At 35.4% G+C, this 144,179-nt stretch overlaps 8 protein-coding genes across 11 annotated transcripts in view; 2 read left to right on the top strand and 6 right to left on the bottom strand.

Annotated features, from left to right (window-relative positions):
* The window catches only part of LOC121325833 (vinculin-like), a 41,577-nt gene extending 38,563 nt beyond the window's left edge, over nucleotides 1–3,014 (bottom strand). The window contains exon 1 of one of the 2 annotated variants that reach the window (XM_041268919.1): nucleotides 2,543–3,014. In XM_041268919.1, the coding sequence (XP_041124853.1) occupies nucleotides 2,543–2,710 (168 nt within the window). In that variant the 5' untranslated portion in view covers nucleotides 2,711–3,014. The remainder of the gene's footprint in view (nucleotides 1–2,542) is intronic. The other variant, XM_041268920.1, reaches the window with a different exon arrangement.
* Nucleotides 3,015–13,102: 10,088 nt separating this feature from the next.
* Nucleotides 13,103–21,815, bottom strand: LOC121326039 (tissue-type plasminogen activator-like). The gene is made up of 10 exons (XM_041269183.1): nucleotides 21,742–21,815; nucleotides 19,010–19,107; nucleotides 18,590–18,635; nucleotides 17,869–18,034; nucleotides 17,129–17,226; nucleotides 15,740–15,926; nucleotides 15,232–15,383; nucleotides 14,901–15,032; nucleotides 14,524–14,672; nucleotides 13,103–14,170 (listed from the first exon to the last, which is right to left on the bottom strand). Exons 2-10 carry the CDS (start codon nucleotides 19,064–19,066, stop codon nucleotides 13,970–13,972), a joined length of 1,188 nt encoding a protein of 395 aa, XP_041125117.1. The 5' UTR covers nucleotides 19,067–19,107; nucleotides 21,742–21,815; the 3' UTR covers nucleotides 13,103–13,969.
* Nucleotides 21,816–30,349: 8,534 nt separating this feature from the next.
* erlin1 (ER lipid raft associated 1) lies at nucleotides 30,350–40,458 on the top strand. Its single transcript, XM_041267389.1, has 12 exons — nucleotides 30,350–30,459; nucleotides 32,054–32,179; nucleotides 33,341–33,422; nucleotides 33,609–33,655; nucleotides 34,010–34,071; nucleotides 35,033–35,158; nucleotides 35,350–35,423; nucleotides 35,858–35,916; nucleotides 36,262–36,353; nucleotides 37,688–37,777; nucleotides 38,701–38,780; nucleotides 38,900–40,458. The coding sequence occupies exons 2-12, from the start codon at nucleotides 32,073–32,075 to the stop codon at nucleotides 39,113–39,115; spliced, it is 1,035 nt and encodes a 344-aa protein (XP_041123323.1). The 5' UTR covers nucleotides 30,350–30,459; nucleotides 32,054–32,072; the 3' UTR covers nucleotides 39,116–40,458.
* A 12,406-nt stretch (nucleotides 40,459–52,864) lies between these two features.
* On the bottom strand, nucleotides 52,865–59,022 carry spef1 (sperm flagellar 1). Of its 2 annotated transcripts, none has more exons than XM_041267596.1 (7): nucleotides 58,829–59,022; nucleotides 58,068–58,179; nucleotides 57,270–57,435; nucleotides 56,961–57,003; nucleotides 54,162–54,252; nucleotides 53,924–54,026; nucleotides 52,865–52,979 (listed from the first exon to the last, which is right to left on the bottom strand). In XM_041267596.1, exons 1-7 carry the CDS (start codon nucleotides 58,935–58,937, stop codon nucleotides 52,866–52,868), a joined length of 738 nt encoding a protein of 245 aa, XP_041123530.1. In that variant the 5' UTR covers nucleotides 58,938–59,022; the 3' UTR covers nucleotide 52,865. The 2 variants fall into 2 exon arrangements, with proteins under 2 accessions (XP_041123530.1, XP_041123531.1); XM_041267597.1 differs by having other exon boundaries at nucleotides 58,068–58,134.
* Nucleotides 59,023–61,208: 2,186 nt separating this feature from the next.
* adam8a (ADAM metallopeptidase domain 8a) lies at nucleotides 61,209–77,799 on the bottom strand. The gene is made up of 25 exons (XM_041269506.1): nucleotides 77,682–77,799; nucleotides 76,175–76,284; nucleotides 75,072–75,148; nucleotides 74,763–74,841; nucleotides 74,577–74,653; nucleotides 72,542–72,725; nucleotides 71,936–72,001; nucleotides 71,563–71,634; nucleotides 70,904–71,073; nucleotides 70,452–70,533; nucleotides 69,997–70,139; nucleotides 68,960–69,137; nucleotides 68,743–68,832; nucleotides 67,628–67,823; nucleotides 67,224–67,326; nucleotides 66,318–66,495; nucleotides 65,929–66,006; nucleotides 65,713–65,797; nucleotides 65,468–65,588; nucleotides 64,782–64,953; nucleotides 64,613–64,660; nucleotides 64,397–64,453; nucleotides 64,000–64,050; nucleotides 63,409–63,486; nucleotides 61,209–61,516 (listed from the first exon to the last, which is right to left on the bottom strand). Exons 1-25 carry the CDS (start codon nucleotides 77,728–77,730, stop codon nucleotides 61,466–61,468), a joined length of 2,595 nt encoding a protein of 864 aa, XP_041125440.1. The 5' UTR covers nucleotides 77,731–77,799; the 3' UTR covers nucleotides 61,209–61,465.
* A 1,627-nt stretch (nucleotides 77,800–79,426) lies between these two features.
* Nucleotides 79,427–87,978, bottom strand: LOC121326219 (gamma-tubulin complex component 2-like). 2 transcript variants are annotated; one of them, XM_041269445.1, is made up of 18 exons: nucleotides 87,927–87,978; nucleotides 87,352–87,592; nucleotides 86,925–87,053; nucleotides 86,483–86,659; nucleotides 86,088–86,247; nucleotides 85,601–85,808; nucleotides 85,312–85,511; nucleotides 84,888–85,077; nucleotides 84,588–84,733; nucleotides 84,124–84,304; nucleotides 83,536–83,716; nucleotides 83,133–83,305; nucleotides 82,736–82,864; nucleotides 82,412–82,532; nucleotides 81,886–82,029; nucleotides 81,523–81,651; nucleotides 81,244–81,407; nucleotides 79,427–81,140 (listed from the first exon to the last, which is right to left on the bottom strand). In XM_041269445.1, exons 2-18 carry the CDS (start codon nucleotides 87,499–87,501, stop codon nucleotides 81,032–81,034), a joined length of 2,691 nt encoding a protein of 896 aa, XP_041125379.1. In that variant the 5' UTR covers nucleotides 87,502–87,592; nucleotides 87,927–87,978; the 3' UTR covers nucleotides 79,427–81,031. The 2 variants fall into 2 exon arrangements, with proteins under 2 accessions (XP_041125379.1, XP_041125380.1); XM_041269446.1 differs by having other exon boundaries at nucleotides 87,352–87,510; nucleotides 87,927–87,973.
* A 331-nt stretch (nucleotides 87,979–88,309) lies between these two features.
* Nucleotides 88,310–94,588, top strand: znf511 (zinc finger protein 511). The gene is made up of 6 exons (XM_041268961.1): nucleotides 88,310–88,372; nucleotides 88,874–88,947; nucleotides 89,473–89,674; nucleotides 90,337–90,461; nucleotides 93,707–93,866; nucleotides 94,505–94,588. The coding sequence occupies exons 1-6, from the start codon at nucleotides 88,310–88,312 to the stop codon at nucleotides 94,586–94,588; spliced, it is 708 nt and encodes a 235-aa protein (XP_041124895.1).
* Nucleotides 94,589–98,491: 3,903 nt separating this feature from the next.
* On the bottom strand, nucleotides 98,492–100,937 carry msx3 (muscle segment homeobox 3). Its single transcript, XM_041268000.1, has 2 exons — nucleotides 100,466–100,937; nucleotides 98,492–99,174 (listed from the first exon to the last, which is right to left on the bottom strand). Exons 1-2 carry the CDS (start codon nucleotides 100,863–100,865, stop codon nucleotides 98,759–98,761), a joined length of 816 nt encoding a protein of 271 aa, XP_041123934.1. The 5' UTR covers nucleotides 100,866–100,937; the 3' UTR covers nucleotides 98,492–98,758.
* Nucleotides 100,938–144,179: the final 43,242 nt, after the last annotated feature.

The following is a 144,179-nucleotide window of genomic DNA, read 5'->3' as shown; positions in this document are numbered from 1 at the left end:
CAAGTTATTTGATTTTAAGGTATACCGTGTGTACTGGGCAGTGTTCAAGGATGCACGGCTGTCACAGAATCTGTCGATGAGGTGAGGTGAAAAGGTCTATAATCATGAATGCAGATGAATATGAAATTGGCTGCATACAGACATTTTACTGTATTCAGTCTTTTTACATCCTAATATAACATTTTGAGGTAGGCTGTGCTAAAACTGCCGCTTTGTTTATCAAACAGACAATCCTCATCTGTTGCCAAATTGTTTAGAAAAGGTCAGTCAAACGTTTCAAAATGAACCCCAATCTCCGTCCATGACTGAAAAACTGTTTCTTACGGTATCACAGAAACAGGACAGGATTACTACTTAGCCTTTCTTAAAATAAATACATACAATAAATGCAAGCTTCATCTCCATTTTGTAGTGCACTTAATAAACTACTCAATTTATGTTTGGTCCTGATATAAATTAAGTTTAAAATCTGACAAATCCCACTAACCCTATATTCAGTTGTAGTTTTCAGAACTTCATCAGGTCGGCTATTGAAATAAACTGCACCTTGAGCAGCATGAGCAAGCCCATTTCAGGTGAGATATGCTGGGACAAGTGCATGCAGTTCAGAGCAAATCTGATTCCTGGCACCTATTTGTTTTTCAATAGTAAGCTTTCAGGAGAGTTCTGAACCCTAGTACTGGGTGAAGGACTAGCGGGAGTTTGTAATCTGTATTTAAGTTTGAATTCAGAGTAAACTAGAACGCCATTTAGAAGCTTGCTCAGAAGCAGATATCCAGATTACAAAAGACAACTGTTCAGTTATCATGTTTCCAGTAAAGCATCTGAATGCACTGCTGAAATTCCCAAATCCTTTAAAAAACACCCACCAGTAACCATGATCACATGTTTACTGTCCCTGAACATGTTCAATGACAGATTACAGTGCCTACTGTAGTCTATTTTTCCAAATTATGCAGTCTGAAGCATCATTAGACACTCACCCACACAATATATTTTATTGTAAAGCACTAAAAAAAAAAAAAAAAATTGGGAGGACTTCACCACATATGGCCAAAAGCCCAGTCAAACCTCTCTTAGACTGCAGTATTATCTCAAAAACTCTCTTACTAATTATGCATATTTTATGATCTTCACCTTCTGATCCTACAAAGAATGACTCTTTTATAAGCTCTGATATAACTGTTTCACGGTTTACATTATTATTATTATTATTATTATTATTATTATTATTATTATTATTATTATTGTTTCACTTGAACTGCTTTTTAGGCCAAACAAAATATGTACTGGAGTGTTTATTGGAGATGAAACATTGTACTGAGAAAATTCTACTCCTAAACATAAAACATGCATGTAAGCAAGCTTTTAAATGAAATCTATATGAACCATTTAACTATTGTTTTTATGTGTATAACCAATAACTATGTTTTAACCTAACTGTTATAAACTACTTAAAACATGGTATTTGTGCTACAGTACACATCCCTGGTAGATAATAATAAATCACATTATAATATACAAAGAAATGACGATAGGGTATTCCTTTTTTCTAGGAAAAATACCAAAGTAGTTTTTAATTGACTAACTGCACACCAGAAAAGGAGTTTCCAAGTGTTAGTACTTCCTCTTTGCGTTTAATGTAAAAACCCCTCCGTGTTGAGGCGGCATTCTTAATCAGTGTTCTACTCCATCAAAAAACGATCAGGAGGAGTACGATCTCAAATCCGTGGCCCATCACGTTTATTCTTGTTTTATATGTGTATATATTCTTGCTTGTCAATTATTTGTTACTCGTTGTGTCAAAAGGCATTGATGGTATGGGGTACCGCTTAAAGAAATGTTACAAGAGCCATTGCCACCTCCCAAAAAATCCATGTCTGTTTTGATAAACAGTGGCCATTCTCCAAAGTTTTTTTTTTTTTTTTCCAGCTTTTCTTACAGATAATTCTTACAAAATACAGTATTATGAAACAGTAGTAGCCTACTGATCTTTTGTCTAGTTATATTTACAAAATGTTGCTATCTGTAACAGTTACTTCTTTCCCAGCTGACACATTGTAACTGTCACGTTGTATTTGTTAGCACAGAAACACAACTTAAAAATAAATAAATAAATAAATAAAAAAGATTGCTGAATTTAATTTATTTAAAAAAAAAAAAAAATTCAGTGTAAAGCTGTAGAAAAAAAATTAAGTAAATTGCCGAATAGGTACGGTGCTGTTCTAGTACGAGTCAAACGTCAATTAAGTATCATCTGAATAATCATCATGACTACAAAACAGGAGCAAATGTTCTTTTTTGTCTGGCTGACATTACGAATCGCTTGACCCTGTGCAGTAGCCTAAATTCTAAAAGTTTAATTGGCCAACCAAAATACATGCATGAATTATGTTCACTGTATATTGATGCAGCGACTATGTAAAAAGAGTTGACAGGGCTTAGAAATCCGAGGCGTTTAGCATTTGAACTAACCCACGCACTTCGCTTGGATTTCACTCACGCTCTTGCCCGTTAGACTTTGCTCGGGACGGGTACTCACCCTGACGAGGTTGCTGACAGCCGCCTGCACTGCAGCTACGGGTGCAGTTAGGTCTGGGATTGCTTTACCGTCCACCTCCCCTTCTTCGTGCATTATCACCAAGTGGGATATCTGCTGAGCCACTGGCTCCAGGATACTCTCTATCGTCTTTGTATGGAAAACCGGCATCTTGAAAACTTTAAATCCGCTTCCCCGAAAAAAAAAAGAAAACTTTTATGCTGCTTTTACCCGATGTTTGGTTATGTTTAAAGCGGAAAAAAAAAACAAACGCCTTTCCCGGACAGTTTCACTTTAAGAGAAAAACTATAAGCCTCAATCTCCCTCGAACTAGCAACTGGGAGAGTCTCCGCAACAGCTCCAAACGTGGAGCAACCTAGCCTTGTTACCGCACCTCAGGCCAATAGGTGGAATAGCGTCTGTAGGTATCCCTTACTTTTATTGGTGCAATGCAATGCCATTCATAACAAAGAGACAAATCTACACGGCACCACATTAATCGTGTTTGCTAGAGGGGCGCGGTCTTCCCAAATGACGTCATGCATTCTGTTGCCCTTACAAGGAGAATGTTGGACCTGGAGTTTAGAACTCGGAATTCCACAGCGCTGGAAGGAATGAATTACAGCAAGCCCTGTCAGACGGCAGCAAAGTACTGCATGCCAAGAGGCGATCCCAGCAGGCTAACCTATAATTAGCCAGGGGATCTAATCAATTTGTAACATGGGCCTACCAACAGTTTTGGTTTTCAGAATTTTAAAAGCACTACCTTTCTTGGAATGCTTCTTATTAGAATGTACATGTGAGCTTTATGTATTATTTATGTATGTCAAAAGAGCAGTAGGAGATATACTTTATTCTAATTACTATATGATAATAAAGAATTGTATTGGCAACATATTTTGTTATAGGTACAGGTGATTGTGTACTATATATTTAATTAAAGGCTATACTGGTACATTATTTCATCATTGTGATTCATATTTTTTCAGTGCAATACAATAATATTGAATTATTTTTTCATATGGAATCATTCACATCGAGAATGGTTACTAACATATAGGCATTGTTGTGGAAAGTAAATGAAGGAGAGGAACAATGAGAAACAAATACTATTTTTTGTAATGATCTGTACTTTGCATTTCTCTGTATTTGCAATGTATTAATAAGCAGCAGTTTGACCCCCATGCATTAGAACAGAAGTCACAAGGTGTGTTTTCTCCCATTTTGACAGCAGGATCTATAACAGGCTTGTAGATGCTCTGAGTAACTCAGGAGCACAGTTCTCACATGCTGGAGAATCAGTGTCACTGTTATTGTCAGTCCACTGGTCATAATGCACTACGTTTATTTCAGCTAGTTTCTTAATGTCCCTTTTGATTTTCTATAGAGCTTTCTGGCTAGCTTCAGGGCTTTTTTTTTTTTTTAAGGGTCAAATAAGGTTTCATCTCCCTTTCAAAATTGAACTCTGAAGCACTATCATGGTACATCTCTATCTACCACTGAGCTGAAGTCACTGTTTGTTTCCCTCTGCAGTGCGCCCCATGAATCTTTCAAAATCACTCTGATAAAGGGATTTACCAGCATCAAAGCAGGTGGTAGATCGGAAGAGATGGCTGGCAATTAATACTATATTACATTGAACACAATATGGTGTACATGTGTGTGTGTGTGTGTGTGTGTGTGTGTGTGTGTGTGTGTGTGTGTGTGTGTGTGTGTGTAACAATGGTCAATACGAAGCGGTAGGTTACAGAGTTACTATATGTGTTAAAATTAGCGTTAATAATAGAATATATAAGAGTATGTGACTGGGTTGTCTTAAAATCAAATTCTTCATGATGGAAATAAAAAAAAATAAGTGTTATTGCTCAGAAAATATTCGAGTTGAATTTTCTCAATGACATGTACTTATACTGTTAAAGCTATTTAACTTTTGTGGTTGTACAGCCTACGATGACCAGGAATTTTTAGAGTTTCACTGTGCCTGTGCTCCAGACTGAATTTTAAGAGTACTAAGCTGTGCCCAGAGCTGGACTTAAAAAAAAAAATGTGTTGATTGCTCAGAAAAAGAACAGCATCCATGAAGTATGAACACACCAGACTGTAACACAAACAATGCAATTCAACCAGTACCCTTAAGAGATTTCAAAACTGCAGCCCACTACCAAATAAGGAAAAGTGCATGTAGAAAGACTCAAGGAAGACATCCCAGAACAAACATAATATAATTTCCAGAGGGTTCACGAACACAAGGCTAGCAGAGCTAGTACGGATTACAGTTCAAAATTGTATTATACGTTCAGAACTGCTGTTTCAAAAAAAAAAAAAAGAAGATTAGAAAAAAAGCTGTATGCAGCTTTTTCTGTACCTTTTATGCATTTTGTTATAATTATGGAAAGAAAGCCTCCTATTTAAAAGAAAATACTGTACTATCCTTTCAAAGGCAAAAAATGGAATCAATAAATAATGGAGTTTATCATTAATTCACTAATATCTGACAAAATAGGCATTGAAATGCAAGTAGAGTGGATACAACAAACATGCCTGTTTTGCAGATGAACTGAGAATATAGTACTAGCTACCAGTGTGCCACTGATTACAATAGCATGCATTAAAATAAATGTATTTTGAATCAATACAGTTCTGTTCTATGCTGTATTGTACATGTACACAACATTGTAATAACTAACAAAAGATAGCTGTAACTGTACACATTGCAGTGATATTTTATATATTTTTGATGTCAGAACAGTTCTATACAGCAACCTACAGACAAGCCTTGATGACTGATAGGAAATGGTGTGGACGTTTTTGATTTAACTAGTCTACTTCTATTTTAGAATTGTGCAATCTGATTGAATATAATGTAACTCATTATTGGTGCTTTTCCAACAGCTGAAACAAAAAAAATACTGTGATATATTTTATCGTGCACCCCTAGTCAGACTACTCAATGTATATATCTGTGTCTCTCAAGTTAGCAGTCTGACATTGGGGAGCTGATAAAATATACCCATTGAGTATTTCAATCTTTCCACAATCATTAGACCACAATAGGTTAGATTTAGAGGTGCTATTAACTAAACAAAAGGCTGATTTCCTTTTTCTCACAATACAGATGCACATGGCAACAGGTTTAACCCTTCATAACTGTAAAGATGACAAGGTATAAAAGACCAGGAAAAGTAGCATATAATATTTTCATTCCGCTTACTAAGGGGAAATACACAATAACCTTAAATCAGTGTTACTCCAAACTTTTGACAAAATCCAAACCTTAAGTCCATATCAGATTGCAGCATTGCTGTTCAGTCAGCAAGGGAGACAAGTGAAATATAATTTCTGTATACAATAGATCTTCCTCAAAGTGTTTGCGCGTTATTTCTATAATACAAGACTACATCAAATCCATGTTAAGAACATTTAGTTTTATGTTGTCGTCAGACTAAGAAACCAAATTTATGGATGTGTTTTAAATTTTAAAACATATATACGATACAAGTAGTATTCTATAGCAGTAGCCAAGACATTATATTTTACTATAGTATACTATATGGAATTGCACAATTGTAATTGGTCAACATGCGTTTAGAACTTTGTGATTGGTAAAAACTTCTTTCAGTTTATGATTATTGTTGGAGCCATGTCATTTTAAAGGTTATAGGCGTTAAAAGTCCCACTGACAAGTAAGTGCAGGAAACCAGACACACTAGAGCTGACAGAACGAGTCCCTGGAGGAGTAGCTGCTCAACATTTGATATCAAATAATTTTCTTTTTCCCTTTAAAAATATGAAAGAGAACTCGTTTCATTTAGAGATGTAATTGAGTTTGAAAAATGAAATCAGTCAATGTCACTTACAGTGCTTTTTGGTCTCCTCAATTGAATTTTTACAGATACATATTTCACAGTGGGCTGATATGGTTGCACACTAACACAACATTAACAATACTGCAACCTGTTACCATTGAATTAATATTAGCACTTTGGTATGATTCATCTAATGTCGTATACCATTGTAGCCACCCTTGTGTTGTCATTGCCCCTGGCTTCAGAGCCATTTCAATTCCATTGTACAATGGAATATCATTTTACTAAAGTTAGGGCTTGTGAACAGAAGCAAAACTCCTTTAATCGTGGCCAGTGTGAGCCTAAAAAGTCAATATCTTCCTTAGAACCAGCTTGCCCCTCTTTTGCCTGTTTGTTTTAATCATTAAAATGTTGCTGGTATTTCCCTCTTGTATTTCTAATTGCTGTGCAAGACATTTTTTGTGAATGGTTGATGTAGCTATTATTATTTGTTATTAAAATAGATTTGTTTTTCTGTATATATTATGTAACTGATCATGATATGCATCATGCATTAATTTACATCTGAATCTGAATCTGAATATTTCCCATCAAAAATAGGTTTGTTAATTATTCCATCCATTTTCTCATTAGATTTAGGAGCAGTTTGGAAATACAGATGTAATGATTTGGTCCCAAAGCTACATGTGTGACATAACAAACATTATTGGCATACTAATACAACACTGTGCACTCTTGTTTTCCTGAACATTTACATTGATCTTGAAGATTATCTCCAGCTAAGCAACTTATTTTGGCTCCTGTGGAGACTGTTGTTAAACATTGTCTATGCAGATGGCCAACCTTCTTTCTTCAGAGATTTGAGCCTTCTCTAAACCAAATTAATCACATGTCTTTAGATTGGGTAGCTCTGCTTGTGGCACAATTTCTTGAAAAGCAATATTTCACCGTTTAGGAGATATGTTTGAAGTAATCCACAGCAATATTAAATATGTGAAACGAGATAAAGGCAAGTTCTTTCACACCTTGTTATTTACTATCTTGTTACAATCTCTGAAGAATTGTTGCTGCACTATGTTAGCTGGGTCACTTGTAATTCATTTAACACTGATTTCAGTTGTCACAGGTTATTAAAGCTGTCTGACTGTCTCTTGGTATAATTTTGTTTCATTAATATAGGAAGGAATGTTAGAACCCTGCTGGCATCAGTCTACAGCTGAACAAAGACTGGGGTGGAAGTATTTAACTGGCATCAATGTTTAATGAAGCATTTTGTTGCTCAAACCAAAACTGAAACGACAGAAAACACTGGTTCACACAAACCTTTGACAATAAGAGATTCTTCAAATCTCACCACAGACCTCTTCTGATGAAGTGTTGTTGCTCACCCGTTTGTCATCTACACATTTCACACACACACACACACACACACACACACACACACACACACACACACACACACACATATATATATATACACATTGATATGACACAGCTTCCCCTTTAAAAAAAACCCTCCTTCAGACATTTAATAGCCTACAAATGTTACCCCACTATAGCATATAACAGCTCAACAAAGCAGTCTTCAGAGTTTAAAGCAATTGTTTTAAGGAGGGGACTTGTGGCAGGACTTGCTTTACAATATAGACTACCTATATTTTTTTTTAAATGTTTTGTACTAAAAACAACAAACAAAACTAAAAGAAACCTTTTTGACAAGACAACAGAGAACAGGAGGTCAATGACACTAAAAATAGCAAATACAAAGATTGATTTTTGGTGTGTGTGTGTGTGTGTGTGTGTGTGTGTGTGAGTCTGTGTGTGAGAGTGTGTGTGTGTGTGTGTGTGTGTGTGTGTGTGTCTGAGAGAGAGAGAGAGAGAGTCTGTGTGTGCTTGTGCTTGTGCGTGTGTGTGTGAGTCTGTGTGTGTGAGAGAGAGTCTGTGTGTGTGTGTGCTTGTGTGTGTGTGTGTGTGTGTGTGTGAGAGTCTGTGTGTGTGTGTGTGCTTGTGTGTGTGTGAGTCAGTGTGTGAGAGTTTGTGTGTGTGTGAGTCAGTGTGTGTGTGTGTGTGTGTGTGTGTGTGTGTGTGTGTGTGTGTGTGTGTGTGTGTGTGTGTGTGTGTGTGTGTGTGTGAGAGTCTGTGTGTGTGTGTGTGTGCGTGCCTGTGCCTGTGCCTGTTCGTGTGCTCTGTGTCTTGTAGGCTAGTATTTCTTAAATCCTGGTAATACAAATCTGCACACTGCCTCCACCAGTATAAAGAACTATGAAGACCCAAGTTTGTCACAACGCTTTTGAGATTTGAACCCCCAAGCCTGGGTCAGTGGTATTTATAGAGCAGAACTGGACGGTCTCAATCTGCACTGCACCTGGTCTGTACATTGAGTGACACTGTCTTCAGCCCTGGCAATCCCTTCACAAATACATTATGAAAAAGCAGACAGATGTCTCAGCATTGAAACCAGTGTTACAAAGTGTCTGCAAGGGAAATTACAAGTACATAGTTGTACACATAATAACACTAGATTTTTTGGAACCCCGCTTCTTACTTATCAACATGTATTGATTTGTTTTTCATTTCATGTTGAGTGTAATCTCAATAAGCTAAAAGCAATGCCATTTTGGGTCATAATGTCAAGATTTACAAAGTGGTAAAAACAAGTGATAGGACTCTATTTTAATGAACTAGTTATCAAAACCAAAGAGGATTTGATCATTAAAATAGGGCACATATTAATGTTAATACCAGAAAACATGTAGTTGTAAAATGTTAAGGATAATGCTAATAAAATAATGCATTATTTGTCACATGGCCACCCATCTATTTTGTAATGTTTAATGTACACATTTTCTGCTGGGGGGGGGTTGATATTTAACAAACACAAAGTAGACATTGACTACTTGACATTGTGGTAAGTAATGTAAAAACACATTAGGCTTGGAAACGTCGTTGTGATGTATTATTTATCATACACATATTTATACTGGAAACCAAAAGTAACAGAAAATTGAACTAGTCGGCTGTGTACGTAAACGCGCCCTCTTGTGATGGTAATACTGTAATGCACAGCCAAAAGAATGCAGTGTACAAAAAAGAAAACATTATCAACCTAAATGCAGTATGCCACTAAAGATGAATTCATATATTTTAGCACATACTAGAAATGTCTTCATATATTGTACTATATTTAATTTTAACATTGGTGCTTTCTGGTTCCATGCTGCTAACATGTCTCATAAAACTGATATACAGTAGTAAACAAAGTACATCTTACGTTCATGTATGTGCAGATTAAACCGCCAGATGGCGCTCAAAGATTATTTATGGTAGATTCGTGCATACACTATGTCATGATGGTGAACTGTAATAACTTTTTAAAAATAAACAGTAGTGATGAAGACTCAACCTAATAGATTGGTATATGTCCAATGCGTACTTTCTTTAGAATTAGTAGTAAAAAAAAAAAAAACAACATCTCTTAAATATGTAAAAAAAAAAAAAAAAAATAGAACAAATATTTACTGACTCGCGTCATATAAGTAGGTTATATATATCTATGTATATATATGTATATTATATATATATATAGACGTATTTTATATATATATATATATATATATATATATATATATATATATATATATATATATATATATAACAACATCATTTCCTTAAAAAGACACAGAAAAATGAAGATATTTACACCGACTTACCGAAATCTAAATAGGGAAATAAGGATTTTAGAAATGTTATTATTTAATGAGACTCGGGTTTTATTTATACAATAACTCTGACAGACACTTCACAGGGAGTGCCCTACAACTGTTAGGTGCCAATCCTGGCTTCATCCTTTGCTAAGCATGATTAAACAACCAACAGGATTCCCTTCGTACCAGATTTCCCCTAAAAGCAAGAACAAGCCCATGGGCTTAGAAACTCTGTTTAATCTACGACGTAACAACTAACATCATCATCTCATCTGCTCCTCACATGACATACCGCTATTGCAAATTAACCAACTGTGCCATGAGACACTTACTAAGTATCGCTTATCAATAATTTTATTTTTTTCGTTTTCTTCGGCTATCAAGTGACATTCTTGAATGCCTTGTAATGTGTAGTAACAAGCAGTTTTACCTATCCAGTCACACACCGGTTCAAACCCTGGCTCGCTCACTGATTCACTGTGTGATCCCGAGCAAGTGACTTAAGCTCCTTGGTGAGACGTTGTAAGTGACTCTGCAGCTGATGGATAGTTCACATGCGTCTGCTAAATAAACAAATAATAATAATATTGGGGGCTCAAATTTTTGGACAGTGCTCAAACAGCTGCTCATGCTGTCCACCCAACTAGAATGCCTTCCATTTTCTTTGACACCCACCACTTACAATCACTTTTGACCACACAGATCCTGCACATGCCACTCAATCACCACCAATCCCCTGTGATAGCTAAAGGCGGATGCGGGGTTCAATTCCCACACTTTCCCAGTGGTGCCATGATGTAACACATTAAAACCCAGCAGCTGTTTCTCAGGGATTCCACAAGTGTCTTTTGGAAATCATACAGTCATAAAAAAGTTTACAAAAATACCTTGGGTGTCAACTTATGATTAGTACTACATCTGGATCAGAATCCCAGCGGGTCTCATAGCACAGAAAAATCTCTTGTACAGGCTGCTTTACCTGTCAGGAATTCTACTCAATGTCAGTAGCAGTGAAAGACTTCAGTCTATGAGACTTAAAAATGTGCATAGGGTTCAGGGTAGGGTTATATTTTTGGTCCTTGTCCTCAAATACCCTGACAGAAAAAAATATGTTGTTAATGTATGTGCAGTATTTCCTTTCCAGTATTAACTTGGTTATCTTCACAACTGCTTGCTGCATCTTGTAAATGGAAATTGCATTATACACAGTAGATTAAATGTATGTATCTGTATTGTAAGTGTGTTCATATTTAAAATATAGGTAAATAAAAAGGTTAATCTGACTATGCTTTTTTTTTTTTTTTTTTTTTTACAAATTGAAGTAATAACTCTCTTTTTTTTTCTTTTTTTTTTTTTTTTTTTTACAAATGTTATTTGCAAATATAACTATATAATATAAATATTTGCAAAGATGTTTTGAATTTCTTGTAGAAATGTATCCTAGTTTTTTAGAACTATAGTAGCAATGCATAAAAGAAAAATTCTCTCCAGGTGTTCCAAGGATTTCAAGGACATGGTGTTTCAGACAGGTTGGGTATAATTTCTCATGCATCAGTATGGCTAAGTTTGTTTGCTTTCCTGTTTGAGAAAAAAACAATTATAGGTTCCCATTTCATTTCTATATTTACTGTCTTTGTTTACAATTAAATTTAATGCAAACAGTCCACATTTACCCCCAACTCATCCAATAAATAGAGCAGGTTTGACCTTGACTTTGACTTATATAAGTTATTGACATTGAACCTGGTCTTGACTGGCCTAGATCAAAATGCTCCTTTGGCTTCAATTGAAACTTGGGGACTCTCTGCTTCTCGGCTTTGGGCCTTGGTCTTGTAGGTCCCGGCTTTGAATCCAACAATGCTATAAGGTTTTTGCTGTTTTTTTTTTTTTTTTTTACATTGAATTACAATTCTATGCTGTCAAAGCTGTAATACAGTACTCCCGCATGACGATATTACACCTGCATGAAATTATTCCTGCAGCCTCCTTGGCAAAGCAAATGGCAAATAAAATGTAATGTTAACAAATGTAAATTATTTACACTCCAGGCACAACAATATAGGATTCAAATACCAAATGAGTGGTACAGAACTAGAACAGGCCCAGCTGGAGAAAGACCTTGGCATTGTAACAGAATAGACTCCTTACAGTCAGTATAGGGAAGCGAAAGTCAAACAGAATGCTTGGTTAGAAAAGCATATACACCAAAGCAGGTTTGATGAGGCTGTATAAAAAAACAAAAAACGGGGGGGACATCATAGTCAATTGAAAAGCTCCCTGGCCAATAAGTGCAGCACATAAACCAGAGGACACGCTTGGAAATGAAGTTGAGACAGACTTAGGACAGCGGGTAGGAGACAATTCTTTACATATAGTAAGGGTATTAAATAGATTACCTAACCATGTTGTTGATGCTGAATCATTGGGACTAAGATTAACCAGCTAGTAGAAACAAGGCAAGCGATGACGGAACAAATGGCCCCTCATTTGAAAATGTATACGAACATAGCGTAATACTGAGTTTATAAAACAGCACCCACAGCAGTACAAGGATATGGTATGGTGGTGCTGCTTATCAAAATTTAAGAGCCATGTAAATGCCTACTGGTTAATTCTTAGCTGCAAGATATCATTAAAAAGCCATTTTACTTTAATATATACATGTACAAATACCCACCCAGGCTTAATTCTATATTATAGATTTATTTTAAAAAAACAAAAATTGATGTTATGAAAACCAAAATACAACATGATAACTAAATTCCAATTGTACTCAGGAACAATAGAGGTTCAGAGTTAATACACAAAGTAAATTACTGAACAGTCTTTGTTGTGGGTTTAAAAAATAATAGCAAGGAACAAAAACACAATTTGACAATATAAAACACACAACACAGTGATGCAGAAATAAATAAATACAGAGGTTCCAGCCTCATCAGTTTAAAAAAAATACATAATATTAGAAAAAAAAAACCTGTTTAAATTATTGCCAAGTAGACAATGTGTATGAAAATTACTTTATTTGACATCATATTGTTTATACTCTTGTGTAATTTCTATGCTGTGAATTTGTTGTTTTAAATATTATACAAACCATTCGGGAACTATGAGAAATTTTACAGGAATAAAAAGCTGCTGGTATTCATTTTTATTTTCATCTTTTCTTTAATAAACAACTTATAATTTCCAAATAACAATTCTTTATCAATAACAATCTTGAAATCACTGAAAAAATAAGAGCATTTTCATTGTCATTAATCATAACATGTAAAGCTAGTGAAATGGCAAGACCAATTACAGTATATGTAACTAATATACAGAGCCTGCTTTTTCTAATGTTTTCTGATCCATTTTTAAAAATGGTTTTAATCAATAAAAATGTTCATTATATTTTTCAATAATTTTTTGTCAAATAAATAAAACATACAAATCTAAAATAGCTGGTTTGAATAAATCCTTATATAATCATAAAAATACCCCAAGCTTTTTTCTTTAACCATTAAAAAATATTTTGCTTTTAAAAGAACAAGACATAGTAAATGCTATAACTCTAAAGAAACCACTAGCTATGTTCCTAAATGATTAATACTAACTAAATAGACAATTAAAGAATAACGACAACAAGCCAACATTGATTGTAAGTCAGTCCACAGAACTGTGTATATTGGTCCATATGGCCATCAGTTATCGTGGTTCTGCTTGAGATTATTAAAGCTTTGTTCTCTCAGTAGAAAATATACTTCATGTATATTGACTCCCAAAATTCCGTTATTACTTTTTAAGCTTTCTTCTTGGTAACACATAGAGTGGAATATTGTAGTAAAATCTAATATGTGGAATGCACCTGGCCCGCCCTTACAAAAATGTACCAGTAATGATGCAGTATTGTGGACACAGTAACGTTGCAGAAGTTCTAGGTGTCAGAATAATTTTTCAGGGTACATGAGTCCTTCACTCAAAGCCGCTATCCCAGTGTTGGCAGCAATCCACTGGTTGTAGTTTGTAACCCGCGTGTAGACACCCGGCCTGTAAGCCTCGGCACAGTTTTCTCCCCAGCTGACGATTCCAAAGAGAAACATCTTTCCGTAGACATCACAAACCAAGGGGCCGCCTGAATCACCCTGCATTGAATACAAAAAATAACTTTGATTCCTGGTTCGCATTCTTTTTCAAATCTAGGTCTAGTGCATGATATACAGAAAATACATAACGTGTGTATGTATATTTATAGGGGTTATTTATTAAAGCTTTCCATACCTCATTAATGTTAATGTTATAAAGACTTAATTATACAAATGCATATACTCTTTACTATAAAGAACTAATCTCATTTTAAATAAGCAGAGTTAAGATTCAGATTCGATCTGTTGAAGCACAATTGAAGGCACTGCACTGTTTTGTTGAAAATCATCTGTACCAGCATTGACATGTGTGTGAAAAAATATTGAAACTCACAACACAACCCAGAACTCACCTTGCAAGAATCCACTTTCCATTCAGGGTTGCCAGCACAAAACATGTTGTCTGTTACCAGAGACCCATAGTACTGTGTGCTTTTGCAGGTATTCTGAGGAATCAGTTGAACCGTCGCTTCTCTCAGATATTGGGAAAAGTACCACAAAGCTAAAAGAAAAAATATAATTAATTTCCATCAGTTCAGACCATTGCTCATCTGTTATTTAAAGAAGAAGGTACCATGTAATAAGTGTGGGGTCTGCAATCCATATGGATATTTTGCTGTAGCCACAAAGCATTAGCATGCCAGTAAATGCATAATAACAAGCATCACATTTCAGTTACTGCTTAGCTTAGATATTGATTTGTATTCACAGATAATGAAAAATGATTTACAATGGGCCTCCTTTCCATATCCAGCGATCTCACAATAAGAGCCTTGGGGCAACATCTGGTTTGTTGGGGGAAGGCAGACAGTTTTCACAGAACTGGTCTCCACGGCACACTGTCCGCTTAGTTTCACCAGTGCTGAATACAAAACAGAGGAAAACATTAATGAAATGATTTTCACAAGAAAGGATTTCCATGCTTTCTCTGATGTGTGTGTGTGTGCTCAGTTGTTAAACATGAATTGAGTAAAAGGACTTCCATCTCTGTTAGGAATGATTTTTCTGTATTGATTCACTTGTCTTAGCACAACTTCTTATTCAATAGAATCACACTGTACCTATGTCGTTGTTGAAACTTCCTTGGCTATTATCAAACTCATGGTGAAGAATAATATTTTCCACATCAAATTTCTGTTCTTTAAGAGAGTTAGTGGCATTAAGAGCATCCTTTCCTAAATAGACGGAGTATTGACCAGGTTTTGTATCAGGACTGTAAGAGAAACAAGATAAAAACATATACAGTATTAAACTTAACAACAATAACAGAACATATAACTACTGGTATCAGGTCTTACAGTAACAAAATCCCCAACATACAAACGCTCCTTCACCTCAGAAGCTAGTATATTGATGTGTATAATTTGAAAATGGCCAATATATGTGATGTTGATCATGATATTATAATGTAGTATATGTAGAATAAATCCTTCCAATACTTACTGCACTGTTAGCAAGTAGTGGCCACTTATGTGTCATCCGGTGTTATACAAGATGTTAACACAGATCTAAAGCAAGCGATATATAAAATGTGAAACACTGGTGAGTGTATCAATAAACAATATTTACCCCTCTGGGAAACAGTGTGCTGCCGTCAGAACCCAGCAAGGACTAATCAGACTCCCACCACACCGGAACATCTCTCTACTTCTTGATCTGTAGAAGATGGACGCTATCCAGGGGTGAGAATCGATTGTTGCAATTTCTCCTCCTACAATCTTATAGAGATTGTCATCCTTCAGGCCACAAGTGGGTGCTGTATTAACACAAGAGATCCTGTATGAGGTTTTCAAATAGTCCAAAAAGCCATTTTCTATAATGGGTAAACATCACATGATCTATTCCATTATATTTATACGGAATCTGCTCTCCCATATCATCTAATCATACAAGTTTGCTCTTTGTATTCTGTACCACCCCTTAAAAAAGTGATATCAGTTCACATGATTGACCATGGTTTTGCTCTTTGTTTCCTATTCCTGGCTATGCTTTGCTGTACTTTCACTTTGCTTTGTTGCACTTTCATTGTACCATGGCAGAGCACTGAACACTTTTATATAAGGAGTCAGAGCAATTATTATCACTGTCATTATTATTAGTTACAACCCAACACTCCTGTTTTACACCATTATTACTTTGGCCAAAAAAGAGTAAATAGCTTAACCACCTGTGATAAAGAAAGTAAGGATCAATGTTGTAAATCTCCCTCCAAACCAGAAAGGGTGCTGTGGAAGGATGGTGGTATGCTGCCTCCTAGATGGGCCACCTTGACAGTAGGTGGAAACTGGAAGGTGACCGTATTAGGGGGAGCGCAAAATTGCACGTACCCGGAATGACTCTATTGAAATCAGCTGCGGGACAGACCTCTATTGGAGAAACCATGGCGACGGGTTGATTGCATGGTGGAGGTTGTGGGTACAAAAGGGAAGCAGCTACATCGTACGCTGCCTTGCGCTGAGAAACATAACAACCAGTCGGAGCGGTTTGTTTATTTGTCTTACATGCTGTTTTTGTTTTTGTATTTGTGTTTTGTAGAGGAGGAGGAGTAGCAGGAGGAAGAGAAGTAGGAGGAGGAGGAGTAAGGAGCCAGGGGCTGCAGCCATGGAGCCAGCCCACTTAACCAGAGCACTACTCTCACTTCACGACACTGGCACTCCCCTGTGGATCAAAGAGCACATTTTCGTGCACAGGACCGTGGATTGGGGATTATTGAATATTGTGTATTGTTGTTTTGGTCTGCAAGCCAGCCGTGCCCCCCCCCCCCCCCCCCCCCCCCCCCAATAGTATTGCTGGTAGGGGGGTGGTTCTCTTTGTTTTATTTATTAAACATGAACATATCTGGGAGAAATAACAGTCTGGACAATCCTTCTATTCACCACACCACTTACACCTGTCACACAACCATACAAGTATTTCCATTGATAATTCTGTATTTTATGCCAAGGCTCCTTCACTTACTTAGCTTTTGTGGACAAGCTGGAATACTACAGAATTCCTTAACAAATCTGTGACCTTTTTTCACATAGCACCAGGGCTTCTGGCTGCTGTCAGGATTCCTGCCAACATAAATGAAAGATGTCTGAACACTGTCTGAGGATGTAACATGTTTCCCTGAATTTTATTACATAATTTCTAGTACCCATTGCATTGGTAAATAGTTTTCTTAGAAAATCTGCTATCACAGGTATTACCTAAAGGTGAAGTAAAGGGTATTACTTACTTTGTTGAAAGAATATAAAAAATAAACATATCTGTGAGTCATTATTTCACCATTAAATGATTGTGGGAAAGCTTGAGTATGGCTAATGTGTTTATGTCAGCATTGACAATTTTACCACTGAATCTATTAAAAGGCTCAACTGAACTAGTAAAGAGCGGGGGAGTATACATTCAGGTTCCTGTATCTCATCCACTCAGCAGACTGATGAAACACAAAAACAAATGTGGAGGAATGAGCCATTTGCAAGCAGCTGATAAAAGCAAATAAAGAAGTCAAGTTACTTCAAAACCAATGATGTACAATTGATAGTCAACCACCATATCTCAAAGAAACACTTCAGCAACTTGTTTACTTTGTTTCTTCAAGCTACTGACATGTCACCAAGTCAGTCCAGGTTTATAATATTGGAGTTGAAGTAGCTGTACCACATTACACTTGTTAGAAACAGTAAACGTGGTGAAGTGCTCCAAATATTTACCTGCAATAGTTGTGCTCGCCAAGTCCAAATTGAAACTGCTCAAAACTGTAATAGCCAAAGTCAAGCAGTGGATGGTCCCAGTCAAGACATTCACTTCCTGATTCAGACCCAGATGCTGTGCCCCTGTAGTCCGCTCCATTGCCATTATAGCAAGTGACTCTTGAGTCTAGAAATTAGATTGAAGCATACAGCCACATCCAGATGAAGACAATAAAACAAATCTGGTTTTGATAGTCATGATAGCCAAAGATAAATCTCAATATTAAACAACAGTGATACTCTTTGTAAAAATGGACAAACATGGATAAAATATTTGAGAAATGAAGAAACATTTAACATTTAACATATATATATATCATGGTTTATCACACTTCAATATGGTTTATACAGCTAAAATAGGACTGCCACATTTTAACTATGCTTTAAATATGTATAGTACAAATGTCCAGTTTAATATGTATAGTAAAAATAAATAAACCTGAATGTGCACTACACCTATCATTTGTAATGTAACATGGGCTAGGCATTGAATGATCAAGGTCTGTACTTATGCTAAGGTCCACCTTGGTCTTAAAGATCAGTGTGACAATAACTATAATATTCATTACTAAATTGCAGCTTCTGGTCTGAGTAAGATTCCCTGCACAACATGACTGATGGATTTCAGGTTGTGGAATTATACATTAGGGACACATCTCAGACACCAAAGAAGTTGGCTTACCTTCTTTCACATATTCATACAGTTCTGCGTTTGATGTCGTTGGAGCCTGCAAACAAAACATATTCAAAACATTTAACTCAATTTAAGATGAATAAAAGAAAGTTCCTCCAAAAAAAGCACACTGTAGAAAATGATCACGTGCCTTTGCTGAATAAGTCCTCTTGTAAAAGCATTGTAACAAGTACCTAACATGATTTGTAGCTGTTGAGATGACAGGAACAAAACTGGGTTTTTAGGAATGAGACTTTTATTTGTGGCATGCAAAAACAAATGAAAACCAATCCAGTGGCTTTTTTTTTTTTTTTTTTTTTTTTTTTTTTTTTTTTTTTTTTTAGCAACAGTCTTATTTCATAAGGAACTTCTCAGTTTTGCTATCATTTTATAGGGCTTACATCTGCACAAACTGTGGACTTTACTTACAGCTTCCAGACTGAAGATATGTGGCAACACAGCCATTAATAAAAGCATGAACCTCATTTTTATTCCAAGGTTGTTGTTATCTTCCTTATTTGGAGTGTCTGTAAGGGAAAAGCACATTGTACTAATGGGCAATACAACTGAGGGGGTGTTAATTATGACACACATGGTTTTTATTCTCTTCAAAGGCATGGTTGATTCTGGCATGCGTGACATTGCATACAGTATAACAGTATATTGTTTTACTTCACTGCCTATAAACATTCTGTGAAGGTTGACAATATTCTTGCAACCTTTGGCCTATTTTTTTCTTATAGGAATATTTACATTAAAGGGCTTATCTCAGAAAGGAAACCATGTCTGGATTTGTTTGAATTCCATTAATGATGACAAGACATCTGATTAAACTGATTATTTGACACTGCAGGCTGTGGAACAGCCAATCCTGCCAAAAGTCAAAGCTGAATAATGTTTTCAATATCAAATGGAACACTCAGCTGAAAGAAAAGCTCTTTAATGTGTTAGAGAAGGTAGATGACGTTCCTATCTGCAATGGTTCTGCTGAAAAGTCTGTCTATAACCTTCCTACAATCTCCATGAAGCTTACAAAGCTGTTGAGTTTTGGTCCTGATCGAACACAACCATGCATGTGAGAGCCACAGGCAAGTTTCAGCAGTGAAGCATAGATGTCAAAACATGTTACAGGAGATGAAAATAGCAGTACTGAAAACAGAATAAATAATGTTTTTATTCAGATGGCAAGTATTGTATCTTTATTGTAAAATAAGCAGCGCTTTGCTGGCTCTGGTGTGGCTAGTCTACCAAATCCAATAATGATTTACACAACAGCTACCCAATTAGAGGTTTAGAGCAGTAAAATAAAACTGTTAGTCGTTACCACACACCACAATAATAAGGTTCCCACATCTCCAAAATTTTATTATTACATATTCAGCAGGGGCGAGACTCATCATGCCACATGCTTATGATACAGGCCCAGATGTGTAATCAGAAAAATCAGTTTGCATGCTTTTACCAAATATTGTATCACAGTAGCTAAATGTAATTCAAATAATCCAAATATCATATTTAAAATGTATACTAACTTGAAATTAAATACAATTCAATTCACTTTACCAAACCACATTCTTCTTTCCATAGGCACACATTCAATTGTTACACAGATGTCAATTTCATGTGTGTATTTTGCTCTGTAATTCTGTCTCAAAATTGTATACCATAAAAGCTTTACAGTCAATGCTGTAGACAACGGCTTTGTCGTCCCACAAAGCCATGGTTACATGAAAAGATCGCTATAGTTTCTCAGGACCTGATTTCCTGATTTTGCTCAATTACTGGCCAGTCTGTGTTGAAGTTTCATTTAATTTACATCTTTTAGGTTGACCTATTAGTGAATACATTTTTTCTTGAATGCATACTTTTAAAAGATATATAGAAATCTATGGAACAGTAGAAATTGATTTGCTATTTTTTTAAATATCTGTTTGATTGGTTTAAAGTTAAGGTGTGGTTATTGTTTAAAATATGTATTTATAGATACAATATGACCATACAATGGCAATTTCACTAGTTTTCAGTGAATACAGATTAATCTCAAATCATTCAAATTATTTCAGGTGCTAAATTGATTATTACATTTCACTATATCTGCAACCATATAAACTAAGGTGAAACAGGTCATCTGAATTGAGAACAGGTCTTTAAACATTATATTATACATCTTTGTTTTGACTTGTAGGCTTTGCAATAGGACTTGCGGACAGTCTGTATTACATAAAGAAAAATGATGTGTAAAATTTTGCAGTAGGTTTTAGTTCTGATGCTCAAGAACATCAATTTGCTAATAACAAGTTAAACCATCTCTATCAATAGACCAAGGGCTACTTTTAATCCCAGCTCCTGTCCTCCCTTCACAACAGGGCTGAGCCATGCTGACCAGGGTGTGTGGACAGGCTGCTGGACTAGTTCCCCCACAGTATACAGTATACTAACTCAGAGCATACTGAATATGTTCAAGCATATCTACTTAAACTGTAGCCTGAATTATCAGATAATCCACAACCTGCATTTAACCTTGCTTATGAGTTTATATGTGGCATCTGGGTGAAGACAATTCCATTTTAAGGGTGCTATCACTACATGCAGAGCTAGCAACCACAGAGTAGGTAAGAAATGGGCTCGATGAGATTCATATACTGTCTGCACTTGTAGATCAGAATTAAAACATGAGGCTTTGAACTGCTTTGGCACCCAGCTCCACTGGTTCTTTACTTGTGAATTTTGAGTTTTTAGCAGAGCAATTGACCTAGATGATGGAAGTAAAGGGGGGAAGGTTTGTTGACCTAAACAGCTTTGTAGATAAAATTCTCACACAACGTTCCTATATTCATTAAATCTATATTTGCATGAATGAACAGCTTGAATTTTGATTTATTTCAATATTGTCCGTAGAGCCACTAATAGAAAGGCTGTATGGGTGACATTAACATTCAGAATGTTAAAAAAAACAAACAAACAAAAAAAACATACATTTTTTTAATTAGAACAATGACACCTGCACTTATCCTTTGTTTTGTTTGAAAGGCTGTAAGCTATGTGAGGGATGTCATGCAGTCAGTATAAAACACAAGCAGCTATAATTTGTAATCTTCAGCTCTCATTTCCAACAATAATCAATAAATCAAATAATAATAATAATCAGAAAGTATCCTTACCAATCAGCAGCCCGTAGTTCAGTGTTCAGTGGGCTGTAGGTGCTTCTTGATAATTTGCAGTTCTGCTAATTTTCTCTTTGCTTTGCTGTTCTGCTGTGGAAGCATTCCTTTTTATAAAGCTTTACAGTGATCTGATTGGCTTGTGGGTGGGTTCTGTCTGATGACAGGTATGACACTGTGATTGTATAATGAGATGGATTTAGACAGAAACCTGAAGATGTGAGTCATGGGGATTTTTAAGCTTACAGTACCAAAAATGATAATGGTAACAGCTTCCTCCCTCTGAGGACAGCACACATTGGCAGGGGAAAAGAAGCCTAAGTATACATGCACTTACACAACTTGACACTGTACCTGCATGCTAGTATGTGCAAAGCCTACATGTGCAAAGGGTGTGTATCAAATGCTTCTAGGTACATATTTGCATCTGTCACATGTGCTCACCTATGGGAAATCATAGTAGTGCTAATGGCATTGTAAACTGCACAAAGATGGCAGACGAATGGTACACTATGGTATTGCTGCCAGAAGTCTACTGCTAGAGTCTTAGTTATGTTTATACAATAATATTTTCTCGCTTGGTAGTAACTGTGAGAGTTAGATTCCTGAAAGCTGAAAGATGGCCATAATAGAAACAAGGTCGTTCAACTACAGGAGAGTGCTAGCCCTCTATCTGGCTCAAATGTAGCTGTATAATCTAATTATAAACCATACTCCAGCACCCAATGATAATGGCAATAATGTAAGTACAGCACTGTACTTTAGAAGTGATCAAAATCAATAATCAAAACGTGAAGAAACTTGCATTGGAAATATACAGATTACTACAATATGAAACATTTCTGAGTGTATGGGTTCTTGTTACTGCTTGTCCTAGGACTTTCCATTTTAAGAAACTATTTAATTTGTCTTCCAGACATTTTATTTATTGCCAATCAGTTACAAAAAGGGCCATGCTTGTACAGTGGTTTGCTTTAGTTCATTTAAACGGATGCACTGTAATATTCATGTCGCAATACTGCCTCAACTCAACTTAGTAACTGCTAAATCAAATTAACTGGAATGTGAGCAAATGTGGGTTTGGCAAATTTGACAATTTGATCGCCTATGATTCTATTCCTTCTTTTAAATAACATTCTAATTAACAAAAACGTATTCTCCATAAATGTTTTTTTCTTTGTTTTTTGTTTTTTATTTGTTTTTTTTTAATGCCTGACCGACCCTCCAACTATTGAGACCCCAATAGTTATGTAGTGTATAGATTCCATGCAAATTCAAACTTTGTTATTTAAATGTCTTATACATAGTACATTGCAAAATGTCTGGACAAAATGTTTTCTGTTCTTCAACTCTTTCTCTCACAGCTAAGTCATTGTCATAATGGTAAACTATGTCAAATACCTTGGAACCCCAGATCAAGGTCGCAGAATACCAGACTGATTCTCTTTGGCAGACTCACTATCTACATTTATGTCATTTTTAATATTATAAAGTGTCAAAGTAAAAATTTGGATGTATTGCCACAGTTCTAGTTACAAGACTAAAACAGACAGTGTAATTGTTGATCATTAATTGTTATCAAAGTATACACATTTAGATTAATAAAAAGCCATGGTCAATAATAATTGTTAAAATTAGGTGGACAATAAACTACTTTAAAGAATAAACCCCATTTAGATGTATCTAAATTTCCAGAACACTTCTATTCTTGCAATATGTGTCAGTCCAATTCACATTAATCAAAACAAAACTCTTCCCATACCTGTGGCTAAAATTATCTTCAAAGAAGCTTCTGCAGCCCTTCTGTTTTTTCTCATTTAATAAAAAGGCAATGGCTATTGCCTTTTTATTAAATGAGATCCACAATTCTAGTGTGAGGATTGTTTTGAGTTCCCACATGTATGAATAACTCATTTAAGTAAAATTCACTGTGGATACAAATCCAACACCCACTACGCCATTGACCCTCCTTTTTTTTATTGCAGCCTACGTCAGCCTTATGAATGTGGTTAGATGTCTAAACATCCGCTGAAAATCATGTCTACAAGGTTCTGTTGTTTTGAAATGTTTACACTGCAAGAACTTAATGCAGTTTTTTTTTTGCCAATAAGCAACAACAACAAATAAATGAACTACTTTTTAAACTTTATTTTGTAATCATAGTAACATAAGGTTTGCATTTAGAGTCAGATGTAGGCACACCGCATTGTAGCTACATAATTACAAAGGAAAAAAGTTATGACCCTTAAAATGAATGGGTCATGTTGAGGATATCAGTAGATATAACACCCCAAATCATTAATCGTTAACAGATATTTTGCATGATTGTGTTTGAAACTGAAACCATGTATGCAATTAATGTTTCAAGGAAATGATTGACTACAACTGCAGTGACGAAGGTGATGTCATAAGTTTGGAGGATATCTGATTCACCTGTGTCAGTAATCTGTAAATCTCCAACTTTTCATTTAACAAAATGACTTGTTTATGGTAAGAAAACACAAACATGACATAATTTCCTCTTGGGATGCGAGCAATACTGCAATGGTAGGCATGCAAGATTTCAAAGATTTATGGTAGCGTGTGTTTCTGTACAAAGTTTCCAGAATTTCCTGGGGACCCACGTGTAACCTATATAGATGCCCAGGGGCCCCTGAACCCCAGTTTGAGAGCTGCTGCTTTAATATGTTATGTAATTTAGTTTTTGCCTATAATGTAAACAGGAGCTGTTCACACACTGTAATAAGGTAATCTATCGGTGAAAGAAGCATCATCTTACTACCATCAAAAGATGCTTAAAAATCTCATTATGCAACAAAGGTGTTGAATCCCAATTTACAAGTATAGTAGCAGGTTCACTTTGTTTCCCAATAGAAAACAAAACAACTTAAAGCAAATCTGAAATCTGAAGTACGTTGGTCAAACTGTTTAAAAATGTTTTCGCTCTGTGTTTTAGAGACATCTTGATTTCACAAAAAAATATAACCCATAACTCTCCAGTGATATGTGATGGCACTGGACATTTTGGACTCTGAGCTAACCTTTGTACTTATAATCCTCAAAGCAAGCTAAATATTTCCTAGCCATCCACAAGCCTAACCAAGATACCACAGAACACAATATTTTACATACCGGTACACAATTTCAGATTTTTGTCTAGCAGTCAGTCAGTTTTGTTTTGATTCTCCCCATGTGATTTTTTACTTTATTTTTATTGTTAAGTAAAACACATACACAAGTGTTTCTGCAGAAGTTTTAATAATTGGCAACTGGACTTCCACACACTACAGTTCTCTCTTAATTGGAATTGTAGTTCCACCCATCCCCAAACTATTGATACAGTCCAATTTGTATTGCTTATAAGCCATGTTCTGATACGACTGAGATTCAGTTACCACAGATGACAACAGTCTAGTACATTGACTAGCTATATTGTTGCCTACAGTGGGGATCCTTAAAGTCCATATTTTAGCCAGGGTGACTGCTGGGCCTGTCTGGCCTGCAGTGTATGTCCTATTTCACTGCAGTATGTTTTTCACATGTTGCTTACTAAATGATTTAATTTGACCAGCTTAACTATCAGTGGACTTTGAAACAGTGAATCATATCCTTTTGTGGGTGATGTGTTAATATAGACGAAATTATTCGGAAGTTTTAAAAAAATAAATAAATATATATTGTGTGTGTGTGTGTGTGTATATGTATATATATATACACACACACACACACACACACAACAAACAGAACTATTGGCGTTGTTGTGAAATTTGCAGAGGCAATAGGAAGCACCCTGTCAGATGTTTCCTTTTACTCACACTAATCTGTCTGGGTTGAGAATATTTTTTTTTTACACATTTATAATGTATTCCATTAAAGTATGCTTGTAACATATTGTGATGGAAACTTAAGTCTGATGGTGAAGTAAAACTGTGCCTCCATAGTGCTTTTATTTGTTTTTAATAGTTTGTTTTCTTTTATTTTTGTTGAATAAAAGTACTTAGTTGCATCACTATTTCAAAAGCTGCCTGATTTCCTGCCTTTTTTGCTTGAGCACTTGGGCCTAACCCTGACAGAACAACATTATCTGCATTTCTTGATTCATCTTATTGGGTACTCTACAGAAGCGCATTGCTGCCATACAAAAATTGTGATATAATTGTTTTTGTATGCACGGCAGCAATGCCCATAGATACCAGTTAACTGTGACAGTAAATGGTCAAACTGTCCTTGTTTTTATCAAAAGGTCATGCTGCATTACAGTGTGGTACAATGTAGTTTGAGTGTTTTCAAGCAAACCAACGTGTTTTTATTGTCTTTTTTTGGATTGCTAAGACTTTCATCCACCAAAACTCCAAAAAACAAAAAACAAAAAAAAAACAAAAAAAAAAAGTAAACAAAAAAACAAACAAACAAACAAAAAAAACCACATCTATGGAAAAATATGTAGCAATACTATAAGAAAAGGCTATGGGAAGTACATTATAATATAACAGCTAAAATAAACAAATATTAGGTAAAAGCAAACAAAAGGATTATATAAGAAATCAAACTATAGCAGAGATAATCCGTTATTTTATTTCAGGCTACGATTCCTAAAACCATCCCTGAAACTTCGTTTTAAGAGACCTCCACCTTTCTTGCAGAATGAAACAGGGTGGGTTAATACAATGCCTCAGGATTAACAACAACCCTACATTAAATTCTGCTCAGCAGTTTTAGCCGCCTTATTGAATTTTCGACAACGTAAATATATCACTGAAAAACCTTGGATGAAAACCCTGTTCTTACTTCATTTAATAACAGTTCTATAGTGACACCTAGTGGATGTAACAGCATACTACACACCTGTCCATATTTTACAATTTTTTATTTTATGAAAACCCAGTAGTGTTACTACTCCATTACACCCCATGTCTAACAAGCATCGTCTGCAAAATCAAGAGGTCATTTGAAACTTTGTTAACAGAACGTTAAGATTTTTTTTAAAAAGTTGTATGTCGACTTTTTAAGTTTAAACTTTTTTTTATTAAACTTACATTACATACGGAATTAGTGTTTTATTAGCATTATATTTTCTTACATTTTTTTCCATGGTAACATAAAATGAAGCACAAAATGTCAACTTTGTACTAAAATAAACATTTACAATATTAAATGCTTAGTATTGCAAATAGGCCCAAACGAGTGGATGATTAGCTTAAGTTCAAGAGCTCTTGCCTTGTTTGTGCCACATTGAAAGTATTTTGTGTAGCTTCTTTTATAGGTTCAATTATTATTATTATTATTATTATTATTATTATTATTATTATTATTATTATTAAAGCTCAAAAGACAGGGAAAGGAAGGTGCCACAGAAATAGAAATTAACAAGAACAATTGAACCTGTGTGTAGTTCTTTTTTGACCTTTAACACTTAAAAGGGAGTGACTTTTTGATGTAACAAGTTGCATTTGAGATCCAAAGGAACAAGAACATTAAAAGAAGACATGCTGTGCAACATTTATTTCAGCCCCTGTGCACAGCTAAAAACAACGGATTTCACTTGAAACTAAATATATATTTTTACCTTAACTTTATTTGACTGGATACTTCAAGTTTCACAGACCTATTTTACCGTCCTGACTTGTCTGAAAAAAGCAAACAAAAAAACACAATAGCTAATACCTAATTTTGCTTGGCAGGTGCTTTTTGTTCACTCTCAAGTGTTGGCATCTCTGGATTTGTGAAACCAGTAGATACAGTTTTCTTATTATTTGGTATACATTCTAATTTCAGATGTAATCTGAATCTTAACTTCATTCAATTTGGGTACCTGAGCAAAAAAATCACAGCAGTGGATTGCAGATTCCTACCACTTTAAAGCTCTTTTTACTTCTCCTCACTTTCATCTCTGTCCAGGAGTCTTAGTGTTAATTGTTTTATGAGAATGCATTGATTTTCACTGATGTGTGCAAGCGACTTGGCTTCCTGGAGAAAATGTATAAAGGGGAATGGGGCATTGTAGCATTACAATTGAGAACTAAGATTGTATTTACAAGAAACCATTGATTATCTTTAAAAAGTTCAATCTTTTTATTTTTCAACAATCTAGTTGGTACACAAAATAACTGACCTGGGATATGCAAAAGACCTGGATCAAGGAAGTCTGTGTGCATCTTTTGTTGGAACATTACAGTACTTGGTGAGTATTTCTTGAAAATGTGTGCATAGGGCTGGATAGAGTTTGAATGAATTTGTTGATTTCCTTCAGTGTTGCTGCTAATATCTGATTACCTACATGAATTTTTGTACATCGAAAACCTGCAGGATGTTAAATGTTGTTTTTTCTAGGCAACTGAGCTGTTTGAGAATAAGTCATATACTGTAACAGTAGATTACTGGAGTTTGGGGACAATGGTATTTGAATGCAACTGTGGTTTTTGTCCATTCTGACACAATCTTCAACCTGTGCAATGGTAAGAAATGTATCAAATTTAAACTAAATGATAGTACTTTACATGACTAAATAAATACAATAATAAACACCTGTGGCAGGCTGATGAGTGGATAAAGGCCCAAAGACAGTCTGAAGTTCCAAAAAATAATTTTATTATAAATACACAAAAATAAAAGGGCACAAGGGCAAAATAAAAAATCTTCAAACACAAATAGAAAGACAACAAAACAAAACTTACAAAAAAAAAAAAAGGTTTCCAGGCTGGACAATGCCAAACAACAAACAACAAACAACAAACAACAAACAAAAAACAACAAACAACAAACAACAAACAACAAACAACAAACAACAAACAACAAACAACAAACAACAAACAACAAACCTACTTCCTCAACTCCCTCCTCCCAAATGAGAAGCAGAGGCCTCCTTTTATGTCAAGTGGCTGGGCGCTGATTGATCGTTAATTAACCTAATCAACTAATCAACCCCAGCCACCTGAACATAATAAACCCAGGCATGTAGGGGAAATTAACCCCATCCCTGCCAATTTAAAAAGGGCAGAGCTTTGCTCTGCCACAACGCCATTCCCTAACAAGTTAGTGGCACAGTTAAAAATGTTGTATTTTATTGTATGAAGATTTAATTTGATAACCTTTCTCATTCTGGTTTTAAAGACTGTATTTGGGATTGCTTAGAGCCAGTGCTTCTCCTTCATTCCACATTAATCAATAGATATGTGCCTTATTTGTGCTGTCCTTTGATCTCTGTATGCTGCTAACTGTGTTTGAAGCACATAGGTTTTTATTGTGTTGTTTGTGCATTGTGATTGTTAACGAGGCCTTGGTCTCAGTGGGTAATTCTCTTGATTAAATAAATAAACAATTAAAGACATAATGCAAATATTTTTTGTTGAATTGACCAAGTACTGTATGTCTGAGAAAATATAATTTTGTTGCTTGTTAGTTTGTAATGGATTTGAATTGAGTGTTCACAGTGAGCCCAAGAGAGCATTGTATAAAAGTAATCACTTTGTTTAAAAAAAGAAAAAAAAACTTCAAGTATAGACCACACATCCTTAAAGAATATTCTATGTTTGTCTTGTGATTTGAAGTGTATTGTTAAATACTGTATTGTTACACTGTAGAATTATGTACAATAACTGCAGTTTAAAATAGTGTTGCCAATGTAATTATGTATGACCATGTGCAATAAAATCGAAAGGGATGTCCTGCTAACTGCTGCAAACATTCATACGACTGTTATTCCTGTTTATAACATTTGTGCATTTCTTTGCTAATCAGTATATTGGTAGGAAGCCCCAGTAAGTTTGGTTGTATCATACAACATGTTTGTATATAATTTTATTTTCAAGATATTACTTAAGTACTGTAATTAATGATTCATGTTAATTGTACAGATTTGAGTGCGTGTAAAATTTGACTTCAAAATTCAAGAATAAATGAATTACAGAGCTTGGTTTCTTTTTTTTTAAATGAATATATAATATGTATACATACTTATGTAGATGTTTGTGTTTTATGTACAGTTGCTGAATGTGTTTAGGATGCCCAACTACTACAATAAACTGTATGAAAAGCTTTTGCCCTTTTCCAGGTTATGTGCCTGGAAATATTAGTAATTTTCTTAAATGGATCGCTATTTTATGTCCACAGTAGAAATAGCAGTACATCTATCAATGAGTAGTCTTAATTATCTAGTATTTTGTATTATAGTCATTAAAACTATTACAGTCTGTTGCTGGCTTTTTAAACAATCCTTTACGAAAGTTTCATTTTGATGAAGCTTTGATTTAACTTTGAGAAAATGGCCCGGTCATTTTTAGAAGTTCTCAATTTTAGTTTCAGCATCCATAATTCTCTTCTGCAAGTAATACATCAGATAGGACTTGCTTGCTTTCAATCAAAGGCTGATGCCAAAAACAATGCTCCATGTTTACTGTAGTGTGTTTTTTGTTATGTAAATTGTATAGCTCGGGGTTCTATATTTTAATATCTGCAGCATGCACCTCTAAAGGAAAACGCTGCTAGTTGATGGCGTCCCACTGTGTGACTAACGTCACGTGATAGCAGTTGCAAGGTTATAAAATTTCTGGTGTCAGACAAAAATAGCCCCTCTTTCCCCTTTAATGGGCGTCGTACGTTACATTTCACCCGGAAGGGTAGAGTCCAAAGCAACCAGCGAAGGCTGGTGTTGAGCGGAATGGGTAGCAGGAGTTTCAGTTATTTTATTTCACATACAAGAGGACACAGTTTTTGAAACTGGTGAGTTTATTATGTAACCAAATAAGGTCCTGATTCTTCATGCTTCAGGTTGTCATGGTTTTGTGGACGTGGTTGTCCAAAACTGTGGGTTAACCACTGAAAGCAGTACTAGGTGTTTGTTGCTCCTCCTGTGCATTTTGCATGGTATATACTTTCTAACGAGTACATGTATGTTAACAGTATGGTTTATGTGGGTAGCAGGGGCTGTTACGGTTTTATTACTACTAGTAAGTGATTTCACTATACTGTGTGGAAACTGTATTTTCATCAGACAGCGCTGTACAGTAGTGTGCAGTACAGTTTAACGATATATTTTCTCAGGAATGGAATGACGGTTACTGTTTTAAGGTTTTTTGTTTGTTTGTTTGTTTGTTTGTTTTTTTCATACCTGTACAATACATTTCTACGTTTTTGTAATTGTTACACATAAAACACAATGCTTTACTTTATGTTGCTTCGGGAACGGGAAGTGGGAACTGTTGGAAAATCAAACTGAATATTTGCATGCATACAAATGTTTTATCTTATGAATACTTTAAATAGAGCTTGTTTTTTTACGTGTCAGGCAGAGACCGGCCAATACTGTGAATCATTTACCGTTGCTCTGGGTCAGGCAAATTAGTGATCACTCGTAGATGCCTAGTATTGTACAGCTTGAGTTTGAGATTTATTTATTTATTTATTTATTTTTACAAAATGATGCAAATTGGAGTAAAATAGTAATAAATACTAAAATCTTACTAGAATCCTAAAAACTCTAATTTTGAGATTTACGTTTGAGGTGATTGATTACATATTGCTTTCCTGCATGCAACATATTAAAATAATGTAATCTTCTAAAAAAAACTTTATAGATATATATTAAAAAAAGAAAAAAAAAATTGCAAGACTTGAAACTCACACTAGCTCTGCACCCAGTCCTGGGTTTCAGAACTACCTTCAGTTATGATTTTTGAATAATAACCAGGAACCAGATGTTTAATGTTAAATGCATTGTTCCTCCTTTTTATATTGAAAGAACAACAAGTGTTAGTAACCCTGCAAACCTAGATAAGTCTAATCAGTTCAGAGCAGATTTACCATGGGCCTGGTTGTTCAAACTCGTTTCACAAGATCATTTCAATAATGTGCTTGTGATAAGTGGCATTAGGAGAGATGGCATTTACTGTAAACGGAAGGTCCTGGCTAGGAATCTGTTGCAATTTATTTTAACACTGTCATTTTAAAACAGGTGTGAAAAATTAGTTTGGCAATGGGTTGTGATTTTTGGATGGTGGTATGACATCAGATGCTGTACAAGGGTTGTTTGTGCGAGTTACTGTTTGCACGTTTCAGATGTTGAGCCTCAAAATGTACGCAGCATATTTACATTGCACTTATTGGAGATTGATATGCCTCATGCTGTTTATGTAGAATTATCCTACCCCAAGTTGTTGGTAAAATGTGCAACTGTGACCCCTGCTTTCACAAGTTTAAACCTGCTTTTACCAGCAGATCTGCAGTTAAAGGTGAATGTTGTTCACCTTGAAAAATATGCTGATCTGTGTGTTCCTTGAAAAATGTTTGAATATGTGTGTATGTATGTCTTCAACAGATAACCAGTAAGGCTAACAATGGCCCATGTAGGAGCAGTAGTGGCTACTGTCACTGGGGTGATTGCTTTTCTTCTTCATTCTTCTATACACAAGATTGAAGAGGGACATCTTGCAGTTTATTATAGGTAAAGCTTCTAATTATATGCTTAATTCCAATGTCACTTGCATGCAAAATACAATCCTATAGGTATCATTCTCTTGATTTAAACAAAGGGTTACCCATTAAATGTCTGTTATCAAATCCATAGATGCTAGTCAAAATAAACCAGTTTGACAGTCGTTTCACTATGCATTGCCAGAGGCAAGCTACAGTGTTATGCAACACAGCTACAATTGGTAGCTTGGTGTACACAGTGTCTTATGAGATGTAGGTATGTGGAAGAGTGAAAAGCATTACAGTTTCAAACATAAGACAGTGAAGCTCAGGGTTGTTGTGCACAATTCTGGAATATGTTTGGTGTTCATGAACAATTTTAGAATAGTTTAGGTGCTCCGTTTAAGAGTAACTTACTTTGCGAATATCTGATACACATGCTCGCAGTCTGCATTTGTTTCATAGTGCTGTAATTACCAATTAATCTGAGTAATGTGTTGCATGCAGATTTCAAGTTCCATTGGCATTTTTAAAGGACAGTTGAGTTTTATTTCATGTGTATGGATCATCTGTAAAATAGTAGATTTATAAATGATATAAACTAGTTAAATTAACACTAGACTATAAAGGACTACTAAAGGTGAAGGTCCATTCAGACATTAGTTCAATGCCTCCAATCCTTCCATTATTTGTTGTGGTCTTTCATTTGATGCATCAGATGGTTTTACCTTGATACGCCCACTTTATTTTATAGTTCCTGATAAAATAGCTACACCTTGTTTGACTGATATATATATATATATATATATATATATATATATATATATATATATATATATATATATATATATATATATAGCTTGAATTAAGCCTTACTTCACTGAAAGAACAGATAATTAGCTTTATTTTTAATATACCTCGTCTTTGCAAATATTGGATATGATTTATATTCCAACCTCATTCAATGAATAGATACTAAGCATGTAGAAAAGAGGCTAGGTTTTGATTTGAGGTCCCAGGTTCTGAAATCATATGTTCTGCATTGTAGGCACAGTAACTGCTACAGATCTGTTAAACAATGATGCCGGTTTTAAAAATAACTTCAAAGGTTATAGTAGAGTAGCAGTTGGCTTGCATGTGTAGTTTTAGCTAATAAATGCATTTTAAGTACTGCTTGTATGTTTTGTTACAGGGGTGGTGCTTTGCTGACTACTGCAAATGGTCCAGGGTTTCATATTATGCTTCCATTTATTACAACATACAGATCTGTTCAGGTAAGTGGTACTCAACCTTCCTTTCCATTAACAGTTGTTGAGTATGTATGTTTAAATGTACATTTTGTTTTCCGTTTTTTTTTTAAGGTTAATAAAATGTTTTAAATGCTAGGTGAATGGTAATGCAGTAATAAAACTTGAATTATCATTTAATATGTAACTGCTTGTGTAATTTTTATTTTCTAGACAACACTACAAACTGATGAAATAAAAAATGTGCCTTGTGGGACAAGGTATGTATTCCAGCCTATTCGTTTGTCCTTAATAATGTTCTAAAGGGGAAGGGGGTGTTCAAAGAGGTGTACTGTATGTGGGATGCCTGATCCAGAGTCCCTTCACTTTTGTGGGTAAAGCAGCAGAACCAATGTTAACTCTTAAGCCTGTGTGATTGCATTCATTCCCCCAAAGAACCATAGTTGTTGTTTGTACCAAAAATATTTTACTAATAAGGATGGGTAAGCAATGTTTTTAACAAAGTTAAACACCTTTGTATTCACATTTATTTCCCTTTCTGTCTTCTGTAATGTAAAAAAAAATTAAATAAATAATTACTATTAATATTAATATAATGTGTTTTTTTTCAACAGTGGGGGTGTCATGATCTACTTTGACAGAATAGAGGTGGTCAATATGCTGGTTCCATCTGCAGGTAAACAGTACAGCTGTTTTGACAACCTCTTTTGTAAACTTTGTTAGTGGATTTGTTTTGTGTGGGGGTCACATTCACTTGCATACTTAATTCTCAGTATGTATTCAGTTAGCGTATTAAAGCACACTGAGTGTGTATTTATTGTAAGATTATTTGTTAACTGAAAGCTTATGATCCCAAATTGAATTGCTGTAGTGAAATATTTGGACAAGTTTGACCTTAATTTGTGTGAGAAAAAAAAGAATGCTACCAATAGCTATGGCATACAGAACAGTAAGTGGAGTGCAGTGCAAGTCTAATATGTAGGTATAGAAATTAAAAGATACTTTAGGGGCTATTGAGTGATCAGTGGTTTTCATATTAAGCTGTAAATGCACTAAAACCAGAATAGGTCCACTGCATGACCCGTAGTGGCGTGTGGTGGTGCTCCTGAAATCCTCTTGTCCATCATTTGGTGTCTCCAACTAGTTATATTGCTGAATGTTGTTTTTTCCACATTTGGTTATGCATGGACGCAAGATTATGTTTACCCTGCCTCTCGTACAATGCTGCACAGTGTTTGGTAGACAAACAGAGATGATAATATCAGTCTATTAATTACACAATGACCATATACTGAACAGAGAAGACCACACGGAATAATATTACACACTCGCACATGAGGTCACAAGCAAACTGTTCATACAGTATAGAACCAAAGAATAAATGTATACTCAACTCTGGCCCTCGAGATGCAATCCAGTCCAGGTTTTTACTCCAGCCGTGTTCTAATGTAGTTCATTGAAGCGGTTAAGAGGCAATTAACTAATTTAGGGCCTGCTTGGAATAAAGACCAGGACTGGAATAGATCTCAAGGGTCAGAGTTGAGTACCACTGGTATGCAGTCTTTCTTTGTTTTGAAATAACTAAGTGTAGTGATTGTGCTGTTTCGACCCATGCTCTTTATTTTCTTTATGTTTAGTTGTTGACATTGTGAGGAACTACACAGCAGACTACGACAAGACATTAATCTTCAACAAGATTCACCATGAGCTCAATCAGTTTTGCAGTGTCCATACCCTCCAGGAAGTTTACATTGATTTGTTTGGTAAGTGTTCTTTTTAGATATTACTGGGTGGGATGGGTAAAAAGGATGATATTTTACTTCTTGGTGTAGTATAGAAACAAGTGGAGATGAGTCACAATGATTTCTAAAGACAAAGAAGCAAATGGTAAAACAAAGGCAGGCAACACGATTCTGTAATGGGTACCGTATATTTAATGCTTTTATTGTTACAGATATAATTGATGAAAATCTTAAGCTGGCACTACAAAAGGACCTGAATGCTATGGCACCAGGACTTACAATTCAGGTAGGATCATATCCCTAAAATCCTGTGCTAAAATATTCCCTTAAATGACATTTCTTAAGTTTAAATTGGGGTCCAAAGATTTGTTAAAAACATTAAAGCATTGAACATGTTTTAGTAGAGGATCGTGGAATTGTGCTCTTGCTGATTCTAAGTTTTAGATTGTTGAAATGAAGGGATGGTTATCATATCTGTAAAGCTCTGAATAAACTTAATCTGGTCCAGTGATGATTGAAAACCATACTATTCCAGTGTGGTTTATGCAGGCACTATATGGTAACGTTCTCAGAAGATGAGACATAAAAACTGAGGTCTGCTTCCCAAACATGAAAAGTTTCCATTGCAGAAGAAAAAGAGGAGTGCTTCCCATGAACGTGAAATCTCTGAAATAATGATATGGGTTTTTTTTTTTTTAATTATTTTTTTTTTTTATTTAGGCAGTTCGTGTAACAAAGCCAAAAATCCCAGAGACTATCAGAAGAAATTTTGAACTAATGTGAGTCAGCTGTTAATAATCTTAATTGGAATGTAAACACGCAAAATATGGGAGTGTACAGTACACTGGCCAACAAGAAAAACATTTGCTGAGTATGGGTCAGTCGTTGCCAGTTTTACCTCACTCAGACCATGTGGCTTGCTTAAAATATTGGTGTCTCTGGAAAGCTATTTGTCCTCTCTTCAAAGTAGGGAACATTGTAAAAATCAAGCTGTCCCACAATTGAAGTGGCACCCTAAGTGATATCTATTTACTACCAATGCAGAACAACTGGCTCAGTGAGGGAAAGCAGGCAACACATTCCCTACAGTAAATCTTGTTTTCTTTTTCATGTTTTCTTTTTAGGGAAGCTGAGAAGACAAAGTTGCTTGTTTCTGCACAGACCCAAAAAGTCGTCGAGAAAGAGGCCGAAACTGAAAGGAAGAAAGCTGTTATAGGTAAAGAACAGCTGAACTATCACTCTAATCAGGACTGTCGCTTAATTCAAGTTTTTGATTGGTTAATTTATGGGCGTTAGTTGATTAACCGATAGATAAATCCATCACGTTTTTAATAAAGGTAACAGTCTTACAGCGGCTGTCCTGCACAGTCATACTTAAATCAATATTGTTATTTTTATTTTATTAAATGTAACAAACATTACTTTTCCGTCCTATTCCCTATATAAACAAATTTAGGGATCTGATAACTCAGTCACACAAGCCCAAAGGGCCAGAGCAGCACAGTTATGCACATACTGTTTAACTACTATGGGGTAACCCCTAAACAGCAAAATTTATTAGCAATGCACAAACACGGAAACAAAAAACACTGAGGTTTGGAACTAAATCAACAGTTTATTACAGGACTTCTCAAACTCAATCCTGAGGACCTTAATTTACCCGGAGTTACTTAACCTATACACTTAATTGAACTGATCATTTGCTTAATTAGACCTTTTTACTTGTTTTCAGCTCTTAAACAGTTGCGTATTTCAAGTTAGTTATAACATTTGATAAATAACTTGAACTGCAACTGTTTAAGAGCTAAAAACAAGTAAAAATGTCTAATTAAGCAAATTATTAGTTCAATTAAGGGTATAGTCAAGTAACTGAGAGCTCGGTTGGAATGAAAACCAGCAGACACAGGGTGTCCCCAGGACTGAGTTTGAGAAGCCCCAGGATAAATGTGCCACGCTGGATTTTACCACATCATTCACTACAACTCTGGTTACAATAACTTTGCAGACACACGTTTGACAATCATTTAAATCAACATAGATAAACCATTCCAGTTCCAAATACATATGTACATCCACAGCACACTATCGGCAATCCTTGTACAAATCAAGACAACAATTATGATTTTTACACAACTTTAACCCCTTTTTGTATAAGCTTAAAGCCACAGTCCTACCACTTCTGGGGAGGGAGAGCGCACTTCAAATCAGCACTTCCCTAAATAGCAGCATTTATTTCTCTCTCTACCCAGAATGCACTTTTAATGCACGATTAAATTGTAAAAACAATTAATCTACGATCAACTCTAGTTGATTAATTGGTTGGATTAATCTGTTAATCAGAACAGCCCTGCTATTAATACTTTTCTTGATCCTTTTTTGAATGTTGCTGCAGAGCAGATACAAACTGAATTTCATGTTAAGTTTTGTAGGTTCCCTAATTCTTATGCTTTTGAGACCAACGGATAGAGACCAATGAGTCAAAGGTGTATTTAATGTATTCATAACACTGCTACATTTCTCACTGAAACATTGCCCTGTTTTATAACTCAGAGGCGCAGAAAGTTGCACAAGTTTCTGAAATTCACTTCCAGCAAAAAATGATGGAAAAAGAAACTGAGAAGAAGATTTCTGAAATAGAAGGTAATTTTATATATATATATATATAATTTTTTTTATGCTTAACTTTTATAACCAGTAAGTCATTTTAGTGTGACTTCAAGTTGCTCTAACTGATGTAAAGCTGTTAGTGTCACCCCTGAACATTTATGCCAAGAATAAGCTATGCAAATAAAAAGCACTGGATAATTTAGGATATAAACGGTTAAACTAAGACTTGATTAAATCAATTACAGTGCGACTCATCACACTGTTTCAACAAACCTGTATATTGTGGAAATATTCCCTGGGAATAATAATTTGTGACAAAACATTTTGACTATTTGTCAATCTTACCCACTGGCTATTTTATATAGACTATGATATTACAGTGTAGTATCCAGTATTACTTTATTCAGAACATAAGAAAGTTTGCAAACGAGTGGAGGCCATTCGGCCCATCTTGCTCGTTTGGTTGATAGTAGATTATTGATCCCAGAGTCTCATCAAGCCGCTTCTTGAAGGATCCCAGGTTGTCAGCTTGAACAACATTACTGGGGGGTTGGTTCCAGACCCACACAATTCTTTGTGTAAAAAAACTTCCTCCTATTTTCTGTTCTGAATGCCTCTTTATCTCCATTTGTGCCCCCTGGTCCTTTTAGAATTTTTAATGCTTGAATAAGATCGCCGTATAGTCTTCTTTGTTCAAGACTGAACAGATTCAGTTTAAGCCTGTCTGCATATGTCAGACCTATTAAACCCAGAATAATTCTGGACACTCTTCTTTGCACGCTTTCTAGAGCAGCAATATCCTTTTTGTAGCGAGGTGACCAAAACTGAACACAATATTCAAGATGAGGTCTTACTAATGCATTGTACAGTTTTAACATTACTTCCCTTGATTTAAATTCAACACTTTTTACAATGTACAACATTGTTCTTCACAGTGGTGTTTTTTTGAATTACAGATGCAGCATTCTTGGCGAAAGAAAAGGCCAAAGCAGATGCAGAGTACTACACTGCGGAAAAAACCGCCCAAGCAAACGCGGTAATACTTTTGTACAACTGGAAACTTTTTTTTTTTCAGCTTCACTTTTTGATCACAGGTACAAAGAAAATGACAATGTTTCATTTGACCTTTATACTGTACTTGTCTCTCCCATACAGTTGAAACTAACCCCGGAATACCTTGAGCTCATGAAATACCAGGCGATTGCTGCTAACAGTAAGGTGTATTTTGGCCAAGACATCCCAGACATGTTTGTGGATAACAGTGCCGCTCAGCCCAGGATTCAGGATGAAGAGGACGCTGATCTTCTGGAATCGCTAGGAAAGGCAAAAAAAACAAAGAAAGCACATCGTACTGATTCAAAGGGAGGGTAACGGAAGATCTGGCTGTTTGACATTTGATGGATAGATTGTGTGGCATGCTGATTTTGGTTTTATAATAAAAAAAGGTATGTTTGGTGCGCTTTAGCTCTGACATTTACCAGTGGAGTATATAAGGACTGCAGGTTTTCTAAAGCAGAACATTTGTTTCTAAAAACTGGTTTGTAAATCTAGAGTCTAGTTTTCAGATCAAATACCTACAAACCCTGCCTTGAACACTACTGCAATGTAACAGGGATGCCTACAAATCTGCCAGGGTTTTTTTTTTTTTTTTTTTTGTTTTTAACGAAAAAAAGAACAACAATGCATATGCTTTAACACATTTTTAAATCAAAATAAAGTAGTTGGATAAAATTTAAACTGAATGTTTGCTACAAGAAGATACATGCTTTTTTTACACAGCTTTTATCGGTCTAAGCTTGCATTTCTATACATGTTTTCAAAAGGGATTTGGGGTGAAACTTAAGGTTCTGTACAGAATTTCTTTATAAAGCTAGGAAATACGACCTGTAAACAGAAGGTGTAAATGCATTTTCTTTTCATTTATTCTTAGTCCTTGACTGGAATGGTGTTCTTTCTTTCTTGAGTTTACACCAAGTAAACTTAGTTGATCTGAGATGCCTGTTGTGAAATATGCAAATATTGCAGTATGACAGCAAGAATTGTTAATTCTACAATTTACTGAATGATGTGAATTTGATTTTTGCTCCACAAATAAAACGGAGTATTTTACCGATGCTGAGTTTTTAAAAGGTCTGAATGAATTTGCACTTGCATACTTGTTGTTTTGTAAGCTTAAGAGTATTTGATGCAAACAAATTAGACCAGGTGACTTTATATTAATATTTAAGACCACACAAATAAGTTAAGTTACTGCCATTTAATTTCTGATTCCAGTTAAACATTTTTTTTTATTATTTTTTAAAAGCAATAATTTTATTTTTTTTCCTTTTGAATAGAAGCAATAGTCCAAAGAGGCAGATTTCATCAGAGATTTACAATCTATGTAACCAGGCAACAAAGTGCCAATCTGTCCTTAGTTCTGTGATACTCTTTTAAAAACACAGAATTAAACATCTTGTATTTTATAATGGATCCTATTTGAAAAAGACTAAATGTATTTTAGAGAACATGTAAACGTGTGATATTTCTTGCTAAGTTTAATAATTACTAACTGCCTACTGCAAAAAGTTGTCCATTTTAAGATTTTATGAAATGAATGACTTTCCTTAACATTGTTAGGTTGGATTAATTCATCCTTACTAGGTTTTTTTTAAAAAAAAAATTGTTTAATTGAAGTTGTGCCAGCACAAGACAATTGCCAGATTAAAGTAACAAATGTTTAAGCAATACGGATGCCTATACAATCATGGTGTGTGTATATATATATATATATATATATATATATATATATATATATATATATATATATATATATATATATATCTCTTATAAAATCTTGTGTAGTTTGTGTACCATACTGGGCTATGCCCTTTCAAGCAAGAAAAAGGACGTGTGTGTGTGTATGGCTATACATGTTTTTGTAAGGAAAGTGAACAAACTCACTAAAATTATAGTATAATGACTTAAAAGCTCCCCAATTTCAATATTTCTGTGCAGTCTTTGTTCTGTGTATTAACTGGAAATGGAACACGTATATGGTGAGCTGGTACAGTATTTTAGTCTGAAGAATTCACAACTGTCTAAAAGTTATGCAATGGTAATGTTTTGGAAAGCTGTGGAATGCGTAAGTGTTTGGATTTTAAATCCTCTGATGTGGTGAAAGACAAACAGGAACAATGATAACATTTATTTTGCAAACCTAAAAATGATTTTACAATATATAATTAAAACGGTAATTGGGGATACCTCTGTATAAAATGAACCTGTATAATGACAATGTTGCTATATCAGCTATTTCAGTTATTTCCTTGAATCAGTTTTGGTGTATTCTTTTAAAATAACAAAATACTTGCAAGTTAAATGATGAGAATGGAGACCTACTTGCTTGGGTACAAATTAGATATTAAAATAGAACAACTAGTATTTATCAAAAAGTTTTATACAAAAAAAGTTATTTTGAATTATTGTTTATCAACTACAAAGAGATGGTTAACAGTGAAAGCTGTACAGCTAAACTAAGTGGACCTGACATTGGATACAGGTTGTGGTTCTTAGTACGTTTTTGTTATCTGGTATTTATTTTTCCTCGATCCACACTGTGTAAATAATGCATGTTCAACATGTGTTGAAACTGTGATTTCCATTGACTTTATACACAGTTTTTCAAAACGTGATGGTTGTGCTTTATTTTGGTAATGTAAAGAAGGTTTCTGCCTTTCCACCGGCCAAGTTAATTCAGATATTGGCAAGAATGGTTAGTGAAGGATTCCCTGTGTTGGTTGAGTGAGCACTCAGATCATGGCACATTACAAGGTGTTCTGGGATGGTTATGAGATTTTAAACCTCTTGTCCCTCAACATTCTGTGTTACTTTGAAGTGCAGGTTTCTAATTAAATGCAGGTCAAACAATGAGTTTATGATCTCAAAAAGCGCACATCTGAGCATGGCAATACTGACAACTGGAAAAGAAGATTGTTTCAGTAATTTGTTTGGTGGAAACTGGGGAGTGGACCTTTCTAGTCATGCAGTTTAAGCCTTGCTCATTTGAATTAATAAAACCATCCATATGTTTAAAATGAAATTGGAATGTATTGGTAAAATAAACCATTTCTTCATCATACGCAGGCCAACACCATAAAGATTACAATACTTTGCAAACACTTTCTTCCTTATAACCCATTGTGTTAATTTCCCTATCAGCAATTCATCTTCTAAAATGTGATGCTGTATGTTACAAATCAGTGTAGATTTAAAGAAGTGTGATCTAATGCTACCACCTTACTTTCCATCTCTTTCTGGTAAATAGGAAAAAAAAAAAAAATTCTAAACCGAAGCAAAAAGATAAAACCTTGTGAATGTTACTTTATACAATTCCTGATGCAATCTGTATTTTTAAGAATTTATATGCAAAACATTTACAAGCTTTTTTGGCAGTGGTCACCACAAATAAAACCTTCTTTTGATACCACTAGAACTTCTCTGTGATATTTTGCTTTTAGTCTTTGCTGTGCCTAAATTCACCAGTTGCATTGCCTTTATTCTGTTTGATTCTATCGAATGTAGAGTAATTTATGTCAAGCCTTAGAAAAGAACTGGGTTAAAATGAATTGTATTCAGTCTGTGCTGTATCTTAGTGTATATATATATATATATATATATATATATATATATATATATATATATATATATATATATATATATATATATATATATATATATGCATACTTTTTTAGATAAAATACTAATGAACGATTGGAAAGATAAAAACTACCTGAACGATTAAGAGCAATTGTTCTTTGTAACATCAATTTATTTTCCTGGGCTGTCGTAAGTAATTTAGCCAGAAGAGGGCAGTGCTTGACAACTGTATTTTCTGAAGATGGAAAAAAACTGCAGAATAAAGTGCGTTAAAAAACCATAGTGTTGATAAACAATACCACTCTGGGTTTGTATGGTCTTTAAACTTAAGTAGGGGGTATACTGTATCGATACAGTGTAAATGGTGAAAAACAGATAGTAAATCTAAAGGAATTCTGTTTGTGCCTTTTTGAATGCAATTTTATTATGCTCAGTTAGTTCATGTCTTGTTAACACAAGATATGTTTATTTTTGTTACCTGTGCCAGGGAAATAATTTGAAGCAATCCCATTTTAATGTGGATGTTGTTCTATTCTACCATTTTGAAGTTCTCCAATAAAACATATTTGCTTTATCTTTTCTCAGAAAGTAAAGGGATGGGCTTGCTTTGGGGAAAATGTGATTAACTGATTCATCGTGTGTAATGTGTTTTCCTGTTATTGGTTTGTAGGTATTCAGGTTTCCTTTGTGAATTGGAGTTGAGGTTATAATGTGTATCCTACTAGGAACTGTTTTAAAAAAAAAAAATTAAAGTTGCTTTTATTTGATAGAAATGATTGAAAAATGTAGCCAAGCAGCTAATATGTATTACATTTTATTATCATTTTAGAAACCTATTATATTGACAGTGACAACCTCAAACACACACACACACATATATAGTTTGTACAAAAGCAACATACAATGCTTTTTTGATATGGCAAATAATTGAATTCCACTTCTCCTGTTTTGCAAAGAATATTTTATCGAATGCATTTCATTTTTTAATTTATTTTTTTGAGAAATTATTTTATCACAATAGCTTGTTTTTATTATGCCCGTTCATGATTATTTTATTTGGTCCCTTGACAGAACCCCAAACTCTCTCGTACGTTGAGTTTTTGTTTAGGACTGGTCGGCAGTGCAGTTGTGTTTCCTGCCAGCAGACGGTTTCCACCAGCAGCCTTGATGCCAGTTCAGCTTACTGCAGCAGGATGTCTCCACACCCAATGATGTGTTCAGGACAGGAACCTGGAGAAATGCATTACCGTTTCCAGTATCAGTCACCACAGTAATGCAAACGTGGGAGCATCAAGCACTAGCTGTAACGCAATGGACCACACCTGTTACCTCCGGTATGGAGGAGCTGAGGGGCCTGTCACTCATTGGGGAGGCAGTTTGAATGTTAGACTGGCTAGAGTCCAGTTAAACAGGAACGTGATGTAAATTGACTGTATTCCACAGTCTATGAAGCCTAACATTGTTTGCCTTTTTAATTGCCTTTCCAAACAGGCGATATACCTGTGAAGTAGATTAATACAATTGTGAAATAAACACTAAAGAACCAAGACGCAAGTGACTCGGGTGGTTTTAAAATAAATTTTGCATTCTCAGTCAATCAATCTTTATTATATATAGTGCCTTCCATAGTGGACCACCATCACAAAGCGCTTTACAAGATGCAGTAGAAACAAGAAAATCCATATTACTTTAAATACAGAGAAATGCATAATACATGATATACAGTACAAAAAAAAAAAAAAAAAAACACCCCACTAATAGGAGCGTGGTCAATGAGTAAAAAGATGTCTTTGTTTTAAGTGTTCAATTAGTTGGTTTTGTGGTTGTGTGGCTCAATCTCTCTTTTGCAAATCAATCCCAGTCACACAGGGTGTTACATTTCTCAAAATGTGTGGAAAGAAATATAACAGCTTCTCTCTGTCATCATATCCTGGGAGAGATCCATAAAAAATGAATGCATTGATGTTAAAAATGTCAAGGCACCATACCTATTGAGCCAGATTAAACCAAGAGCCACTTCTGTCTGTTACTTCAATCGTGCCCTACGTAAACAGACATGGCATTGCTGATTGCTTTGTCAGAAGGTCTTTATGGCAGCTCCCTGATAAATAATTTATCTATTTGTTGCACTGGGAACTCATTCAGGATGGGCAAGAACAGATTATCTCACACACCTTATCTCACAGCCACTCTGGGAATGTTTTAAAAGCTTCAAAATCCCTACAACTCTTTCTCAACCCTACCTCAAACCTCTTGCCCATTATGGAATCTCTGGCTCCCGAGAACTGCAACTGAAGCTGAACAAACAAAGACCTCAAAATAAATCAATTAACTACATACAGAACTACAAAGTCATTCGGTGTACCAAAGACAAGTTTCCTTTTGTTCAAAATGAACATTGTTTTAGACGTTTGTTTTCTCTGTTATGTGTTAAATATAGAAAAGACACTGCTGGCTTCATGCAGGTTTATTAATATCAGTGAACGGTAGGGAGTACCAGACTTACAATCACTGGAATGCCAGATATGTTGGGTATGTAGCAAGCACTCAATGTTTACATTGCCTGTGTTGATAAAGATATGGCAGTAGAGGCCTTTTACTTTTGATACATTTGATAACATTACAGTTGACATCTGTTTGTTAAGCTTTTCTGTTCCAAACAGGACTGGACAGTTAGCATTGCAGGGTCTACATCCCCATCCTCACTCACTGAAGTCTTTCAGCTCTGTAATTGCAATTGGACATACAGTACACTCTATAAGTAAAATGTAATTTAAAGATCCAGTATCCTGTATGCAAATAGCTCATTGTATCTGTTGCTACAGAATTGTTTTTAAATGATGCTGCTTCCTTGGAGGACTTCGTGTCTGTTCCAGACTTCAGGGATTTGCCTATGTTTGACTTGTTAACTTATCAAAAAGTTTGTTTTTAGTACAAAAGACAGAAGTCTTGACCTTGTAATGGGAGGAGGCGACATTCACAGACTGCAGACTCAGTTACAGATGCTTTTCTATTCTCTGCAGACTCCATGTGTAATTACATTCTTCTGCAAATACAGTACTTATTTCAAATGATTACTTTTTTTTTTCATAATACGGGCATGATTTGCCAATGTTTGGTTTAAACAAAAAAAAAAAAAGTTTATACAAAACAGCTGTCCTTGTTTTGCTGTTTGTCTCACACTCTTCAATTCATTATATTTTTCTGGGAAAAATCGACATATATATATATATATATATATGGAAAACAATCAAATCAGTTTTTGATGGTGGTGCATATTTTGTCTTGTGTGTGCATGGTTTTGATCTTGCAACTTTGCAATGTTCAGTTTTATTGTGCCACAATTTTTATGAAAACAAAAACGTATTATGACCTGAAACCAAATGTTAAAAGTTCCTTTTAAAGTTTTAATAATAATAATAATAATAAATAATAATAATAATAATAATAATAATAAAAAAATGTTTTTATAGGCATTATTGCTTACTACAAAACCAATCACTGGGCTTCGAGGAACATAACCAACTATAATTCAACCTACATTTAATCACGTGTTTTTATGCCATTTTTTAAGAACAGCCTTAATCTAGAATAAACCAAACCAAGTACAAATTATTGTATAATATTCTGTAAAATATATATTAAATAAGGAGCAGTTAACATATAAATATCAATTTTTGGAAATCAAAGTACAGGAAGTCACACAATACAAATTATTCAGCTATGTGTCATCCAACAAATTGAGAAAATCAGCAATCAGATCCAATCTCAAATTGAGAATGAATTCAAGTTCTCTGGGAAGTCCTTTGCATTAGCAATCAGATCCAATCTCAAATTGAGTAACTTGTGGCAACTTTATGGTTATAAACATTAAAACTCGGGACTTGGAATCAAATGACATGAGTAGCTCAAGGGGAAATTCATAGACTTTTAATTCCATCTTTTTTTTTCTGCAATAAATAAAACAACCATTGGTGCTTATAACACTTTAGAGTAAATGGCTTTCCTTTAATTCTTTTTTAATGCTGTTTCTCACACAATTACCCCCGCATAACTTTTTAAATAGTCCACTGTACATCCGCTTTAATTCCTGCTGGGACTATGTTGACACAAGGGGTGGGTATTCATCTGATCACCAAGGGAATACACTTGTCACAAGCAAATCAGTTTACAAGGCAGTGGAGAGAAAACAGTAGTTGACAGCATTGAGCTATAAACTGTGATGCAATGAGGGAGGCAGTTAAAAAAAGAATTTCCCTGTTTCTTCAGTATGGGGGTGAGAGACCTCCCAGGGAAGGAAATATGACTAAAGTCAGCGAGCTCTCACTGATGCTGACCTAGTGGAAGTCCATGTCTGTGTCAGGAAGTTCACCAATTTTTCAGTCTTCAAGCTGGGAGCTTAAAAGGTCATGGTGTATAAAACATCTTTTAACTTAACATGCAACTTCCCTGGGGCAACAGACCATTTCCTGACCAGTCCCCAAAAGTCCTCAGTGTAGAAACCCTCTTTACTTGGGTGTAGCCAAGGTTTATGGAATGGGGTGGAAAGTTGTACAAGCACAAGGTTTTGTGGGTGTCATTTTGGATCAACTGCAAGCCTAAAAAATGACATTGAATGATACAGAAGAGTTTAATTCAAAATGGTGCCTAATGAAGGAAAAAACAGTAGAACGTTCAGTTTGAAGTTTCCTAACCTCCCTTTCTAATAAACCATGACTGGATTGGCTTACCTATGCAGCTCACATTATAGGTTGTTACCCACTAAATTCTCAGAGAATATATTTTTCAAATATATTTCCCTTGCTTTGAACAACCTAGAATAATATACACAATGTCATACGTCGTGGCTCAAAGCAGGGCATAATGTGCTATGGGTATACATTAGATTCCAGACCACCCAAGTGGCCAACGACAGTCATTGTACAACCCGCAAAATAAAACTTAATCTTGGCTGGTTCCCAGCCTTAGTGCTCAGCTCAAGACTAGAGTCCTCCCCCTCTGTGCAGTTATCACCCACAAGACTGTCATGTTTGTAGAGTTGTATGTACGCTCCATTCATTGGTGGGATCTTAATTCAAGTTGAAAATTATATAATTTTAAATCAACAAATGTTGTTTTCTTTTTCTCTTCTATTGATTTGAAATGTAATTTTAATAATTCATCTTTTTGAGGAAGGGGGATACCCCGAGTCCCCTCACTCAGCACTCCAGTTGATGAAACGTGGGACCTATGGATTCTCACCTGCAAAGGAACCATAAAATCCTTATGGGTCAAGACTTTTGAAACACTCTGTAGTTTGTTGGATAAAATCTCTGTAGTCTGGAGTGTTTTAAGAAGTCAGATAGTATGATTCAGAATGATTCACTGAGAGGTGCAATGCGGGAGTCCAACACTATGTGATACACACATTCCACATAGGCTAGCTCCATAATCTGCGGTATTAAAGCAAAGCTGTAAAGATGCTTGGTGACAGTCTGTTTCTGAATCAGCACGTTGACTTGCTGACTGTACCTCGGCCCTTATCATGTGGTCAGATGGAATGTGGCTCACAGGACTGAAAAACAAAACTGTAAATCACCACAGCTGGCACCAAGATTCTTCTCATTTGATGATGTGGTTTTAACAGAAGAAAGGTAACAAATTAAAAATGCACTGTAAAACACTGACAAAAATCAGTTTACTTCTTCACAGATTCTTTAGAAAGTGAATACAAAAGCCCATTTGATAAGAAGGTACAGGCTACGACAAGTTACACGTCATCTTGTAGGGTCCATGACAGACAAACAGAGTCATTAATTAGAAGCATTTACAACATTCTGCGTTGTCTGAATTTACTGCCAAACTTAAATCCATACTCAAAACAAGGATTATAAATAGATACTTAATACATTCCTTTCAAATGTGCAAATTAATGTGTATGTAAATATTTTTCAATGTGTGTTTTCATATGTGTATTCATATCTTAGATGATTCTTCAAAGGGTTTTGTTAACCAGAATGACATCATCCTTTGACATCTATCAAGCATTGTGCTAGTCTACCTTGGGTGGTCAGAAACCTAATGCAGTGACACTGACCAGCTAAGTAACTTGACCTGAGTCAGTTTCATATCCTCAAAATTTTTATAAATACTGCTGACTAAGTTCCTAGTGCATACAGACTCTTGGATGAGTAAATACAAGCTGTACCATTTTAAGTAGAGGATTCTGGTCCAGGGGTACACAGGAACATTGCATTCTAGTAACACTTAAACATGATTGATCTTTTTCCCTCCAAACAGCTAACTGTTGTACTGCTAGGCATGGAAAGTATGAAGATATTTCAGGAGATATTAAAATCTGCATTTTGCATATATAATATGTATTATGATTAATTAGTCATTTAGCAGATGCTTTTATCCAAAGTGATTTACAGAGTTTAGGGGGTGAACTATCCATCACAACTGCTGCTGCAGAGTCACTTACAATAAGACCTTGGTTGTATGTCTCATCCGAAGGATATACTGTATACAAATTATTTTTAAACGGCAATAACTCTATCTATTTAACGCATAATTGTATATCCACATATGTAGATCCCAGGGCCCAATGGGGATATAAATACATTACTTCCTCATTGTCACCTAAGGGGGACAGGGCATGCAATGAAAATGTTGCACCTCGGCAGAATTCTGGTTAAGTATCTACATAACAATGACTGGCACTATGGCTGACATATGTGGAGAGTTGCAAAGAAAAAATAGATTGCCTGGCTATAGAGACTAAACTTCCCTCTCACCTCTTGAAACAGGGATGAGGGGCTGTAGCAAGCTGTATGAGGAACCGCAATATTGCTCACACCACAGCTGCCTGTGTTTTGCCTGCCAAGGAAAAACAAAAAAAAAATAACAACTAACATTTATGAGTACCAAAACTCAACATGCAAAATTAATTTATAACAAGTTTGTTTGCTTACAGTCCTGCACTGATCACAAGACAGTTGGAACAGCAGTTCATATTAAATTACACAAAAGAGTACACAAGAACAAACCAAATTATATTTTAGTGTATGGTACAAGACATGTACTTATAAGAGGGCTGTGTTGCCAGTGTGGAGGGTACTAGGCATAGTAAAGGTCAGTAAGATACCTCCCTTGCACACAGGAAGGCATGTAATCTCTGGTCTCTTTGATTCCTTCTGGGCATCTGGAACATGTTAAGTATTATCTAAATTTACAGCTAATACAGTCTCCCTGGGAATTGAATGAGGCTAGTAATGTATGCTGTGCATATCTTTCAGTACTGGTAAGTCTGTTCCACATCAGAGCAGCTACTTATAGTGTATGGACAGCATATGATGGAACTATGAGTATGAGTAATCGTAATATAAATGAGGATGCAGGTTAAGGACACAGATTTCAACAGTGATCAGACACAAACAAGGATTCCTTTGTGTTAGACTGGTAAGAGTATCACAATATCCCATTTATAACATTATTGAATGGAAGGCTTTTAGAATGTGAGTCTTATCTTGATAAGATTAGGTTACACTATCTGCATGGAGATGGGATTTACCTATGAAGATGAAATAGTATGTTAAAATAATAGCTTCAATTCAGGTTTTTGAATGTAACTAATTTTGATGGCTAAATAGTCCAGAGATATTACATATATTGGCTCTGAATGGCTTTTTCCACAGCTTAATCATGAGTAATAACTGGTCATGTCTCAGCAGGGTACAGTCCCAGTATTATCCGTCTGTGTAGTCGTTCCCAATGTACTGATGCTTTTCTCTGCCAGAAAAAACAGAAGTTTGTCATTAACATCTGAGTACCAATAGCAAAACATTGGCAAAGGTGTAAGTATACTAGTGGTTAACAACATAAAGGTTTGCCTTAAGATATGCTCTTTTCATTCCAAGGAGATAATGGTGACTGACTTCAGGATATTCTCACTGCAAAATGGGTGGTACTCAGTTGCACAAGTTTTGAACTAAAACCAATCAACATAGCAAAAAGGGAATGCTATGAGGGAACAATATAAGGGACTCAACATGTGGTTGGAAAAAAAAACAAAACTTGGAACTTCCTTATAAATGGCATTAACCCCATTCAACAATTTACTCCACTGTGAGCCTACTTTGTACAGTGAAATGAGTGTATAAAGCACTGTACAAGTAAAAAGACCTTCTTAAACTTCTATAATACTGTCACTAGTCATGTAACAAATCTGCTGTAGCTTTCCAACAAACAAGCAGTGGCAGATTGTTAGTGGCTTAAAGAAAATGTACGCAACCTCCAATAATCATTTGCTGTGTGGTTTCAAATGCCTTGCCTTAAGCTGAAATCTTATAACTGTAAATCTTCTGCAATATTATATGGTAAAGGCTACTTTTATGAGCTGCTTTACTTATTTGTATAAGTTAAAGCTTCTAGTTTGTCTCTGTGTATCCTGGGATGTATATAAATTGGGAGTGTATATTTTGTTTCTCAGCAACACCACATGGAAATAATTTGCCTATAGTTTGCATATGAAAATGTTTACGTTGACAGTTTCAGAGAATAAACTTCTCTGAAGATCCAGAACATAATTTATATTAAAATAATGTTTTTTTTCAGCAATAGGAATACCATATTTAAACCCTTTAATTAAAGTAATACATCACAGTCAATATCAACATATTTACTGAAATGTTTACTTTTCATTTCACATTTACATCTACACGGGAAACAGCATTACCTGATAACACAAAGTGTACAATACATTTTTAAAACCACAAGCACGAACTGAAACACCAGATCGTTAGCTTTGTCTACAAAAATTGACTTCTTTTACAAAAATGTCTCCTTTTATATAAAAAAAATGTATATAGCGTACTCATAAACTATCAAAATATTATTAAGCTGGTGCAATTGGTAAACTAGTGATTGTCAAAGTTATGAAAGTATTACAAATTGCTGCACTTTTCTTTTTCATTCTCTTTGTATTCTCTTACTCGTTCTCAGTTGTGTCCTCTTTTCAGATCCACAGTTTCTATTTTTTTCTCAGATATTTCTAACATTTCACTGTGACTGGCTGACCATAGTTAAAAATGTACTGCAAGAATAATGGAGCGCCTAAGTTTCTACAGATGTACTTCCTGTTGCCTTTCTTCAGCATACTGGGGTTTACCTACTCAACTGACCTAATAGAGGCGGAGCTAAATAAATCAAATTATGACCCTGCACATTTTTACATACAGAAGTACACTTCAGAGACTAAGTGCTGTTAACCTTTCTAAACAAAAAGGTCTATTTTAATTATCAAACCGTTTAGATCAATTGAATACACCCTAGTGTTGTATATAGAAGAGTCTTCCTGATCTGGTAAAACGTCATATTTCTTTATTACCATTTATCTTTAAAACTTGTGAGTCCTCGTATTTCAAGAGCCACTTTGTTATGTGGTAGAGGGAGCAATATCAGTTCCATACGCAGTAGAGATACCAGTATCACTGTGAATCACGTAGTAGAGCGCTAAATATAAGAATGCATTTTTGTAAAACTAATACAATTATAATTCTTCAGTACATATTGTAATTAGATGATAGAAATTATAACAAAATATTAGTGATTTTTATGAGAAGGCACAAGTATTCTAGGCATGGAGAAAACTAACACTCAAAAAGTTGAAAATAAGCCTGGTCACAAATAGGTTTGAAGAATATGTAGGTAACTGTATTCCCAGAGCAGTGGGGAGTTAAATCAGACCTGCTGCTCCGGGACTAATCTAAGTATGAAGATCTAAGGGGGAAACTTTGCTTTTATGTTATTTACTGTTTGATCTATGTATCTTAGAGGATTGGTAATAGGATACACAAAATCAGCCTTTAAGTCACTAATTAGATTTCAACAATGTTGGTACTGTAGATTATAAAAACATTTTCATCTGATGTCAGTTGGAGTCAATGTAAAGCAAGTTCATGTGATGTCAGCCCATTTCCTATGGGTGCTCATATCACAGACCCAAAATTATCTATAGCCCATAGTAATCTATCCATATATATGACATGCATTTACATTTAGAAAACCAGGCAACCCCAACTGCAAGAAAAGTGACTTTCTACAAAACCTCTGGAAAGAGTATTGACCTGTGAGTGCCTGGGCTTAAATAAATACAGAAAATGTAATACTAACCCACAGATAAAAATAAGACAGTTCTATTCTAACTTGTAAATCTTAAGTGTCTTAGTACAAAAAAAAGTTTAAGGAAAGAATTTCCTTACAAGTTGCAAGAAAGGAAAATAAAACCATCTCTAGTTTGGTTTATATCCCCATACAGTGTCTCTTAAGTATTTTTAATACATGTGATTCCTGAGTCTATGCATACCAGATTCAATTCCCTGGCGCTTCTTATTTTAACTTTTTTTTACATTTTTATTTTGTTACTAAGCCTAATTCAGAGCAACATCCATTATATTTGAAAGCACAATATTTGAATTAAGTTTTTGAATATTCTGAACTAACTTCATTTGATATAAGGTCTTGATTTATATTTTTCCAAGTGTTTTGTTAAATCTTCAATGCGCAGGTCTTTCAGCTGTACCAGATGCTCCAGTCGGTGCACTTTCATTTGCAAAATCTGTAAATAAATAGACAGGAATTAGAAAATACAACTGAAAGGTCCACTTGATTGGCTCCAATGAACCTGCATCACTATCAGGATTATGATAAAACTATAGCATAATCTTGAGAAAATTGCCATAGTATACTTTTATTATGAAAACAGTAATGTGCTCCCAGCCTTAACTGGTTTTGTTTAAAAGCACTATAGCCGATGAAATAATTCCATAAAATGTACTTGTCAGGTTTTTGTCATTACAAACATGCATTTAAATGTTTTAAATGACACCTGTTACCATACTAGTTTACATAAAGCTCTCTCTACATGCCTGACTTTAAGGTGTTCTTCCATTTCTCAGGACACTTTGTCTAGAGACTAAGATTGTCCCCAACTCTTTCCTCTCAGTAACCAACCAGCTGCTTCCTCTAAACACTGACATGCTTTGACCCCAAAGACAACACTGAGATGAAATGACCTTAGAGAACATATTACTGTACCTGAAAGTGAAGCGTCCAAATTGAGAACTTTCTTTAAAATACCATGACATCAAATTAGACTGTTAAAAATGAAAATACATGTTTGCTAAAAAAAAATGCTTTTTACAAAACCGTACATGTCAGATCTGCATAGCAAATGGAAATGCACAATTTGTAAGATTAATGGATTTTTGTTCATGCACTATAATCCCTTGGGTGGATTGGTTGTTCAATTGCAATATATCAGCATAATCAACAAAACATCCTGGTTTCTTGAAACATCAGAACAGTTGAAATTGTTTTGTTCTACTGATATCCACATCATTAAGCGGAAACTGCATAACAAATCAAGACTAAGAACATACTCCTTGCAGGGTTTCAAAACATCCTTTTCTCTTTGCTCTTAGCAAAATAATCGTACAGTAACAAAACATTTAAACTAGAGCAATAGGTTAAAATTATATTTAGTGATTCTCAATGACCCACCTCCACAGTCTCCTGTAGCGATAACAAGGCCTGTTCTTTTTCCTCCATTAGTAGACGTACTGAAGGATCCAAGTGGCCATACTGGTTAACCTTGTGTCCTAGTCTGGGAGACAGAAACAACACATGAATTGAATGAACAGGCTCAACTGCCATATCAAAGTACACATTGCTTTGGTTTACTGCTGTGATGTTTACACATCAGAACAAAAAAAAACCCTCTATGTTCCTTTACACATACCTGTCTCTCTGTGTACATTTCCATTCCTCTTGCTTCTGCATTTGAATATTGGACTGCTTATCATTGGACTGCATGGGAATCTGTACATATTCTATAAAAAAAAAGACTTAAAGCTTCATTAGTTCTCACAACATACTCACTGCTGTTTCTGGCTTGCAAAAAAAATAATTTCATAGAACAAAAAACACTCTCACTATGCCCAGGTCCCTCGGTGTGTGATCTTAAGACAAACACTGCATTCAGTTCAGTTCAGTTCAGTTTTATTTTACTGGAGATTAACCCATTCAGCAAACAGGCATAAATAATGATGCTTCTACTAGAACCTTATCTTTGGGCCTGATTTGTGAATCATGAGAACTCCATAATGTGTACAAGTCGTGTGAGTTAATATTGAATTGATGTCATGCTGTGAAGTGCAATATACTGTCTAAAATGTGTAATGTTGTTCATTTAATTTTGTGATTCTTGATCCCCTTGACGGTACGTACATTCATTTAGACTTTTGCCCATAGTGACTCATGGAAAATGCCTGGCCTAGATTAACGATGGACTGAATGAGTCTTAACTAATTAGGCCCCTCTTTTGTAAGTGGTTTACAGAGGTCAAAAGGGCAGAATGTAAGACTGATGCAACAATGATCCATCAAATGCTTTACTTAAATTCAATTGTACAACTAATACAGTAACCTCAGTGTGTATCTAGCATCCATCCACAACCACTGATAATCAGCTAATAATCTATAAGCGATTCTGAGGAGAGTCAAACAGGCAACTTCATAGATCCCCTTTGTAAACTGCAAATACATGCATGGAGGAGTCTGCATGGGTGAGTCTCCCTTGATGCTTCCTCTGTGGGTTTCAGTACACAGTACACTAATATGCTTGCCTACCTCACTTCCACACAACCAGCCTTGAAGAATCTTTACAGAAGCTATTTTTTCTAAAACAGTTAACAAACATGTTAAACATGTTCTAAGCTGAAACAACAACACAGAATCATATAGAAGACATACTATAAAATATTAAAACAGTTATGAAAGATACTAAAGTATCCCTTTAATGGAGTCAAACAGGTCTATTAAACCTCATAAATGGAAAGGATTCAGGTCTCAAACTAAGTAGAAAATGTTTGAAACCATACAGACTGGTCAGGTGTTCTCAGGTGCAAATAAGAAACAGAATAGAATACGGTACTGTTAAGATTTAAACAGCAGTAACATGACAGCAAAAATAAATTAACAAAAACAGGACCAGTCTCTCTCTACTTTACCCTGCTAGACCAGTCCTTTATAGACGGTGTATAAGCAAGTGTCTTTGTATAATTGAATTGCCCTTTAATCATGTAAAGAACTGTGTATTGCATCAATTCATATCAATCTGTTCATACAACAGGACAGATAATGTCTTTCTATTCCTTCTGCTGAAACAAGTTAGTTTTAGTGCAAGTAAGAACTGGAGTAGGTGTGGCAACTTCTCAAAATAATGTATTATTTAGAGTTCTGATTCATTTTCAATGTAAAAACACAGTATCTACAATAAGGAAATGCCAAAAACATAATAATGAAGCACAATTAGCAACATACACTAAACATGCATGGAACCACTACAGTCTAAAGAAAGTTATTACATTGTAGTAAAGAGGCAAAGGGAAGAGCCTAACTTGTTCGATTTTTGCTCTTTGATAGACATATTGATACCCAGCTGCAGCAAACTTCACTTATTATTAGATGTGAGAAAATTGTTCATAATATCTAATACTGGGAGTAAAAAACAATGCAGACAATTACTCAGTAAAGGGTGTGGTACAGAGTCAGCAATTTTATCTACAGCAACAATCGTGTTCATTTTTAATTAACAGTAGCTGGAAAACAAATTAAAAACAGGAAGTTATATTTTAAAATGTTGTAAATGCAAAATGTAAAATAAAATTCTTTGAAAAACTTAAAAAAAAAAAAAAAAAAAAACTGTATATGGCAGTCTAGCACTTAACCCCCTTTTCTCACGAGACCATTAGCAAGCTTTCCAGGTAAAGTGCATTTAAGAAAGCTTAACTAATGCAGTACTGTTTATAATCACTGAACAAAAAGTGACTGCATTTTTCCAAAGCTACAAAGAACCATTACTGGCTGTTTCTTATTTGTGTAAGAAACATGCATCACAGTTTGATTTCACCCCAGACCACAAAGCATAGTACTGCTGATTCAATCAATATCACAGTTCCTGACAGCATTTTATTTTCCTGAAAGCACAGCTGAGCACATCACAAAAGTGGCAAACATGATACATTGTTTTTCACACAGTTCTTCTAATGTGTTGCATTAATCACTGTAAGAGCAGTAGTGGTCTTGGGAGTTTGAATAAGGCATTAAACAGTGAGTCTCTGGAGACATCCATGGGTATACTAGAGACAGATTACTGGGAAGTTCCATATTCATAGGTGTGTACAAAACCATTTACTCATACATCATGGTTCAGATCACACATGACAGGTAAATTAGAATCAGTTTTGATTGGAAATCCTATTATCTATTCCCCATGCTTTTTATGACAAATTATCTTCCTATAATGTATTTTGAAGCTATTCTTTTTTTTTTCAAGAAATTACTAAACCTGCATTATTTTATTACCTATCTAAATACTGGTAATAGAGCACAATTCAAAGGCCAGTTTGTAGCAGTGACATCATAACGGCTTCAGCAAGCTTTGAAATCACAGTAATTGCCCTGTCTTCACTCGTTGAAAATGTTGTGTTACCCACTTAGAAACACTGTGTTTCCACTCGATTTTCGAAGTATCTTACCTTCTGATGGCTTTTGATCAGTGATACTGTAATATCCCAAATCCTGAAAAAAAAAAAAAAAAAACAAGGACTTATTTTACAGGTCAAGCTTAAACCTAATTCTCACATTTAATTTAAAAATATGGATTATGTACTGCATTTTATGACAAATATATTCAGTACAGATTTTTTGGAATTCCATAACTCTACCTACAAAAAAAAAGGATACAAGTCCCATCATGTGCAACTATCTGGAGAGAAATAGTACAGTACAGCAATTTGAATCATAAGCAGACACACAAAACGGGTTGCACTTTGTATTAAACAGACCTGCAGTTGCCCCTGGGGTATATGAGTGAGGGGTTTTCCAGCACGTTTCTCTTCAATCCTATCTCTTAGTGTGCAGAGGACAGTTTCAATAACTCCGTTTGTACTTAAAATAATTTTTTTTACAGTTTCTTCCGGTACATGAAAGTTAAACTTGGAAAACACCTTCCTAAGAATGAATAAAGACATAGTGTTATAGTTTTATCCAGACAGATGCTTTAACTGCATGCTATATACACTTTTTAAAATATATGATTCCATCCCTCATGTAATGGAATAAGTGTACCACTATTGTATCAGGCTCTCAAACAACAGGCAACTAACCTGAATTCTGCTTGAGCAGATTTGATCCCATAAATTAATCTGATAAAATGAATTGAGAATGGGGTCCCATAGTGAGCTTTTGCTGTGCATCCCAAAAGGTTTAATGGAAGATAAATGAGGCAGAAGGCTGTCACAACATCCAATGCCCGTTGTCTGTTTCCCTCGTCTTAAGAAAATTTGAGTTTTCTGCATGCATCTTTGAGTATCTGTCTAACAGTAATTACATGACTTTCACGCTGTTACTTCACCATTGTAACTGCAAACATGTAGGCCTATTTTTTGTTTGGACAAACACAGACCATCAATAAAAGTTATGCTATGCCAAATATTGTCACTTGTGTGAAAGATTCTCTCTTCATTTTCTTTTTCTTCATACATTCCACCATACTGATGAAAATGTAGGCCATCAGCAGTTCCCTTGGTCAATATCTGTGTTATAATGTAATGTTGACAAAAGATATTTGAAACATTACTTGCCTGTTCAATGTCCCCCAGTTACTGAGTTTTTGTTGGGTGGAGTTTGCTGGTATATAGTTATGCAGATCTACAAGTTTTGGAAAAAAGTACTTCACAACCTCTGCTGCCATAACTAATACATTAAAAAGAAAATACTGTATGTAAAAATGAATGGAGCACAAACAAGACCTGACAATACATGCCACATTAAGTACAACAAAAAGCGTATGAATTACAAAATAACCAAAATTAACAACAGTACACTATTTCTTTAAATAGAAGTCAATCAATTAGTGAAGTTCCAAAAATCTTGTTACAGACTTGTTTACGCCATTAATTACTAAGAAACTGTTGTTAAGGTTCTATATAATTATCACACTCATTGAAAACAACAATAATATCACGCATGACAAAAACTTCCTCTTGCCACCTTTTCATATTGTCTGGTTACATGTTGATCTAGACTGAAGTCTAAGATATTTTAATTTTGAAATTAAACCTTGAAAATTTAATGGTGACAAGTATCAGAACAGAACAGCCAGACTCTGGCATTAATAATACACTTTTAAAAAGACTTTAAAGTGAAATACGGCTTTGATCTATTTAGTGCTGCAGCAGCTGTGATTAACACATGTAGTAAAACAAGACTATACAATCATAATTCCCACATTTGTATATGTGTTCAGTTCGCTCGGCCTCCTAATGTAGTAATGAATCGCGTCATATGTGTGTGATTCAGGCTGGATAACTACAGTGTCTGTCAGCAGCATAAATCATTTTACCTCCATCACCAAAATCCCTGGCTATATTCCGTTTAGGTCTGGAGAGAGGAATTTGGTCGATCCATGCGTAAAGCTCCTGTAACGTTTCCTGATTTTCATCACTATTCATTATTGCTAAGAATATAAACTAACAAACAAAAAGAAAACTAAAATCACACCATGAAACGAACACTGCTCTGCAAAAAAAGACGCACTACAAGGTTTGTAGCAGTTGCTAGGAGACCGAAGCCCTGCTGACTGAACGGTATAGCGCGCGGAAAGGGACAAAAAGGTTGTTATTTACTGTTCTGGCTAAAGTAGCATGGGGACACCACTTGGCTAAAGATAATTTTGTGTTATTGTCTAAAATTCAGCAGATACGAGTACATTTTTGTTTTACAAGCTTAGTCTGACTCCTTTCATTTACATATTTGTGTTGCCTAATTGTATTAGGACAATAGCTAGCGTTTTTTTATGACAGACAATAATGGCGTTCAAATAGATGCCTATTATGCTAGTTCAAGGAGTCGTGTCAATAATATTTACAATGGGTTTTAATCTTCCTCGATACTCAAATTGAAGAACATATTTTTTTCTGAATCAATGGCGACATATATACAGTATGTAGGCCTAAAAGCATGACTTCAAAGTATACACAGAATGATGCTCTTTTTACACATAACTTTGTGAGCATTCTCATCTGGTCCAGCAGCCAATGAAATTAACAATAATGAGGTTGTTTTGTCAGTAATGGTGGTGATGTAATACATTATAATTGCTATTTTAGTGTGAGACGGATAATTCTTAAATAGGAGTGATATCATAAAAGCCTGAGATTCTGATTGATCAAGCAGACCCCTGTGGTGACTCAATGAAATGTTTTTACCTGGGGCCTGGAGGCTGGCAAGATAAGGTGTTAAGGCTTAAAACACTCACAGGGGGCCCATATGCTTTGAACTATTAAATTAAGGATAACAATCAGGCAAGTGTTGTTATTACTACATTCACAGGATACTTATCAGTGGCTGGTGACTTTACCACTTCATTAAAAATGATTGTTTGGCAAGGGTGCTAACGTCAATACGTTGATAAGTTCTGAAACTTAAATGTGCAGCCAGTACATCATACCTAATATTTCTAGACAAATAAATTATATAAGGAGTATTGATACATCTGAAATAAACAGGATAGCTCACAAGAACACTGATTTTTAAAATGTATTTATCACATCAAAATTCAAATAATGTACCTGTTTCATAACTTTGACCAGTACCAGCATATTGCTTTTCAGCAAACATTGCAAAATATGTCAAAGGTTTCTTTAGCAGGTAGTGAAAAATCATAATAACAATACAAAACAAGGCAACTGTGTATAATTCATTACACACTCATTTATTAATACAAAGTATGCCTTAGAAAGCAACTGTGTAAAATTCAATACAAAATAATTTATTAATACAAATTATGCCTTCAGCTTTCTATTCTGAAAATGTTAATTCAGTCCTGCTGAATACAAGGCTTTGAATAAATTACGCAAAATCTAAACCAATCCCATCCCTTCTCCATGACTTTATATTAAAACATGCATCATCAAAACACATCCGAATGCAGCTTGCAAACAGGAAAGTGATCCTTTGTAACAGGATGTGACTGCTTGTGACAGTACATTACAAACGAAATCAATAAGTAAAACTGCAATAACACACCAAGAATGAACCCCTGTGCTGTACAGAATGGAAAAAAGGAGCTTTGAGGAATGATATCTATGCTTTCAAGAAATCTGGTTGTAATTAAAATTGCCCAACAGATGTCAAATATCACTGTAGCATACATTTCTCATTCTTTAACCCAAAATCAAGGATTCTTAGTTTGGCTCCATTGCCCTCATTTAACATTTACAGGGACGGCAAATGCCTTACACGATGACAAGCATCACATAATTAATATACATGATCCTCATAAATGAAATATTACAACACCAATTATACTTTCAGGATGTTCAGGCTTCTTGAGCACAGAGGAGAGAAGGGTGTCATTCCTCTTGTTATGTAGGAGACAAACTGGAACAATCATGCTGCCGAGCTGACTCCTTCTTAGAAGCTGTTATAAGAGCACTGGTCAGGTCTCGACCCAGAGCTATTTCAGCAAAGTCTCTTCAGCAGGGTTCATTTTTTAAGGCAAACATAAGTTAACAATATAGAATGAAAACACACAACCTGTATAAACACCCATTTGGTTTAAAATGCTACCCCTCCCACCCCAACCCCAGCACTCTTGGAGAATGTCTCTTTACTTTTCATCGCCTGTTGTCGAAGGCAGTGTCAGCAGCAAATGTGCACTGAGTCACTTGGACATCAAGGCAGGAAAGGCACATAAAGCACAAAAATGAAGAAACACCAAGAAATGTGTTATAATATATTTGATAATGGAAAAACAATTCAATAGGCTGACAATTATCCAAAATCCCTGAATTGTATTTGCATAGTCATACAGACTTTTCTTTCTAAACACAAAATATCCACTGCGCCATCTAAGGCACATACAGATATTTGAAGGGACTACCATCCAAATGAACTCCCCAGCACAGCTTCAAGCAGACATCTCTTGCTTTTGTACAGGCTTTGTCTAAATCATAGTTATGGCTCTTCGACTTCCTTGTCATCTTGGCTGAGCAGGAGGCATCAGTGCAACCTTTGGCCTTGTTCCAGCCTACATAAACAAGTAATACATCAATGTAAACTGGGTTTGTTTTTCAACAACATTGACAAAAGAAACATGGTCCGATTTTGCAACTTTGGTTCAACAACCAAAGCAGTACAAATGTGCTGTAAACAACAGGAAGCAATTTTACACTTTTTTTATGCTTTTTTTTTTTAATGTCAGTTTGCACATTACTAGATTTTGAAGATAACTCATTATCTGATAGTAACTAAGCATCTTTCATGATCATTTAGGTCACCCTGCATGATAGTCTATATATATATATATATATATATATATATATATATATATATATATATATATATATATATATATATATACACACACACACACACACACACACACACACACAGTGGCTCTCAAAAGTATTCACCCCCCCTTGGACTTTTCCACATTTTATTGTGTTACAACATGGAATCAAAATGGATTTAATTAGGAGTTTTTGCCACTGATCAACCCCAAAAAAGTCCATAATGTCAAAGTAAAAAATAAAATCTACAAATTGTTCGAAATTAATTATAAATATAAAATATCAAATAATTGATTGCATAAGTATTCACTCCTTTTGCTATGACACACCTAAATAAGCTCTGGTGCAACCAATTGTCTTTAGAAGTCACATAATTAGTTGAATGGAGTCCATCTGTGTGCAATTAAGGTGTTTCACATGATTTCAGGTTAAATACACCTGTCTCTGGTAGGTCCCACAGTTGGTTAGCACATTTCCTAACAAAAACTGCATCATGAAGACAAAGGAACATTCAAATCCAATCCAGAATAAGGTTCTTCAAAAGCACCAATCAGGGGTAGGATATAAGAACATTTCCAAGGCATTGAATATCCCCCGGAGCACAGTAAAGTCCATTATTAAGAAATGGAGAGAATATGGCACAACTGAATCTGTCTAGAACAGGCCATCCTCAAAAAGTGAGTATCTGGGCGAGAAGGGCACTAGTCAGGGAGGCCACCAAGAAGCCTATGGCAACTCTAAAGGAGTTACAGTCTTCCACGGCTGAGCTGGGAGACACTGTGCATACGGCAACAAAGCCTGGGTGCTTCACAAAACTGGCCTTTATGGAAGAGAAAAAATCGTCTAGAGTTTGCCAAAAGGCATGTGGGAGACTCTGAGACCAAGTGGAAGAAGATTCTATGGTCTGATGAGACCAAAATAGAGCTTTTTGGCCTCAATGCTAAGCACTATGTTTGGCGTAAGCCTAACACACATATCATCCTGACAACACCATCCCTACTGTGAAACATGGTGGTGGCAGCATCATGCTATGGGGATGCTTCTCTGCGTCAGGGCCTGGAAAGCTCGTGAGGATAGAGTGGATGCAGCAAAGTACAGAAAAATCCTGGACGAAAACCTGCTGAAGTCTGCAACAGACCTGAGACTTGGGAGAAGATTCATCTTCCAGCAGGACAATGATCCCAAACATACAGCCAAAGCCACCTCAATCCAATTGAGAAAATGTGGAAAGGGCTGTAATTGCTGCCAAAGGTGCCTATACTAAATTTTGACTCAAGGGGGTGAATACTTATGCAATCAATTATTTTCTGTTTTGTATTTGTAATTAATTTAGAACAATTTGTAGATTTTATTTTTCACTTTGATATTATGGAGTTTTTTTGTGTTGATCAGTGGCAAAAACTCCTAATTAAATCCATTTTGTTCCATGTTGTAACACAATAAAATGTGGAAAAATCTATATATATATATATATATATATATATATATATATATATATATATATATATATATATAAAATATATTTGGTTTTTTTTTGGTTTTTAATTTAAGATTAACACTAATATTTTTGAAAATAATAATGTATCCGCTGTGCTTTTGTGTGGTCTAAAATTGTACAGTAATATCTTACCTGAGTCTGTTTCCAGTGTGGGACTGCTAACGGAGGTTTCACAGAAGGTACTGGAGCACATGGACTAGGCTTTGTACACTGTGAAGAAATTTATCACACACCTTGTTTATTTCATGCTTATTAGTTTAGGCATACCTACAACAGCTATGTAAATCGTCACTGGCTGGTTTCACGGACCTTGATTACCAGTACTCTTGGACTAACTAATGTTATTTAAGGTAAAGTAGCACAGACTAGTGCTAATCAGGTCCTGTGAAACCAATGGTAAAAGCAGTAAACCTCACATAAGTTACTGACAAAACTACAGTGGCCCACAATTATGTGTCACCTAAATAATTATTTGGTGTCTGTTTACTACAGTACTCCATAATGTAGCCTTCTGGACACATACTTTATATGAAAGAACCCTAGTTTGTTTGCATCATCAAAAGGCACATTCTTACTACTTTACTAGGAGACTCAAATGAAAGTGTAAAACTCTGTTATAGCTCAAATGTTATACTATCTCTTAGAAAAATAAAATATTGTAAATTGCAAATAAAGATTACTTATTTAAAGAAACTAAACAGGAATAATTTAAGCGTGACTTACCGGTTTGGTTTTCAGATTGGGCAAAGGTTTTGTAGGGGGGACTGGTTTGGCCTGCAATAATATAAACAATTAATATTAATTTCGTATTTTTAAAGATGATTGTAACTAGTCAGAATTACAGTGAAAAGCTGTATGTGACTCAGTGACCACACTTCAGTTCCATTGCATAACATTTACTTCAGCCAACTAAGCCTTGACATTTTTATTTGCAGGTTCAGAACTGATACCAAGGCATTTATCTTTGAATTTCCCTCAAGTCTGTATTAGAAAGACAAAATGCTTTCAATTCTTCATGACAATACTTTTAATTGGAGTGGGTTTAATACGAATGCATGTTGCAGGAAAAATTGCAGGACAGATACAATCTACTTTGATGTAATTAAATATTTTAGTTTACCTGTGAATATCCTGGCTTGGTTGGAGGGGCAGGAGGTGGCATACTGGGTTTTACAACCTGAAAAAGAATGCAATTAATATGTTAATACATGTTTTATGCTACTTGCTTTTTTTTTTAAAGGGCAATTAGCTAAGACTGTGCCTCACTGGCAAGGCAAGACAAAGCTGATAAATATTCAAACAAACAAAATATCAAAATATATAAAGTATCAATTACCTGTCCAGATGTTATATTATACTTCATGGGTGACACTGCCTTGGGGGGCTGCAGACAAAAAAACAAACCAAAATATTCAATTACATTTTTTTTTTTTTTTTTAAAGTGAATGTAAAAAGTGAATGTAAAAAGCAACCGGAGCAAAGCAGCAAAGTAGAATCCAACTTACCTGTGGAGGAGGTCGACTGGGAATGACTGTGACGCACAGGGGGGTGCAGAGCTGGGGAACGGAAGAGGACTCCAAAAATATCGGCCTGCTGATCGTGGGGGTACCAACATGAGGGCTCCCTTTGTTACCTCCCCTTTGAAATAATGGGTTTGACAGTCCGGATTTTTCTTTTCTGTAAGTGAATTTGTTGAAAAGATGAATTTCATAAATTGGAATGCTTCAAATACAGCATGGTCCCCTACAGTATTTTCCAATTAAGGTGTATTGAATAATCTTCAAATGCTCAGGAGATTTTGCTTTGGTTGCCAGTGATATATATATATTGTTTTTGCAGGGTTAGCGACGTTGTGTGTCTTTGTCATCCTAAATGGGTTTCTCTCGTCATTAATAATGTGATTTAAATGTAGGAAACACAACTGAAGAAACACAAAAAAAGCAGCCAGCCTTTGGTAGGCAGAATTATTTCCTGTTTGAAGTCTATTTTCCCTCCACTGGATGCAAGGTAGTTTTGGTTTCTGTGGTTCAAATACAGTTTACATTTTTTTCATGAAATTGTGTTGCCCTGACTAAGGAAGCCAACTTGATCACAGTCCCTGGTTGGCACAGGTGCTTTAAAATCATTGGTAAAATGAAAAACCCAGAGGAAGCAATGCTATTCAAAAACAGAAAGGAGGACAAATACTAACGTTTTACTGGGGAAGCTCTCCTTCCTGCTACGCCTGCAAAACATTAGTCCACTGGTGATAAGGGATGCCAGTATTAGCAAGACCACTGCTACAGTTACTCCAATAATAATGGCATTTCCACCTACAAAACAAATCAAAAGGTCACTTTGTACGCTCATCTTTATGTAAGAATCATGCATTGAAAAAAGACTTGACAGACTCAATATCTGGCATGCAGTGCACAACCCTTTCTTACTATGACTTACCTTTAGGGAGCTCAGACAGTTTAACATCACAATATGGTGGTGACCATCCTGCATCACAGTGACATTCCTTTTTATGATTGCAGACCTAGAAAAGGGGATTCTTTATTAAGAACGGTATGTAAACGGCAAAGGATCCGAAATGGTAAGGAATCGAAACAAGAGCATACTTAATGAGAAGGGCTTTTCATATGGCACACAAAGGGAACACTTACTTACCCCATGATTATTGCATTTTGCAGAACAGTCTTCTGTTTCATAAATGTCAAGGTCCTGACATCTGCCATTATAGCAAACCTGCGATGTTAAACAACAAATAAAACATTTAGTATTCTACGAGGTTCTACGAGAAAGGACTGAAGAGATGATCTCCAGCAACAGATGTTTCACAGTATTGTTTGCTCTCATTTTCCACCACCGCCCGTGTTTTTTAAAGTTATAATGCAATGTCATGGAAGTTTGCAAGACCATAATTTGTTAAATGCTAGGTTTTCATGTACAGCACACTTGCATGTGTAACACAGTCTTAACAGAACAATAATGTGGTAATAACGCTATCATTTTGCATGGACAGGTAACTGCTGATATAAAACAAGTCAATGCCTCACCTTCCCCTCTTCACATTTAGTTCCATTAGGGACCAGCCCAAGATCTTCAGAGTCAGCATCATTTGACATCTTTGCTATTTTACACTGCACAGCCCAAGGAAGGGTCATAGTGTATTTTTGTTTGGTGATTGGGAACATATTTCCATCCTGACAATGTATCTTTCCACATTTAATATCCCTGTAAAAGGAATGTTATTTTTTTATTATATTTATACCTAAACAACATTTTCCAAAATTATATACATATTTGGAGTAGCATAAAAAGTAGACCTGTTATTTATATATACTGTAACAACCATATGTAGAACAAATATTTTCAAAGGTGAAACATAACTTTAAACAAATCTGCCAAAAAATAAATAAATAACAAACTATGGTAAATGTATCCTTTTCAAGTTGTGCACCATGTTAAACCAATCATTTATATAGCTTTTTTTTAAGACAGACTTTAAAAAACCCATTTGTCTACATTTAAAAGTTGGCAGAATGAATGTGGTCGTACTCTATATGCGAGTGCTGATGCAGATGTTATTAAAACATGGATTTGGCAGACCCACGTTGTACTATCCTGGGAAGAAACAGCACTGAAAGCAAACGGCAGCATCTAAAGTGTTTTCCTGGTTTTGTGTCCTTGTAAAAAGAAGGACTGTTAGTCCGGGGGTACAAAACGTCTTCATAAATTCACACAGGTTAAGCATTCTACTGGTATTGTTTTTTTTTTTTGTCAAATAAAAATGTATGTCCCTATGAAGCAGTGTTGAGTTAAAAAGGAGAGGTCGTGAACTCTGTAAATTTGTTTTTTAACAGATAGATGAAACGGTGTGAATTCTAAATAAAGTAATCAGGTTTCATGAAAATACCATCACTAGGATGTTAAAATAAGCAGTCATATTAATCAGCACTTACTTTCCGGCACAACTTTGATATCCGTTTAGGTTCTTTTTGCAGTGAGCATGCTCGTCTCCTCTTTTATTTTGCTGAAAGCAGGGATCTGGAGCAACTCTGGCAGCTAAATGATAACAAAAAATACCCATTTATCATAGCTTGTAAATGCAACAGGAAATAACAGAGCAACATGCATATTTAGAAAGCTGACTGAGCCCATAAAGTCATACACAAACTGTCCTGCACCATTGAACATTTGGATGAATAGCTTTGAGAATTTAGCACGAGTTCAAATATTTTAAAATACTGATAGCTACTGATAGTTTACGACAAAGGAAATGTGTTGGGCTGAATGGAAGCTGCATGGCAGTGATAAACCTGGCTCTACCTTACTATTACTACATCAGGAAGGCTTTTGAAAGTACCTGGTCCCCAAAGGGTAATGCAGTGCTGCTGGTGTGTGGGGCACTCTCCATTAAAGCAATAACCCTGTCCAAACTTGCAAGGGGACCCGTTCATTTGGAAAGCATTCTCTGGACACTGTGGGTTCAGGCCAGTGCAATACTCTGGCAGGTCACAGTCACTCTCACTGTGTCTGCACACATCTCCAGCTGGTTTGACCTAGAGTACAAAATCAATTAAAACTTTAAAGAAAAGTAAAACCAAAGATTCGCTCCAGAATTGGAGTTCCTTTAGCCTGGGAAAGGCTTATGCTTGCACTTAATTATTATACAGAAAAATGTTTGAATTCTTTAGATTCTTTTCTTGCATAAAATGTCTGCGGACCTTTGAAGCAAAGACTGACACACCTCATGTTAACACTAGAAGACCAGCGTGAAACTGGTCAGAAAAAAATATATTCTGTTTTGTCCTGCTCATTTTATACAATTTCTACAGTTGTATTGCTATTTTTGCACAGTATGAAATCTAAAAATGTTCTAACACAAAGTAGGACACTGCTAGCTGACAGTGTGCCTGGTGTGTGCTTGTGTGTGTACACCCTGGTACTTTAGCAAGCACTTTTAAACATCTGTTATGCGTTTTGTTTTGACAACTCTTGCTTGATCATTTCCTGCTTAATTTTTTTTTTTTTTTTTTTTTTTTTTTTAGATTATACACTCAAGGGCATTGTAACACCTAATGTTAACAAAGGTTCCTTGCACAAACATTACAATATTTCATTTGTCCCTTGTATATATTTACTTTAAAAAAACTGTATTTCTTCAATACTGCTGTTTCAGAAAGACGTAGACTTTATGTTTGTATTAGTAATATAAGATTACTAACAGCATTAGGAAGTGAATGTTAAAGGGTTAAAATAAAATAAAATCACAGTAAGCTAAAACAAAAAAAAAAAAAACATGATAACTACAAAATATCCATATAAATGTACCAGTGGTACCTTGGGTAAAGCTTTACCTGTAGGTAAGATAGAGTACTGTATTTAAAGGCTTGGCATACTGAAACACAGTACAATAAAATCACAATGAACAAGGTCATTAGAGGTTCATGCAGCTGTGGGTAAATGACGAGGTCTTACCTTGCACTCGTGGCAGCATTCTCCATGAGCACACTGGGCCCCTTCCTTTAACCTGCAGGTTGTGGCATTGCAACAAGGGTTCCTGCATTCCTAAAACAGGAAACAGACTCACATACGTTGCAGGAATAAACTGATAGTTGCTATGAGGCTGAAAGTACAGCGACTTAATCATATCAGTTTTTTCAAATCAAGTGTTTATATATTTGGTGTGACTTACCTCTACAGTCCCACAGTCACACTCTTCACCCTGCTCCACAAAGTCATTACCACACACTGGGCCTCCGTACAGATCGTCTGTACTGGGGGTGTTCAACAGGCAGCTGGGGTTGTACTGACTCAAAAACTGCTGTAGGGCCTGCTGGCTGCAGCTGCTAAAGCTATGTGGGTAAATGTTCCTAATTATATAAAACAAAAACAAAAAATAAACCACAAACGTTACCATGCCAAGCAGGACATAAATGCATACAGCAAGCAGGATAACTCTTTATAAAATCAACTCTTTTAAGCGAAACACTGCAGGCCAGCACAGACCAGATAGTCACAAGTTACCGCCAGCTGAACATAGTTTGAGAAAAAAGGCATAAACCTGTCTTTAAAAATCAAAAATGTTTTAAAAGAAATAATAAAATGAGATGTTATTTCTGAAAATGTTGCATGAATGAAAGAATGGTTCATTGACAAAACATTTAAATTTTTACCTTGTGATGTATCACAAATTGTAGTTATTGTACAATGTGTTGAGATTAGTGCTGGGCAGACGCAATATAGCAGAAATGCCATTGTTTAGGACAGGATCAAAATGGTGCCATCATAATAAAGCTTTATTATTTTATGCTGCTTTGACAAATAGGGCATTCTGGCAGCTGCAATACTTTGCTGGTGACGTGGCATAATATGCTATGCTTTGATAGTAGTTGTTTTGTTAAAATTATCCTCATTCAAGCTCAAAACAGCTTGAAACTTGACAGCTCTCTGCATAGAAGTATTTTATTATCAGTTTAATACATGTGGGAAACTGTTACAATAACTGTCTTAAGTGCAAGCATTAAGCCTATGATACTGTCACAACAGCATTCACATGAAGATGACTTTCACTTCCTAGAATTGTTTTTATCACTGTTAAGAAGACTCCCTTTTCCAATATATGTAATAAAACAACATACTCCACAGTGAGATACAAATGTAACAGTAAGAGGGCATCAGTTCTACAGGCCTTGAGTATAAAGGTAATTTATAAGTCTAGGGACTGCTTACCCAATACTATCTGCCATTATACATCCCTTGCGGGACTTTGATGCTTCACAGATACAGTCAGAATCATCATGAGACATGCCCAAGTTGTGCCCCATCTCATGGGCTATTGTTGATGCCACCCCTATAGGGTTTCTATTGTGGTCCTGTGAACAAGAAAAACACACACTGAAAGTTCTCCAGTACTTACTTCCATTGGTGTGTGCATTTACAGCTTAATAAAAGCCTGGATACTTACTGCCGTCTTTTTTTTTTTTTTTGTAATGTAGCGCACCAGTCTAGTACTGGTGAGTAATTAGACGAAGAACACTGTTTAACAGTATGACCGGTTCATCCACCTGATTTTCCAGACTTTGACTCTACATTAAAATAGTGGTATTTCATTTAAAAGCTGTATTCATATTGAACATTCCTGGGTAAATAATGAGTTTTTAAAACCTATTTATAAAGAAGGGTACCTCATTAACTGCACCAGAGTCACCAGAGCACATAGCAAACTTTGTTGCTAACCCCACTGTGCTGCCTTCAAAGCTAATGCCACTAAAACAAAAACAAAGATATAAATCAGAAATACATTTTAAAATTCAACAGAAAAGCCTTTAAGATGGCTTTTAACAAACGACAATACTTGCTTCTGTCAGACCACAAGAATACAGAATTGAGTTTCGGTCAAGACTAGACTACAGTCAGACCTTCCTTGTGGTGAAAGGTGCCATATTACTCACAATACAACTGAACATTAAGCTAAAGTTCTTTCTGTCGTTATACTTTAAATCTTGTTGGCCAGGTGGCACAGAGGTCAGTTGAAATGCGGGAATGAGACAAGCTTATCTGTTTGAATGATTTCCACCCAGTTTCTCAGTGCCCTGCCCAATGAGGAATATTGTACACACTAAAAGGCAATACTTACGTCACAAACTGAGCATTGTCATGCTTCTTCTTTTTCAGCAAATCTGTCTTGCGCCAGGCTAAGAAATGGCTCAGGGTTTGATCAGGATCAGTGTTGACAACAAACTTGTCCCTGTATGTCCAGACTTCCAGTCCAACCAGCACAACACGTACGTTAACAGGTCGATAAAGCTGTAAAGTAAAAGGCGATTAACTGGGAAATACTAACCACTGTGAATTCATTTTAGTAAATAAATACCATTAAATTAGTGCCAAAAGTACATATATCTACCCACTCACTTACTTTCATTTTGTGTTTTTTTTTTGTTTACTACCGATTAAGCCACATTGATACAGTCAATGTAAAAAAAAACAAAAAACAATTAAACAAGACATATACAGTATGCTTTTCAAAAGGGGCAAAATAAAAACAAGGTCGCAAAGTGATTTCTAAAACCTGATTTAGGTCACTAAGTATCTGGCTTTCAAAGGGTTTAGATGAAACGAGTCATGTATTCACTTGTTGACGCTTTTTTAAAAACCAAAAAGCTACATTAATCAGGATGTAAAAATAATTTTGCGACATAATTCTTATTTTGCCCCTTTTGAAAATCATGCTGAAAGTGACACTGGTGCAGAATTTTAATCTTGCCAGATGGAGTTTATTCAGAAGTGAATTACCTTGTCAACATGATTAACAACTTCCAACATCCGACTTCGAATTTCCTGCATGTCTTTGTTATATTTTGTATACTGAAAAAGAAAAAAAAAGTTACACAAACACACATGGGCTACCTAGGGACTGCTATTTAAAAGCTCATAATAAAAAATCACTACAGAATAATTTACGGTAATTGTCACACTACAAGAATATTGTTGTTTCTTGCTGGTTCATTTGTTCTGGCTATATTTGTTAGAGGTGGATAAAGCCTGGCAGATGAAACATGGTGCCCAGGACATCACACAAACACTTAGCAATTATATGACTCCTCCTCACTTTCATCTACTTCTTTTAACTTTTATCAAGTAAAACTCTTTATTGGGTTAATCCTACCTCTCTGTTGTCAACAACCAAGAACATCTCCACAAATCTATTGCCTTTTGCAAGAGGGGCACTTTTCTAAAAAAAAGAAAAAAGACAGACTGTTATACACACCTGTCAAAAATTCTGTTTCTTAAAAAAAACAACAACAAAAAAACAACAACACGGTTTTGACCAGGTCAAATTCCACGTGTATTTAAATTTATTTTGAGCACCAATTTCAACAAGTGGTCTTAAACCCATCATTCTGGGTAAAAGTGTTGTCAGAGTTTTAAATTAGCTCACATCCTTAGGGTACTAAATACCACACTCATTTTACAAAACAAAGAAGTTTGTGTGGCACACCCTGCCATCTGCCACAGTGGACTCCTTCAATAGCCATAGTAATCGAGGCATGAATCACAGAGAAGGGCTTTAGGTTCTTCCCCTGAGGAGCCTTAATTAAAGAGCTCCAAGTAAGAAAGGATGCATTTTATTTTTTATCATGGGGGAAGAGCAGGAGGAGCATTTGTCCCAGCAGGAATATCCTGGAGCCATCATCATCTAAAAATACAGGATTGGCTTGAAATAAATGAAGCTGGTTCAAATAAACCAAAACATAAAATGAGTTGCAAGTACCCAGGTCGGTGTCTTGAAGATCCCAGCTAGTTTGGGTCCATGGTCATAGACAGTTTCATTCGAGTCTCTGCAGGTCGCTCGCTTCATTCTCAGGTGCTCCTGTCTGTAAACAGCATGGGCTCCCTCTGCAGCTCCACTCAGGGGCTCAAGCAGGTAGACTTTCTGCTCAACCATTAGAAGGCCTCTAGAAAATAAAAAGGGTCACAAAGTCAACAAGAATCTATGTTTTATCTTTAAAGACACCTGACAAATTAAAGAGTGGTCACTAAAGTATTTTCAAAGCCAAGCCACTTAATATAAAAGGCTTCCTCACAACTTTGTAACTGTATGCATGTCTTCAATTATTCTTTGCAGATGGACATTCAGAAAGATGTTTGAATAATTAGATATCTGATATATTATCTAAGAATATCTGACAAACCGAAACTGTCATCAATATATGTTAAATATTTAGGTTATTTGTCTTCAAATAACTTAGACTTAAAGCCTTCTTCTTCATCTAAACATCTAGCACTAGAAATGTCTTCTGGACTCTTAGCAGGACAGTAGTGATAGTGGTTGTGATCTGTTTGCTTTTAACTGATCAATACCAAATATAACTCTGTGAACACAAATAATTAGTAAATGTGGGAAATTACTTCACAGTAGCTATAAATATGTGTGAATGAGTGATGCTGCTTCTAGGTATTTTGTGACGTGGTTAAACATGACACAGAATTTGCTAAATATATATTTTTTCAGTATTACTAAAGTGCTACCATCTGTTCAAAGAACTCAGATTTGAACTCTGATAGTTACACTTCAGTATTTAACTACACATTGTTTTGTTAAATGTGGGAAAGGTCAGATGTCATTGCTTTATTCTTATGACTCCCTAAATTGTCACAACTTATATAATCATTGGTTCAAAGAACTTAACTCATGTTTGTTTTGAACAAATTAGAACAATGTAAAGAAATACTGGGTTGTAACTCTGGACAAATTCAAATGTTATTATATATCATACAAAAACAACTGGCTGACATTAATAAAAGGGGAAAAAAACCCATCTGAACTGATGATGCAGAACAGTTGCTTGAATTTGCTCAGTTGCTTGAATTTTTTCTCTTATTTGAAACACATTGGGTAAAACTAACATTACCATTGTCAATCTTTTCAATAAAGGCATGCAATCTCACATTTCACATCAATGTGTAATCTTTGCTTGAAATAGGATCGTGGGTAAGTTATCTCTTGTAGCATATTATCTTGACAAAAGAGATATTTTATATAAAATGAACACTGTCTACATTTTCTGCCTGTTCATTGCAAAATACGTTTTTTGCCTTTTATTTTCTCAGTGTGTTTGTCTGGGACTGTCTAACCACTTTAGTTCCAGTAATCTGCAGTACATTTTTAGCTGCACTCTTGCTGCAATGTCAAACCACTACGTAGGGTTGTGCTGAAAGTAGCAATTACTATTTAAAAAGCTTTAAAAGCCCCAATGTGGAGTCATAAATAAAAAAGAACAGTACAACCTATTATAGCGAACTATTTTAAAAGATGTGCAAAGACAATGAACAAAATTATTAGAACCATATAAAACAGCAACTGAACTGCTCCTTCTGGCAACTACATCATACCTATAATGTTTAGAGCTAGTGAAACAAATAGTCCCAAAGATATTAGCAATGTATTGTGCAGTGGAGATGGAAAAAATATGAGAAATCCTTATAGCACCTACCCTATATGGGATATTTAAAAATGTTAAAAGTATCTGTATTACTAGCAATTTTGTGCACAAAGGGAAGTATTCCCTCCTATCACACGCCTTTTACAGTTCTTCTGATAAATGCTATCAGCTATATCAGAGAAAAATAGGGCTAGGTTAAAAAACTATTTAGTGACGCCATGCAAATAGGGAGTTTCCATCAGTTTAATGCAACAGTATCAGGGGGGGTGCTAAACACATTTTGTGCACATTTTCAAGCTGTGATCAGCAGTGAATTTCTGAAAGCTGGTCTAGATAAAGAGATAAAACCACACAATTCTTTACCTGATTCCAGAGCATGTACTTATACTGATGGAAGAGTCTTTCACACCTTGAATGTGGCCTTGATAGAAGCAGTGTTCCTGTACCAAAAACAGCAGACGTTAAAATCGATTCACCACAATAACATAGCATTTAAACAATACACGTTCATTTTAAAACAATTTAGTATAGAATTGATTTATTTTATACCTCAACATTTGGAGAGCTAGTAATTTCAGTACCATTTTGTAGAAAGTGTGTCTCAGTGTAATCTTTTCCCAAAAGAATTCTAAAAAAAAAAAGGAAAGTGAAAACAACATGCTCATTGAACAGTAAGATATTTGCCATCCAGTAAATAAACGATACATTATCTTCTTCAGCTACACACAGCCACTGTCCTATGTTATCCATAGGTAGATTTATATATACATGCATTGGACATCATTCAGCAATTTAACATCTTCAGAAATGTTAATGTGCATATTTGAATTAATTGAATAAGTGAGAATTATAGCTTACCTATTCTTCTCAAGATTAATGGTATAGTTCTTCCCTTCTATAGTCAAGGCATACTGCACTTTCTCAGGGTAGGAAACCTGCAAAGGTAAAAGTAAAGTATGTTTTTATTCATACTTCTTTTATGCATTGTACATCCAAAAATATCCCTGCATATTCCCCTGTTGGAAATGGACCTAAGGGAAATGCTATACTATGGTCTGGTGCTCAGCTATTGAGAAAAAGTCTCCATCACACCATGGAGCAAATTTCCAAGCGATCTTATAAATGCAGTTGGAGAATGGGCTACATATTTAAATTATCTCCCTCTCCGTGTCAACAACTATCCAGACATAAAGGTGCTTCCCACCACTGTAAGGTGTGAAAAGTATCGCTGGGGGGGGGTTTATCAGTGAATATACTATCAGAGAATTATCAGTGAATAAATCCCAGATGCTTCTTATCAACAGCTTGGCAGCTCAAACAATTACACTCTTAAGAAAGCCATTTTTATACATTTTTGTATCTAAACATTTTAATAGTGAGTACCCCTTGGCTGAATAATGCTTGGTTTCAATGACACATTTACATGTGGTAAAGAAAACGGATATTTAGGGTAGGGCACATTTTTCTAAAGGCTGAGTCATTCAAATGGTCTCAAGTGCCTTTTTGTGTAAGCCATTACACAGCAATCACATATCTATCAAGCACACACAGGCCCTCATGGTTCTACATGTTTTATTCCCAAACCATGAAAATTCACAAAATGCTGAACACATTTAGGGTATACAGTAAATACATAGAAATATCTTATCAGGCTGACAGCCCTGGTATGCACATATGTAGACTCATTAAAAGTAGGAATCTAATGTACAATTGATGAGGACTATGAAAACCCCTGGTCGTTTATAAGTGTGTTAATGAATCTTCAATAATCAAAGTGAGCACACTAAGGGCTACATAATGTACATTATATATAATAAAGAGGAGCTGTATTTAATCACTGCACAAGCAAATGAAAACGTACTGATACTTCACAAGTTCATGTTGCTGATTTTTGAATCACTGACGAGAAACAGCACACAGCTGACTGATTTACCACTGAGCAGTAAAACCAGGAAACGCACCTCTTTTGAAGAAATGTCTCGTTTGGGTCGGCCTTTGGTCAGTCTTTGAGGAGTAATTATTTCATACTTCTCTACATCAGCAAGCTGGGAAAACTCATTTGAACATGATGCTACAAAGAGAAAATACAATTAGACCGTCTGGAAATAAACCCTTGAAATAATATGCATCAACATTTTTATATTTGAAAATGTAAATAAAAACACATTAAAACTGATTATCTTGTGCATTCCAGCCCAGTTCCATCGGCTCCTTGATTATTTCTTAACTGGCCTAAGCATCAATTAAACAATATTGCACCCAATGATAAAAAAGGTCTTAGACTGTGATTAACTGGGACAACAACAGATTTAAGTAGTCCACTGAAATTAACTGAGAAAAAAAGAAGGTTATTGAAGACAAAAACAGACACTTTCTTGGACTGTGATTTTTGGCTGACAGTTATGTTGAGGTTAAGCAATATATAAAGAATGCACTGGGGTGTCAATAAGTGAAAACCTTATTAGGTCACTGTTACAGTAACTTATCTAATCAAGGCCTGAACAAAAATATATTTATAACAAAAAAATGTATACAGGAATAAATAAATGGAAGTCATAACAACACCAATTTGTAGAAAGAATAACACAAAACAGAAAAACTGTTAAGCAAGAAAATGACCCAGGAATTATTGGGACTGTATCTCCAAAAGGGTGTTGCTGTTAAAACTGAAGATGCTATTTCAGATTGAAGATCCAAACGTATACTAATTTACCATGCTTTGCCACTTTGACCATAATTAATTCCTCAGGGTTTTATATTTCACCGACAAGGCTATGACACCAAAGCTGTTCAACTGTAGGCAGTCACACTAACAAAAACGAGTTGGGAATTCGGGAAATCTTGTTCTTTCTCTGTAACAGAATGCTACTTTGTAGGAATTACTCACGCCTCAGCTACATCGACCTCTGTCCAAAAACATACTTTTCCACTGGGAGATAGCAACTGTAGCTGCCACACCAGCAACAGATGCATTAAACTAATCCATACCTAGCCATTAATTGAAGCTTACTGTGGACAACCACACATGAATTTATTACACAATCTCAACATATTTTTTAAATGCACGGTGCACACATTAAACACAGTAGCCCAATGGGTAAGCAGCACATCAGTGGCCATCGGTTAGGTTATGAATATATTTAAAAGCAGTTAAGGAATACGTGTTACTCTAATATACAGTACGAGTTGCACTGAAACACATTACAGGCTGCATCAGCAAAGCAACCTTTCATGATCGATCTGTATTTTAAACGCTTAAAAAACAGTTAGGCAACATCAGTATGCCACTGAATAGAAAAAAGACACAGTATTTTGCCATATCTAACAACAATAAAAGAATCCAACACTTTAAACTCTATTCACAATTAAAAATCATATTATTATACTATAATACACTTTCCACTCAAATATGTCGGCTATTGTTTTACTACAGCAAAATGTGATTATAAAATATAGAAACAAACGTACCCAGATTGCAATGGCATATCAGAAAAAGAAAAGGTAAGATCCAGTGCATGTCTGGTACAGTAATTGCGCCGCTCAACGTGCTTTCTCCGTCCCAGATGTTCAGTCGCTCTCTACTTGAAAGAACTCGAACTCGTCTTAAACCCTGCCCACAATGAATACGATTTACATAAACTGTGGGCAATGGCAATTTGAATGGAATTGGCCAATCTGACACCGTCACATAGTGACTCATATGTAGAACGATTTTTTACCGGAAAGCAATTTCAGAGAAATGTGAGGTAACGCAGTGAGTAAGTGAATTTCAGAGTTTTAATGTCCTAAAACGAAGTAGACGACACTGTCGTATTTTATCCTTTTTGCCTCAGTTTCAGTACCTAAATTAGCTTGCTTTTGTTGCCCAGCAAGATGCCCGTATATTGTGAATTCTCAAAACTTGTATCACTTGTAAACAATTTTGTGTTTGAGCGCTAATGTAATGTTAAGATGAAAAGCAGAGTGTATCAGATACTGTAGGGCACCAAAGTTAAACAGCCTATACGGAAGTGATGCATGCTCTGTTTTGCAAATTATCATATATTGGTTTATCCAGCGTTGTAATAACACTATGTAACACAATTTTTGTTCCTGGGTAGTAAGTGTTATTTCCTAATTGCTTATGCCTCAAAAGTATAGAAAATGGCTATTATTCCCCACAAACTTTGCTTTTGTGACCAGGACAGTGATATTTCAAAATATCACTATTTCCAATGGGAAAATGGGAAAATGTGTGTCTTTTCGTTCACATAAAGTCAGAAAAAAACAACATATGAATCCAAATTAACATGTATTTATACTAAAGTAATACAAAGATGACTACAAAAGATTTAGAATGAGTAGTTTTTCGAGATTTACAATTATACTGTATTTACAGTGATATCACTGTCCTGGTCACAAAAGCAAAGTTTGTGGGGAATAATAGCCATGCTCTATACTTTTGAGGCATAAGCAATTAGGAAATAACACTTACTACCCAGGAACAAAATATATATATATATATATATATATATATATATATATATATATATATATATATATATATATATATATATATTTGTTACCAGTGTCACATTATTTCGGCAACCCGTAGCTTGAGTTTGCATGCCTCAGTGCACCACAAAGGGCAATGTCGGAATACTGTGGGGCATTACCCACCTGTCCATGTCAGCCATACTGTCAGATAATGTGGCAGATCCGGTTTTTTTTGGGGGGGTTTTTTCATTTTGCATTCCTAGGATTGGCGGAGTCTTGGTTTGGTTTGGTTCATTGACTGCGATTGTATAAGAATCTGAAATCAAATAACTTGTAAGGAAGTTTTTATTATTATTATTATTATTATTATTATTATTATTATTATTAATAATAATAATAATAAGACATTGTGCATGTAACTTAAAATCAGATACACTAATGTAAGCATCATTGAATATAATGTGGCAACATATCACTGCCAATATGATTTTTCTACTTCGGTGCACAAGCAGAGGATGGAAACATAGCCATACCCATATATGCATATCATACATAGTAATCTCTTCTGTGAGACGGAAGCTCTGCACCAGTAATTCCAAATGGAAAACGGTGTTTATTATTGAATGCATTGCAATGCATGAGTGATCACTTTGCCGGTTATTACAGGAAGACAATTTAACATTACCCATAGGATTTCAGGATGCGTGAGGCATGTACCCTTGCTTCCTACCACACAAGAAAAAACAGCACAGTATATGCTCTCATATCATTGTTTATTTGTGGGTCGGGAAAGAGTATAAAATGCCTTATGAATCAGTATCCTGCACACAATTAGATCATATGCAACACGATTATATGCTATAATTATAATACAAAACAGTAATTATATACGCTTTTGTTAATAGTATACTCATTAACATTATGTTTTGCACCAAGACGAAATGGAGGAAAAAACGACTTTGTATAATTACAAACAAAAAAAAAAAACCTACATTTTGGGGGACCCGCGAGACTACCTTACCATGTGAATAACTGCAAAAGTAATACGATACGGTAAGTGTTTTACACGGGTCACCAGAAATTAGAATACCAGACAATCGAATCAATTAAATAAACATTATCTTTAAGCTCTCTGTTTAAAGAAAGAAAAGGTTATGCACCCAGTCGTTTTGAGACAGTCCTTCTGATAAACAAACACAGTGAAAAGTTGCAGTCAATGCTCCAACTGGATTACAACGCTGTAATTTCAGATCCATTTTAATTTAATTGCCAGAGAAAAAAGCACAATTATAGTAGATACTGTAGAATTATAGCGCCACCTGTAGCTTTAAACCAGTATCACACGTTAACGTCTCCAGTGTGTTTATTGAGAATCAAAGATAAAATGTGCACATGATGAAAGGCACCTTGAAACAGAAACAGTTAATTTCACACCAGTCTAAAGTTATTACAGTAGAAAGAACGTACAGACACTTAAAATTCAATGAGATTAACAAATGTGCATTTGCTTTAGCGTTATATTGAACTAATAAGAGTGTTAAAGATAAGCAATCCTTTCCCTGCATTTCCTACTTCAATTCAACTGAAGCAGAAAATGTTGGAAAAAAGAGATTACTTGGGAAGTCAAGATGACCTAAAAGCTGGCTTGGTTCGTTGAGCAACCTCCAAGGCACAGAGAAAGCAGACATTTCCAAACCATACACTAGGACCTTAGCCTTTAACCTTCACACCAGATGGATAAAGCAAGGAATACATTATCTGCTAGTAATTAAGAATGAGGAAAAAAAAATTAGATGTCATTACTATTCAGCTGGGCTTGAGAGACCCAAATAATGGAATGAGAAACACAATTACCTTTTTCCCCAAAACTAGAGAGTACTAGGTTACATCCTGCTCAGTGGTTTTGGGTGTACCTTGACCCATCAGTTTGTATTTCTTTGTCCCATCATTTCTACCAGTCAGTAAGACATCTCAACACATTAGAATTGTCTTGGATAATATGTTTTTTTAAAGATAAATCACATTTGGATAAATACAAAATACATTTAACAGAGTGGCATATCCAGTTTAAGAGACATTTCACTGCAATGAACTGAAGGATGACACAGTGATGCACTAAAAGGTGAATGTACATTGAGTGTTTCTTTTGTTTTTTCTTCTTTATAACTTTTGGTTTATGGTAAACAGGTTGCTCAGTTCATATACCCCTCCCCCTCCTCTCCACTTCACTTCACTTCTTTCTTGACTTTTTATCAATAACTGCACACTTTTGCAACTAAAAATATTTATTGAATTAACTTTTCTGAATAAACACTATTTACAGTCATGCGACGTTCAAGGATTTAATGGGTTGACACTGGGGCCCTAGGAGCTCCTGGAGGAGCTACCTTTTGGCTCCTTTCTGCAGACATTCGCTCAAGACGCTCCGTGTAGAATCCATTGAAGTCCAATCTATAACAAAAAAAAACAAAAAAATGATAGATAATTAAATGCAAATATATTCCAGATCTTAAAAGAACAAACCACAGTTCCAATTGAACTATGTGACACTCACCTATAAATGATGTTGATCATACTATGTTCACAGTCATTGGTACTGTAAACACTCAGTCTGTCCAGCAGATCCAGCAGATGTGTAGAAAAGTTACTGTCAAACTTGTTGATGGTTCCTTCAAATCCTGCCGCTGACTGAAGGGCATCCACATGCTCCGATAAATACTAAATAAAAAACAAAAACAACATTATAAAGCCTGAGACTACCTCAGAGCCACCCTGAAACACAAATTGCAAGTACATGTTAGTGACTGGTTTAAATACAGTAAAGGGTTCTCACTTTGGAAGTGAGCTTTTTCTTTTCCGCTTCCTCAGTACGTTCATTCTGTGTTGGAGGACCTCTCATTGTTCCATGTTCCAGTGTTAGGCGACTCATCTCACCATCTAATTTCATACTCTGGGTAAACCTCTGTGGGGAAATTATTAAAATACAAGTAAATGTCCTAAATGACTACCCTATTTGGTATGGACTGTACATATTATCTTTTACCTGTGCTAAATTAATAAGGTTACCTATAAAGCACTTAATGGTACATATAACAGACATGATGTTTATTAATCATAGATTAATGAGATTTATAGCAGCCCGTTTCATAATTAGCCTGTCACGTTTCTGAGAGTTTTTATTTTTATTTAAACAAACCTGCATGCAGTTGGTGAACATGACACACACTGACATCAGCTTGGAGAAGATCTTGAGCAGCTCTGGGTTTGTTAACATGCAGTCCTTCAGACAGTTATCCAAGAAGCTTGTGTGATGGCACAACACATCATCAATGTTTGACGCCTATGAAAAAGATCATTTGCACAGACTATTACATCAGTATGACATGTGCAAACAAAACAAAAACATATTTTTCATCAGCAATACAGGATATTGTTTCATGATTACCTTTTTATAGGTTGTTTCATTCTAGAGCTGTTACTAGCCTTAGGGAAAATATGAAGCCCAGCTCAAAGCCTGTTTCATACTAGAGCTCACTGATCTCATGTTTCAAGAAAGATCAACAAAAAGGAGAAGTTTTCCAGCCTGAAAGATCTATGGGAGGTCAGTGTGTGACTTAAGAAATGTCACTATGGTACTGAATCATTTTTCTTTCTTTCCAGTGTGTTAAGGGAGGTTTATGGGACCACTAAGCTTCACATACCATTCAGCTAGTCATACTCACAGATTTCAAGTTATTCTCCATTATATGCCATGTTGGCTCCATCACTTCAAACATCATGTAGTACTGAATATTTTGGACAAAGTTCAGCATACGCTGTCTCAGAGTAAATGCTCCTGCAAACCTAAAAGAAGCAACTTATGATGACAAACCATACCTTTGTTTTAGGCAAATAAGACATTTGTTTTTAATACTGGTATTATATATATATATATATATATATATATATATATATATATATATATATATATATATAAAAAAAGCTTGTTCTTTCACTACAAAAGCATTTGGGGGGGTTAACAGATCTGTTTAATGGAATATACTTACCATTTAGCAGAATGCAAAGAATATTGCTTTGCATTTTTATTGCTGATCCACACATTGCAGAGGAGCCTTTCCACATGCTTGCAATAAAACATGTGCCTGAACAGCATCTGGTATCTGGTTAAAGCTTTCCTGTATTCAGAAGAACAAACATTTGCCTTACTTAAATCACAGAAATCAGCATTACAATCTTCAGCCACAAGTGGTCTCTATATCAAGCGATTTAACACCTAAACTATCCTCACAGTAAAATCACCATGACTAATGTAAAAATGTGTGTGTGTGAGTGTGTGTGTATATATATATATATATATATATATATATATATATATATATATATATATATAAGTTTGTAAAATATATATTTTGTAAAACAGTGGTTTGCAGGAAGTTTTCTTACCTATTGATAATCAAGGACAGTGGCCATTTTACAATGTAATCAAAGGAGAAAGCTTCCAGCCCACTAAGGGCAATCTCAGTGGGATCTGCGTTAATGACTGCTTTTTCCTGCTTTGTTTCTATAGCTAGAACACGAAGCAACTGGGTTATAACATCATGTGGCATGAGATCAATCTGTAAGTGAAGAAGAAAAATGTTATTTTAATCTGTTGTAGTTTTAAAAACTAAAACTATATGCTGTTTGGACTGCTATCAAACTGGCAATACATTAACAAGACAACATGTTTTTAAATTGATATTGCATACTGTCCATTATTCTTAAAACGAGTGAAAGTTAGCACTGTAAACGTTGATACAAAACAAGAACACCACCGAACAAGGGGTTGCGTCATTACAATGCATACCTTTAAATCATCTTTAAACGGGTCTGTGTTGGCGGTGCTCATTCTCAAAGCTAATTCCAGTAAGGCTTCAAGCCTAGTAGGTATTATGTCATCTACTGGTTTCTTCAATTCCTCTTCTGTGAGGTCCATGAAGGAGACAAAAAAATCCCCCTGGTCCATCAGGAAGTAGTGCTTTATAGACCTATGGTGAAAAAAAAACATATGACTTATTTGGATGAACTAAATAGGCATCACTAACAAAGCATTTAGCTCTATAAACTAGGGATGGGTATCATTGCATGTGTAATTAAGCCTGCTATCAATTGTTTTTTAGAAAGCAACTTTACATTTAAAATTAAAGGTCATAATTAGACAACGGTTACCTACACTTACATTTATATTATATCTGAATAAAATTGATCTCCAAATACAAAATAAATATAAACCTGTAAGTTCCAGTACTCTACCTGACCTTAAATACTATTGTAATACTATTAAAGTGGAAAATATATGAATACTGATCATTTGTGATCAGTGTTCAAGTATAAACATTTTTTTTAAATAATAATTTGAAAGTATCTTTAAGAAAGTGTGATAAAGCATCAGTACCGTAGGCGTGCCACTAACTCCTTCTCTTCCATCAAGAAGTTCAGAAGAACCTTGCTGGCATAATTGTAAGCTTTTTCAATTTGCTCCACATATGCCCTTTCTTTGAGCGTATAGAGGATCTCTTTGGCCTCAGGGCAAGTGACATCACGACCACACTCCCTTACCACATTCAGATATTTACCTTAAGAACAAAAACAAACACTACTCAAAAAGTGCAAAACTGCAGTTATCCATTTTCACACTAAACCTCATAATTAAGTGGTCTGAGTAACATTTAACACAGATGAAAGGTTTACTAGTCTCATACCTATGTTTAACTATAACTTAATCAGCCTTAACTATTAAATAAATGTTACTTACCCTATCAACTGCAAATATATAGTGGGTGTAATGATTAATCTTATATTAAAAGTGCATCAAAAATTCTGTAAATAATTTGAAAAAAAAAAAAAATGCAAACTTGCCTGTACTTAATATTTTGTCAGCCATTTTTTGTAAGAAGGCTGGGATTCGGTGTTGCACGACTGTGTATCGCTGATCCCAATATTTGTCATTATAGTCCTCCTGAATCTTTTCCTTTTGCAACTCATGCTCTTCAACCATGAATTCACTACAAAATAAAAAATATATTTCATTACAGATTTCAAAATATTTCATTACAGATTTCTACAAATCAGTGTTAACATGCTAAAAGGTCAGGACAGCCATCTTGTGGTTAGACTTTCTGGTCAAGTAAAATGACACTCCGTTTTTTTTCCTTTTACCTGTAAGGGTCCTTTATGATCCCTCTGTAGATCCATTTCTCAAGAATTTCAAAATAAGGAACACTGGATGCTTTTGTCAGATAGAGACACAACTCCTGTGCCTGACTGTCTCCTGTGTAGTTGAAGGTTCGATCATGCAGAAGGCTTAATGTAGATCCGCCCATGCAGTCTCCTTTATCTACTGAGGTGGCTACAGGACAAAGAAAACCATTCATCATTTTAAGAAAACTCATTTTACAGCACAAGGAATATTGTTTATACCAAGGCAACCTACTACTTATTTAACACCACTTGTAATAGCATTTAAAAATGGTAGTAAACACTGATGGTACAGAAACAAGCTCCAATTAACAAAATCCAAAGATATGCCACCATCTAAGCAAAATATTTCTTACAGCACATTTTGTTAAAAATATACACTTACCAAGGGAAGCCAAAATTTCCATTGTTCTCATCGTTGGCTGGATATAAAACCAAAGTTTCTGGAGAGAAAGCATCCCCTGTCTTTGCAAATGCTCCAGCTGTGTCACTAGGATCATGTACTCCTTCATCAGTGTCCTCATCCCAGCAGCTAGTGCATGGTTTACTTGGCCATACTCAAAAGAAGACTTCTCTTCAATAAACCTGCACACAGAAGTGATATTGGTTCTGAATTTGTTATATAATTTGGTACATGTCTATCATTCTTTTTTTACAATTTAGACTGCGCTTACCGACTGATTGTAGAGTAGCTTGCTGCAACAGGCAGAATCCTGTTCACAAGCTCCTTGATTGACATGTCTAGAGTTGGGTCCACTGTAAAGGATCGGTTCTGTCTGCCTTGGACAGGCTGAGCTGTGATGTATCGGCCATCTACACCAATCAATAGGTACAACAGATCTTCCACTAGTGCAAGCTCCTGGGCAGCTAATGCCATGGCATCTAACAAGAAACCCACAAGCAAACTGACATTTTAATTTATCTAAATAAACTAGATTTAAAGCCAGAGTTTACTACTGCTTTTTGCAGACAAGCCTAACATTTTTTTTTTTTTTTTTTTTTTTATATTTGCTATATACTGTACTATAGTTTTAAAATACGTATTGCTCTCTCATGAAAACTGAGGCAGGCCTCATTTTATGTAACAAAGTTAGTGAGTTATGTTTAACATCATTAATCTAACAGCCACTATATTTGTTTGAGTTAATAAGAGACACATACCTATAGGCACAGTTGTATCAGTGCTTCCACTGGATACAGTAATGAAATCCCCAATAAGGGCTGGTCTCTCATATACCCAGTTTGGAAACACTGGAATGGGCTGCAGAGGGTTTTTCTTATTGTGCTTGTCTCGAAGCATCTTCCTCGTTATTTCCAAAGGCTAAAGCAAACATTATTTTTAATACACAAATATAAAGCAAAAATGTGGGTTAAAAAACATACAGAAATAAAACGTATCTGTCTCACTATCTCCCAAGAGATAATGTTAATTATATGGATTGAGCTTTCCACAGGAATCAGGTGCTGTTCTCCACAGAGTGTAAGAAAACTTTTTGTTTCAAAGCAATTTTGAGATTAAGACATCAATACAGAAACATATAGGTTACATGTTTTACCTGCTGTAAGTTGGAGCTGGCTGTGACATTACCAAGCTTCTTCCTCAGCTCCTCTAGTTCCTGGATAGACATTTTTGCGCTAGTTTGAGGGATATGGAAGCTGGTGGTGCTGGAGGCTGTAGCATTGGCTGAAAGGTCTGCTCTGTCCTTGGCATTCTGTTGGAGGTACTGCAGGGTCTAAAAATGCCAGAAATGCAGCTTACATTTACATACCCAAAACTGTAAAAAGTATGATGTTTTCTAAAAACTAGCAATAAATGCTCATCAGCCTAAGCAAATACTAAAATATGTACCACAATGGAAATAATTCAGATTCACTCCCACTATTACAACACATACAAATCTCTTACTGGGTTACTGATCAGGTTGAGTAAAAAATAATAAACCCAGAAAGCAACTAACTACCTAAGAAATATACAGTATACAAAAAAAATATTGTTACCTCTTTATCCTCAGTTAGCTTGGATAACAGATAGACCAGGGGATCTAGATTCCGCACATTTCTTGACTTCAGTTCATCATATTTTTTGAGAAAGTCTTCTGGTGTTTTGGAATACTCTGCTATTTTCACCTATGGAGTTTAATGAGACAGTTCTATGCTGTTAATACTAGGACCACGACTACTAATAGTAATAAAAATAACAATAATAAAACTGTTTATTCATGACACTAAACATTTGCGCTTCCTCAAAGACATCAGGATACATACCTGGCCTAATAATGAGATCATAGCAATAAAACCACTTTGTAAAAATTATATGCAGTATATGGAAGAAAGATTTCAATATTAACGATACAATTGAGTCTGTGTTAATAACATTTAAGAATCGGGCAAGTTTTTTTTTTGCATCTGCTGTCTACTGACTAACCTTAGCACTGTGTGCAGAAACTGTTGTGGTGACATATGGAGTTCTGTTCTTCTGTAACAAGTCAATGTACACTTCCGCTCCATCCCCTCCACGAACACGAAGCAAACTGAGCAATTCATTCACATCATGATGAATCCGGAACTCACTCATGGTTGAAATCTTGGAAGTGGAAACGAAGGACAATGGTTTATTTGATAATTAACGTTGTTCTCTGCCCCTTCGCCAGTGCAGTGGTCCAATGCTGATAAATATTCAAAAGAACGAGATACTATATTAATTGACTGTCAACACTAACAGTTATATTACCAATGTTACCTATTGGATTACTATAGGATTTCTAGAGAATATAAGTTTTTAATAACCGCCTTGCGTTCAGATGTTCTGGTTGTACTTTTGGAGGCGAAGAGTAACTATACTGTAAACAGGGAGACTGGTCTGATTTCAAAACGCAGTTTACATCTTCATCATATAAGTAAATGTTTGTAAGTATATAAAATACACAACTGGCATACATGTTTAAAATACAATGTAAAGGAAAACATTCTAATATTATTTTCAATGTAAATCTCGCTTACCGCTTCTTTGGAGCGCCAAACAACACAAACACTGGATTCCAACACAAAAAACCGTCCCTCACAGTTAAGGAAAACTGTCCAAGCCACAATAGTTCCACCTTAGAAGAGGCTGTATCTGAGAAACCTTGTTTAGCACATATATGAAAATATCTTTCTATCCGTCATTAAAGTAAGGATAAAGAAATCAATTAAATGCAGTTACAGTGTTTAGCAATTGTAAGTGAAACTAGCAGGACAGACTCAATGTTTTGGTGGGAGAAACGGAACCTTTCTTGGCACTAAATTCAATGGGCTTTGGGACCTGGGTGAGCTCTAGCACAATATTGGTTATAAAGGTGCACCCTAGTATGTCAACACAGTGAAACTGGTACTTTCTATCAGTGATGTTGCAGTCTGAATGTGTTCGATTTTTAACAGAGGCTGATGCGGACATCCAGTCGTTCCCAGTATTGCCAGTTAAAAAAATGACAGCAGAACTCAATACAGTAACAGGGAGTCATCATGATCTCAAGGGTAATAGTAGATCACCGTTTACTTTCACGGTACAGCGATTCTGGTTAGGCAAAGAAGATGAATTGTTTGAAGTACATTTTGTTACTTTGAATTTCGCATGTATAATCTATTTGCAAAAGTGTTTTATTGAACCGTCAGTGCTGACAGGAAACCCTCCCAAAGAAGCTATAGGTGCATTAAGTGGCTAATTTGTGAATGAACAATACACTGAAAAGCTAATTTGTGAATGAACAATACACTGAAAAGCTAATTTTGAATGAACAATACACTGAAAAGCTAATTTTGAATGAACAATACACTGAAAAGCTAATTTGTGAATGAACAATACACTGAAAAGCTCTTTTGTCTTCCTTTTTATGCTTCATGTTATTGTTATTGTTTTGATATTGTTATTTTATTTTGGGATGTACCTTGTTGTTATTTGTATTTTATAGGATGGGGATATCCAAAGACATCTATACTTGCAAGATGTTATAACAAGTGTTGCAGATGATACTGAGAAAGCAAAGTAGGTACATGATATTGGATTTTCTTTTCTTTATAGAAACATTAATAAACTATTGTGCAGAAAGTGACTTAGTGATTAGGAACAGACCGATCCCAGTGGTTTTGTAAAAGGTCGTTGCTGGCAAAAATAAAATTCTACTTGATCTTTTGATGTCTGGAAACGAAATTACCCATTTTTGAGGCTAATATACAGGTAACATTATACTGTATGTGGTTTCATATACCAGTAGTGGTACATTTAGAAATAATAATAATAATAATAATAATAATAATAATAATAATAATAATAATAATAATAATAATAAATCTGACAATCATTTTCACTAAAAGTCTCTTTCAATGTCTTCATTGTTGAAGACTTTATTTTAGTTTTTCTAATGACAGTGTGTGGTCTTATTGGGGAGCTCATGTCTTAATTTTGAGCTGGTATACTGTATATTCCAGAAAACTAAAGTCTAAAGAAACTCTGACAGTGTGTAGTGCAGACTGGTACCCTTTTATACAGTGATGTTTTTCGCTTGTGCAGGGTCTCTGAGTTCAGATGCCATATAGCAGGCTGTAGCCAGCTCTCTGACACACTGGAAAGGTATGAGCATCATTACAATACATTTCACCACAATGTCTGCTCCTACTGCAAGCTCTGCTTCCCCTCTGGCCATCTTCTGGACATTCACATACTGGAGTGGCATGATCCCCTGTTCCAGATCCTGGCAGAGAAGCAGAACATGGTCAGTTAACTTTACACACAAAACTGTATTCAAATTCATTTCTTCCACTTGTTTTTCCAATTGAAATTACCCAAGCTGTTTCCAGCTCTTACTCAGCTGAGTGCCTGCAGTGCATGAGAACATAATTCAAATCTACAAACATACATTTTATCCCAATAAACATTTACTGCAAATTATACCATACTGATAGACAATGGAAAATATCTGACAAACCCCAATTAATTATTTTTATACTGGTCACATTGCACAAATTCCATCTTGGTTAGACTTGCTCTGCAAAGACTGTAATGACTGCTTAGCAACCAAATAATAAACAGATACAACATTCAAATTAAGAGGGTATGAAACATTGCTTTAAATTACACTGAAGATTTGTGCTGAAAGTTTGTTTTTGAATTTAATTGATTAAACAGAGTTTCATTAAAAAAAAAAAAAAAAAAAACCAAAAAACCCCAGTGTTATGGATATCTTTATTTTATATAAGAAAACAGTTGTTAAATAACTAATGGGTTAACTTTTTATAAGTTAGTTTTATTTCTGCAATTGTGTTACATTGCCATCTAGTGGTTTACAATTGTATGACAGCCAAAGCCAGCAACACACTGATACTGCTTTCTTTTCCTTACTTAAATAATTGACTGCTTTTCCCCCTTTTCTTTCAGTATCAGTGCATGGTAGAATGCTGTTATGTGAAATTTAAGACCAGTATTGATCGAAAACATCATTTAATAAAAATTCACAGTTATCCTCCATATTTTAGATTTGATAAGCCCAAGAAAAGCAAAAGGTAAATGTTTTTTATTTTACTTTTTACAAATACTGTACTGTATATAAAACATTTAAAGAGTTTGATAAATCACACAAGCAAGCTTTATTCGATACAAATGAATTTACTGAAAGAGCTGATTTTGTTGTGGTTACTTAATTATGATATATATATATATATATATATATATATATATATATATATATATATATATACACACACACACACACACACACACACACACACACTGAGTGTACAAAACATTAGGAACACCTGCTCTTTCCATGAAATAGACTGACAAGGTGAATCCAGGTGAAAGCTTTGATCCGTTATTGATGTAACTTTTTAAATCCACTTTAATCAGTGTAGACTTAGACAAGTTAAAGAAGGATTTTTAAATCTTAGATACACATAGATTGTGTATGTGTGCCATTCAGAGGGTAAATGGGCAAGTCAAAAGATTTAAGTGCCTTTGAACGGGGTATGGTAGTAGATGCCTAGCTCTCCGGTTTGAGTGTGTCGAGAACTGCAACGCTGCTTGGTTTTTCACGCTCAGCAGTTTCCCGTGTGTATCAAGGATGGTCCACCACCCAAAGGACATCCAGCCAACGGCAGGCCAGTGGTCGAAAATGGCTCATTGATGAAATAGACCAAAGGAGGCTGACACGAATTGTGCAGAGCAACAGACGGGCTACAGTTAGTCAACTGACAGTCCAGTACAACATTGGTGCCGAAAGACCCATAAAAGAATGCACAACTCGTTGTACCTTGACTCGAATGGAGTATGGCAGCCGATGACCTAGCAGAGTTCCACTTCTTTCAGCAAAACACAAGAAACTGCGGTTGCAGTGGGATAAGGAATGAAAACACTGGACACTGAAGGATTGGAAAAACATTGCCTGGTCTGATGAATCCTGGTTCCTGCTGTTTCACGCTAATGGGAGGACTAGGGTATGGAGAAAACCACATGAGTACATGCATCCATCATGCCGTGTATCAACATTGCATGCTGGTGGTGGTGGTGTGATGGTGCGGTGTGTATTTTCATGGCACACATTGGGCCCCTTGATAAAAGTGGAGCAATGTCTGAATGCCACAGAATATCTGAACATCATTGCCAATCAGGTGCATCCCTTCATGGCAGCAGTGTATCCATCTGCTAATGGATTTTTTCAGCAGGATAATGCCCCGTGCCACAAGGCTAGGATTGTCCAAGAATGGTTCCATGAACATGACAGTGAATTCAGCTTACTGCAGTGGCCTGCCCAGTCACCATATCTCAATCCAACTGAGCATCTGTGGGATGAGATGGAATGAACTATTCGGAGTAGAGATCCACTACCAGCCAACTTGACACAACTTTGGGAAGCATTGGAGTCAAAATGGGCCAGCATCCCTGTTGAACGCTTTCAATACCTTGTAGAGTCCATGCCCCGACGAATTAAGGCTGTTTGAGGGGAAAAGGGGGTGCAGTTCAATATTAGGAAGGTGTTCCTAATGTTTTGTACACTCAGTGTACACTAAGTATCAAAAATAATGTGCGAATCACTCATATGATTCAGACATAATTTGTGAATTATTAATGAAATAAATAAATGGAGATTATAAACCCTAGTACAAATACATTTATATTGGTGTACTTATTTTAGGGTTAAATCTGGTACAGCCTGATTTCAGCCCTGAATATAATTTTTAAAACTGTGGAAGTAAAGCATGATTAAACATGATTTCAGCCCTATTATAATTATTATTATTATTAGTATTATTATTATTATTATACATTATTATATTATATATTATATATATATATATATATATATATATATATATATATATATATATATATATATATATATATATATATTAAAAATAACCCCTCAAATTAGAAACTCTGTTTATACTGTATAGTTTTGAACCCCTGAACCTTCTCGACTGTCGAGTCTGGAAATCAACAGCATAGCATTTAAGACCTCACTACCATAGAGTGTAGAGGAGGAAACACCAATGTTAGTATCTGCATGGAGAGAGAAACCAGTGAGTATTTCTTTGTGTTGTGGTGTCTGTCTTGAATTCAGTGGCACATGTTTGCAAGTCATTGGTTAATTAAGCACAAAAAAAAACAGATTTTTAAATTGTATTTGAAAACTGATAACGAAAATTGGGTAGTGCCCTGACTCCAAAAATGTGTTGTGTCCGAGGTGGGGTGGATTTCAGCCTGTTGAAGAGGGTACATTCTCTCCAGTGTTCATGGCTAAACCGTTCATTTATTTTATTTCAGCATCTAAATGAACATCCTTTTGGAAACACTTAGTCATTTCAGATTTATTCAGCGCATTAAAGAAGGTTGTTAGAACAGAAGGGGGTACAATTGAAATATCCTGACCACATACTCCCAAACCACAGCCTGTCCATTGAAGACAAGTGTATGTAATTGAAAACACATCTATGACTATAGTTAACATAGAAGAAACTGCCATAGTTTTTTTTTCTTTTTCCATATCTAAATCCACTTAAAAACAATACACTTAATGTATACAACTGCATTTCAGTTGTTCTGTCCCGGTGCCTGCAGTTATAGTGATGGGATTAGCAGTGATTTGAAATATGGTTTGAATGTACCATTCACTGTTGTGGTTGTTTATACATAACATAAATGTCCATATCAGCCACATATCCAGATCTTAGCAGTTTCTGTATCATGTGGATATCGTTATAGCCAATTCACATTGCATTTTAAGATTTCAAAGCCATGTTATATATCTGTTTTGTTTAGGGACTCAGTTGTTTCACTGCTGTTGCAGTTTTCTGTGTCATGCAAAGTATGGCCACAGTTACCATTTTCCTTCACATATTGCAAGGATTGATTGCTGTTGCTAAGCAGCGTCTACAAGCCAAGTGGCCTGAGTGGGGGAGACCATTGTCTCCAATTACATGAAATGCACCCTGTAGTTCTTGCTATTATATGTATATGTTTTGATCTTTCCTTTTTTAAGATCCTGGATTTTTAATAAAGAAGTCAGTTCTATGCAGCTTCCTCTAAGAATCTGATCAGTCATTTACCTCGTGACAGGCTGCTGTTTCTACATAATTCGTTTATGATAAAAATTAAAAAAAGAAAAAGAAAAATAACACGCATGTAATAGCTTCTGTTACTGGATACAATGCTAAACCAGAATAAGAAAAATCTGTTCATCTTTCAGTTTATGAGTTATGGAAGAGAGACTCTCCTGTAGAAACTGTACTTAGAACTTGTATTTTTACAACAGCCAAGATAAGACTCCACATGGAAGAGATGGGACAGTGGAGGTCTCTGAAGCAGTCCAACCATGTCCTGATGACACAGGAAGTATGGAGTCCATGGAGGTCTGTCACCCTGAAAAAGCAGAGCTGGCAGTGAATGAAGACAGCTCTGGTCATGTAGAGCAGGTGAAACCACGCTATTTATACAAGTTAGTTTTTATTTTATTTTATTTTATGTAGAGGCACTCGTTGGTATTTTGTATTTTGTAAAACACTTTCAGCAGTCCCCCAGGATTAAGTTAGGTCACTATTTTATACTGAAAAAAATGGGCATATATATATATATATATATTCCTTCCTAAAAAGAGAAAAAAGTAACCCTTTTGTGACCACAAAGGGGAAGACTTCAACCACAAATCAGACTGCCACCCTTATTAAAATCCCCTGTTAAAGTTATAGTTTCACATTTTTCCAATGCAGATTTTTAACTCAATTCTCAAAATGAATAAATAGTGACATGTATTTAAAACATGTCATGGGATCCTTGCAATGGCTGTTAGATGTATAGTTAGGGGGCATGGTGGAAACAGGTGTCTCTCTTTTGAGAAGGCCTTCTCAGTACCACCTCCCTTTAGTGTACTAATTGGATATAGATAAGCCATGAACCTTTTACTCGTGCGTTCCATCTTAAACCTGCTACAACAAAGGATTGTGTCAGAGGAAAGGGTTAAAACTGTAAGCAAACTGTTGGACAATACAATAATAATGCATGCCATAATAGTGAAATTAAAGACTATTGTAATAACTGTTTATTTAATTTTTAGGGTACCAGCCACAATCTGTTTTGGCTCAGTATGACGATTCAGGGGCATGAGGAAAAAGAAATGACTTCTACTGAAGAAAATTAAATGAATGAGTGGGCTCTGTCCCCTACAGCTCTCCTTAAAGTGGTACAATAACTTAGGGTGTAAGGATTCATAGTGGATCTTTACAGCTCTAATAATAATGTCCCATCACTGCAACTGGCCAATTTCATTAACATTATCAAGTAAAAGCAACATTATAAAAATGTTCAATATCTGCCATCTCATTAACAATATTGCATTTTTAGATTACAACATTTGTTCACCCTTCCTGTATGTTTTTCACTTTTTTTTTTTTTTTTTTTTTGTCGTGTTGCTCTTCTACTAAATACAGGTCAAAATATGTATTCTTTAAAAAAGTATAAAATTTGAACATGAAATTAAAAACGATAATAAAAATTCACCATTGTGATTGGGGTTGTTTTGTTACAAGTGATGTGACCATGAGCTGCAGAATAAAGTACAAACCAAGAGGGAGTGAGAGGGGGTTTGTAAAGGTTGTCATAAATAAATGCCACAGAGCTGACCCTTGTAATGAACCACAAGCTTTACCTCTCAGATGTTTTTTAAATGAAGCATGAACCCAGCCACCACCTGGATTACGAAGGTAATACCTTGTTACCTGGCATGCAGGGTACCCACATAAACCTCTGCATTATAGGAATCCTGCTTCTTGGCAAAATCAGAATGGTGCTCCAGGTGGCGCCATTTTCTGATTCGGTGATGCTCAAGAAGACTTGATGGTTATCAAGGCATTTGCCGCAGTTGAGCAGTGATCGGACGCTTTGCTATAAAGCAAGCGCGTATTTTACTTACGCTAATTCTTTTGGGACATTCTTTTATCCCATATAGTTTGCAAAGTTCGGTTTTACGTATTCTGATATCTTTATTATGTTTCGTTTAAAGCACAGTTAATATATAACCGTCGTCCTATAGGAAACCAATTACTTTAGGTATCGAACAAAACAGAAATATTAAAGCTACTTTTAAACTTTTGTTTAGTTGTTAATTTGTCTATTTCTTCATTCGATGATATTGCGAGTTAAATATATAACACAACTTTATTTTTTAGGTTTTATTGTCAATGCTATTGTTGAATAAACTACTCAAATGTTATAAAATTGAGATTATCATACGTTTTCCTAATGTATTTTGTAACTACACAGATAAAGTTAAAATGGCCACAGATTCAAGTGGACAACACACACACACACACACACACACACACACACACACACACACACACACACACACACACACACACACACACTCACATTCCATTGGTTCCCTGCAATCCTTCAGCATTCCAATACAATATATCGTTACATTTTATAGACAAAGTCGTTGTTTTAATGTGCACTCTATTAGTTAATTAACTGATTAGTAGCTTGTTAATATTAGTTAATAGATAATATACAGTTGCTTGTTAATTAAGGTTTTACATTCATATCCTCAGTGGGTGTGTTATACATGTTTATTGTCAAGTTGGGGGGCTTGCACTTTTTCAAATTTAAAATAAATGATTGTGTTAAAGGAAAAACAACTACTGTACCACTAGTTACATAGAACTGTCATTAAAAGGGGCAAAATCGCCTGATAACTTTTTATTCATTTTTCAAAATGTTCTCTAATCCACCAGGTGGCGCTAATGCATTATAGTTGCCTATTGTACACTAAATGTGCCAAGTTATTGCAGAAATACGGCTTAAATTGAATGGAAACACCTAGCAATGTTTAAAAGGTAATTCTGGACAGTGGAGGATACTAGCACATTGCAGGTCTGTAACATACACTTTTTATAATCACCTGAAAACCAATTTTAAAACAGCTTTTTTACAAACTAAAATGCATACCACGGAGGTGATAGACGTTTTCAGCACCAAAACTTTCTTCAGAAAAGACAACCCTATAATTAAATAAATAGTTCCATTGTCTTATACACTAATTATGTCATATAAAAACTGGTGCATACCATCTGACCAGTTATGTTGTGTTGAGTGCAATAATATTCCTAGACAGCACAGCAGGTTAGTTGGGGCTAGTTATTTTTTCCTCTAGGTCTTTAGAAGTTGGCAATGTTGACAGAGTTAAAATGACAGTTTATATATATATATATATATATATATATATATATATATATATATATATATATATATATATATATATATATATTATATATGCTGTGTCCTAAGCGACAAGCTTTAATCGAAGTTAGAAGAAGAAGAAGAAGAAGAAGAAGAAGAAGAAGAAGAAGAAGAAGAAGAAGAAGAAGAAGAAGAAGAAGAAGACAAATATATTTTAACAATAGGCTATTTTTCTGGTGTCCAAGCAAAGCAGATTTAAACAAGGTTAACAGCACTGCAAGTTTGTAATAGCTTGAGTGCTTGCTGTTGTGTTGTTATATTAATAGATATCCTAACTGGGGCCGTTTTGGGGTCATTTTACATCATATATTCTTGTATTAACAAACATGTTTTGTTTTGTGGACATAACTACTTAACTACATTGTGAATTGTAATTAATTCACCATTAATCCAAACAGAGGATAAGTCTATCAGTGAATATGTCTTTTTTTTTTTTTTTAATATTAATAATCTAAATCTAGAATAGACATGCTGATGTTGTTTTAACATGCAAAAATATGCTTGTTTTAACTTTAACTACATTTTATCAGAAATAACCAATAAGTCTATTGAGCTATGTTCAAAAGTTTTGCATCACCTAGAATATTATAATATAGATATATATAAATATATATATATATATATATATATATTTATTTATATACACACACACACACACATAATTTAGATATTTTATTTAATATGTAACCAATAAACTACAAATGTCACTACAGTATTTTATGTTATATTTTGATATGTCACTTTTTTTTTTTTTAGTCAGTTTTCGTTAACTAAAAGATAAAGTTGTAACAAAACTGTTGTTATTCAAACCAGGTAAAAGTCATACCACACAAAAGAAAAATAATGACCATTTCAAGATTCATAAAGTAAATTAAAAGTCTTTATTGAATACTTTGTACAAAATAACAGCATTCTGTTCCTTTTTAATGTAGTATGTACAAATAAAATATGATCAGTTATTGTAGAAATGTAAACAGGTTCAACAGTTATATATATAGTAATCCTACTTTTTGTGTGACAGTGCTTACATCAAACCATACTTTTACAATTACTTTATTTACAACTCAAGATCGCTCAGTCACAGATCAAATACAAGTTTTTAATATGGAAACAAGTTACAAATACAGCATTATAAAGGAAGACCTTTACCCTGTCAACGGGATGACGTTTTCACATCCAATAGTGCTTGACTTTTAAGAGCTCTGTTCAAAAGGGGAAATACAGGTCCCTTCAATGCTATAAGTAGACACCAACTTCAACAACAATTCGTCACAGGAACCGTGCAACTTATAAAGTTTACCAAGATACCATTGCATTTGCAAATACACGTTTTAAAATGTGACCTGCAAGCATATATAAACACACAATACAATACAATATGGTCTCCAGTGGCCTATCAGTTATAAAAGAGAAAGGTAAATTTTTTAAATTATATTTGTAATTTGAATATATTTAGGGATCATTGTTTGGAGATAATCACAAATTCAATCATTCTTTTCTGAACTATATATATTAATGGATGTTTCTATATATATATCATATAAGGAGTTTATATATACTATATCTATATATATATATTCTAGATATATATATATATATATATATATATATATATATATATATATATATATATATATATATGTATATATATATATATATATATATATATATATATATATATATATATATATATATATATATATATATATATATATATATATATATATATATATATCATATATACTGAAGTCACCTGTTGCGTCTGTCCTGTGATACGCGAGCATTCGCGGATGTGCGCGAAGTCACCTGTTGCGTCTGTCCTGTGATACGCGAGCATTCGCGGATGTGCGCGCATTTAAACACAACCATAACCTTGTATATTTACCAAAAGTTAATTTTTTAATTTTTATTATTATTTTTTTTTGCGATAAGGAATGTGTATATCGTGTGCACACTAATTGGCATTCATATACTTGCTATTTAAAATGTTCTTTTTTTTGCGCTCACTGGGCTAAACATCTCTGAGTACATGGCATGATGGTTTTATAAGGCATAGTCTGGTTTTAGTTCGTTATGATAGATAGTACATCCCATATGTCACTGGTGCGCCGAAGAGTCCTGGGACTGGCAGCGCGGGTCTCTGGAAAGAGCTGGACGGTCCGTACAGTGAAGGAGAGCCAAGGTGCGCACCGAGTGGGAACGGAAAGGCAAAGGACGGCAGCAGCGGCTTAGTGGCCAATTTGAACTTTTCTAGTTCAGCCTCTTGAAGTCTTTTGGCTTTAGCTCTTCTGTTCTGGAACCAGATTTTCACCTGTGTTTCTGTGAGGTTTAATGAGTTGGAGAATTCTGCTCTCTCCGCTATGGAAAGGTATTGTTTCTGGCGGAATTTTCTCTCCAGAGCCAGCAACTGCGAGGTGGTGAACGGGGTTCTAGGCTTTCTGTTGTTCTTGTGTTTCCTTAATGTACAAGGCGGGGGGCTGGAGTGTCCTGTTTAAAACAAAAAAAAAACAAAAACAACACTTCATTATTTTGGCCAAAAGATGCTTAGGCCGATGCGTGGTTACCCTTTTTGGACAGTTTTAAAAATGTTTTTGTGTTGGCCTTTATTGTTTTTCACTCAAAAGCTTTGCATGTTTGTGCGTTGTTGACCTGTACACTTGTTGTCTTTCTATGATAATCAATATTTACTAAAGGAGCTATGTATAGTTATTATTGTATACAAAACAAAATAATGCAATATAGGAACTTATCCAAGTCAATTGGCCAAGTTATAAAAACAATGCGATACAATTTTCTTTAACTTTTCTTTTTATTGATGGAATGATACCTATTATATTAGGTACTCATCACTTCCATATATCAGTAAGTTCGTGTATACGTGTTGCAGTAAGAATATATGGTTTTGGCTGCAGCTAAGACGAATTATAACTTATGCGAAAAATCGAACATACTATTTCTTATGATCTAGGCCAATCCATTATTCTCCGTCAAATTAAACTTAACTTGGTGACTTTAGTGGATTATTCAGTAGGTATTTAAAATGCATGACAGTATTATTCACCAGTACGCGGTTAGTTGTTACTGTTGTGATTTTAAATGGAAAACAAATATTTGAAGTTTGAAGTTTAAAAAAATAGACATATAAGTGTGTTGTGGATATTTGTGTATTAGTTTAGCCATTATCTATTGATTCATTTGATGATTTACTGTTATTTATTTTAATGTGCAGATCGAAATGTACCTTAATTCCAATTATATATTAATTATAAGCCTGCATTGTGAAACTGAGACAAAAACAAAACAAAACAAAAACAAGAAAACAACTAAATAAAAAACAACAAAAACAAAACAAAAAAAGATAACATACATTGGGGAAAAAACTTGGAAAAAAAGGAAAATCTAGACATTTACATCTCTTCTTTTAACGCTATCCCAATTTAAAAGTGAAGTGTAATAATATTCTTCTGACCACAAGTTGAATATTTGGGGATTGCATGGAAAACAACGAACAATTAAAAACAACAACAACAACAACAATAATAATAATAATAATAATAATAATAATAATAATAATAATAATAATAATAATAATAATATACCTGCCAATGTATTATCTGACAATGATTTGCCTTTTTTTTACAAATTGAAGTATCAAATTCGCATATCATGTATCGATATCGATACTGCTATACAGCCCTTTAAAATGAATACATAATCATATAAACCATATGCGGTAGCTCATCTTTCTAGGCTGTTTTACTGATAAAGATTTACTTACTGGGCGGAGTTGAGAAAGATGAATTTTGAAACCAAGTGCTCTGGTCCTTATCACTAAGATCTTCGATGCCATTTTTTGGAGATTCCGTTAAGTTTGGAAAAGCCTCCACAGAAACGCGTTTCTCAGCAGAAAGTGCCCTTGGAGACTGAGGCTGATCAGCAACGGGCTTAGTGGGAACCAGACCCTGTTCATATGAATATTGAGTCCTGCATGGCGATCTCTTGGAAATAAGAGATTCTACACTAAAAGGAAGGCTGGATGCCTTGCTTTTACATCCTTTGATAACGTTGTTATCTTTTAATGGACAATCTTCCTTCTCTGAATCTTCTCTTTCGTGCTGCTTCAGCTCTTGAGAGAGAGGCCCGTGTGCAGGATTCATGACACTAGAGAAAGGGGCCATACACCTTTGCAAAAACCACTCTTCAGTCCTAAATCGCTTTCTATGGCCAAATTGTACCACTGTCTTTCAACGTACCCTCAACACTGTGGCTTTATCTGTTGTGCTTTCAGCTATAAAAGTTCTGTAACTTTTACTTTATCTCACCGCCTTCCAATCAGATTGCCTTTTTGTCTATATGACGTTGGAGGCAACGTTTTGATTGGCTGACAAGCTTCTAAAAGGCATCAAGAATGATTTTTGAAAGAAATGAGTAGTTAATCATAGTGTCTTGCTGGGAAGGTTTATTGATAGCTCTAGGGCTCTAATCTCCTAGAAGCACTGAGTCACCAGAGCAATTTCAGTGTAATTAACCAGTAGGGCAGCCTTGAAAAAGAGTCGCTTTACTCATTAGTAAGGCACTTATTGAAACCATACAGGAAACCAACCACACCGTTGGTATTTATTTTTGCATTTTGTCTGTATAAATTACTTTTTTGTCTATTTGAATATTTAACCATTCCTTGCATTTTCTGTGTAATAAAGCCACAACATGTATCCGTACTTGTTTCTTTGTATCTGTACCTTTGTGTGTGTGTGTGTGTGTGTGTGTGTGTGTGTGTGTGTGTGTGTGTGTGTGTGTGTGTGTGTGTGTGTGATTGGGGGTAATATATACAATATACGTGTATGTCTATCTTTATTAGCTGAATGCGATATACTTATTTACCATACTCTATTAAAAAAAGTATGACTGTATTTAAATACAGCATTTGTACACCCTAAAGCGTGTCTTGGCCTTTTAGATTGCTGGAGCTTCATTTGAAAAGCACCAGGCAATCCTTCACCATAAAGTAAGTCAAAGCATTTAATAAGGTAGACAAGTTATGTTTTGGAAGGCGCCAGGCTCGGCAGGATCAAAAACGAAGCTACCTCAGGGAGAATAGGCAATAGTTAACTCTACTTAACCAATTGTCCTCAGAACGTTGAATGTCTCGTGCATGGCTGGAAGGGGAACATTCTCACAGTCTGCTACAGCAGGGTGGGTTAACTGTTTCATTCCTGGATAGTTGAAAGGGAAACCTTTACCTCATATTATACTTATCAGTTATCGGTGGCTTTAAATAGGGGGTTATAAACAATTAAATATAATAGTTATGCTCATCACTATAGTGTTTGTTTAACAACTTATGGTACAATTCAATATATAATCTTTATATTTTTATGCAAACAGTTATCAATTTTTACTAAGTTATGTTTCCTATAATACTTTTAATTTAAATAACAATGCCATATGCCTACGCGGTTATTATGTGGAAGCACGCGATAAGACGCTGTATATCATTGATAGCTGATTACAGAATGCTTAAGAGGAGAAAAGGAAGCTTCATTGGATTGTAGGTGACTCGGATATTGATGAGTTTGTTTGACAACACACCGTCAATCGGTTGTGAAAGGGTTAAGTAAAATGGCAAGGTGAAAAAAGTGAAACTTAACAAAATGTTTCGGTATCTAGCATTGCATTGAGGAAAAAAAAAAGTTGAAACGTCAGCAAACGTCAGTGCTTTGTATAAAGAACTTTTTAAATCGCTTGAAATATTTTAAGTGTCGCACACATGTCATGTAATATATTATTACCTGTATTGTATTATGTTTTTTTTCTTCTTTGAAGTGAGTATTAAAAAGTTGTATTTATTACAAGTTTATTAGCGATAGTAGCCCTATGCAGGATCATTTCTATTTTGTGGATCATTGTGGATTTAAATGTGAAAAAAGCTGATATATGATAACATACCTTAATAAGTGGGATATATATATATATATATATATATATATATATGTGTGTGTGTGTGTGTGTGTGTGTGTGTGTGTGTGTGTGTGTGTGTGTGCGCGCGCATTTAATTTGTGTACTTTTCTCTAACTATATATTTTATAGTAAAGTTTATAAACGGTGTCAAGTAGTGCTGATGAAGCAGATGTTTTATTCTTGTAATCTTTATTATTTGAATAATAAGATACATTTTTATTCATGTAATGCTTTTATATTTTAATATCATTGTTTAGCTTTGATGCATTTATTGGATTTATTATATATTGATAAACAGTGCTTATTTTGCTGTTACCTTTTTGAAGTGTGTGTGTGTGTGTGTGTGTGTGTGTGTGTGTGTGTGTGTGTGTGTGTGTGTGTGTGTGTGTGTGTGTGTGTGTGTGTACCATTATCCTTTTTATATGAAATTGTATTAAAAGTTTTTTGTTTACTTTTTTTTTTCCTTAAATGTAATGCAATATTGTACGTTGTTCTGGCTACATTAAAACGCCTGGGGTGTCCAGAATCCAGTGGAGTCAGCACTGGTCTATAACTAAGCTGCAATGAAATAGCTCTAAAGTGTTTGGAATAATTAAGAATCTTTTATCTTTTATTGCAAGCCCGACAACCAGGCCTATGTTAATCAATGGATTATCCACATATCATAACGTAATTTTTTTTAGCTGTTTATTGAAAGGAAATAGCCTACACAGTATGACGTACACCGGGCAATGCATGCGAATGGTTTTGTTTTAGTTTTTCCTAACCATTACATATTCGGGAAATGCATTTAAGGATATTTCGGTAAGTAGGGTAGTTTACTTGGACGATACACTGTCCTATGACTGATAAAGTAAGAAAACAAAGTACACAATATATTCTTAGATTATATAAAATGCTGTGCATGTATATTATTGCTGCCCGCGCAAATTATATTTTTCCATTTATTTTATTAGCATTTATAATTACAATAATGGGAAATACTGTTGCATTTTCGGTAATAATCAGGTTTTTGTTTTCTTCTCTATTTGTGTATTTATTCATTTAAACAAATTAACAAAAACATGCCGAAATCTATTTGTCTCTAAACAGGAAATAACAGCAATATATTATTCCCTGGTTAAGTTGAAACTTAAAATAAAGTTAAGGCATTTTATGTCTTATCGTATTCAGCAGTATACGATTTATTTAATATAAATACATACAGGTAAATGTATACAACAGACAGAATATAAATATGGCACAGAATTGTGTAACAAGAAATTCCATCCACCACCTAACCAAAACAAACAAAACAAGGACTCAAAGGTTTATTGCGAATTCAAATGGTCTTTTTAATGTGACCCGTTTTAGAAACGTGAAAAGAGATATCTCAATTTCCTAACACAATAGTTTGCATACGCATTCAATAACATTTTCACAATAAAAAGCAAAATCCTTAAATAAATTTACTTTCCCTTTTGAGAAAACTGCTTAGTCGAGCTGCACAACTGGAGAATCTGAAATGTCAAACAGTTCGACCGAAACAATTTATTAGGGGTCAAAGTACGTTTATCAGCCTACATTTTTCACTTTGGGCAAATTGCAGCCATACTGACCAATCCTACACGTGTTACACAAGCAATTTGTCCACAGCCGAAAATCGGGTTCCTACAGTCCAAAACGAGGCTTTATTAGTGAAGTGTACTCAAATATAAAGGCGTAGTGAATAGCAACCCCGAACCTTTTCCGTTACGCAATGTTAGTAAGGCTGTAACATTTTTTGTCCAGTCACTCACTTCTTGTTCTTCTGCATTTTCTTCATCACGGTATCCCGACCAGCAGACTATAAAACAGCAAATATTACACTCTATAGTGGTCCATCAAAGGATTCGCAGTCCTTAACCATTATTATTATTATTATTATTATTATTATTATTATTATTATTATTATTATATTATTATTATTATTTGGATTAGCCTGTTTGTTTTTACTGTAATATCCCATTAATGTGCTTCTATGGTGCTTGCAGTTGAACTATAAATGTACAATTTGAACTTTGACCACTTTGAAGTGCTTTTGATTTATTTACCTCTATATATTGGCTCATTTGTTTTTCCTTTACTCTTAGAAGCAAAACAATTGCTCCAAATGCTTTTTTGTGCTGCATGAGTCAGGTGTTTATAGACAGTATTGTATTTGAAAAACTACAACATTATCACATTGTCATTACTTAGATTGTTATTTATCTGGGCCTTTATTGCTCACATAGCAGGAATAAAATCAGTTTCTTAAAACCTACTTTGATCATGTTTTACCACCATGGAGCATAACATTCTAAAAAAGCTGAGGGAACAATATCTTCTTGTTCAAGGGCCTTTTCTTCATGACTTTTGTAGAAGTATTGAAACTTGTCCACCTGCAGTAGTAATCTTCTAAATTGTGGTAGTGTTTGTGTCTATCATTCTTATATCAGATATTTTAATAAATGTATGCATGCTTGTCTATTCTATGCATTCTATCTTGCATTGCAGATGATGTGTGTGTGTATATGTGTGTGTGTATATATATATATATATATATATATATATATATATATATATATATATATATATATATATATATATATATATATATATATATATATAACACATAATTGCATATCATAATAGAATTCTCTGCATGCTTTTGAATAGTAATTAACAGCAATATGACCCAAACTAATTTTTATTGCATAAGAGTCCAAGAAAGTAATTCTAGAAAGTCATTATATTAAATATTCCTAGACTGTGTTGGGTTCAACAATCCTTTAATGTGTATTTTCACGCATAATAACATAGCTTGCATCTTTTTGGTCTGAAGGCATTATTTTAAGGCCCCGTGCTACCATCTGACTATCATGCTCCTCAGAAGAAGGGGCTACAATCAGAAACCCCTTAAAGAGATTTGCTTTTGTGTGACAGATACTGTCCAACACCAGAACATTATTTACAATAGTGCCTTTATTATATGAGAAACAACAGAACTCACTTACAAACTATATATACGGACAAAAAATATATAGTTCTTTGATTGTAAATCTTAACATTACATTTGCATGTTACGTGTAACACAACATCATAAAAAGGTTAATCTCTGGAGGAAAAAAAAGAAGAAATGTGGAGTGATATTGTACTGCAGCAGCCAAGCAGCTTTACTTGGGTTCAGAGTTCAAATCTTTATCCTTACTCATCTCATGCTCAGTGAGGTTTAAAAGTAAAACGTGGCCCAGGGATCAATGAGCAGAGAGTATCTTTCAGATGTTAGAGACCAATTTGCTGTTCCTGGACTGGGGTGTCTGTTTTCTTAAAAAAATTCTGAATTGAATCAAATTTAATGATGAGGTTTATGTGCACTATATATAGACAAGACTGCTGTTTATCACATAACAGTTTCATTCAGATCAACAAACATATTATGTGAGTTGCTAATACTGCACAGATTGTACTGTCAATAAGAGAGATGAAAGAAACCTCTCCAATTCAGTCATATTCTTTTGAATAAATGCAGTACTCCATTAATGCTCCTTGAGTATCCCTTATTATTTCAACCAATGTGGCAGGAAATGATGTTTCTTGTTAAGGGGCAACAGTTGCTAAGCGTTTATTGAATTGAATGGCTTTTGCATTAACAACATCTACAGATACATTTCGTTTTCATTTACATGGATTAGTCATGACATCATCAGGGTTAAAATAAATAAATACAAATAAAACAGTATTCCTTGATCTGTGCTGTAGAATAGCATCCAAACTGGAAGACATCGGCAGACAGCAGAACTGAGGCCCCCCCTCCCCCGCCAAAGGGTTGGGGGGGGGGGGTTATTAATGCCCTTGGAAGTGCAGTCTTCATTGAAAAGTGCTGAATAATGAACAGCAGGTATCTGAGTCCAGTCCAATGCCTGTAGCTTCCAGGCAAGCCATATGGATTATTAGGTGGCTTCCCCCTGGTTGTTCACGAGATTGTCAAAATTATGTCATGACATCCAGAGATTTATTTGAACACTGGAACCAGCCTTTTAAAGTGTTGAGATAGCCTGTTATGACAATGCTATTCATTGTTAAATATTTATTATGCTATGGGCTTGTAGTTTTGAATCACTCTTGCCACTTGTTAATTAAAGCCTATGTTTTTTTTTGTGGAAAAAAAAACAAAACTTCAGTTTTCATCTTCTGAGTTTTAAAAAGTCAGCAGGATATGATGACCGAAAGAGAACATGATACAAATTGAATGTGTACAAGAAGAAGAATGCATTAGCTAGGGTTACTCAAAGCCTTACCAAGTAGCTCTTTGAAATGGGGTGCTGGGGTTTTGCAGTAACTTTACAAAATCACCCTTGTGGCCACAATTGAGAGACACTACTGCAATGCTCTCTAATGTAGAAACTGAGCTAATTAAACTTGCCATATAAATTATCGGATGCATTCAAAGCATTTAAATTTTCAAATGATCAGATGCTGCGACAGTAAAATAAGAGAAGTTCAAAGTCATGGTCTCAGTTTGGAGAGCGTGTAAAAATTACTACAAACCACCACTACCGGTACTTGAAATGATATCCCAGTTATTCCATGAAGCATTCCACAGAGGTTTTACTTTTCAAATAGTTCTTACTGATTTCAAAAGAGTTCCTTATAACAGCTTGCTAGTGAGTAAACTATGTCAGATGCCATTACATAGTTTGAAAGCAGACTGGTCCCTTAAGGTCACTTGCAGATCATTTGCAGGTTTCACAGCAGCAATAAAATGTTCTGTATGGGACTAAATCTTGGACTTACAAGCATGGCCACTATACATTATCCACCAAGCCAGTGCCAGTGTAAGAATATCATTACAACACTACAACCCAGAGATGTTACCTATAATTGCAGCTGTGCAAAGAGTTATTAACTGACATCACAAAGTCAACATTCAGAGAATGATTCAGGGGAACAACAGTGATTTTTCACTTTCCTTGTCAATCACCTGTACTCATACAGTCTAGAAACATAACAGGATGACAGAGAAAGGGGGCTCCCAGTTCAGAGGATTGACCCTGCTTTAATAAAATTAAACCACTCTCCTGCCCCCCCCCCCTAAAAAGCTACACAAAATCAACTATATGCTTTCATGAAACCACTTACATTTCTAAGAACAAAACAGCATTTATACTTTTTTTTTTTTTACGTGACATTTTTTTCAAGAACAGCTGAATGAAAAAAAAAAAAACTGGAAACTATGAGTATGAATTATTTTTTTTTATACATTCCATACTAAAAATGAATTTAAAATACATTGACATTTCCCACAACACAGTTCCCTGTTTTGAAGCAAGTGCACATTTTCAGAGAGGTTTAAAATCATTTATGGTAGAAAACAAGCAAGAAACTATTTGAACAATAATTTTACTTTTTTTTTCCAGGGGGGAAGAGGGGTAGGGGGGGCGGTGGGTAGTTTTATACCATTATAGTTATTGTATTTCTTTTAGAAAATCATTCTTTGCCCTTGTTATAAAATGAGATAGATTTAGATTGGGGGAGTGTTGCCTCATATTAGTGGAACATGTGCATAGAAAGATGTATGATCATTCCATGGAATGGAGTGGTTTAGAAAGAGCCCTTAATCTCTACTCCTAGGGTGAAAAAGAAAGTGGCCTGACCTTTAACTAAACAGGAGTCTGACCTGACCTAATCAAGTTTAGGCTGACTTCCGACCCAAGATCTTGCCAAGACATTTGGCATTAATGCTGAAAACCTTAACCTGCAGTGACAACAATTTATGAAATACTATTGATATAATGTTAATGTTAAAATGTAGGAAGTGTTTTTTTTTTTTTTTTTGGAGGCAGATACACTGGTAATTGTTGCCTGCTGTGAACTTTCCATGTGATAAGTTGCATACTCTTTTGTAATTGTCTTGTCCTTGCAAAGCTTCCCATTTTTGTTTTAGACAATTTTAAACTTCCAAAAGGAAAAAATAAAGTGCCAGTTTACCCATAATGGGAAACCTTTCCCTGGTGTAGGGAGTATGTTATCATGTATAGAAAAAGTGCCAGATACTCAGATTAAGGAAAACCTTAGCTTTTCCAGGACTGGTAATAAGTCTCTGGTGAGAGGAAATGTTTAGTCCATTTTGGGTGTGCATGTTTTGCATGTTTTCTTAAGGAAATATTTGCTGCAATCTTTATTAGGTTTGCCTAGCCAGTTTAACTGCATCATGTTTCATACATTTTATTTTATTTTATATGTCAAATAGGGACAGTTTAATTTACAGTTTAAACAGGGCATAAGATGGTGTCGAACAATTAAATATGCAATTGCTTGTAAATGGTTCCAATGGAAATTTAACTAAAAAGCCAGGAACAGTAAGCATTGAAATAGGGCCTGCAAACTAATTGTGGGCTCTTTGTGGCCCAGTAAGTAGCCAAGGATTTTTCAATCTGTTTTCAGATATTTTTTTTCCCTTAGTGAACAAACAAACAAACGATTATTTTTCACAACAGTTCATATCACAACAGCAATTAGAGGGGAAACTTAATTGGCAAAAATCATCACCATCACTCTGGACTTTGAGCTAATTTAAAACACAATATTTTTAGTGAATCACAAGAATGGGTTCACATTGTATAGACTTTATATACAAGCAACCTAGTATAACAAGGCTATGCCAATCGTTGCTAAATCCAGTCACTGTTAGATTTTATGTAATTACAGTTAGACCAGTACCGCTAACACATGTTGTATATTGGTTCAGTCAATGCTAAACATTTTATAATCACAGGTAAGGCAGACAAATAAAACAGGTGTTCATTCTCTTACTAGGAGCTTCTGAAGCTTTTGGTAAGTGAATTTATGTGTTCAACTGGATGAAACTGACTGTATGTCAATATGCTGAACAGTTTTATTGGATGCAAATTTGTCTAACCTACTGGCACTACTAAAAATATAGCTAGAAAGAATGTTGGGGTACAGTATTCCATATCGTTTATATAATCAATGTGGAAGTTGTACATGCAAGAACTATACAGGCAACTTGTTAAACTCTTCACCTATCACAATGCGCAGTATGATGATTTTGTAAGTGCAAACTATATTTAGTTTTATGTACAGGACAAATGTAAAAAACAAAGGGCTGCTAATAAGCAGACACAGGTGTAGAACTGATTACACTGTTGTCAAACTGACCCCGTCTAATTGATTTCCATATTCAGTCATGTAGTATAATATGGTATCTTAAAGACACTCTCTTCATGAAAATGAAAATGTTCTAAAAATATTGAAAAATTATTACTCCTCCTGCAGTGTGACAAGAACATTGCAACGTTACACTGTAAACCAAATGTTGAAGAATTAAACATAATTCTTAACAGATTTTAAAGACATTAAAGTATTTACGTAGGTTTTACTATTCTATTAAAATGTAAGTTGGGATATTTCAACCAATCAATTAAAAAATATAGATTTAAAAATTTAGTCCAGTAAAAAAAAACAACATAAAAAAAAACAACTATCCGGTAGTGCTGGTGTAAACTTTAAAAATGTGTTGTATTTAAGACAGACTGAATCCAGCAGTATATGCCTGAGCTTGCTTGAAGATACGCATGCTGTTTGGCCATTTGTCTGTGATTCCTATTGACAGAGAAGTTGTTATACTATAACCTTTCAACTGTTGGCCCAACGTATAGTTTGAAACATCCATAACATAATGGAAGGAATTTCCTGCACCACCAACTGTTTGATCGGCAATCTAACAGATCTGGCAAAGCAGAAAACGAATTTCTCGGAGACGGAGAAGTCTGGATCAGATTCAGGTGAACTTGTCATATATTGGTTTTATCCTGAAAATATGACCAAAAACAGGAGTGTGATGGAAGTTACATTTATAAAATCAGCAGAGATGATGTGACTAGAAAGAGCAAAAGCACACAGGGAACTTGGGATTTGTTTTCTACACTATGGTAAGGTTGAAAACTGTAAGAAAACTGAATTGGGTACAACTGCATGAAACCCACTAGATGACAGTTAACTGGTATAATTGAGAGTGGAAAATGCTTGAAATTTTTTGTAAAAAAAGAAAAAAATAATAATTTTAAAGCTTGTTGGAAAACACCAGGTCATAAACCAAAAAAATAAAAATAAAGAGAAGTGTCCTTGCTTGTTTGGCTGATAAATACATTTGGATTGAAGCTGCAGTTAGACCAGATAAAAGTGTAACGTGCAAACTGAATGGAGTAAAAAGATATGAATTTGGAGTTAAAAGTCAAGATAGAAGAGAAGCAGCTTTGACTTGAGCTCTAAATCTTCAGGAATATTAGGGCCGCCCTCATCCAGAATTTTGGATCGGACAGAAAACAGGAAAACCACAAAATTGAGGATTTGAAGATTAACTGGATCATGCAGATAATGTGCAGATCTTAAAAAATACTTTTGATACTTTTCTAAATGGAATCTCTGCAGGACTGCCTTTGCGGTTTACCTAACTTGCCCCTCATCATGGAAAACGTTAATGGAAAGATAAGATGATAATCTCAGACCATAGATTCCTCTTTCCTGCACTCACCACAAAGTCACATGAAATGAATACAAAGAATTGTATTTGTTGTGTGATATTGCTTCTTTTAGCATAACATTAGCACCTGACATTTTCCATTCTTTTATTATTAATGAAAAGAGAGAGCACAATATATACATTCCATAAAACATACTTAGCAGATATATAAATGTTCAGTGGGATAATATGCAATTCGTCCTTGAGAACTTCCTTGAGAATGTATTACTTTTGTAATAGCCACACAGGTTCCATTATGGTTATCTGTTGGTATCATATATTAAACAACATTGCAAAAAACAATGTGTACTGTGCCAAAAATTCCCAATTTAATTCAATTTAGAACAAGTTCCTTCAAAGTAAAGCAAACAAAATAACAATGAATATTTACTAACACACTGTTCTCTGATATGATGTGATATATTAATTATGTTCAAGGCAGACTTAAGCTATTATTTTTTAAAAACATATAATGTTTATCACACTATGAAGTCTATCACATTATAAAGGGAGAACACGACAGCTACTTTTATCTGTAGACATTTCAGATTGCATTTGGCTGCATGAAACCAAAAAGCATGTTTGCTTGTATACTGTCAAAAGTGCTTGTGGCAGAGTAATTATATGGGAAAGATTTTCTTTGCATGGACTTTTCCCATACAGTTGTGTCAATACCTATGCAAGTCTAACAATGTAATGTCACTCTGTCTCCTGATGGAAAGGATGATCTCATGTGGGTCTGAATAGTCATCGAACAGGGAAGAATGCAGGTTTTAAGACAGCTCTCTGGGTTTGGATTAATCCTCCCAAGCAAGTTAAATGTTAAGATGGTTGACCTGTGAATTCAAGACAGACCGTGATTTATAATGTCAGAATTGTAAAAAAAAAAAAAAAGAGTTAACAATAAAACAATTAAAAATGTGTTTTAATAATAACAAAAAAAAAAAATGTAATATTTAAAATGGTTACACACTGCTACATAGTATATAAAAACATTGTCAGTTTAGCTTCCAAGTAACATAGCTGGGCTTTACATAGAGGTTTGGTTTTCACAAACATTGACAATGTCTTACAGTGTGATATAGATTTATAGCTTTGTTAGTACAGATTGGACCCCCTCCCACCACCACCTTATTGACTCTGTTGGCAGAGTATTTCTTTGTGTAATGTTATAATTACACTATAGGAGTCTCTGAAGCAGGGTTGTAAAATCCTTTCTGCACTGGATCTGTGACAGATGTTTGTGTGATTACAGGTTCACCGCGATTACCAGAGAGAAAGGCCAGAACAAATAAGTAGGCCCAATTGTCTTGAGATTACAATTTAGAATTCCTCCCATGAAACACTAAACAATGGGAGGGAGGAATTTAAAAGGACCACTGAATAAACAAGCATTACATTTTCTTTGAGAATGAGTGGCTTGGTTTTTAAAAGATGGGAGGGATTTGCAGCATATCCATAGTTAAGAAGCAGCCAGACTTCCGTGAGAGGAAAAGTTGTCCACATAACTTTTATTTAATACTCGGCTGAAGCAGATTTTTTTTTTTTTGCTCCTTTAATTATTTATTTATTTATTTATTTTTGGAAAGAGCTTTGTTGTGCTGCTGCTTAATGATCTGGAAAATACAATTGCACTTTCCTGACTGTGAAATTTGTTTTGAGGGCATCATAAATTAACTGCTGGGAGATGCTTAAATTGATTAGCCTTTGTGTGCTCTATGCATAGCCTGTGTTCAGGCACATCCTTATGAAAACCCTGAAAAACGAAGGATTGAAAGCCATAGTGTTTTTAAGTATATTGTGCTCTTTTTAATACATTTATCCATTTACTTTAATTGTCTTTTTTTTTTTTTTTTTTTTTTTACCAGAATCAATATTTGTATACACTCTTGTTTATGAAACTTATGGTATTTTACTTTCCCAAGAGTTTCGTATTTACAGAGCCAAAGCCAAAGTTGAACCAAAGTGCTCTATTTCCCTTTGTTGCTATGCTGGTAATGCTAATGCAAAAAAAGGGCTTTGCTTTTGTAAATCAAAAATCCTGACTTTCTCATAGAAAACAGAACATCAGTGATTTAACTTAGATATTGCTCTTTTGAAATATAACAGGCACATAACTTGGATTACCAAACTTCACCCTCTTTCACCTCTGCCTTGTACATAAAATTAGGCAATGTATCCCACCATGGCGACAGAACAAGGTTTAAATTGGATGGAATTTACACACACAAAATGACCTTTCAATTGGTCTAATAATTTAATATAGGATCATATGATAGGGCATCTGCTCCCTTAAGCCTGCATATCTCTGCATTATAATGTGCACTTCCTGCTGGGTTTTTAACTTTTGCTCTGTGTAATTGATGGCTTCCACACTTCAGCTAAGTTCCTTACCCTTTAGCTGGCCGATTGTTTGTATATTTCTGCAGTGCAGCCTCTTTGTATCTGGTATTGTTCTTCACAGGAGCATTAGAATTGGCTGAGAAAAAAGTCTCCCCCAATATTTAGTAAACTCCGAAGGGCACTTTTCATTTTATTTTGCAAGCTTGGCACATGCCTTCTGTTACTAAGTGGCCTTGCATTCAAAGGCTCCCCATCTTCTATTCTTTAGCCCACTAGGTGCCGAGACTTACAGCCCTGGCAGCTGCTGAGCCTTCAAAAAGGCTATAGACTCCTCTCTGCAGGTGAGCCCTCCTGCCAAAGCCATTTCCAATCAAAGGCTCTTTCAGAATTTCAATAGGAAGCTGACTTAGTGTGCCACTGCTCAAAGTGCCTTCACAATGACTGCCCTCTCTAAATATGCAGCTCATATGGAGTGAAGCCATTCTGCCTTTTTGTCTATGGTGAGAGCCAATGGCTGGCGCAAGTTCCTTTGGTTCAGGGGAAGGGCATTTTCCTTGCAATTATCATACGAGCTGTTACACATTACTCATAAGGTGTGGTACTCCCTCAAAGGCTTCTTCTGTTTTCTTTAAGCTGCTGGCAAGCTGCGATATCTATTCATTTGGTTACTTAAGTATAATTGCTTTCTTTGAAGCCTCAGAGAGGCAAATAATTTGATTTGCCCTCAGGCAGTAATGGCGACTTACCCACCGACCCCCCTACCCTGTAGCTGCCAGAGCACCTCCATAAGGGCAGCTCCCATACAGAGAAGAAATAATACAGCTAGGGCTGCTCAATTTCACCTTCTTTTCATCCAATTCTTTTTAACTTTTATTAACAACAGCTTTCATAGACATTGCGAATGCTTGAAATGGGAAAAGTGAGACTCCCTGAAGTAGACTGTCAAAATCACCACAGCATTTCTTCAACTTCAGCAGGGTTGAGAAAGGACCACTAACTCAGTTCACACTGGAAAGCAGGAATCATGCTTGCATGTTGAGTTGACCAAACTTCAGTATGCATGCCACTTTGGAATTAACTTTAAATATGGATGTTTTGTGCTTGAATCCCTAAGCATATTAAATACCAATTTCATTTCTGTAAGAACCACGTTTTTTTTTTATATTTTTTATTAAATCATATTTAATTTATTCTGACCAGGGTATGAGCTTTTTTTGAAGACATTATTTAATTGCAATCATAAACTCTTTTAAATGTGTTTTTTTGTGTGTTTTGTTTACTAATTTACAATTGTTTTAAGAATACAGTACATACCTTATTGTTTTAGTAGTAGTCATATTTATAATTACTACTAAGTAATTATACATATTACTACTACAAAAAATAAGGTACATACTGCATTCTTAAACAATTGTAAATTATAATGAGACAATATAAAAAAATCTATTTATTCTGCAGCCCTTGGATATCATGAAGCATTAACACAATAGTTGATAATCTATGTCGTTAGGGAGCAATCAAAATATTATTATAAATATTAAATGCTTCTTGTATTATTTATTCTTGAGTTTTCAAAGGGATTGCGCAGCATTTCCTGCAGCTGTGCCAGCTGGTAACAATTTTGAGACTTATTAAAGCAAGTTACTGCCAAATAACTTCCCTTTGGGATATTTTCAGGAGACTGCATAACCAGTTTGCACAGAAACTACTTGATCTCTAACTATTTAAATAAATAAATAAATAATAATAATAATAAAAAAACATTTACTAGGATACAGAAAGTGTTAGGAGGGCAAGTAACATGTATGTGAAGTTTCAGGGTTGTTTTTAATATTGTTAGTTACAGCAGCATGTCATTTAAGTTTGAGCTTCTCTGTCAGTTCTACAGTATTTAACAGTACAATGAAACCGAAGTAACAGTCTACTTGTGCCATTCTACATTAATTCAAAAACACCATGTATTACTATGCTGGTCCAAGTCATTCACACCACCCCGGATGACATTAGGAGCATTTAAAACGTCTCTAGAGTCAGGAAGAATTTTGTAATGTTGAAACTACGGTCAGCCCTCTTTGGTTGATGAGAGTATGAATCATTTGATCTGTCACAACAGCCCACTCTCAGGCAGAAACAGCACATGTATATAAAAGGGACATGTTCTTTGACTATTGTTTAGTAGGGATGACTGCTATTAAAGCACCGCAATCAGAGTAAATGACACAAGGATGGTGGGGAAGTGAGATGGGAAGCATATTACCGGTGCACTGTGCACTGAAGCCTATAGCTCAAGTATTGTGCAACATTGATATGCTTCCCTATCTTACAATGACGATTATTTTCTGAAGCACGTGATCTAAGCAGAAACAACAGTAGAGAATCATACAGAACACACATAACAGGTAATGTTAGGAAAATGCAGATGATGTAAAGTATCCCTTTATGGTATAAAGACTGAATGACGAGAAGCACTGTTTTTCAAGCATACTTATCAAATCTATAAAGACACAGAAGTCAAAGGTTTCCAATTATTGTTAATTCAAAAATATAACAAAGCCATGACATTTTGCTTGTCTAAGTGCCAGATAAAAAAAAAAAAAACCTCCCTTCCTGTTTAAGCAAGCACTTGTTTCAAGACAGATCTTAGACAGGGCTGAAAAGGTACTAAACCTGGTGGTTTAAAATGAGAACGCTTGCAGAGCAAACACGTCAAGATTGGATAGTTTTCTCATTGAGACATCCTATATTGATAAACTCAAACTACATAAGGTAACTCATTATGTTATTTGAATGATTTGCATTATTTTGTGATAGATTTATATTTGCATTACTTTTTATTACTATTTCAAAAATAGGGTAGTAGATGTCACAGTGGAGGAAACACTCAATGACTACATATTTGGAAGGTAGTTTTATCTGTGCTGCACTGTGTCTAAAATCAAAGTTTATTGCTTGATGAAAGGTTGTTTGTTTGGTCAACAATGCTAATTTCCATTTCAATTGGCCCCTAATTTCTGTCGTGAAGATCAGTCTCCCTTTCAGGCTTGACATGGTTAATGCTATCTTACTGTTAGGCCACAGATTGATTCTTTTGAGTCTTAAAAGGATTACATGTTTCAAAAGAAGTGTTTATCAGCTGAACACACAATAGCAATCATATAATGTGAATTTAATCACTTTCCCCTAAAATCATTCAAGAAAATTCTTTAATTTGCACTTTGCCTGTACATTCAATGATAGTATTATTTCCCGCTGAAACTATTTAATACACTGTGTATAAGACATTAAGGATGCCATTCAAATTTTCCATGTAGTTTCTCATAATTTTATGTTTTATTTGTTGACACATTTTCAGTGATTAATACAGCAAAAAGCGTATACATTTTTAAGTCTGTATTTTTTCTTGTTCATTATTACACACAGGAAATTAAATTGCCATGTTTGGGAGAGCAAGATAGAAAGAAGGAGTAAGTTGCTTTAGCTTGGTCCATAACACAAAATGACAAGCTGGGATGAGCAAGCTGTTGTTATGCACATGGTCAATGAGTCAATTAAAAGCAGCAGTAGGTGGTGCTTCTCATTGCCCAGTCCTTTAGCCATACACAATAAACTATTAATGACAGGGACTCAGTCTCCTTGATCTGTTTTAGAAACTGTAATCCATCCATTATCATTAATCGCTTAATCCTTTACAGGGTCGCGGTGAGCCGGAGCCTAACCCATCAGACACAGGGTGCAAGGCAGGACTACACATTGGACGGGGTGCCACACACACACAAAGTGCAATTTAGAATGACCAATCAACCTGAACAGCATGTCTTTGGACTGTGGAAGGAAACCGGAGTACCTGGAGAAAACCCACTCAGACACGCAGAGAACATGCAAACTCCATCAATTAAAGCCAGGACACTGGCGCTGTAAGGCAGCAGCGCTAACCATCATGCCACCATGCCGCCCAGAAATCATAATGTTATTATAGATATTACATATTGAGCAATCAAGAAATATAAAAAAATTAGAATGCCACTGTAGTAGCACCTAAGATACTTAGGTACATTTTTTTTAAGTTGTCTTCTTCACATACACATACTTTAAATGTTAAAAAACTGGAAAAAGACAAACTGCTACAAGCCAGTGCCCTCTTTGGACCAGCTGGCTAATGTTGCTAGGTTACTAAGCGGTGGAGTCTGGTTCGTCTCCACTTGGCTTCTTCAGGTGCCTGAGCAGTGGGGGTCGCTGAAGAGCTGGGAGGTGAACTATCCTCAGCCAATTTTCCTCCCTAACCTGTAGGAGCACAAAAGACAATGTCGGGCTCCCAGTGGGCCATAGTCACTTAGTTGAGATCAAATTATGTCAACTGGCATGAAAAACAGTGCGAAGATTAGCCACATAAACCAAGCAGATCATGTTAAACCAAACTGTGTTAAACCCAACTTACATTGATTTATACCAGTTAACAAATGACATGCCTTTGGCCTGTGAGGATGTTAACCAGTCGTCATATTTGTCTCTAAAATAGCTTTAGCGCTAATGATCCATCTTCATTAGTAGTGATAAGGCTTGATAATCAAAGGTTGATTTGATGGAGGATCACATTTACTGTCCAGGGAGTCAATCTGGCTTTTTGAATAGCACCATTTGCATAATATAGTAAGTCAGAAGGATATAAAAGGCTACCCCTTACAACACCAAAAGAAGGTTGTGGTAATAGAAAAGAATATGGTATGGTTAAATGCAATAGATGGTTTCTACAAAAGATGACAATTTTTTTCAAGTTAACCTGAAACCGTCAATATCCTGCCAGAAGAGTTTATACAGGTCAAATGATGTCAACATTGTAACTTTTCTAGTGCAGAAGAAAGATCAGAATAGTGTCCAGGAAAGCTCCACGTATACTATAATTACAATTCATCTAAATTAGGAACACGATAGCTTGTTTCAATTTCTATTTATTTATTACTCCTACAGAAACAATAGCTTGTTGGCTATTCAATTTTCACAAATAATAATTAAAAAATAAAATTTGTATGAACTGCACATACTATGTATACACCTCGGTTTGAAGACATTTTTTATATCAGTGTTAATTACATTGAAATTAATCTGCTTTGAGTCTGTTTGGGGCAACTTCTAAAGAGAAGCCACTGGTCTCCCCATTTGCACATATAACATGTTGTATTGGAGATGTTATTATGCACTCATTCTATTAGAGTGTGTAAAACACAGGTCCAGATGATTTAAAAGATCTAAACAGCATAGAAACACATTGAAGTACTTTTTATCCTGAAATGAATCTTACATGCACTCCTAATGAGCTCCATCTCTGACCTTGGTTGTATGTTTTTAAAAATGTCATGTCTCATAACTCTCCTAAAGACCCTGGCACTTAAACAATTTAGCATTAAGGAAAAACATCCAAAGAAAAGCTTATTGCCAAAGGTCTACTTTAATAACAGGCTTCACAGGGAATTCAAAGAATGTTGATAATTCTTGAAACTATAGCAGTGAGGGAAATAATATTCCCTTAGTTGATGCAAAGCACTTAAAGGTTAGAAGAAAACAATAATAAGGAGCCCAATAATGATAATAATTCTTGCTATTAAAAAAATTATGAACACATACATACATTCAGTTATATTACAGGGAAGTGAAAACCCATTTACTGAAGAAGGCTATTGACAGATTTAATATGCATGTAGGGGAGGCTGTGCTATAGTATACTGGCAAATTTGTATAAATGTAGTCTGATGATGTAGGTTAAAATAGAATTTATCACTGTATATGTAAATGGTTGCACTAGTGAAACAGTAATTGTCATCTGGCGAATACAGGAAATCTGTGCAACTTTTTAAAAAATAGCCACAGCATAGTAGACTAATATTTTAGCCTTTATCTTATAAAAGTCCAATAATGCCATGCATTAAAGTCAAGAATAATGTGTTTACTTGTGGTGCTAACTTTTCAAAGTTTGCTAGTATGTTCTAGGTGGCTTGGGAGGCTAAAAACCTACATGAATCACTGAGTTTACAAATAATTATTGTACCAATTTAGTACTGAACTGTCAAGAAAACTGTTCTGCTACTCTGTAATGAAATTATTTATTTAACGTGTCACTTCATAACCTGATTCCGAGGGACTGTCTTTAGCTGTCCTTAATGAAAAAATAGACCTAATTGTAGAAGCAGGTTATTTTGTAGCACTGAGCAAAAAACATATCCAAAAAAACTGGAATTACAAGAATACATGATACTGTTCTATGTCAAGAAACATTATGCTCTTTAAAAGATCCAGTACAAATAGAAGACGTCTGCAATAGTGACACATACTGTATTGAGAGCTTATCAACATATGAGTGCAGTTACATAATTCACTTTAGAGAGATGAATCAAGACTGCTTAAGACAGTACATTTTTCTTATAAAGGTATGCTGACACCAGCCTCCAATATAAAAAGTTACATACCGGCTACTTTCAAACAAACCACAAAAAAAAAAAAAAAAAAAAAAAGTGCTTTGTTTTATTGTGAATTAATTTACAAGAGATAAAATATGAATTAAATTTAAAAAAAAAAAATGCAATTGTTTATTTTTTACATAATGCATTTAATACTGATAATCTATGCATGCTTTTTAAATGCAGGTGCCCTTTGAACTTATTTAGGGGTTTTGTATATAGCTTAATGTTTATTCCAGTACTCTTTATTGTTATTTTTTTATATTGTCTTTTTCATTGCCTCAGGGGTGTATGATACATTGTTTTTTTTTTTTTTTTTTTTTATAAGTCGAGTATTTCCATTAGTGCTTTGGTGTTGTTTCACGTATGCTAAATATAACCTACAAGAGATTATTACCAAATGGCTGTATTACCATTGAAATGATCTAAGGGAAGCCCTCCAACTGCTAAACATTCCTGCTTTGCATTAAAGATGTACAAAAAAACTAAATTTTATTCTTGCAATGTTGTTTCTATTTCCTGAAATCACTTCATTTTTGTCATGTTCTTTGGGGCCGGTGGGTCAGACTGCTTCAATTACCCTGATAGGATACATGTGGCCGCTATCAGCGCTGGCATCTTCCCTCGATGGGGCTTCAATTGACTGGCTCGTCGAGATAATTAAACAACTCAGAGGAAAGACAGTGATTCTTCCGTGACTGCCTTTTATGTTGTTTTGTGTAACAAGACGAAAGAATTTTTAATAAACTGACTGATTGAAGCTTCCCCCAACCCCTCAGTTGAAGTTACATAACCTATTTCTGCAAATATAATAGGGTTTAACCTAGATGTGTATATACTTCTACATGATTAGATTTTGTTTTAAATAAGTTAGGAAAACCAAAAACAAACAGATTCACTGAAACGTCTATCTATGTCCTGGTGTTTTAGATCTTATTGAGATTTTTTTTTTTCTGAATGTTTTTACATTATTAATCTACAGTTCTTCTTTTCTGCTGTTGTAACTGTACCTTTTTTTAATTTTCTTGATCTTGCAGTTTTTAGAGTGTTTGTTACAAATGTATGTGTACACTTTGGGGTTGCAGAGCCTTTTTAAAGGGGGGGGGGGGGGGGGGGGGGGGGGGAGGTCCAGGTCCAGGCACGTGAGGTGAGGGTGTAGCCCTCTATTTTTACAGTACAAAAAGTTAAAGTGGAGTGGAGTTTCCATTCCTACTCGCTGCCGTCTCATGCCTTTTAATGCTAATACGGAATAGTCCAAAATTATAAAACGAACCTCACCCCGCCCCGTGTTTTACCAAATAATAACTGAAAAATGTCTCCTTCAGTAAGTCTGAACCCACAGTTTGGTTCAGTATGGTGCTTTTTATGTCACAGAAAATATCTGTATCAGTTGTACTTTCCCCATGCCACTCACTCTTCAGATTAATCATGGCTATTGAAAGTATTGACAACCAAGGAGTAGATAAAATCTAAAACGAAGGTGGATGTGTTAACAGAACATTATTCAGCAGGTTTCATTTGAATTTATGAGGTAAAATGAATTAATTCTATAGGATGATGCAAAACATGTGTGCATATCTGTGCAACTGATTGATTGGATTTAATGATTCTTTTCAGTTAGGCCGCCCATTTACACTTGTACTGGGCTCTGAGCACCCTTTGGACGAGTAATAGATGTGCATTGCAGTTCTCTGACTTTACAAATTAGTCTCTCTCTATCTCTCTCTATCTCTCTCTCTCTGTTTTTAATGGCCAAATAATGGTCTATGTTAACCATAAAATGAACAAGAAATGTTTCAGTATATATACAGGCCATGCAGGAATATGAATTTATTTCTGCATGAATAGGTTACTGGTACATGTAAAAAATTATGAAAATGTATAAGTATGGATTATTTGATACTACAGATTATGTGGATTATTATTATTTTTTAAACTAAAGACAATATCAATATTTACAAAACAGCTATGTTCATTTAGCAACTTGTCAGCATTTATTGTTAGCATACAGTATCTGAGGTGAAACACTGTTCAGGAAATGGTAGAAACTGGTTATTATTGAAATATGTAGGACATGTTTCAAGTAAACATAGGGGGTAATACAGCATGAAACTAATACATACTGTAGCATGCTGTAGAAGTGTGCCATCATGTTGTATTTTCAGACAAGTGGACTTTTTTGTGCTAGTGCTAGTAGGCTCTTACAGATAATTGTTTAGGATCATGTGTATGAGAGAAGCTGCCCAGAAAAGACAAAAACGAATTAAATAATAATCAGCACAGCTGAGATCTCTCTGAGCAATTCCTACTGTGCTTAATCAGGGCTTCAGCTGAGGGCATTAAGGTGTTCTGTTCCCAAGGAGATGACTCAGAACTGTTTACAATAGACCAAGAAACAGAGATGAAGTGGCTCAGACTGAGGTTACTCTTGGATAGGCCACATTCAGGAAAGTTCAAACAATATTGGCTGGGTTAACAGTACGAAAAAAAGAGTTGCTTCAGTAACGTCCTGAAAGTGTAGACAAGTACATTTCTAAAAGTATGGCAGCCAGAATGACAAGGTAGAACGATCAGTTTGCTTACATTGTGTTTACTAATCTCACAGATCCATTCAAGCTCTACTTTTCAGAAAATTTAAAGATAAATATGAAATTATTAGATTTGAGAAACTAAAAGAGGAGATATGTCTATCAGGGTAAAATGATCAATCGCCTTAACTTTTTAAATTTTAATATAAAATCTTGATTTTGAATCTGTTGCTGTTTAAAAATAGTCAGTGATGAATTATCAAAAAACAAACAAAAAAAAACAACAATTGTATCTAAAACTTTTTTTTTCTGATTTGATGGCATCATTTAGTCATGTAATGAATACATGCAGTGAAAATTCATTGAAATTACTGTGACTAAATTGGAGCACATATTCACAACAGACCTTTTATTAGAAATTATTATTGTCTGTTCTATTAGCAGCATGTAAATTATGACTGGATTTACTGCTGATTAGTTTTATTGCTCATTAATATTTTTATAGCAATTGTTATTATATGGTTGTCATACTTAAAGGTTAATCATTTCCGTCAGTTTTTTCCTATGTTATGGCTGAAGTTGGATAGTTTCGGTTCTTGGATAGATTTCGGTATCATAATATATATATATTATATATATATAATATATATATATATATCATATATATTATATATATATATATATCTTATATATATATATATAGATATATATATCGGGTAGTTTGTCGCTTATCTGAAGAAAATACAGCTGACTTTCCAAACAGTCCACTGTCTTTATCAGTATTGCAGCCAACAGCAATAACAGCTCACTGGGTTGAGTTTGCATTATAAACCCCTCAATTGTTTTTTTAATGTCAATCTCTCATTCACCTGTTTTTTAATTTATTTATTTATTTATTTATTTACTTTCCAGATATTAAAACTTTACTGTCTAGAAAGTAAAATCTTTTCACTCCAAAAATAGTGTATTTAGTGTAATAATTTGGAACAATTTGGAACAAAAAAGCCTTGGGAATCTCACTCTAAAGGTAACTGATTCTACTGCTCCATTGCAGAAATGAATAAGGACCCATTTAAAATATCCCACCCAGATATTCTGCACTTTTGGCTTGCTCATTAAAACCATTAGCCTATTTTTTGAAGAGGACACTAGTACACAGTTTGACAGGGACACCATGATATTTAGTAAGCGAGTTGATTGAGTGTAGTAAAAGCCCTGCCTCCCCAGCACCACAGCCCAGAACAGGTTTTTCACCGTTGGGCATGCCACAGTCAAAATCTAAATGTTACGTTAGTAAAAGCTTGCTTGCAACGTTGCAATTAAAAACATATATGTCAGAATGGCGCTTAATATGTGGGATTTTAACAAGCTCATGACAAATACATTTCAAAGTATTTTAGAACAAAACCACAAGTGTGTTAAAAAAAAAAAAAAGAGTCTAAGGAGCATCCACTGTGTTCCAGTTCTAGATATGATTTGATGAGCAACATAACATGTTTTGAACATTTCCGATCAGATGAGGACAAGCCTGTTGCATGATATTCATCCAAAGGGATTTATGAAATATTTTTGTTTTATTTAGTTTTTTACATTTAACACAGTCTGTTAGAGAAATAGTAATGTTCCCTTGTTTAAGTAAGATGTCATTTGTAGTTATAGTAGTGTGTGGTGCAGGCATGTGTCAATCCCAAAATCCCCACAGCCCAGCAGAACTCTCCCTTCAATCTGCTCTTAAAGAAATACTGCTTAGTCAAAAATAAGCGACCCTCATAAACTGATCTATAACTACTGGCCAATTTCAAGCTTCCAGCATGCATTTTTTATATGGTTACAGTCTCACACCGTTGATAATTCAATCAAAAAAGAATTGAAGCAATAAAACATATACATTGGCATAAATCTAATTAAAAGGAACTGATGCACTATTAACACTACAATTAACACCAGGGTCCAGCCTAGCAACTCAACAATACCACCTTCAGGTAATGAATCAATGCTTAAACACACCAGATCAAACCATAATGTATGGATGATTCTGTTTATTGATGTACAGTCAGATATCAGTGACATCATACATGTACAATGTGCTGTACAGTATGAACTATTATAACTCTAAACCAGTCAACAGGAAGAGCAGGTAACATGACCACAAGCAAAACACTGAACTGGCTAGGCCACACTAATTGACCCATACATCCCTGGAGCTTTAGCAACAAAAGAAATATTGCTTGGTCAAAAATAAGCCACCCTATACCTGACAGCCAATTTGAAACACATGTTATATGAAATTATACTAGAGAATTCGAAAGTAAAAATTTGCTCACCAAGATTACCTTGTGTAATTATGTTAAAGTACATATGGATTTACTGTGTAAATGCACTGTAATTAGAGACTCTTAATGTAAAGTGTTACCTTTTTTCAACATATAAATATATTGACTAAGTATGCACCGTGTTGTAAAGTTACATGTGAATACAAATTATATAAAGTAATGCATATATAAGATATATATGGTTCAGTACTGCAAATAGATAATTAAGTAATTACATAAATAAATGGCTCAGGATTATAATCTGTAGTTGTATGATTTGAATTTGCTGCACCTTGGCACATTTTGGATCCACTTACACACTTTACATTCAGGGTCTACGTTTTGCTCTGGAATCTGTCCCTGTCTTTGCGTTGCATAGTTTAGACAAATGGCTTAAAAAGGGATCTGGATCTCCTTTGAATCTGACCACAGAAAAGAACACAACCCCTTTTTAAAAAGCTACTGTAATACTCAGCGGGGTTATCTGAGCCAGACCTTTCTTTAAGTAATTCATTTCAGGAGACTTGACTGTGTTCAACCCATCTGATAACACTTAGACTTGCACTAAAGAAGAGGCCCCTTTAAGTGATCCATTAACATCCTATCCCCAAGAGTGGGGCAGTGTCCACTGAAACAAACCAGGAAACCTTCAAGGAAAACAGGATGGCAGACAAGCACTGAGATCAAAGGCCCCCCCTTAGATCCCTCTCCTCCAGACATCTTGAGTCTTCCTTCCAGAGACTGCTTCCAATGTTTTCAATTAGGAGCTGAAAAATGTTTTAAATTATAACACTATCAATTAGTCAGCAATTCCTGCATTTATTTTAATGGCTTAAATTTAAAGCAAAGATGCAGACAGGGAGGCGGTACTTCACGCCATTCACATGGTTGTTGTTTTAAGTCTGGATCATTTGAACCAAATATTAGTGTGTGGGGACCAATGACCAACTCTAGCATTAAATCATTTTATTCTTTTCAGAAACTGCTAAACAAATAACTATACACTGACTCTTATTCACGTGCTGGAGAATTGCACGTGGGTATGGACAGTTCAGTTTGTTTAAAATCTTGATTTTTAAAAATTAAATCATGTTTGTTTCTGACAAAATGTGTGCTTTTTTGCCAGTGTCTGAGTCCTAACAGAATTCAGGTATTGCAGCCTAGATCCCTGAATTAGCTCTCTCCGCTCTGATTTACAAACCTGATGCATCCACTTTGAATATCTATTTGCTGCCCCTCATCCTTTCCCATTCTCCGCATACAGTACATCCCCACATTTTGTTGAATTACAAATAATGTATGCACAGTTTTTCAAGTTGTTTTTTTTTTTTTATTCATAACTGTAGTGGTTAAACTAAACACTGTTATATGAGGAGGTTCAATCTTAACAAAACTTGCAAAAAAAAGTACAAAATGAAATTTACTGGTTGCATAAGTATTCAGCCCCTTAAGTCAGTTCTTGGTAGAAGCACATTTTGCAGCAATTACTGCTCTGAGTCATTTTGAATAGGTCTCTACTAGCTTTGCGCATTAGGATGGTGAAATGTTTGTCCATTCTTCATGGGAAAATTGGTCCAATTCTGATAAGTTTGTTGGGGATCATCGATGGAATGCAGTCTCGCCGTACATTTTTGATTGGATTCAAGTCAGGACTTTGACTGGGCCACTCAAGAACATTAATTATCTTCTTATTCAACCACTCCAGTGTGGCTTTGGCTTTGTGCTTTGGGTGATTGTCCTACTGAAATGTGAATTTCCTCCCCAGTTTCAGTCTTGTCTGACTCAAACAGGTTTGCCTCAAGGATTCACCTGTACTTTGCACCATCCATTCTTCCCTCTATCCTGACAAGTTTCCCAGTCTCTGCTGAAGAGAAGCATCCCCATAACATGATACTGATACCACCATGCTTGACAGTTGGGATGGTGTTGACTGGGTGATGTGCAGTGTTGTGCTTGCGCCAGACGTAACGTTTGGAATTTATACTGAAAAGTTCAATTTTTGTCTACAAAACCTTTTTCCACATGCCTGCAGTATCATCTACATGCTTTTTCACAAACTCCATACGTGCTTTAAGATAAGGCTTTTTGAGTAATGGCTTCTTTTTTGCCACCTGTCCATGCAGGCCAGCTTTGTGTAAGGACCAGCTCCCATCTGACTCCCATCTCACACACAGAGCTTTGCAGATCTCTCAATGTCATTGTTGGCTTCAGAGCTGACATCCCAAACCATTTTCTTGCTTTCCCGGCTGCTCAGTTTGGGAGGGTGACCTGATCTGGATAGTGTCTGGGTAATATAATGCATCTTCCACTTCTTAATAATGGAGTTCACTGTGCTGTGAGGGATAATCAGCGCCTTAGAAATGTTCTTGTACCTTTCTCCTGCTCTGTGCCTCTCTACCACTTTATCCCTGACTTGTTTCGAAAGCTCCTTGGTCTTCATCGTTGCTTTGTTGGATCACTATGTGAGTTGCAGCTTGAAAGTCTTTATATACCTGAGGGAAATTATCTACAAGTTAAACCACTTTGAGTAGACACAGGCTGAAACCATTTCACAAATTTTGTGACCTTTCAAACAAATCATTTGCACCTGAGCTGATTTAGGGCTGCAGTAGCAAAGGGGTTGAATACTTATGCAACTGAGATTAATCTGTTTTTCTCTATAAATCTTACTTGTTTATATTCTATATGCATTATTTAACTTTATCAATGTGGAGTAGTATGTGTAGATTCTACATGTAAAGTGCCAAAAAAATGTGAAAACTTTGCAGGGGGGTGAATACTTCTGCAAACCACTATATATATATATATATATATATATATATATATATATATATATATATATATATATATATATAGGCACATATTTTGCAATTTTAAAATACAGAGCTAAAAGATATGTTACTATTAACTTGTGGTACCTCTGTTGCTCTTTACTCTCCCACCTCATTCTACGTTGCAAAGTCATAGAGAGTGTGGCTCATAACATTAAAGCTGCAGTTGCATAAGCTGCAGCATAAAAAAGAGTCCTCATGAATTTTTTTGCTATATTCATAATTGTAAAATAACACAAATCAAATGCAAACATACATATTTTACATCTGTTTAGTAATATGTATGTTTTTTAAATCTTTTACTCTAGTCAATTGTACAAATATTGCAACCTGGCCAACACATCAGAAATTACATTTCAAGATTATAACAGTAATTGGTTCAGTTACTCTCATAACCATGTTGGTGCAAACTGATGTGGCCCTTACCTTTAGCTTTGAATAATAACTAATATAATATAATAGAGAAAATATCTTATTATTGATACTTGCCTACATTGCATCTAGCAATACCATTGTTATGATGTCTCCTTCAACTTGGTGATAATGTGGGGCTGGATGTTTTGATATTGTATATAGTATTTAATATAAGCTATTGGCTTGGTTAAACCTCAGCTGGATTTCTTTGATGCCATAACCCTGTAATTTGTCTGGTCTATTAGACGCAATACAGGCAAACTGCCATTTAAACTGGTGACAATATGAATACCTCAATTGAGTCACTTATTTGCCCTTGGAAAAGATCAACAGCAATTAGCTTTCACATTGATGACATTCTAGTGCCAGAACAATCTTTGATTGTTTGGAGTGTAATATAATCTAAGTGATAGATGCATTTTGAAATGCCTTAGTAATAAACATATTTATTTTCAGCCAGTTAAGATAAGCAATTCCGAGAAACAGATGAGCCAAATCCAAATGTGTATGCAGTTTGGCATCAAATTTATTAAATTATTTATTTTTAATTCCAACCAACTGCCTTGAAAAACCATTTGAAAGAAATACTATGACTGGGGTTAAATCAGTTTATTTTTGGTCAGTTTTGGTTCACAAACCCTATTCCATAAATCAGCACCTCTTGACACTCATAAAGTTTGCAGTAATACTTTACTATATAACAGTATAAGAGTCCCTACATACTGTATCCATCATATTCTAGGGGAAATATGTCACAGATAATGTTGGGTTAGGGTTGTTTTATTAGGTGGTTTAGCTTCCCTATCTGGATTTAGGCAAACTAGACTATTGAATGTGGAAATGTTCTGTAGCACAAGAGAAATTAACATAGGCTGGCATCATTTACAAGATCAGGACTGATCTGTTACCATATAGTTACAAGGCTACAATAACTGCTGCTCCTGCTCCATGAGAGTGTGTCTCCAGCTTTTTTACTCATATCCTCGCAATGATTGTAAAGAACCTGATGAGAAAGATATAAAACTACTGCACTTTTTTTCTTTAAATATTTAGTCATTGCCAATTATTTTTTTATTTTCTCCCAATTTGAAATGGCCAATTATTATTTATTTATGCTTGGCTCACCGCTACCACCCCTGTGCCTTTACTGGATGCGCCACTTGGGAGCCCACTGCACTTATTTTTAATCCTGGTTTTAAAACATAGTCTTTCCATGTTCCTGCTGATTTGATTCTTACAAAACTGTAAATTTAGTTTAATGTCTAGCCAATTTATGGTTTTATCTATATTTATCAATATTTAGTTTTATCTATGACCATGTGTATTTTAACTGAATAAGATCATTTGAAAAATAAGGAAAGATATGACAGTTGAGCACTTGTATACCAGATGGATTACGTTAATGGTCTAACTTTAAAAGAGGTGCTTACACACTATTCATAGAATTGTAATAGGTTTATAAGCATGCATCCCTTTAGAATTCAAGCCCATGGGGTCGCCCACTGAAATAGTTAAAATAGATAATAACTAGCCATAAAATATAGTATTTTCATTTTGAAAACATCAGTTTTAGTGCTATAATGGATGCAATATAAACATGTGATTCTCTTGGGGTTTAAAGACATCACATTAAAACCTGATTTTCTGCATAGCTCACACAAGAAAATAAAAATAAAACACGAAATAAAACCGACACAATCATTTGTTTAGTTTAATTAGTATCATTTTTTATCCAATTTAATGAACAGTGACATTCAAACAACAAACAACAGTCCTTGCCTTTCAAACCACAGGCCAAAAGTAGCACAATTAAGACTTTAGCAAGTTGACCGGAGTTCTATTAAATTACTGTTAACCTTACATGTTTAAAGTACAGTAAGGGTTAAAAGAAACATAACAATTGTACGTGACTTCATTAGACATAACAAAGAGAAGGTTTGCTTTAAAGGCCATGTACACCATTGCTGATTAAGTGTAAAATAAAACATCAGGGATAGCAATGAAATGAAGGGACATAGTGCTAACAAAATAATTCCAGTAAATCTGACCTAATACGAATTCACATTACTTCATAGGTCCCAAAGCCTCAAAGCACTTTACAAGTATCTACTTAATAACTAAATCAAAAGGGATTTTCTTGAGGAAAGATATAAAACAGGAACAATATACTGCAATAAGGTGTCCCAGAGTTTATGTCTAATAGCTATTGGTTCTAACAGCCCAAGTTTAAAGACTCGAGAGATTGATTTTGCTGATGTGGCATGAGTAGAAAACAGGGGACATTTCCTGATCCACAGAACATACAGTGGCTCTCAAAAGTATTCACCCCCCCTTGGACTTTTCCACATTTTATTGTGTTACAGCATGGAATCAAAATGGATTTAATTAGGTGTTTTTGCCAACCTCTACCAGCTTTGCACATCTGGACACTGCAATTTTTGCCCGTTCTTCTTTGCAAAATTGCTCAAGCTTCGTCAAGTTGGATTGGGACCTTTGGTGAACAGCAATTTTCAACTCTTTCCACATATTCTCAATTGGATTGAGGTCCGGGCTTTGAATGGGCCACTCCAGGACATTGACCTTTTTGTTTTTAGCCTCTCCAGTGTGGCTTTGGCTGTATGTTTGGGGTCATTGTCCTGCTGGAAGATGAATCTTCTCCCAAGTCCCAGGTCTCTTGCAGACTTTAGCAGGTTTTCCTCCAGGATTTCTCTGTACTTTGCTGCATCCATTTTGTCCTCTATCTTCACGAACTTTCCAGGCTCTGATGCTGAGAAGCATCCCCATAGTATGATGCTGCCACCACCATGTTTATATGTAGGGATAGTGTTCTCAGGATGATGTGCAGTGTTAGGCTTGCGCCAAACATAGCTCTTAGCATTGAGGCCAAAAAGCTCTATTTTGGTCTCATCAGACCATAGAATATTCTTCCACTTGGTCTCAGAGACTCCCACTTGCCTTCTGGCAAACTGTAGCTGAGATTTCATGTGAGTTTTTTTTTCAACAATGGCTTTCTTTTTGCCACTGTCCCATAAAGGCCAGTTTTGTGAAGCACCCAGGCTATTGTTGCCATATGCACAGTGTCTCCAAGCTCAGCCGTGCAAGACTGTAACTCCTTTAGAGTTGCCATAGGCCTCTTGGTGGCCTCCCTGACTAGTGCTCTTCTCATCTGGATACTCAGTTTTTGAGGACGGCCTGTTCCTTCTTCTTCATGATGCAGTTTTTGTAAGGAAATGTACTAACCAACTGTGGGACCTCCCAGAGACAGGTATATTTAACCTGAAATCATGTGAAACACCTTAATTGCACACAGGTGGACTCCATTCAACTAACTATGTGACTTCTAAAGACAATTGTACCAGAGCTTATTTAGGTGTGTCATAGGAAAGTGGGTGAATACTTATGCAATTAATTATTTTCTGTTTTATATTTGTAATTAATTTAGAACAAGTTGTAGATTTTATTTCTCAATTTTACATTTTTTGTGTTGATCAGTGGCAAAAACACCTAATTAAATCCATTTTGATTCAATGTTGTAACACAATAAAATGCAGAAAAGTCCAAGGGGGGTGAATACCTTTGAGAGTCACTGTATAAAGAAAAAAGTTTAGATAAACAAGTGCCCACGTTGTACAATGCAATTTCTTATTCTTCTGAGGAGTTTTGGATGACATTGACACTGCAGAAGATGATGGCTCACCACCCCTGATTTTCATATGGAAAGGAAATAGGTGTCAAGGCATTGACATTTCCCAATATCTTAAAGTATACATTCCTGCCAGAAAAAAATAAGGTTGAAATTCATTTTCAAATGAGGTTACCAGGTACTGTCAAGCTCTGTCTCTGCTTGTATGGAAATATTTTCATTCTGGGCCACCACAAACTGGTGCAGATCACAAGTTGAACAGCTGAGCACATGTCAATGAATACAATGTTTCTTAAGAGCCCTAACACTGTGCAATTAGTAACAGATACCATGAAATAATACAGAACACAATATCATTGCCCATATTGGGTTTTATTGTTCAGTTCAATCAAAATTAAATCTGAGTTAAAAAAAAAAATAGCACAAAGTTGCCTTCTTACAGTACTGAGACATGAAGTGAGGCATGAAGTCCAGCAAACACAGTATTGAAGTTGAAGGTACCGGGATGGTAAAATTGTTGGTGGTGCCCGGGAGTCAGGAGGCAGACTCTCCTATACATGGGGCGGGGGGGCCTGGGTGACAGAACATGGTGCATCCAGCTGTACTTCTATACCAAAATAATAAAACCATCAAGAAAATGAAAACTGCAACATTGGTGCATAATCAAGCATTTATACTAGTCAACTTAATTATACATGTTTATACAAATATAGAAGTAATTACTGATGAGTGCATAGACGACTTATTGTTTAGCAAAGAGCAAAATTAAGTCATTAAGTAGATTTTGTCTATTTCATCAGTAAGGTTCTTTTGAACATGCCAAGTGATTCAGTCGTTCTTGGCTCATACATAGTGGTTTGCAAGTCATTTTCTCGTCTTCGTAGGCAGACTAACACACTGCCCTAATACTGAATACAAAAATAAAATAGACAAAAAAAAAAAAATGAAATAAAATACACAAGCATAATATTGAATCTGGAAATGATACAAGAAAAAGGACCCAGACACCACTGTTATGGAATCCTAGGGTTAGGTCCTCTAATCGAGGTTTCCAAGCTTTCTGTGTCTCTTTATGACTTGCCTTGACAAATTTTATCTTAAAGGATTTAGTCTCAGTCAGGCAGTGATCATAAGAGTCATTCAGGGTCTGAAACATAATCACTTCCTTTATATCTATGTCACATCATTAAAGGAAAGCCTGAAGGTGGTATTAAACAAAAGTCTTTTGAACCAATGGCTCGAAAATGTGCAGCAAAACTAAACTGATTATCTTGAACTAATATTCTCGTGGAACTGACAAAAGTGTCTGCTTTTCATGATCCATAAACAGTTCCAAAGTTTAGCCAAAACTTTTGCAGTGCATGAGGCTGATTAACAACACACATACACACACGCATGCACACATGCACGCACGCACGCACACACACACACACACACACACACAGACACACACACACACACACAGACACACACACACACACATACACTAAAATTGAATGTAGGAAATTAACCAGGCCAACCATTTGTGCACGAACAGGCTTTTACACTAAACGTTTGTGTTTTCTCTCTCAATGACTCATAAACAATGTCTGCCCTGCCTGAACCCCAGATGAGGGCCCGGGTGTTCCAAAGTGAGCAGCTACATTCAGACGTGTAGGCTGGGAGGCAAGAGAGCCTGTTCTTCAAAAAGCAACGACCCCTGGAAGGGTGCTACCTGTCTTGGCGCCTGGCTAAACTGTAATTAAAGGATTACTTGAAAGGAAATGAACCACTGGCCCATCTTGAGGCCGAATGCTCCAGTCCACACTTACTTCAAACCAATTACTATAAATAAAGGGATTGAAGAAACTTCTAAAGCATGGAAGCAATACAAATACTTAAAACTGAGGTATTTGGCTATTTTTCTCTGTAGGTAAAACACAATTAAAAAATGTAGCACCTGATTTATAGCACTTCATAGCAGATCTAATTGTTATATATATATTTATACATTTTTAAGTTTTTTGACTTAAAATAGTTTAAGAGCTGTGTAGAAAAAAAATTAAACTCAGTGCAGTAAACTTGTTATTTTTCAAGAATTCTGTAGATTTTCTTTCCACACGGGTGAAGAAGGACTTTTGTCAGAACCAAGCATCCTGAAATAACTGATGTTTTAAATAATTTAAACTTTTTGTGTACATCCACTCTGTCAATGTTTTATCATTCAAAAAGCATTGACAGAAAATATATTACCTATTACAATACGTGATTTTGCAGCACTACAGACCCACAGTAGAGGGCAACCATAATACATAGAATGAGTGTTGTAGATTTTTCTTGGCCAGTTATATGCTTAGTTATGGAAACCTTATGACATACAGTTAAAATATTATTATACTTTATCATTAGAAAGGTTTGTTTGATCATAAGCAACAGCCTAATATCAGCATTTAAAATGCATAATGATAGCTTGACATAATATCCCTCTAATTAAATAATTACAAGGTTTGTGAGTTTTTCAGTACATAAATGCATTACTTCATTAAACAGATGCAATAGTTAAAGGCACACTAATAATTGCTCCAGGGGCTGGTATATTCATCATTTCATCATTTAATTTATTGAATGATTTAAAGAAGTGTTCTTTGAAACATTAACATTTGCACAGTGGAAATAAAATTTAATAAAAAGATTAAGTTCACTTTAAAAAGTGATTTAACTTTAAGTGTTTAAGGTGTAATGTAAAAATGTACATTATAAATATCATATGGGAGATATTGAAATTGGAGAAGGAATCTATGAAAAAGACCTAGGAGTTTTTGTTGACTCAGAAATGTCTTCATCTAGGCAATGTGGGGAAGCTATAAAAAAGGCTAACAAGATACTCGGATACATTGTGAAAAGTGTTGAATTTAAATCAAGGGAAGTAATGTTAAAACTGTACAATGCACTTGTAAGACCTCATCTTGAATATTGTGTGCAGTTCTGGTCACCTCGCTATAAAAAAGATATTGCTGCTCTAGAAAGAGTGCAAAGAAGAGCGACCAGAATTATTCCGGGCTTAAAAGGCATGTCATATGCAGACAGGCTAAAAAAATTGAATCTGTTCAGTCTTGAACAAAGAAGACTACGTGGCGACCTAATTCAAGCATTCAAAATTCTAAAAGGTATTGACAGTGTCGACGCAAGGGACTTTTTCAGCCTGAAAAAAGAAACAAGGACCAGGGGTCACAAATGGAGTTTAGAAAAAGGGGCATTCAGAACAGAAAATAGGAGACACTTTTTTACACAGAGAATTGTGAGGGTCTGGAATCAACTCCCCAGTAATGTTGTTGAAGCTGACACCCTGGGATCCTTCAAGAAGCTGCTTGATGAGATTTTGGGATCAATAAGCTACTAACAACCAAACGAGCAAGATGGGCCGAATGGCCTCCTCTCGTTTGTAAACTTTCTTATGTTCTTATGTTCTTAACCCAATTTAAATGCATGTTTCACTTTAAGTCTTTATGTGGTTTGAAAGGCGGAACGAGGGGTCCTGCCTTCAAAATGAAATCATTGTAAACATTTACATTTTGCCTGTGTTTTTTGATACCTTACACCACCACCACCACCTCTGCAACATTGCCTCCTGCTAGAGGCTGTCAAAGCTTGCCACACTGTCTTGGTGGTCGGGATAGAGGAGGAACCTCAGTGCCAAACCATACAGCCATTCATGGGGCGGGAGTCAGGCTACCTGTAGTGTTATCGCCCGACTTCCAAATCTAGAAACAAGCCCTCAACAGGTGACCAGACATACATAACGGTCCCCATCCCCCCCAGGCTCTTGGGGAATCCGACATACGAAAGAGGGGCCCCGTCTCTTGGGGGGCCCCATACATAAATAGGCTTGAGAACCTGAAAGGAAGGATGAAAGGGGAACTCTGACTCGGTGCCCTTTAAGAGATAAATTACAGACTTTCAAAGGTGGGACGGAGACACACCCCCAGAGAACCTGAAATGAGAAGCGATCCTCGCATTACGGAGGAAGAGCTCCTTCAGCGAGGTTTAGCAAGAATAAACTTAGCTCCTTAGATTGCAAGGGGATTGAGATGCTAGAAAGTTGGGTTTGGCCGGGGGTCCCATCTGACGCATGGAAAACCTTCCTCACGGAGGTAAAGGAAGTGGAGCTTAACCAAGGGTTGGAGAAAGTGAGCTCACTAATCCCCCAAAGGATGGACCCTCGGCTCCCCGCTAAAGACAAAAGAGACCAAACAAGAAAGTTAGTAACTGGTTCCCCACTAACTATGTGAAGGCTCTCTGCTCAGTGGAAAGGAAAAAAAACTTTCTTTTAAGGGGAAAACTTTTGGTGGGAAAGAACGTATGTATGATTCAACTGCTGATGAGCTCCAGTGGCCCATATCTTAAATTAGATGCCACTTTTGCTGAAAATTATTTGTGGTTGTTGAAAAACATGGACCCTCCATATCTGACAGACAGCTCCACTATGTAGAATTCATAAGAATCCAATTCTTGTCTGTGGTTTGGGTATACTGAACATAACACATCTCTGTATATAGAGAAGGCAAGGACAAATCCCCCCAGAGTTAGATTTTTCAGTAATCTGTGGTCTCTAAATTTCATCATGACTGATAAATCTCCACAATCCACTACTCTATGGTCCAGAAACTCTGAAGTAGCCATCAATAGAGAACCATTACAATTTTCCTTTTCCAGTCCGATGTTGGACCCTGTCCGACATCATCAAAAAAACCTAAAGCACAGGTCTCTAGTTGTTTCAATGGCCGAGTGAGACCAATAGGAGCCGAAAAAAAAGAGTATATCTGATAGCCCCATGCACCACATAGATAACACATACATAAACAAAGGAGTAGCTGCTTCTGCATCCAGCACTCAAAGAATATCACGGACATTTGCAGAGCTTTTTGAGATGTTATAGTAATAAAATAACGACTTGGATCGCATTATTGAGGAGTTTGGTGATAAAACCAGTGATCAGGAGAGGATTTATCAATATGCACATCTATAAATAGGTATGTGAAAAATACAGCGAACAGGGGGTGGGGCTTGACTGGAGATGCAGTACTGAGTGTGATTCAGGGCTTTTTAAACTTGTTTTACTTTGAAAAAAAAATAAACAGTGCTTGTAAAATAAACAGCGCGTATGAAAATAAATTGGACCTGAAGCACCTGATAAGCACTGAATAAATGGACTGCAAAGGGTTACTAGGTTAATATTTGGCCCAGCCTAGTGCATGCTTAAAGCCTAGTGATTTTTGACACAGATATCTTATGCAAAGTTGAGGTTTGTCTTCTTAACAACACAAATACCTTATACAGTCCCAGTCCATGTAAACCACCTGCAGTAAACTGAACAGAAGCATTCTTAAGTAAGAATATTAAGAACCAGAATGTCTCGTTAGAGGCTCAAGGTTAATTATGAATTGCAAAACAAGATTTTCTGCTTTTCCAACACAATTGTTTTTTTTCAAAACCTGTGCATCTTTTGCAGTACACCGGTAACCCTTGATGAGAAAACTTACCATTCACTTCACTTCATTCCACTTTTATTATTTTCCTTTGTTAAGGAAAGCAGCTTCTTGAAGGATCCCAGGGTGTCAGCTTCAACAACATTACTGGGGAGTTGATTCCAGACCCTCACAATTCTCTGTGTAAAAAAGTGCTTCCTATTTTCTGTTCTGAATTCCCCTTTGTCTAATCTCCATTTGTGACCCCTGGTCCTTGTTTCTTTATTCAGGTAGAAAGTCCCTTGGGTCCACATTGTCAATACCTTTTAGAATTTTGAATGTTTGAATCAGGTCGCTGTGTAGTCTTCTTTGTTCAAGACTGAATAGATTCAATTGTTTTAGCCTGTCTGAATATGACATGCCTTTTAAACCCGGAATAATTCTGGTCGCTCTTCTTTACATTCTTTCTAGAGCAGCAATACCCTTTTTGTAGCGAGGTGACCAGAATTGAACACAATATTCAAGATGAGGTCTTACTAATTCACTGTACAGTTTTAACAGTACTTCCCTTGATTTAAATTCAACACTTTTCACAATATATCCAAGCATCTTGTTGGCCTTTTTTATAGCATCCACACATTGTCTAGATGAAGACATTTCTGAGTCAACATAAACTCATAGATTCCTTCTTCAATTTCAGTATCTCCCATATAATATTTATAATGCACATTTTTATTGCCTGCATGCAGTACCTTACTCTTTTCTCTATTAAATGCCATTTTCCATGTGTCTGCCCAGTTCTGAATGCTGTCTAGATCATTTTGAATGACCTTTGCTGCTGCAACAGTGTTTGCCACTCCACCTATTTTTCTGTCATCTGCAAATTTAACAAGTTTGCTTACTCTACCAGAATCTAAGTCATTAATGTAAATTAGGAACCATAGATATACAGACACACCTGTTAACTTCCATTTGTAAGAATACAACCTTTATATTAAACAAATTACCATTTTGATTAAGGTTATAAAAAGGTGACTTCATAAAACTGATTTTCTGGACCTTGCAATTAATGTCTAAATTATAATTATACATTAATGTGTACATTTTTATGAAACATGCACAGGACAAAACATAGTAACCAATTCAGTATAGTGAATCTTAACCAGATGTACACAATCGTAAACCTAGTGCATAAACTATGATCCAAAGCAGATCTATTATGTGGAAGAAATACAATAATGATGAATGTTGTAATAGGAATACTCACATTACTAAATATACTGGCAATGTATATATTTTCAAGGATACACAAATATCATGTTCTAGAGTGTGGGGATTTAGAAGAAAAAAAACTTAAAGACCAAAATCTGACATACATTGAAACACACCAGATTACATCATCCTCCGACAATGTACAAGACTGAAAGGACTTGTAGGATTGTTTTTATTCAGGGATCAGTCGTCTCTTCTGGGAATATACTGGCCTGTCCTGTCTCCATCCACTCCACCAAACAGTTTAGCCATCTGATAACCTCTTTGAAATAAATTCGAAGCCTCTTGTTCCAAATGTTGGCCTGTTTGTTCCAGAAGGGTGGAGGGAATAACAAGTGCTATACAGTAGCCATCTGATGGCTGTCATCAAGTGCCTGCTGTGTCATTACTGTCTTCTTCTTAATTACCCACCTTCACTCTCACAGCGAGGTCCTCACAAATTACACTCAATTGTCATTGGACGATTGGTCTGTCATCATGCAGCATGTGTTTCAACTCTACCATTGTCAACCATGCCCAGCAGCGGGTCCATACAAAACCAGTCATTACCCTTGGTGCCAGGTGACTCTGTGACCCAGACAGGTTCTGCCATGTCAGCAATACAAAATGACAGCTTGGCAGCAGTTATTCTACCACACACAATGGGGAAATGAGGTATACTTTAAATGAGGCAGTTGAAACACTTACAGTTAATAAGATATTATACTGGTTCTATTCCCAGTGGCGCTCTTACTCAGAGACAATAATTACTGTTGTCTGTTGCAGTCAAGAATCGAGAGAGTCATCCTGCCTTGCATTGAGAGATGCAAATATACAGCTATACCCGTTAGACATTGTAATAATGTATTAGCAATATTCATTTAAAGTTTCAAAATAATTTTATGTGATTACCATCTTAATCTTACATTGATTCTAGATTAACTCTGATATTATCTACCAGAAACACAGACAAAATATAAACTGGATTACTGACCTAGGTATCTAACACGTTTCCATTGAAATACAATGTGTAAAACACAACACTGTTCTATGCGGTATTCTTTAATCTTAGTGCAAAGGTGGTATGTCTAACATTCACCATGGTAGAGTGTTGCAAGGGGCAGTTTAATGTTTACGTTCTTAAATGTAATTCTGAGACCTTTAATGAGGCCACAGGGTTAAAGCCTAAAGAAGCTTTAACTTCTGAGATTTTAAAAAGGCACCGGGTAATTCTTAACAGCCAGTGACACATGCAAGATTGCCAAGCATAGTGCTGTTGCTCATCCCACAGAAGATGATTCTATTGTTTTCCTGCACACGAACACTTCTTTCCAAAGGGTCTAAATGAAACGGACAAGGACCGTAAACCCAGTCTACCAAAAATAAATAAACAGAAGAAAATTATGAGAAGCAATAGCAATGCTGCAGATGTTTGAACAGATCACGACTGCCATTGGAAGGCATGTGAAGATGAACGACAAACAAGTACAAGGCGGTGGAGGCTGGTGGAGGAACTATGAAGCATGGGGCTCCATTGCTTCAGGTGGGGTTGGTGCTTTGTTGATAACTGATGATAACTGAAAGTTGCCAACATCGAGCAAATGTCATTAGACAGCATAAAGAATTCTACCCTACCCACTTGAATTCCACCTCACAATGTGTATATAGGGTTAAGTGCCAGAAAACAGACACACATACTGTAATTATATCTACGCATTAGGTATTTTCTGGATTAAACTCAATCTAAAGGTCATAATCCCCTATTAGGATAGTAAGTATTTCATAATTCATAAATTAGAATTGAACATAAACAAATGTGAGCTCAGGGGGAGGTCTACTTTACACAAGTCATGGTACACTACACTATAACTTACAATAAGGGATGACTAATGTTACACACAACTCTAAACAGCTTATATTGGCGTAGTAGATCTCAAGACATATCACATGATGCAATCAATTTACATACATTGCAGACTAATGAGTCATTAGCTATTTACAGCACTGCGTGGACAGAGCTAAATGTGACACTGAAACCATTAATAATGAGCTTCTTATGTATTGTACAGACATTTTCTATGCTTCTATCTCATCCACAAATTAAACATTATAAGGGTTTTGGTAAAATGTTCTTAATTAAAAAGGTTGTTATGCTGCTTCAGTACTCAAAAAAAAAAAATAATACAAATTCTCATTCACTGTGAATTACAATATAAATACAAGGTTATTAATTAATTTACCAGTCTGACAGTATATTTGAGTTCAGCCAGCATGGACAATCTTGTATGAAAAACAAACACATTGTAAACTTTAATTGCATGGCCTATGGTTTTTGGCTCAAATGTTATACTCCTTCCCCAATATAACCAGAACTGGAGCCAATAACTAATTTGTAATCACTGACAGATGATGAACATATGTGAAATCCTTTTACTGTGGTATTGGATGTAAATCAGTATAATACTGCAACTAAAGGCTTGAGAGACCAAACAATAAGAGCACCCTAAACATGTCTGAGCATTACATAATACCTTACAGTTCACTGTCCAAAAGTAAGCAAGTTTCAGAGTAATTAGAGGAAAAGGCATTATTGCACCCAAGGATTTAATTTGAAGTATATTTCCACAGAGTCTCTATTTTGTGCTGCTACTATCATCTGGGATTGTTATGGTGGCAGCTACTACAGTTTTACCTGGAAATGAATGGATAGAAACCAACTCTGTTAGGGTTTGGAAAGCTAGATTTCTTTTAAGGCAGGAGTAAAACTGAATCAATGTATTTTATTCCAATTATATACAATCCAAAATACAGTGAAAATATCATAACAGTAAACGATCTTCCAAAATGCATCTTGTGATTTTATTCTTAAAAATATATTACCGATAGTAGTATTGTAATTAATGTTGCTTGTATTTATGTAATCATTTAATCTGTAGTGAGATTTTTCTTCTTAATCGTTTTTTACATCAAAAACAAAATATGTTCATTTACAGTGAAAGAACAGCGCATTGTCACTTTCTACATCAGAAACAGTTTGTAAACCAAGCTTTGCTATTGTGGTTTATGATGTCACAGAACACTTTCCATTTCATTATTTTACATCTATTAATCTTAATTCTACTGTACACGTGTTTTTTCCAGAGAGAAATTATGTTACAGAAATTGATAATCAGTAGGCGTTTTACAGTATTTGGATCATTTTAAGAAAAGTCCAATAAAAAATAAAAAAAATCAATTACAGTTTGCATATTCAGCAGAAAATAAATCAGAATATGTTTATTCAGTGTTACACAGAACAGATGACAGAAATTATGAAAATATTTGTTTGGCTTCTTTTTTTAATACTATTAACTGATTCCCTTGGTGTTCAATGCATTGTGTAGATATACTCTGTGTGATAAGCATCACTGCCAGGATCGACAACTTGGCATCATCAGGGACCGAACATGCTCCCAGACTTCATGACTCACCCTGCACAACACGCAGCCTATGTCTTTACCTGTTAAGTCAGTGTGCACGCCGAAATATTTTTATGTATTACCTTTAGTATGCAAAGGCATGGCATTTGTTTCGATGTGAAATCCATACAGTGGTGAGAAAAAGTTTGTGAACCCCTTAGGAATTTTGGCCCATTCCTCCTTACAGAACTGCTTCAACTCAGTGACATTTGAGGGCTTCCTTGCATGGACAGCGCACTTCAGGTCCTTCCACAACATTTCAATGGGGTTTAGGTCCGGACTTTGACTAGGCCATTCTAAAAGTGGAATTTCTTCTTCGCAGCCATTCTTTTGTAGATCTGCTTGTATGTTTAGGATCATTGTCTTGCTGCATGACCCACTTTCGGTTCAGCTTCAGCTCACAGATGGATGGCCTGACATTCTCCTCTGGAATGTTCTGATACAATGCAGAATTCATGGTTGGGTCAATGATGGCAAGCCGTCCAGGTCCTGAGGCAGCAAAGCAGCTGCAAACCATCACACTCCCACCACCTTGCTTGACGGCTGGGATGAGCTTCTTCTATTTGAACGCAGTGTTTGGTTTTCGCCAAACATAACGTTTCTCATTGAGGCCAAAAGGTTTTCCCTTTGACTTGTCTGTCCAGAGAACATTGTTCCAGAAGTCTTGTGGATCATCTATGTGCTCTTTGGCAAACTTCAGGCAGACGGCAGTGTTCTTTTTAGAGAGCAGTGGTTTCCTTCTGGCTATTCTTCCATGAACACCATTCTTGTTCAGTCTTTTAGTTGAGTCATGAACACTCACATTAACTAAGGTAAGAGTGGCCTGCAGATCCTTGGGGGTTCTTTGTGACTTTCTTGATGATTTTCTGGTTTGTTCTTGGAGAGCTTTTGGAAGGACGACCGTTCCTGGGTAGAGTGACTGTGGTCTTGAACTTTCTCCTTTTGTAGACTGTCTGACAGTGGATTGGTGGAGCACCAAATCCTTAGAAATAGTTTTGTAACCCTTTCTAGACTGATGAGCATAAATAACTATTTTTCTGAGGTCCTCAGAGATTTCTCTTGATCATGGCATGATGTGTTTCCACACACCTGTATGGTGAAGACCAAACTCACAAAGTTTCTGATCTTTATATAGGGTGGGGCCTCCTAAACTCACCCCTGAAGATCTACCTAATTATTTAAACACCTGATTCTAATTATCTTCTTAATTGAGCTGATAAAACCAGGGGTTCATTTACTTTTTCACATACCCTGAATCTTAATTAGTAATTCATACATCATTTTGTTTCAAAAGCCATGGAATTGGTTTATATAAACCCTATTGGATATTTATGAAAAGACGGCTATCATGGTAAAACTATGGAATTTCCATAATTATCAGTGGGGTTCACAAACTTTTTCTTGGCTCTGTATATTTTAGTTGTATATTGCAAGTTAGTGTTACAGAGTTATATGGGGTGCCTGTTATCACTGCAAAAAGTGAAGTTTGGCTATGATTGTTTTAAATAAGGACTTGGAATGACTAGAAAACTAGGTTCAAAGCACAAAACAACAGCTATGCCAGAGAAGTCATCCTCAAGAAAAATACTATAACATTTAGATGCATCAAATCATCACAGGAGACAATGACTTCATAGCTTTATTCACTTCAATAATGATGACAGTAATACAACTAGTAATGTGGGCTACACACTGTGAGCATGAGTGGCTTCCCTATCACTCTGTTTATCCCTTGTCTGGTAACATTGATGAAATACTTACTACGAGAACACACAAATCCCTGAGAAAGTTACATTTTATTAATGCACTTTGTGCCAAATTGATCTGTATAAATATATCCATTTCAAGATGGAACAAAGTCAAATATTCATTTCAGTGGTTTTCCCTCATATAACATAAATTGCTGCAAGCTGCTACACTTGGAAAATGCTCCCTCATAATACCCTTCTTCTCACCATAAATCACAGCTTAATGTTGCATTTAAATAGTTACAGACAGACAATTTATTCATGGCCTACTTGTTACTGAGAGCCTGTCAATTGAAGTTCTTCACGGTCTGTTGCTGACAGTTACTATTCACTGACAGACTGTCTTTACTTCTCTGCTTCTTTACTATTTCTGGCTTTTTTTTTCATTCCCTCTGACTGTCTTAATGAACCAGATGCAAAGCAGTGATGAAAATGCAAGCTAAGTTTAGAATAGTGATACTCTCCCAGTAAAGGTGACTTTGTTTCAAGAAATACCAAGGTGATGCAGTGCTGTAAATAAATCTTTATGCACACAAACATCTCCTTTGTTCTTACGACCATCTGTAGCATT

This window comes from Polyodon spathula, chromosome 13, assembly GCF_017654505.1.
Source record: "Polyodon spathula isolate WHYD16114869_AA chromosome 13, ASM1765450v1, whole genome shotgun sequence".
NCBI classification, from domain to species: Eukaryota; Metazoa; Chordata; class Actinopteri; order Acipenseriformes; family Polyodontidae; genus Polyodon; species Polyodon spathula.
Note: the sequence above shows the minus strand (reverse complement) of the source record. Positions and strands in the feature narration are given on the sequence as shown.

Coding starts and splice junctions, on each gene's coding strand:
- LOC121326039 (XM_041269183.1), bottom strand. CDS start 19,066: ATGAGGTTCATGCTTTTATTAATGGCTGTGTTGCCACATATCTTCAGT. Junction 17,227..17,868: donor GGCGAGCACAACTATTGCAG/GTAAATATTTGG, acceptor TTATGTTGGCAG/GAATCCTGACAGCAGCCAGA. Junction 15,927..17,128: donor AGCTTGTCCACAAAAGCTAA/GTAAGTGAAGGA, acceptor GTGTTAATACAG/CACCCACTTGTGGCCTGAAG.
- erlin1 (XM_041267389.1), top strand. CDS start 32,073: ATGGCCCATGTAGGAGCAGTAGTGGCTACTGTCACTGGGGTGATTGCT. Junction 33,423..33,608: donor CAACATACAGATCTGTTCAG/GTAAGTGGTACT, acceptor TTTATTTTCTAG/ACAACACTACAAACTGATGA. Junction 34,072..35,032: donor TATGCTGGTTCCATCTGCAG/GTAAACAGTACA, acceptor CTTTATGTTTAG/TTGTTGACATTGTGAGGAAC.
- spef1 (XM_041267596.1), bottom strand. CDS start 58,937: ATGAATAGTGATGAAAATCAGGAAACGTTACAGGAGCTTTACGCATGG. Junction 57,004..57,269: donor TACCCCAGGGGCAACTGCAG/GTCTGTTTAATA, acceptor TTTTTTTTTCAG/GATTTGGGATATTACAGTAT. Junction 54,027..54,161: donor AAATGTACACAGAGAGACAG/GTATGTGTAAAG, acceptor TCTGTCTCCCAG/ACTAGGACACAAGGTTAACC.
- adam8a (XM_041269506.1), bottom strand. CDS start 77,730: ATGCACTGGATCTTACCTTTTCTTTTTCTGATATGCCATTGCAATCTG. Junction 68,833..68,959: donor GTGACTGTGGGACTGTAGAG/GTAAGTCACACC, acceptor TTCCTGTTTTAG/GAATGCAGGAACCCTTGTTG. Junction 67,327..67,627: donor CATTACCCTTTGGGGACCAG/GTACTTTCAAAA, acceptor GTTATCATTTAG/CTGCCAGAGTTGCTCCAGAT.
- LOC121326219 (XM_041269445.1), bottom strand. CDS start 87,501: ATGAGTGAGTTCCGGATTCATCATGATGTGAATGAATTGCTCAGTTTG. Junction 83,717..84,123: donor GAGTTAGTGGCACGCCTACG/GTACTGATGCTT, acceptor TTTTCACCATAG/GTCTATAAAGCACTACTTCC. Junction 81,141..81,243: donor ATGATCAACATCATTTATAG/GTGAGTGTCACA, acceptor TTTTTGTTATAG/ATTGGACTTCAATGGATTCT.
- znf511 (XM_041268961.1), top strand. CDS start 88,310: ATGTTGCAGTCTGAATGTGTTCGATTTTTAACAGAGGCTGATGCGGAC. Junction 88,373..88,873: donor CGGACATCCAGTCGTTCCCA/GTATTGCCAGTT, acceptor TGTATTTTATAG/GATGGGGATATCCAAAGACA. Junction 88,948..89,472: donor GATGATACTGAGAAAGCAAA/GTAGGTACATGA, acceptor TCGCTTGTGCAG/GGTCTCTGAGTTCAGATGCC.
- msx3 (XM_041268000.1), bottom strand. CDS start 100,865: ATGGCCCCTTTCTCTAGTGTCATGAATCCTGCACACGGGCCTCTCTCT. Junction 99,175..100,465: donor ATCTTTCTCAACTCCGCCCA/GTAAGTAAATCT, acceptor TGTTTTAAACAG/GACACTCCAGCCCCCCGCCT.